General features: G+C 42.7%; 2 protein-coding genes and 1 long non-coding RNA gene across 7 annotated transcripts in view; all 3 read right to left on the reverse strand.

The window, feature by feature from the left end:
* Nucleotides 1–5,184: 5,184 nt before the first annotated feature.
* Nucleotides 5,185–72,331, reverse strand: syne3 (spectrin repeat containing, nuclear envelope family member 3). 5 transcript variants are annotated; one of them, XM_076107022.1, is made up of 21 exons: nt 72,197–72,269; nt 71,554–71,633; nt 71,055–71,266; nt 70,103–70,260; nt 69,150–69,322; nt 67,857–68,166; nt 65,795–65,950; nt 63,724–64,083; nt 56,493–56,629; nt 41,539–41,713; nt 39,982–40,164; nt 38,190–38,333; nt 33,541–33,675; nt 32,420–32,581; nt 29,349–29,521; nt 28,112–28,742; nt 26,688–26,831; nt 25,155–25,340; nt 23,043–23,093; nt 11,622–11,779; nt 5,185–5,618 (listed from the first exon to the last, which is right to left on the reverse strand). In XM_076107022.1, exons 3-21 carry the CDS (start codon nt 71,089–71,091, stop codon nt 5,591–5,593), a joined length of 3,501 nt encoding a protein of 1,166 aa, XP_075963137.1. In that variant the 5' UTR covers nt 71,092–71,266; nt 71,554–71,633; nt 72,197–72,269; the 3' UTR covers nt 5,185–5,590. The 5 variants fall into 5 exon arrangements, with proteins under 5 accessions (XP_075963137.1, XP_075963136.1, XP_075963134.1 ...); XM_076107021.1 differs by lacking the exon at nt 71,055–71,266 and having other exon boundaries at nt 69,093–69,322; XM_076107023.1 differs by lacking the exon at nt 5,185–5,618 and having other exon boundaries at nt 8,120–11,779.
* A 3,668-nt stretch (nt 72,332–75,999) lies between these two features.
* LOC142966280 (uncharacterized) lies at nt 76,000–77,269 on the reverse strand. Its single transcript, XR_012957823.1, has 3 exons — nt 77,197–77,269; nt 76,287–76,338; nt 76,000–76,121 (listed from the first exon to the last, which is right to left on the reverse strand). It is a non-coding gene; the product is annotated as an uncharacterized LOC142966280 (long non-coding RNA).
* Nucleotides 77,270–98,397: 21,128 nt separating this feature from the next.
* The window catches only part of gabrr2a (gamma-aminobutyric acid type A receptor subunit rho2a), a 78,511-nt gene continuing 32,729 nt past the window's right edge, over nt 98,398–144,179 (reverse strand). The window contains exons 3-9 of the mRNA XM_076107028.1: nt 137,038–137,105; nt 131,312–131,535; nt 114,788–114,870; nt 111,535–111,675; nt 106,353–106,505; nt 103,498–103,706; nt 98,398–98,733 (exon numbers count right to left, since the gene is read on the reverse strand). Coding sequence (XP_075963143.1) covers nt 98,398–98,733; nt 103,498–103,706; nt 106,353–106,505; nt 111,535–111,675; nt 114,788–114,870; nt 131,312–131,535; nt 137,038–137,105 — 1,214 coding nt within the window. The remainder of the gene's footprint in view (nt 98,734–103,497; nt 103,707–106,352; nt 106,506–111,534; nt 111,676–114,787; nt 114,871–131,311; nt 131,536–137,037; nt 137,106–144,179) is intronic.

The following is a 144,179-nucleotide window of genomic DNA, read 5'->3' on the forward strand; positions in this document are numbered from 1 at the left end:
TTAGTGAGCGGCGTGACCAGCGGAGGTATCGGAGCAGACATCTGAAGTCACTGTTAGCAGTAAATGCTATTCAGTAGGACAGACTTCAGCCACCAGCAGAGCTACGAGTGACAACAGACAACAACAACACCGAGGGAACGAGTGAGAGACGTGTGTTGACCATATTTATGGAGCCATAATCTAGTAAACCTTTATGTGTAAGTGTTGATTTGAATGTAAATATGAGGAGAGAGAGAGATAGAGCAAGACCCCCAGCACTGTAACTAAGTCTGAAAAATAAAACTTTCCAGGAACTGTCTGTTTGAGTTCATAGAAGAAGATTTTAGAGAAGATCTTAAGTATCAAGCACGACCTTTCATTATTAAAGACTACTTTATTACTCTGTCGTATTTTTTTAAACTAAGCAAACAATCTACTTCCTGTTTACACCGGCACCATCACGCCCAGTGTACGTGAATAGTCATGTACACACAGCGTTTCGGTATCTGTTCCCTCCTGATTCAAACAGGGCTAAAGGTATATCCAGTAGTGTATAAAGTACCCAAAAGCCATACTTGAGTAAAGTAAAGATACCTTACTGGAAAATGATTCCAGTAAAAATAAAAGTCACCTATTAGAATACTACTTGAGTAAAAGTCTTAAAGTATCTGATATTTACTGTACTTAAGTATCAAAAGTAATTTTCTGATATTAAATGTACTTAAGTATTGAAAGTAAAAGTACAAGTAAATGCTGTTAATAAAAAGGGTCAGAATTTTGAGAATTATGAAGTTTATTCTTTTAAGTGCTGTGGCACCATCACCAAGGACATGGAGCTGTGTTGAACATAATTGGGTTGGCTGTGATCCATCCAGGAGCAACAATGTTCAACATAATATATTGTACATAAGTATACTTTTGCATCTACTATGAACTTATCATCATAATTCTCCGAAAAGCAATATGACACTATGAAGGAGTTGTAACAGTGCGTTTATAAGTATGCTCATTCCGACTAGAGGATGTAGAGGGCAAATGCATAATATTGTGTTCAGCAGAAAATATCCACTTGATGCATCAGGTCAGTGTTGTGAGAAAGGACGCCTGCCTTGTAAACTCCTATGGGCCTGATTTGAACACAACAGGCAAAGGTTTTGCTCAAGCTGAATCTGCAATTGGGCGACTGCTACCATCATAACTCCATCTGATCATCCACAAAATGACTCAAATATCAAAACATGATCAATACTAAAGCAGCACCGAAAGTAACAACCCAGTCATTACTTGAACCTGAAAATGTCCTGTTCATCTTCAAAAGAAGTTGGTTTTCAAAATTGCGAGAATTCCGTCTCGCTCTTCTTGGGCTGAAGACTAGTCCTGCGATGCTAAACAGCCTTTCACAGGCCGCTGAGGCAGGTAGAGGTGTGTTCAGCTTCACACACAGCTTGCGCACAGCTGGGAAGGATTTCCCTAATGCTAACCCTAATGCTAACCCTAATGATTTTGTAGCGAGTAACGAAGGTTTCAGGGGAAATGTATCGGAGTAAAAGTATCAGTTTTCTTTGCAAAATGTAGTGAAGTAAAAGTAAAAGTCAACAGAAATATAAATAGTAAAGTAAAGTACAGATATCCAAAAAAACGACTTAAGTACAGTTTCGTTACTATACACCACTGGGTATATCCCTACTCTGGAGTGATAAACCAGGCTGTACGAACATGCTTAATGCTATTGAGCCCCGTGACACTACTCCTTCACTAGCCCATTTCTCCAGACCATAATTCCTGCTTTGTAAAAGAAAACAAAAGCCCAAACAGAGAATCAAATCAGAGACGCCCCCTTGAAAGTCTCATCAGCGAGGATTTGGCATTTCTGCTTTTTTGCTGCATTGAAAACGTACCGAACCGTGGCACCACTGTATCATATTGAACCGAACCGAGAATTTTGTGAACCTTTACCCCCTATCTGTGACACTAAAGACAGACAGACAGAGGAGGAGGATGGCAAGCAAGAGAGAGGGATGTAAACCTCTTGCCCATAATGATGTAGCATTAGCTTCGAGCTATGTGCAGACCAAACACAGAGTGCAGCAACCTGTTATGCAAGTTTTTCTGGTTTAAAAAAATGAATTTTATTTGCATTTTGTCCAGCAGTTTAGTATTTAATTTATATATAGCTTAGGGACTACAGTGGCCAATATACCCTGACTTTTAGCTGTTATGGGTGTTAGATCCCACACTTCCCATAATACAAGTCAATAATGTCTCTATTAGACCCTCAATTTACTGGTCGGTCTATGTTCCTACCCTCACCTATGGTCACGAACCTTAGAGATAGGGTAAGGAGCTCGGTCATCAGGAGGGACCTTGGAGTCGAGCCGCTACTCCTTCGCGTCGAAAGGAGTCAGCTGAGGTGGTTCGGGCATCTAATTAGGATGCCTCCTGGACGCCTCCCACTGGAGGTTTTCCAGGCATGTCCAACTGGGAAGAGACCCCGGGGAAGACCCAGAACACGCTGGAGGGATTACATCTCCCAGCTGGCCTGGGAACGCCTCGGGCTCCCCCAGAATGAGCTGGAACATGTTGCCGGGGAGAGGGAAGTCTGGGTCAGCCTGCTTGGCCTGCTGCCACCGCGACCCGACCCCGGATAAGCGGAGGAAAATGGATGGATGGATGGACCCTCTGTCTCCTTCATGCCCACATTTAAGCAAGACGAAGTGAAAGACACAGCTGTTTTAGTAAAGATACAGCATCATCCACCATTAAGGAATTAAATTAAAGGAACAATTCAACGCTCAGTTCTGTACTCAAGCTTGAGTCAGGACGTGGTTAGCCTAGCTTAGCATAAAGACTGGAAAACAGGGGGAAACAGAACTATTTCTTGTTATAAAACGGGTATCTGAAATCAAGCAATCTTATTGGTCCATAGCGGTGAGGTGATATAATAACACATACCACAGCTACGACGACTAATTCCTTTGCACTCCACTTCTGGGAAAAACAAATGGTAGACTAATGCGTTGTCATGGTTGCTTAGCGACAGGGTCACTGGTGATCACTTCCGCCTAAACAGAAGACGTTGCAAATACAAAGTAACAGAGCTAGCTGCTAAAACCTGCTACGAAATGGAAACATTTAAGGTTAATGTTGTCATGAATTCCCCTTCATATTAGATCGTTTTCATCCTGTCTGCTTGTTGTGATGGCCCAGGGCCTCTGCCAGGGAGTGTTTATCTTTCAGTGTTCCTGGATCGTTAGAGAGGGACATCAGGAAGATTGGAGGCAGCTGGCCACGGCCTTCGCCCTACAAGATCCGCCCCATCCAGAGGAAGTGCTGGCTTCTTCCCCTCTCACACCTGGTGTGCAAGGAGCGTCTGGCAGCAGTGGAACCTTCTGGCACTCACGACGAGAAAGCTCATTCTTTGTTGCACACTTGAAATGTCCTGGCCTTTGTTCATTAAAAGTATTTGTTTGTTTAGCTCCGTGCCTGAGTTTTCGTAACATTTGCTATGGTTCTAGAGCCGGACCGTAACATTTATTAACTCTCCTGTCATTTCAGATCCTACCATTCACACCCGATCATCTCTCATTCCCCTCACCTGGTCCTCCACACCCATCTCACCTGCAGCCCATTCCCTCATTAGCCCTCACTATTTAGGTCCCCTCACTTGCACTTGTTCCCTGCCAGATTGTCTTGTATGTTATTGCCAAGTTCTCCAGCGTACCTTTTATATTGTTCATGATCTGCCTGTTCCGACCCTGTCTGCCTGTTTTCGACCTTGTATTTTTGCCCCTTATTGGATTTGTTCGCCTGTTTGACTGACCTCCCGGTTTTGACCCTGCCTGAACTCTAGTAAAAGAACTGAACTTGTATCTTGTCTGAGTTGTACTTTTGGGTTCTAGTATCTGTAATCCTTACAAATGTCTATGGATGAGTGGATTTGGTGCTGCAGGAAGGAGTCCTAAAACCTGGAAATGAGTTAGCATTTTACCACTTCCTTCATCTCGAAGTCAATGTTTTATTTTTTGATTGGATTTTTGGTTCAATGCCTGAAATAAGGTCTGTGGTTAACACAAGCTTTTACGTGTCTTAAAAACAATCTATTTGGATTCATTCTTTTGTTGGACTGGGATTATATGAAAAAAAAGTAGTACTAACAAAGTAGTTCCAGTGAGGAAGTGATTTTAATAAACACAAAATGTAAACAGCTTTTCTGGCCCTAAGATTAACTCTGTAGTTTAGTTATAGCTATCAGAGTTAAGGCCTTTGCACACTAAGTCTGTATGTTTTTTTGTCCAAAATAGTTAAATAGTAAATACGACCTCATGTTCTGTTTACACCAATTTCGAAACTAAATTTTCTGCATTTTTCCTAAGCGGCAACCTCCGGCGCTTAAAAATGAAGTCAGTATGGAACAGTGGTGGACTGTCAGGGCCTTCGAGGCCTTCTCTGCTGGCCTAAACAGAATCACAAAGTTATAGCTATTTTATAATTGTTCTTAAATACACTACATGTATTATAATTTATACAAATATTTTTCCCATTATCTTATGTTCTCATTGCACAGCTACTGTCTTCCTCAGTTGCTCTGCTTCCAGTGCAGCTTGTTTTAAGTAGAGCTTTTATCCAATCAGATTTCACCTCTGTGTCTCTAGGTAAGAACAGAGGCCCGAGGCCTGCAGACTCACAAGTGCATCCATGTGCAGTTTAAGTGAATGGGGACGATATTGTTGATTGTCATAGTGTTCAACCAATCAGATCTTTAGTTTGACATGTTGGGCGTATTCTTTGACGTGCCAGAGCCTGCTAGCTGGCCTACAAGTACGTGATTGGTCAGTGGGCTAGAGTGACATGTTGGGCAGTGACAATCCCAATATCTGCTGCCTCTGTTGAGCGAACATTTTCAGCCTCAAACGCATTAAAACGTATTCAAGAAATACAACTGGGGAGGCTCGACTGTCTTCACTGGCGTCCATGAATGGAGAAGGACTTCTTACTGGAACTAAAACACACGGATGTACTGAACAACCGTGTGATTAAACTCTTTATTAACAAAGAAAGGAGCATGGACTTTGTCTTTAAATAGTGAACAGCAGCTCTGGTAAGTGTTACGGCCTATATAGTGTGCCTAGGGGTACACTGGAAGTAACATAAAGTTGATGGAAAACCTTGGCAAAAGTTGAATAAAAACCAAGAGGATAAGGCAGCGGCAATTAGACACATTTATTAACAGTATAGATGAACCGGAACAAACCAACTAAATAAGGAAGCGGAGCCGTCAAGGTCTCTAAGGCCAACATAATAAACAAAACCCCCACGCTAACTGGAAAAGAAGAGGTCAGCTGGCCTACGAACAAACCAACATAATACTGAACTCCCCAACTAGTCACAAAAAACAGGAGAAAACTTTACAAAATAAAAGGCAGAGAACCCCTACAAAGCTTCCATTAAGTTTGAACCCCAGGTGTGGCAACACAAATGCTCTTGGTAGCAGTGACAGCAAACCCACAGCGCCACAGGCCCAGAGTGAAGAAACGGGGGCCCGGGAAACACTGGATTCGGGGGTTGATATGCAGCTCCACTGATGAAATGAGGACTCTCAGGTGTGGGTGCTTCAGTGATCGTCAAGGGGCGTGGCAGACCTGAAAGACAAACGGAGCTCTCTACTTGAAAAGAGGCATCGTTAAGTCAGGGGGCGTAACAGTATTAAATGCGTTTGTTTTTACATCTGCAGTAGCTTCAATATGATTGTTTATATATTATTATTTGTACAACTTGTTTTTATGAAGATGGATTTTTGTTTGGTTTTATATGTGATAGGAACTATTGTTACGTCCAATGTTGCTCTGGGGACATATTTAGTCGGTGCCAGTGTTGGCAACTTGGCGACTTTCTCGCTAAATCTGGAGACTTTCCAAACCCTCATGGCGACTTTTTTTGTCAAAAGCTACTAGTGACAAATCTAGAGACTTTTCTGGTGTTTTGACTCTGACGTTAAAGCGCGTACGTTCTGCACTGCCGTGAACGAGCAGCGGGTGCTGCCGTGAGCCCCTCCGCCGCCCCAAAGCACTCACAGGCGGCTACTCTCTTGCGAAGCAGTCCCAGCTCCAGTCAGAGCAGAGAGGAGACGCAGTCTCGGCGTATTCTCTGCAGTTAGTGGATCTATAGGTGTTGAGCTTCATTTTTACACGAAACAAATAATAACCGTAGCTGTGTTTCAGCTGCAGGACAGCAGTGAAGGCCCAGGTATAAAATGCACGCCAACCACTGGTATGGAAGTGCCAAAAACTGCAATTCCTCAAAAGTCCACTTGAGGGTGGCTCAAAAGCAAGTCAATCCCCATAGAACCCCATGTTAAAATGCCCCACTTTGAAGCAGAAATAAAGATTTAAAAAAATAAAAAGTTATGTATAGTTACGGGCGTGGCAACCATAGACTGTACATAAGAAGTGGACGTAGTCATCGTGACGTCACACATTGGTTTGTGGACCGTTGTGAAGCATTGAGTTCGGCAATTTCACAATTGCCATCTTGGATTATGGATGTCGCCATGTTGTTTTTTCGCAACAAATGAACAGAAGTTACCATATTTGGAATGCGGAGGAGTGACGTAGTGACGCCGTATACGTCTCTGGTAGCGTCAGCGACCTGTCAATCACTGTGTAGCCCCGCCCTAAAGCATCCCCTGCTTTATGGTCTGTTTGACTCTAAATGGACCATAATGTACTAAATGAACATCATGCTGTATTGAAGAATACTTGAAACTAGAGATTGAGACCATAAACTCATGTTTACAATGTTTACTGAGGTAATAAATCAAGAGAGAAGTAGAGTCATTTTCTCATAGACTTCTATACAACCAGAGGAGTCGCCCCCTGCTGGACATTAGAGAGAATGCAAAGTTTTAAGACAGAACCTGAGGTTGCCGCCTGGCGGCAAGTTTGAGTAACAGGTGGGTGCCGTCTGGGGTCGCTCGCCACTAGCTTTCTTCTCTGCTGGGCCACCACAGCTCCACCAACAATCCGCCTCTTTGACCATTTTTTGGGTTAGCCAGGAGACGGGCTTTGTCCTCAATGCTGGGATGGCGACTTCCTCATCCGCCCACTTTGAGCTTCACAACAGCTCATCAGGAACCTACCGGGGACGTCATTGAGACCAGATCCATATTCTACACGTCTTTTACGCATTTGTCAGAGTTGCTGAAACGTAATCCTCTTATGAGCCGATTCACTTGGTTCATTCGTCTCCGAGCACAAAACACTTCATGACAAAGTACAGAATACAGAGATGCAGAATTTAAAGACAGATTGTAGCAGCTGATCACAGAACAGTTTGGAATCGGTGAAGGTCCCCAAACAAAGGATAAGACAGCGCTCTAGGTCGCTAAACCATCGCTTCTTGCTAATGTAATAAATACACTACCCAGTTTGAGACTAGCGCTATCCATTGCACCCAAATAATGAATTCAGTTTCATCCTGTATTACAAACTTTTGCAACGAGTAAAATAATAAAACACATCGGACTCAGCATGTCAGGTTTCTGCGTGTAAAGATTTTCAATCGGATGACAGATTGTAAACGCTGCAGATTGAGGAGGACTGGAATCTTCTGTGGGAGAGAGGCTGCTCTGCTATGGTTGTTTTGCTCCGTGTATTTGGCAGAGCGAGCGCTCCAGATTGCGGCACAGCTCGGCGGGCCTGGCTGGGAGGCCGAGGTGAGAGCGGCGTAGGAGGCAGCGCACATTCAGAGAGAACACTCACTCTGAACACAGACAGAGACGGGCATGGAGAGCAGAGAGAGTGAAAGTGTGGTAGCGGGAGATAGTAACGTGATACATCAAATAGCACGCGTAGTGAGCACGTGTACATCCGTGTCCAATTTCACAGTACACTGTATAACCTGATATTGGATGCTGGATGTAAGTTTCATTTCGTCTGAAAGGTTAGCACAAAAAATTGTGCAGGAGAGGAAATATTCAGAACTTCAATTTCAACAGATTTCCACCTGCGGAAATATATGTTTGGCCCATGAAATCCTTTGTTCCAAGTGAGCTAACAAGCTAGCTATCTAGCTAGCATGAAGCTGGTGGAGAATAGCTCCACTGGCAACATTAGTGAAAAAAATTCTCAAAGCAAATCACACAGAATATTCAAACTGCATTTTTTATTTCATCAGAATGAAACACATTGGTTAAATACAAGCTCTCCTGAATATGTTTCAAAAGATAAATAAAATAGAATCATTTCACAAAAAAAAGCTCTCGTCAATCATATCAGTATATTTAACACCTCCATCTGAGAGCACACACCGGCATTTAGGACATTTTTTGCATAACGAGTGTACCCAAACAGGCTGTAAAGGACCAGCTGTGCTCAGGAGGTTCAAGTCATTTCATGTTGCATAAGGTATCAATGACACAACGTAGGGCTGGAGCCGGGCGACGCCACACGGGCAGAAAGGAAGACGGAGGAGGGCAGTGCAATAAGCAGAACACAGGGCAGCATTAACGTCTCCCTTCCATGTTTAACTTGGTACATAGGTTATGGCACTGATACAAATGATTAACTGGATGGTATACATAAAGTTTTAAGGCCACGGCAACACGGTAACATGGTACCATGCAGCATGTAGCATATTTACAGTCATGAGGGGTTGATAGTGAAAGCATGCGCGTTTCCCACCAACATGATCGTGTCTTTTTATCGTGATGAGAGTAGTTTCATTTCTTCAGGGGGAATTATACTTTGATGTTTAAACTGAGACGTGTAACATCTTAAATGAACATGAACTCAGAAACATGCTGGAGTACTTGCGAAGTTGCGGCAAATCAAAGACACTATAGCTGCATATGAAGAATTAGATTTGCTCGATTTGGTCACTGTTGCCACAGCAACGTGATAAATCAATAATAGCCTACACACGGAGTAACTGTGTTTGTGAGGGTGTGTGGAGGTGTTTGGGTGTATTTTTAGGGGTGTGTGTGTAATGTGGAAAGAGAGAGCGTGCAGGATAAACCATGGGTGGTGCCGAGGTTTACGGCTCGGCCTCTGGCGTCAAGAGCTCGGCAGACCGCCACCTGAGGGTCAGGCTGTGAGGAAGACCGGCCACGCAAAGCAGCACCTTCAGAAAGGACCCGCTCTCAGGTGAAAGAGAGGACGGAGTAAAACTGCTTCAACCCTCCTGACACATGAACAGACCCAGTGTGAAGAACATGGACACCTCCTTATTCCTGCATCAATAGCAGCTAGGAGTCATGAACTCAGTTCTAACAGGATCAAAGTACAGATCAAAAATCTGAAGCGTACGTGCAAGAAAACAAAGGACATGCTGTCAAATGTTCCACCAACACAATCAACCCAGAAAGTACCTTCTGCAAATACCAACAGCAGCTCCTGTTGAATCGGTCCTTCTTGATTATAAATCAGAGCATTGGATGATTCCACGAGGAAACGTGTCATCAGAAGAGAGGAGAGCTACAGGAGTAGACTGCACACACACACACACACACACACACACACACACACACACACACACACACACACACACACACACACACACACACACACACACACACACACACACACACACACACACACACACACACATTCAATGGGCAACCGTCAATACATTTAGGAGTAAAGCTTCCATCATGTGATAATGATACTTCATGTGTAATTGCCTCTGTGTGTCCACACCGTGAGCAGCGTGATGAGAGGATGAGACCGTTTGGATTTATGAAGAAACGTCTCCCTTCCTCTCTCTGACTGCCATTTGTCTGCGTTATTTTTGTGAAGACCTTCTGGGTCCTGTTCCTCAATAAAATCACACTGACATAAGGAATATCAGTAAAACCAGCTTGGGAACATCACCCTGCTCAACAGTAAGTCTTACTGGTCATTCCATTCGTCTAGACACGGATGTTGTTTTGTTTGTTGTTGATTTAAGATTTCTGTTTTTAGCTTCATTTAAAAAAACAGCGTTACCCACAAGCCCTTAACCGTCCTGATAAGACAGTCCAATCTATGACAGGTGGGCTGAATGGCGTCAACATCTTATGGACAGAGAGGAGAGCTCATGTAGGTGAGCAGTTATTGTGGGGTGTGGTGCATGAGCTGCCACGCTGGGACAAACAAATACTGCAGCTTTAAAAGTGCTACAAAAATGTAACCAATAAACCCCAGCAACATGTTTCACCTTAATGGCATGTTGCTAGTGGAACAGCAGCGGAGGTGGAGTCAGGACTATCTAATCTAAAATCTCTGAAAAGATATCTGCGTATGAATTCAGGATCTGGATGCAACGGTAGCTAATGGGACTGTAAACAATAACCAGGACACGGAAAAGGAGGTCTCAGCCCGGATATGAGCTGACTGCACCGGAAGTATTCTCCGTATCCTCCGGACACTTATTGTCATCAGACCGATAGCTGTTGGCTTCTGACGGGACTTTAGCACTCTGGTGTCCAGCCAACACACTGGAGCCCACCGTCCACATTCAGATCAGGGTCCATGTGGTACAGACAGCCACACCCTGATGTGGAAGCACCGCACAGCACCGGGGCTTTGATGCTATGTTGATCAGTAAAATGATCAAAGTCAACATCAAGAAGGTGGAAACATCTGATCACAGCAGAAGGATTCGCCCCGTTGCTCTCGGTATGAACATACGGGGATTTTATAATACCAGGGACACACAATGTCATCTTTTGACCTTCAAATCTTTAAAAAGATGAAACACAATCATTTAAAAGATAAAGCTGCACTTTGTAGTTCTTTGAGAACTAGTTGTATAAGGTTGCTACATATGAGTACAGCATTAGCTAAAAGCATTGAGTTACCTCAGGGACTCTCTGTAGGTATCCTGGTTCTCTGAGCCGGACCACTGGAGGGAGGATTTATACAGTTCAACCGTGTCATGTCCAGTTCTGTTGCTGTAGTCTTTGGTCTGGATCTCCTGCTACATGTTCCACATAGCGGTAGTCTCAGTTAGTACGCAGCAGGGAGCTGTGCTCCTTTCCGCTGTCACACACTCTGAGGTTTCCCCCACACATCTTTTTTCTTTCCAACAAAGAGTGTCAAGAAGTCCACGAGTTCTGCTTCCCCTCGTCGTGTGGACGGTGCAGATTGTTGTTAATGTCTTGAAAACGTGTCTATTGACACTTTGCAGTTCTTTGAACTTTGACCATCATTTATTCTCAATGAGATAAAAGCTGACGATCATATTTAAAATTGTGACAAAAAAATGAATCTTAGATTGAGCATTGGAATTGTAGTCCTATTGCACTTACACTTATTCTTTGTGATAAGTAGTTTGATGATTATCAGATCATTATTTTTATACTGTAAAGAAGCATGGGATGGGAGGTTGAGCAGAGTTGACGTTTGACGACGTAGCTCAGAATGCGTACAAGCATCAGGAAAATGTGGGATTTGTAGTTTGCTGATGTGTGTGCTCCTCTAGAATCCCTTCCATCCTAGTAGATGATGATATTGAAGGATGCACTGCTGTTAGCAAATCTAGTTGAATTGTTTTAAAAAAGAGATTAAGATTTGTTGCAAAGCCACTGAATCGGTCCTGTTTGTGCATGATGATCAAAGGACAGGTGAGACATAACTCCTCCCTATGTGGGGGGGGGTTCGTCATACCGGAGCATGATGTTGAAGGACCGGGCAAAGTTGTTGGAGAGGGAGCAGCTGTTGCCTCCGTCCATGAGGGGCAGCAGGAAGGCCAGGAGCAGCAGAGCCAGGAGGAGGAGCCACAGAGGAAGAGCCAGCCGACACACCCGCCGACACAAGCCGGGCTTCTGCAACAACACGTCACAACTTATTGTTGCATTTTCATCAATGCACACGCCACACTCTGCTCTCATGCAGACACACACCCACATTGATTCTACTGATATTCACATCCCAACAGTTGGTTTTGGGTTAACTATTACCGTCTCGACTGTAATATATTACGTATTATTAGCCTTCAGCCTGCCTCTCCCTCTCTTATTGGTCATGGCTTCAGAGCCAGGTCCTGACATCATAAATCATCAAAAAAAGAAAAAGCAAGTTGGATTTTCATGAGAATTGAAGGATCACGTATTACACGAAAACCCAACTTGTCAAGCTTTAATTTATGCGTTTGTGTACGGTAAGCAAGAGCACGGACCAATCAGAGGAGCTGCTGGCAGCTACTGGCGGGACTTTGGTGTGTGTGTGAGACGACATAGAGAATCGAAGATGGCGGCTCCTAAAGAGGTTAGTGTAGCTGCAGCAGCACCAGTTCTACAGAGCAAAGAACGACACGGAAGGCTTTCCTCAGTGGAAGACGTTTTGGCTCTCCTCCCAACATGATTTGAGTTTGATTGACAGATGTTATGTTATGTTTATTTTCTTTGATATGGACATCACAGTAGCATTAGAATTGTAACATATTTATGCACAAGGATGCACTGTTTAGTGTTTGTAGCGAAACGCTAATTTACAACAACCACGCTTTAACAAAAAAAAGTTCAAATTGAAAAAGGAAAATACATCCACAAATATATACACAAAACACATGTGTGTCTACAAGGGTGTTAGGCGTGAGAACAATGTTTCTCTTGTAGCCATGATTTAATACCTCTATTAAAAACATTAAAATTGAGTTGCATTTTCGATTCAGTTGGTAGACAGTTCCATAGTTTTGCTCTTTTAACAGAGAAGACTGAATGAGGTTTTGCGTAATGCGATTCGACCGTTAATTTTTCATTTTCGTGTCGTTTACGTATAAAAAACAAATTGAAACCATTTTTTTTTTTTACATTCGGTGTTAAGTGAGAGGACTCAAGCCACACAGAATGTAAGGATTCAGTAAGCTGGTCAGCGGCCTTGCTAGATGTTCTGGCAGATGTATAAATAACTGTATCATCGGCATACATTTGGCAGCCAACCCCAGGACAGCTCTCGGGTAGGTCGTTGATGTACATGTTAAATAGCACAGGACCTAGGACTGACCCCTGGGTATCCCCATGCTATTGGCACGGATGGTGGACTCGTCCCCATTGACTCTCACACATTGTACTCTTCCCCTGAGGTACGAGTCAAACCATTGTGAGGCATGATCAGAAAATTGGAATTTGGGAAGTTTGTATATCAACAGTATCGAAAGCCCTTTTTAAGTCTAATAAAACTGCATGGCAAGTCTTGCTCACCAGATTTAAAGGTTGGACTGATAACGGCTTTTCCAGGTCTCAGGGAAGGTTCTTGTTTTAATTGACAAGTTCACAAGGTGTGTTATTGGCTCAAGTAGTTGGGTTCTGTTTTTCTTTATCAGTGCAGAATCAAGATTATGGAAGTCCTTGGCCTTTGAGTTACTGAAGTGACTCATCATTTTGTGATGGTTCATCCAATCCCCTGCCAAGTATTTATTTTTTCATCAGGAAAACAAGCCGAAGCAATATTGGAAGAAAAAAAGGGGCTCCACATGCTTTACGTATTGAACTAGTTGCATAGTTCATAGCTAATGAAAGAGCTGGATGCTACTTCTACAACAGCAGTCTCTCTCTGGCAGCATCAGGTCGACCTCATTCCTCATTAACTCATTTCAACTTTATTTACTCTACTTGTAAAGAACCAAGTGCCACATACATGTTGTCATTTGAGGCATCCTATCAGATTGACAAAGATTGGCTTAGCATAAATACACCGGTGGGAGCTTTATTTACCCAATGGAAGAGAGAACCAGGCATGTATTGCAAATTACATTCCTTGTTTTTAGAAGTATATAAGTATCAAATTCTAATAAAAAGCCTCCCTGTTTTTCGTATCTGCTCATGCTTTAACAATCAACAATATGTGTTGACTGTTGATTGAACACTTGTGTTTGTCAATCCTCGGTCATACTGTACGAGTTTAAACTGGAATAACATATTGACAAACAAACGTCATTATCACAAGTAAATAATATATGAACCATTGGAACATTACTGTAGTGTAGAGCAAGTAACATCGTGTAACATTCCTCAGATACTGTTGCTTGTTTATCTAAAGCAATGATGACATGCTACAGTTGCTGGTGATTAAAGATTTCTATCAGAACTTTAGTTGGATTCTCGTGTACGTCTCTCTTCTACTGGCAAAATCAGTTGGATTCTTTCTCTGCATCTTATAAATGAAACTACAAAATGCGTAGAAACTACAATTTCTCGTCTCTTAACGATCATAAAACCCCAATGTGTAGCATTTAGATTGATCTAGTAGCAGAAATTAAATATAATGTTCAGAGCTATCTTTTCATTAGTGTGTAATCACCTGAAATTAAGAACAGTTGTGTTTTTGTCATTTTACAATGAGCCCTTCATATGTACATAGCGAGCAGGTCCTCTTCATGGAGTCCTCCATGTTGCACCGCCATGTTTCTACAGTAGCCCAGAACGGACAAACCAAACACTGGCTCTAGAGAGACTTTCATGTTTTCACGTTACTTGAAGGCCACCGCAGCTCTCTATGTGAAACAGTGGTAACGTGAGCTGCAGAGTGCAAAAGCCTCTGGTTCCACCAGCCGCCATCTGACCTCCGTAGATTCATCGTGGCGCGGACGGCCTCTGAGCGAGGTGAAATCGGCGGCTCACGTTACCACAGTCTTGCAGAGGGAGAGGTGAGTGGAGGGGTATTCAGCTGGTTGCAATCTGCAACCACACTGCAAAATGCCTGTCTCTTTAAGACAGAACTCTTTCTTTGATATTTGCCTTAAAGACTGCACATCCAGATGTGCCTCAACTGCTTTTTTTTTAGCTTTCTACCTCATATTCTTCACTATTTTTCAATGATTTTTTAAATGTTATATTCATTAGCTCAGAAACATATTTTGTTATCAACAAACACTGGCAGATAGAGAGGTAGATTGAGAAGGCCTGGTAAGTAAAGGGAATCTGAAGAGTTATAAGATGAAAGCAGAAGCAGTCCGCCCACAGAGTCACAAACATCACGTACCACAGTGAATTGATTCAGGCTTCAACACTCTCTCCCATTTCTCTCTGAATCCTGTTTACCGCCTACGCTCATCTTTCACCTTCTGAACACTGCGTCACACAGAATCACTGGAAATAACTTCATGTAAAACTAAACTGTTGCCTGCAAAGATACAATTCACTGAGGCTCGGCACCAAACACAAATACACCAGACAACCGATGGGCTGCTTTTGTGTAAGATGGTTGTGTGAATATAATTAGCTAAAATCCATTACACCAACACACTGTAGTACTAATAAAAATCTAACAACTGTAGTTCCTTCATACAACAGTGTTGGAAAAATATAATTTTCCTTATGATTGTAATACTTTTGAAGTAAACTTTTCCTTATGACTTATTGCCATTATGAAATATGAATAACTGTAGGGACCTATGTTTTATGTGCTGTGTCACATTTCTGAATGTTGCCATTTATCCCTCATTACACAGAAAAACTGTGTTCACTAAGTACAGTCGGTCAAAGTTGGTAGTACTTTACATTTCAGCACAGTAATAACATGGTAATAGTAGGGGTGGGAATCACCAGAGATCCCGCGATACGATATTATCACGATACTTAGGTCACGATACGATATTATCACGATACTGCGATATTATCACGATACTGCGATATTCTGAGTATTGTGATAACATAGGCCTATATTGCGATTTATTACTTTTTTCAACTTCAAATTATGTCCCCAAAGGAAAACTGTGTCAACATGTTTTATCTAATAACAAAGTTTTCAGTCTGTTCATCTCACTTCAATCATTTTTGTTGCAGCAAAATAGGATTGTCAAGCAGACAGACTGACCAACAATGTCATAAATGTTGCATGAACCTGACAAACAGAACTGTTTGTGTTACTACATAGTCCAACTCAACTAAATGCAAACGTGTGGACTCAGTATATGAACTATAACTTATATAAGTAGGATATAAGAGTTATATAACTCAGTATAACTTGCGATGCGTGGACGTCAAGGGCAGAGAGACAGTTATGCGCCGCACTCTCCCCATGAGCCTGGCTGCTGTTGGCAGATTTAACCCCGTTGTGAGGCCAGATGTCTCTTTGTTTTGACCAACTTCCTACCAATCACGCTGACCCGGGACCTTTCCTGACCTCACCAGAAAACAACTCAGCACCATCTAGTGGACTGAAAAAGCAATTGTTTTGATTTTTTAAAAATAGTTTATATAATAAAAGATCGATACTTGGCGTCCGTGTATCGATACAATATCGCCACGCAAAATATCGCGATACCATGCTGTATCGATTTTTTCCCCCACCCCTAGGTAATAGTTTATAATAAAGAGGTAATAATATAGTAATACCATGCGATTAGCAAAATATTTGCCATGTAATAGCATTTTGCAGCCCTGATTCATGGTTATTACAGAGTAACAAAGTAACTCATGATGAATTTCAGTCTTTTGACTGAATTTTGACTTCCAATAATTTTGATGTGATGTTGAAGGTATTTTACTGATAGGAGCCTAAAATATCGTGAAAACATCGTCCTATAATATCTCACTGTTATCAGGGTATTAACCCATTACTATCACCATATTACCATTTTTAAATCCAAAAATTGCACTGATATAACCATTCTATTATTTACAGCACGGGTCTTCAACGTTTTTCAGGCCAATCTCTCAAACTGATAGAGATGGAGCAGGGACCTCCGACTATATATATTGTATACAATTGTGTTTTATATTAAATGGGCCTAGTACCATGTATACCTCTTTATTGTGGATTCAATACTAAGCTATTCAAATAATACACAGGTTCATATGTTCATGTTTTTATTTTAAACATGTGCAAGGTACAGTGAGTAGGGTGGCCGTGCCACTGCCATTTATAAACACACCTTGTCAGCTGATACCAATGCCAATATCAACATTGTCTGTCAATTGCATGATAATCATGCATACAAGCTATTCAAATTGATGTTTTCATTTTAAACATAAATGTGGAAACGAAAATGAGTGATGGCCTATTAGCAGTGGTGTATAAAATACCCAAAAGCCATACTTGAGTAAAAGTAAAGATACCTTACTGGAAAACTACTCCAGTAAAAGTCACCTATTAGAATACTACTTGAGTAAAAGTCTTAAAGTATCTGATATTTACTGTACTTAAGTATCAAAAGTAATTTTCTGATATTAAACGTACTTAAGTATTGAAAGTAAAATTACAAGTAAATGCTGTTAATAAAAAAGCAAAGGGTCAGAATTATGAAGTTTATTCTTTTAAGTGCTGTGGCACCATCACCAAGGACAAGGAGCTGTGTTGAACATAATTGGGTTGGCTGTGATCCATCCAGGAGCAACAATGTTCAACATAATATATTGTACATAAGTATACTTTTGCATCTACTATGAACTTATCATCATAATTCTCCGAAAAGCAATATGACACTATGAAGGAGTTGTAACAGTGCGTTTATAAGTATGCTCATTCCGACTAGAGGATGTAGAGGGCAAATGTGTTCAGCAAAAAATATCCACTTGATGCATCAGGTCAGTGTTGTGAGAAAGGACGCCTGCCTTGTAAACTCCTATGGGCCTGATTTGAACACAATAGGCAAAGGTTTTGCTCAAGCTGAATCTGCAATTGGGCGACTGCTACCATCATAACTCCATCTGATCATCCACAAAATGACTCAAATATCAAATCATGATCAATACTAAAGCAGCACCGAAAGTAACAACCCAGTCATTGCTTGAAACTGAAAAATGTCCTGTTCATCTTCAAAAGAAGTTGCGAGAATTCAGTCTCGCTCTTCTTGGGCTGAAGACTAGTCCTGCGATGCTAAATAGTCTTTCACAGGCCGCTGAGGCAGGTAGAGGTGTGTTCAGCTTCACACACAGCTGGGAAGGATTCCCCTAATGCTAACACTAATGCTAACTCTAATGCTAACACTAATGCTAACTCTAATGCTAACACTAATGCTAACCCTAATGCTGCGCTCTCGCGGCTCCTGTCAATCCTATGGTGTGGTGGCTAGCTAACGTTAAGTTAGCTAACGTTAGCCAACTAGTGCTGCAATGATTATAGCTAAGATGACTCAAATCAACACAATCTCACAACTGTCAACACTTCCTCAGCTCACTAACTCGCTAGCGATCCACGGGTGTTGGTCTTCGTCACCACCGTCGTTTGTTGCGGGAGTAGCAGGTGCTTCCATTTCTGCTTCCATCATGAAATCAGTCATCGTAGAGTGGAATTCTACTCATGTAGTCTCGCTAGCTATAGCATATAGCATCCTGGGCATCACTGGGAATCAAAACACCGCGGCTTTGAGAGCACTTGTTTGCAATTGCGCATTAACGTGATTAACCAATGATTTAACTTGCAAGTTATGACCACTGATTCACCAAACCTGCTTGTTGCAGTCTGTGTTCCACCACAGGCCCCGACGCTGGTCTCATGATTCATTTTGTTTCTAAAGATAGATTTTGATTTTGTAGCGAGTAACGAAGGTTTCAGGGGAAATGTATCGGAGTAAAAGTATCAGTTTTCTTTGCAAAATGTAGTGAAGTAAAAGTAAAAGTCAACAGAAATATAAATAGTAAAGTAAAGTACAGATATCCAAAAAAACGACTTAAGTACAGTAACGAAGTATTTCTACTTCGTTACTATACACCACTGCCTATTAGTGCCACTGCCATGCATAAAGATACCTGTTATCTTTCATACAATACTGAACTATTAAAATAATGGACAGATTCATGTTTAGATGTTTTTTTAAACCGTCTAATCAACCAAAAATTTCACGGACCCCCTTTACTTTGTTGTCACAACTGATAAAGCTGATGGTGAATCTACAACAATATGTTGTAGGTAACAACCTAGTTGTAAGAACACAAGTCACCTGGATCGCCTGCATTGTCAATGTAAAAAACTGGACAGGAGTTTTACTTCCGGAATGAAGGAAGCCACAAAATAACTCAAATCCCACTTCACCAGTGCTTTTATAGTTACCTTATGAGTACTGCTTCCACCACATTTACCATAATTAGTTTAACAGTTGTGCTGAAAATTAGAGTAAATCCCATAGAATAGGAGTCAAGGGTCAGTTTAGTTTAAAAAAAAAGTGATACCAAATGAGGGCTGGGATTGAATAACATAGGAACCTACAACGATAACATTTGTCAGCTTTTATCTTAAGAAACATTTTCAAGTGTTTAAATACAAGCCTCGAGGTACATGCACAGTGTGTGGGACTGTGTGTGTAAAGGTTAATGATTGATGGAAGAGGAAGTGAAACTAGCTAATTATACCTCTCTATGGCAAACAGACACAGGACAAAGGTATGTGTTCATGTGTTTCTTAGAGTCAGCTTCCTGTGAATGAGGGCCGGGTATCGTTTGAACAGTTACCTTACCAGTAGCAAAAGCAGTACCCTTAAAGTGATCAAGAGTACTTCATTTGATTCATTTTGTTGTGTACTTCATTTGATACCCATCACGTGAGTGGAAACATTTAGTTGTGTAAAATGCCAACACCACCCCATTTACTTTTTATCAGATGCCAAAGGCGTGTAGTGTATAGCCATACTTTCCAACGCTTTGGTGACATCTCGGCACGCTGAACTACCAACTCCGTCAAAAACACTGCACTGGACTTCACCCACCGCAGACTGTATGGGTAGTAGCTGCTGCGGTAGTGGGCCAATTATACTTGGCATTAAATCCTAATGCCTAACCCCTAAACATGTTCTCGTAGAAACCCAAAATACAAGTATGAACCTTAAAAGGAACATGATGTGTCACTTTAAATGTGTAGGATTTGTGCCTGCCAACATTGTAGGGCTGGACCTACCTTTACTCTTGTAATCCACATGGGATTCACAATAATGTACTTTTCTACAACATTTGATTGATCGCTGGGAAGGTACCATCAATGAAACTCAACATTTCCTGCAGACATTTTACAGTAAAATCCTTACAGTACTTTTTACATTATGCTTTCTTTGATTTAATTAATTAAACATGTATTGTGTACCTATGAGTGATAAATAAATCTGCTTGTGGTTATATGACTTAAAGTCTCATAGCTTTCTCATAAGGCATCATGTGTAACTAGCGTGTCAAATTCAAAGTGTTCTCATCTCAGGCTGTGAAGGGTGGCAGGAGGATTCCAGGTGGAGTCTGTATTACAGGCGCACCAGTTGTCTTTGTTTTATTCACTTTTGGTAACATACCTTCATAAGCCAATTTGTTTTTGGAGCCAATAGAGCACAATGTCTCTGGCAATGATCAGTCCACCGGATTGGATTGATCTATCTCCATAACCACTGGATGAAAACTACCAAATTAAGTTCAGACATTCATGTTCCCTTTAGGATGAATTGTAATAACTCATCAGGTCAACATTTCAACTGGTCCAATACATCAGCCTCAGCTAAATGTTGTAGTTACAAATGTTAGCATGCTAACATGCTAAACTAAGATGGCGACCATGTCAAACGTTATACCCGCTGACTGAGAGCTGAAGACTCTTTTACCCATTAATGTATAATGAAGTTTATTGCTGAGTTATTTGTTCAAATAAAAACTGTTTTTAGGTTAGTACAGATCAGTTTTGTGATCTGGCAGAAACACAGACTGAGAATACTGGTGGATGTGTGCTGAAAGGACAAGTAAACACTAGATGGATGCGGTGAATAAGCCTGATAAACTGGTGACTGCATAGCTATCAGAGGGTTTGACAGCTTTAGAGACATGAAGCCCAACAGTAGGGGTGGGAATCACCAGAGGTCCCGCGATACGATATTATCACGATACTGCGATATTCTGAGTATTGTGATAACATAGGCCTATATTGCGATTTATTACTTTTTTCAACTTCAAATTATGTCCCCAAAGGAAAACTGTGTCAACATGTTTTATCTAACAAGATAAAGTTTTCAGTCTGTTCATCTCACTTCAATCATTTTTGTTGCAGCAAAATAGGATTGTCAAGCAGACAGACTGACCAACAATGTCATAAATGTTGCATGAACCTGACAAACTGAACTGTTTGTGTTACTACATAGTCCAACTTAACTAAATGCAAACGTGTGGACTCAGTGAACTATAACTTATATAAGTAGGATATAAGAGTTATATAACTCAGTATAACTTGCGATGCGTGGACGTCAAGGGCAGAGAGACAGTTATGCACTGCACTCTCCCCATGAGCCTGGCTACTGTTGGCAGATTTAACCCCGTTGTGAGGCCAGATGTCTCTATCTTTGTTTTGACGAACTTCCTACCAATCACGCTGACCCGGGACCTTTGCTGACCTCACCAGAAAATAACTCAGGACCATCTAGTGGACTGAAAAAGTAATTGATTTGATTTTTCTAAAAAAATAAAAAAATAAAAAAATTTAAATTTAAAAAAATAGTTTATATAATAAAAGATCGATACTTGGCGTCCGTGTATCGATACAATATCGCCACGCAAAATATCGCGATACTATGCTGTATCGATTTTCCCCCCCACCCCTACCCAGCAGTAGCAAAGCAGACAGGAAGTATATTGTTGAGCAGACGTGTGCACAAAGACACCTGTCATTCCAAGACGAATAAACATTATGTTTAAAAGACACAAAGAATCACAAGGAGCTTAAACTCAGACTTTTTTTCCCAGCACATCAATTATTGTGGTAAAGCCATAAGTAGCTGTTAAACGGTGGGTGTTTTTGTTTCATGGCACAAGAAAAGAAGGAGAAATGTAGTGACTCCACGGACCATCTAGTCAATAAAACAATCAGCCCCCTCTCCTGCAGATAGAGGACGCCTGTAAAGACCGTGTGAACAGATACAGGAATGTTTGGAGGGCTTTTCTGCTGGGCCGTCTGAGGGGTCAACAGGGGGGCAAATGGGAGAGGGCAGGCTTTAATCTGCTCATCAGCCACTAAATGAATGGGGGGGGGGGGGGGGGTTTGATTTGCTTGACTTGATGCCAGTCCTGGGTGGTCAGGTCAGGTGTTCGGCTCTGTGGAGAATTTCAGTATTAAACGCATTATTAGTAGGATTTAATAACACCCCTAGTGGTGAGTAGAAGTGTCACAATAATAAATATGTTAGTCACAATATGTTTCCATATGGAATGTATTATAGGTTTACAATATTCTTACTTATAGAGGATATTATATGTTACAGTATATTAACTCATTGAATGTATTAAATCATAGAAGTATAGTCACTGTAGGTATTAAAACACTAAGAATAGTTTTGAGGGTCAGATAGGGATTCTGAGTGAGGTGTCAGACATGCAGCAGCGAATGGAGGTGACCTCATCGATGGAGGATGGGGCCAGTGGGACGGTCAAATGCCAAGCTGACCAGCAGGACAGAGGAGGAGTCCAAGATGTTTTGCGAGGAGCCAAGATGTTTTGCTAAGGGATCGATAATGGGAGGGGACAGAATTCAAATGAAGCCAATCACTAATCGCCACGGAGGGTCATTCACACGTTTTATGACAGTATCAGACACTTTCCGACTCTCAGGGGATACAAAAGAGAATGTTTTAGGGAGTTTACCTCAGATCACTGCAGCTCTCATTTTCAGCTAACTGGCCGCGCCGGACTGTGAGGAGATGCGTGTATGTGGTCTCTGCTCTCGAGAACATTACTATTGATAGTTAATTCAGTTTGTAAGTGAACTTTGTGTAGTACATTAAATATTGTTTTTAATTTGAACCGGGTCCAGCTCATTCTTCTGATGCGCGTGCACAGTAAGAAGCTCGCAGCAGAAGAGTACCTGCGGCCTGCAAGCTCCTTCATCCTTTGTTCTTAAAAACCTAACAGCTCCCAACAATTAGTCGATTAATCAATTAGACAGAAAATTACAGTTTTTATATTTTGATATCATTTATCGTGCTCCTCTCTCTTACACATTATTCTACAGACGTGGGACTGTTGGTTAAATAAACTGATGACTGTGGAATGCAGACAATGAGCTGATTCTATGAACGTGTTGTGTAAGTAAAGTAGTGCTACTCGTTAGCTGGTGGAGCATCATGCCACAATTGTGCTGTCCAGTTATGGTGACCCATCTCTTTAAAAACACTTCATAGTTTGGTGTTACCTTTTGCACTTTGGCTGCGAAGGCCGGCTCCTCTTGTTTGGCTTGGATTCTCTGCAGAGATATAAAACACAGAGTTACACACCTCAACCTTGTTCAAAGTTCAAACCACATGGATGGCTCTTATAAATCACATGCGATTGTTTTTATTTGGTTCCACCACATCTGGAGAACACTGTCAGTAAGTCCACTGAGCAGCAGCTTCTTTACAGAGGTGTGACTGTGCGAGCAGAGCTCTAAATGGTGTTACACCGCCACCCTGTGGAGGACAAACACAGCAGTGCACTTAAAGTGGGAATCCTGTGACAACACATTACAGTGAGGACACGTCAGGTGATGCACGAGGACCCATTTATAGGCAGTTTCCAAAATATCTGTGCTCTGGATTTGACAATTCTGCTGCATCCAGGAAGCTCAAATTGCAACACAAACAACAAATGTAGGAAACAAGGATCTGCGATCTAAATGTAATAATTCTAGATGGTGGAACCCTGTATCTCAGTGTTTACACACAGAATCCTATCGATTATCACCTGCACCAATTCTCCTTAACTTTTCGTTTTGGACCAATGTTTCCAATGCACACATGATTATCTGATTAAAATGATCAAATACACAAATGTATAGGACACAGGATACATGAACTGACAAAAGCTTCATACATTCAACACGTCTCCAGTTGTCCGTAAGCAGAGCTGAACCTGAGAGCGCTCTGATCATGCAGCTGTAATATGAACTCACACGGTTAGTGCTGGGCTGCAGGAAAGTCCATGCAGATTTTTCTCTTTTCCAACATTACTCTGTAACGTTTGCATAGTAACAGGAGAGCAACAGTTGGATTGGAGCATCAGGAATTATAATGACATTTACCTGTTGTGGTTGGACACATCCAGTCACACCAGGAACTATATGCCTACACGCTCCTCATTGTTTATGACAAAACCATATGAAAAAGATTTGTTTCTACGTCAAGCTAACACTTGTGTTGTGAATGGTCTAAATCGGACTCAGAACTAATGTCACTCACTTCAGAGACAGGATGTTGAAGGCATGTCAGACATCAATCAATGACAGAGTGAGACTCCCAGATACAGCAGCCTCAACAACCAATAACAGGACAGAGATCGAGCCTCAGAAGTGACCACATCAGATTCATCAAACGCTCCTAACCTGAGATATATATATATATATATATAACATATTACTATACTCCTATATTAAAGTCCTGCTTTCAGAGATCCATACAGAAAGGTCTGTGATATGCATCAGCATCATGAATGGGGACAAAGAACAAGTGCTGTTAATGACGTCAGTGAAATGAAGAGGAAAGGGTTCCATGTGAAAAACGTCTCGATGACAAATGGTTTAAGATGTTCATATTCATATTTTAATTGCATCAATAGCCAATTAAAATCAATGGTGCTATAGTTAGGCCATATGCATACATTTAGAATGATAATAGTCTATCATTTGATAATGTCTACATAATTATGAAGTGTAATCTTCAAACTCAAAACTGTGTCAAAGTTATGAAATATAGAAAGAAAGAAAGAAAGAAACATTCCTTTATTAGAACCACAGTGGGGAAATTATTCTCTGCATTTGACCCATCCCTGTATATGTAGGGTGCAGTGGGCTGCCCATGCAGGCGCCCGGGGAGCAGTTAGGGGTACAGTGTCTTGCTCAGGGACACGGTGCAGCCGAGGATCGAACCGGTGACCTTGCGGTTGGCGGACAACCCTCTCTGGATTAGTGATAAGACTGAGGCTTGGATAGCAGCAGACTGATGTCACATGACTCCTATGACAGGTCTGGTCATAGGAGTGAGTGCATGTGGCTTGTTCTCCTGACTCACTCAAACAAACCACTTAAGAACCAATCAAAGTGTTTCTTGCATGAGGCCCAATGAGAGCAATCAAGACCAAGTCTGAAGAATGTGTAGTGGACTTTCTGAGTTTAGCGTTGACTAAAGTACAATGGTTGGCTCTGCCAGGGTTCCCATGAGCAATGAGATTACTCTACCTCCTGTTTAGGATTATTGCTTGCATACACAAAAAGCATTTAAAAGGAATCCTCTGTGAATCCACAATGCTAAGAGGAAGGCTCTGCTCTCACCTTGGCACTGGCTCTGGACCTGACGTCTCCCACGTCCTTTAGTTTGGACTTGTAGAGCATCCAGCGGTAGCGGAGTTCCTCCAGACTCACATCCTCTGCTGGTCCAGAACCAGCCTCGCTGCCCGGACTCTCCTGGAGCAACAGCTGGAACTGCTCCTGACCCCAGCACACTCCTGCCCTCAGAGCCTGCACCAGGACACAGCAGAGACTTTTAGGTGAGTGGACTAGAACAGGACATTCCTGGTGTCTGAATGACAAGCAGCATGAGGTGCAACTAAACCTTTACCACAAGAGGTCAGTGTGAAGGTGCTGTTCAGCCAAAAGCTTTTTGTTTCTCTGTCGGTTTCTTTCCATGATGTTTTCAGACACTATTAATAACAACAGTGTGAGCCTGTCAGTGGCAAGACCAAGCACCTTTAGTGGACGTACTTAACTGTGCCTGAAGGATTACATTACAGCTCGTTTAGTGGTTGCAGCGTTCTACATTAATACTAAAACTATTTTTTTAAATGTTGTCCCCGTTAGTCACTTGAGCCCCGTTCCCACTGCACAAAAACAGCCACTAACATCTGACTTTTGCCAGTGGGCATTCATTCCCAGGACAAATGACTTCATTCAAACTCTACATAAACTAAATAAAACTCATCATAACCAACTCTGGTTTGAGAGTTTGAAAGAGAGACTGATTAAGTAACAGATATAAGAAAATAAATAACCAGCGTAATATTTCCCCTTTTTGCTAACTCTGCTTCTGGAGCCGGCCGGCGCATCCAAGATGTGACAAACAAGGGAAAAAATAAACAAACTGTGAGTATGCCTGTGCAACGTCACGGCATACTCACAGTTGCCATACACGCTATTTATGGTGGAAAAAGAGTATTAGACACAAAAACATAAGGAAATGATCCTTTAACACTTGAAATACTGAGCACAAAATAACAAAAACATGCTGCTGTGTTTTCTAGAATCTTCAGCAGCAGCATGCAGCCGTGGTTGTGTTGCATCAGTTCATGCCAGCACAGTGATAGGAAGCTCAGGTTCTTTTCTAGCACCAATATAAACATCAGTTCAGTTCAGACTCTATGTACATGTGTCTTAGATCACTTGTCAGACTCAGTCATTCTCAGGAAGCACAAACAGACACCAGAGTGGAGCTTTTGGTAGGATTTAGCAGTGCACGGATTACTCTGTGTTCTACACGTTCCTATCACTGCCTGACATGTGGGTACATTTCTGCAGACAAATATATGAGTGGAACCACAGGTGACAGACAGAGCAGTGCCTTCCCATCGGTTACATCACAGTGTGTTTTATTGATATAATCATCTGTTAGGTTATCTGTAAAATGGGATCCGGGGTACTTCATTAATTACTGGAAGTGCACTTCCACTCAATCTGTTATTACATCACTGTCAGTGGCGCTGGATCTGATGTCAAAGTTAGCACCATATTGGTAGCATATAAGCAGGGCCAGGGTCATACTCCAACTACAGACTGAGCTGTGACAGTGTTTTAATGTCAACAGAAACTCACCGTGAGTGTGTCCTGTCGGATCTTGACTTCTTTGGCGCCGAGTGTTGCTCCCTTGCTGCTGAAGATCCCTGAGAGCAGTTCATTCTCTTTGCACAGCCAGGCCTCAAACTCCCTCCTCCTGGATCTGTACTCTCCTGTGCCCCCCTAAAAAAGACCCCAAACAACTCATAAAACTCTTGCACAACACACCCTAACACTATCAACCAGTAAGCGGTCACTTTGCACCCTGTTTCAGATTTGGAGTGGCGATACTTGGCACATGTATGGACTGTGAGGAAGGTCGTCTGTCACCAGATGTCCGTGCTTCTTGGTTTTCCTATTGATTTTATTTCTTCTGCCACACAAGAGGAGTAAAATGAGTGATTACAGCCATTCAGAGCCCTCGGATATCCTACAACTAAAGCCGGGCTCAGACTACAGGAGTTAGAAAAATCCCAACCGATGTTGAAATTGGGTTGCATTACACACATAAGATGTTCTTCTCTCAAATCTTAAACGTACAGGGTTTGGAAATAATTGCACATCACACACTACGGGATATCATTAAGATTATTGTGCCAGAGGGAGCAACGTCGCCATTTTGGGAGGTCCTTTCATTCATGTCCGTCTCATTGGAGCAGACTTGTCTCTCTCATGACATAATCATAACAGTTATCATCCAGATCCTCCTAAATATCAAACATGCTTTTTGGGGCAGCTGCGACTGGACTGCAAATGGTTCAGGGGGTTTAAGGCTGGATCTGTAAAGCCGTCACGTTACCAGATAATCTGGGCCGAACATCGGTACCAACCAAGGTCCCGGACTGGACTTGTGCTCTGATTGTCAGGAGGGGGGAATCGGGGTTTAACCAGCCCAAAACTCCTGTAGTCTGAGCCAGGCTTAAAACTGGAAAGATACAGAAAGGTGACATGGGATTCAGCCTCGACAGGCAGCCAGGGGGTTTATTTTTTATGGAACATTTCTTATTAACTTTTTATCCCCATAGCCAATTATACATGACTTGAGGTTGGATATTTCTGACACAGGGACAAAAATAAATCCTTCCTGTTGAGTTATCAGTACAAACAATGAACTACTGTGCTGGTTCATCACATTCTGGTTTGTTGAGTAAAAGACTAATGGGAGATAAGTTGACTACGAGGCCTAGAGAGCGTTGTCGTCATTAAGTACTTTCAGGAGCTTGAATCAGTTCACTGGATCAGTTTGGGGTGAATTGAGTGTTTCAGTTACGGTGAAGTATTTTGCACAACATAGAGGAAGGAAAGACACAACCCTTTAGTATTCCTGTGTGTCTGAGTGGAGGAACATTTACTTCTTCACTGAACGTAAACTATGAAATTAAATGTACAGAGAAGAACGGTCCAGATTGCTACTCTACAAATTGAACCAAGGGGCGGGAAGTATGAACCCTGCACAACCATACCACTGGGTGTTGAGTTGGTGTTGTTGATGGCTTGGTCGGGTCCCTTCTGAACAGCATGAACGCTCCTCCTCCTGCCTCCACGCTGCCTTCACCAGAACTCATTCTTAGCCCCTCACTATAGCTGACCTTTGAGGTTAGCAATGTTCCCTCTCTGTCTCCAGCCGAGATGCTGCTGCCGCCCCCTGTTGATTTATCTCTGTCAAGGCTTTCAGTGGAACCTTTCTGGCCTGCTCTGCTGCGAATTCTCCAAGCGGAGGAATCAACTTGGTCTCCTTTAAAGGAGAGTCCGCTGTCCTCGCCCGTCCTTAATGGGCTCACGTGTTTATCGTCTTGTCCGGCCAGAATGAGATGACTTTCACCGTGGCCCTGGATCCGACCACCCTGCCCAGTCGTCACCCCCTCTCCCGCCTCTCCCTCCAGGCTCCTTCCCCCCCCCCCAGACCCAGAGCCAGCCAAGGCTCCGTACATCCCAGCTGGCTTGTCTCGTTGTCGGCTCCTGGAGCCTCCTGCCCTGCCCTGACTGGCTCCCTCCCCCAGACTGAGCTCTGTTGTCAGGGATGCGCTGTCTGCAGACAGGCCTCCAACACTCCATGACTCAGACTGTGTCTGCTCTGTGGAACTGTTCAGCAGCCTGGGAGATAAAGAAAGAGACAGGTTAAGTGCCTCCATAACTCACTTCAAAGTCTGACGCGGCACAAACACAAGAAAATGCTCCTCTAATGTCTCTAGCCTTCAACCAGGTTTTATTCTGATATAAAACTTCTAAAGAAGATGGATTTGTTTGTTTATATGCATGCATTAATATTCAGTACAACAACCATTCATTAACACTTCAGTAACTGAGCTTGAATGTTCATTCTGGACCTTAACTAAACGGCAAATTCGACAAGAGAATCTCAACTTGCTTGGTAAACACCAAGTGACTGGAGTTTTGGTAGCTACATGTAATACCAACAGTCAAGAGAGCACTGTGGGCAGAACACTGTGACTGATGAATAAAGTATTGATATGAAACATACATGTATGTTTACAATTCAAAAATGTGTCTATGTAATATAATGAACGTAAAACCTTGGCTTGAGAATGATCCATTCCTTAACATTGACTTATTTCTCTTATTCTAATGTCTTGAGCTTTCTGTTTTACATTTAACACCCCGTCACGCCTCGTCTCAAACCATAATCTGTGGAAATAACAGCAACAGGTGATAAAAGAATACAAAAAGTATTCCTAGTACCTGTGAAGATTGAGACTCATATTGTACAGGGAAAACCAGGACTCTTGTAGGCGCTTAATGTCTCGCAGAATGTGGACCTGTCCCTCCTCTGAGGTCCTCTCCAAAACCCCCTGACCCTGGACCTCCATCTGCTGCAGCTGGAGTTCCTTCTCAGGAAACTCTCCAAGCGCTCTCTGTGGACGAGGACAATGCAGCACGTTAGTAGACGCGGTGGTGAGAGAGAGGAGACCAACAGCTACTGAGAATGAACTTCATGTGGTGTGACACCTTGCATCCCTGTACAAGTGGTTTTCAAAACGTGTCCAGAATGACACGTGATTCATTATTTTCAGTCACAGCCCATCTTTACTGACTTTTATATGTCTGTCTGTGAGTCCAGCTGTTTGTCTATTAACCAAGTAACAGACACAGTCCAGCTCCCAGCTCAGCCGATAGTACACAGTAGATGGCTTCATACACATTATGAAATGTGAAATTAAATCTTTACGGCAACAGTTTCTCAAAATCTCTTCCCAAATAAAATGGAACTACTTGATGTATTTTTGTGGTGCCAATATCTAGCACATGGGTCTCCACCAAGAAGCGTGTGAGCTACCCAATACTGAGCGGCTCATTAAAGCTTCAAAGCATCTTTTAAAAAAGTCTCAATTTCTATCCAATCAAATTGACAGATTCCTGACACAGAGTGAACATTTGTCAATCAGCTGTCAATTCAACGAGTTTCGTTACTTTCAGGGTTGGATTAATCAGTGACGGAGTAACATTAGGCCATGTGAGCACACTGACAAGTGCACACCAGATTCGACAATGACCACAGAAAATATACTCCATTTTTATCTAATAACAGAGGGTTGTTTTTTTGAATGAATGTAAATGACAGGTGGGAGTCTCATTTGCTGTGTAAGCGTGTTAAAAGTTGTAACACCACTTCATCAAAGTCTTCAGCAACTTCTCATGGGACTTTCTGGCTGCTAGCAGTCTACAAAGATACCAGCCTCTGTTCCCCAAACTGAAGACTGAGGCTTGGTTTAGAGGCACACATCCTAACAAAACACTAAAAGTACTTTGTCTATGGCAAAACTGTAATAAAGGAGATGACTCAAACGTTGATAAAGGACCATAAAGTGAGACACAAATTATGTTTGCTAATGGCCACAGAGAATAAATGTACTCGCTATCACAAATCAGATATGCTGATTTCAGCAGTGTGTGTATCTGGGCGTTCTGGTTGAACTGATAGCAAAAGGGATTCAGGGTTTAATCACATACTTCAGGAACTACACATTCATGTTTAATGCTGACTCAGCTGTGACGATTCAGACAGTCACAGATTGTTGAATGCAGCTTTGCAAATCTCATTCTATCACTGCTGGATAAGAAAGAAGAGACGCATCATTTTCTGTCTGTGGTGAAGTGCACAGCTGTTTAATGGTCAAACACACCCAACCAACAGTGTGGCTTTGCTGGAATGGATGTCTCCTCTCTGGTACACTCCAGGTGTCTGTTTACGGCTGATGAGAAGGGTGCTACTTTTTTGATTCCTAAAGAGGAAACTTTTCTGCACACAGAGACAAACATTTGATATCCGTGGAGCAGCTTTAAGAAGGGCGGTGCTCCTGAACAGGATGACAATGCTCTGAGTTAATGAAATGCATTGGTGAAGAATCTGGACCCGCGTTGCTGATGATCGGCAGGTCGTTCAGCGTAACAAAGAACACTGTAATTATAAAGAGTCTCTGAGGTATTCCCATCAACATTCATGGTCAGGCCAGCACTAAGGTCGCTGTGAGCTGCCGTTAGTGCTTTTACAGAGAACAATAGACGACAATAATAGGAAATGAAAAGGGGATTTCAATGAATTCATGAGTTTATCCATCATGAACCCCGACACCTGCAGGTCTGGATTTCCACTCTACAAGCAACACTAAAGTGCCTCAAGGCTCCTACTTAACCATGAATCATGCTGCCTGTAGAGAGAAGCAGACTGTCGACCTCTCCTCTCTATCATGAGGAAACTACATGTTATATGGTGTTTGGGTTAGGGCTGCACCAAATGACCATATGGTGGAATATCCCGATGACGATATTACTTGTGATGAACAGATATTAAAGTGTACTCAGTTCATGACTCAGACTTGCACAGTACCTAGTGCTTGTTACTTTTACTCTGTGACTTGAGGAGTTTATTCATGCCCAAACTGAAACCCTACTATTGACTACCACTTTACTGAAGATGTCTTTTCTGCTGCAATCCCCAACGCCTGTCTCTCTCGCTCGACCACACACTCCCTATGCACTTGGCTGATTGTATTTACTGGACGAACATAACTTTTTACTGGCCACAGGCCATCGGGAAATCCTAATTATAACGTCAAAGGTTCTGTGTGATTGGCCAGAGCCTTAACGGCATGATGCGTATCACACAAAACAGACAGAATGTAATTGAAAACATTGTTACTATATTCAAAGTGCAATATTGCAATCTTTTGTGATGGGTTTATTGCTCAATGCACCGCAATGAAACACACTCGCATGTTGGTCAGGCAGGCACGGCACCGAATGTTCCGCCGTGGAAATTAGACCCAGGGTTTACTAGCAGTCATAACACCAGTAATCGTTCAGACGAGTGTTTTGGCTAGTGAAGCACTACAGTTTGAGATGGGGCTATCACTTGAACATTGTTATTATAAATATGTAAATATGACTGCATGCTTTGTGAAACTCATTCTGAAATGAATAACATCACTTTTTTGACGCGTAATATTTCGCATTCTGTGTTCATAACACAAACAAAGTCAAAACAAACAAATGACATGACAAACCAATTAATCGCACAGAAAAAAATCAATGTGTAAATGTTACATGTTCCCTACAAAATCCTAGTATTAAAATAAACCCTGAAATAAATAAAGAGCGATAGATGTGAGGTGCAAGAACACACACACACACACACACACACACACACACACACACACACACACACACACACACACACACACACACACACACACACACACACACACACACACACACACACACACACACACACACACACACACACACACACACACCTGAGCTTCGTGCTGGCGGCCCTCTACGCTCCACTCCCCTGAGTGGCTGTAGAAGGACTCCAGCTTCTGCTTCATGATCATCAGCCACTTCTCTACGTTCAGCAGGCTGTCGTGGAAGCTCTCATGCTCTGCGATACTCTCCTCGCTCTCGCGCACCTTCACCTGCAAACACAAGAAAGAGGTCAGCTGGTCAGTCAGTGGTCTTGAAAAAAAGCTTGAAAATCCATGCGACGCGCTGGCAACATCTGGAACATCTGTCATTATGTAAAATGTAACTTTCCATTCCATTATTGTTTTACAGCTCAACTGCTACGACACCAATATCAATCCTTGGAGTTTGTGTAATTGTTTAATAGTAACATATTAATGTGCTCCGTCACTTTTGACAAAAAATAAGCCCCTTTTCAACCGCAGGAACTTGGGGTATAAGGATGTGATGATCACAATACAATCTGCTCACAATAAGTTTGTCGTGTGCATTTGCATTATCGCGTTGACCTTGATATATGTGTAACTTGAGAAAGCTGTCTGGCTTCCTTTCATGTAAAGAATGAAAAACAGAGGCTGATTAAAACAATTATCATGTGAGAAAGAACAGACTCTGACCATGAAGCAATTGTTTAAAATGATCGATCCTTTATGTATGCAGGGCGACCCTGTGATTACCTTAAATAAGATCGATTGTCCACTAAAAAAAGATCTATCTCTGATGCAATCAAAATATTTGCTTCTTAACTAAATCTAAAGTAAAGCCATTCCAGTATGTTTTAGGGCCATTTTAAGTTTTAAGCATATTTTGATGATATAGTTAATCGCAAATGTTTTGGCCAGGATAAACATGACATCGAATTTTCATATCACCCTTTGCTCAGTCGAGTATTATTGTTTTTGCCACAAGATTGAACTATTATCAGCTTGTAAAGTCACCTGCTGCTGTTGGAAACAAGGTGGATGAGAGAGACTGAACCAAAGCAGTAAGGTTTCAAGACTACGAGCTAAAAGATGGTTTATGTGTTGTTTCGTCACAATGAGGGAGCACTTACCCGATACTGCACACAGCCATTTGATCCATTGTTAACATAAATAGATGGATTGGTGCAGCTTTGACTCTCCTGTCTTACCCTGGCTGCCTTGTGCAGGTGTTTCCACTCGGCATAGAGCCTCTCCAACTGAGTCCTGCTGCTCTGACTGGACGAGACCAGAGTCTCCAGCGCTGTGATGTGGGCCTCACAGTCCTCCAGGTCCTTCAGGATCACCTGAGGACACACAGCGGGACGAAGTGTTGGTTCATTTATAAAAAATATATCTAATCTACATATTTAGTATGATATTGCAGTACAGTCTTTCATAATGAATGAATCACTTTGACAACACTAAAAGCAGCAATTACTGTAGGAAATTTAGGTTCAGAAGTGTTTCTTAGTAGGATTTATAGCACCTTAGAGGTGGATAGTAAAATGTTAGCAAGTACTTGGTGTGTGTGCCATATATGCTTGTAAAAATGTCAAAGTGTTTGAGAAGTCACAAATACTTACCAAATGTATAATATGTTTACAGTATGTTTACGATAGAAGTGTTGAGCCATAAAAGACAATCATTGAATGTATTAAACTGTGAAGAATAGCCAAGGGACAGACAGGGATTTTTAGACAGGCATTCCAGGGACGACCATCGCCACAGCCAGCCGGGGCCTAACAGAGGAAGGATCATCAGAACAGCGACAATGGTCCATCGAGGGCGGTCAGCTGACTGAAGCCAGGAGGTGGAGTCAGCTGGATTTAAGCCAATTGTAACAGAAACAGACATTTTGTGGATGCTTTACGGACTATGAAAGGAAATTCAAAGAAAGAATTCGTTCAGTTCATCACATTTCATCCAGCAGGTAACACGCTTCCTGGCTGTGAAGTGTATGGGCTCTTTTCATATTTTTATATCGATACTGTAAATATTTCTATAGATTCTGTAAATAGTGTACTTTACTTTGCAATTGTTTTAGCTTCTGTAGTATTAAATACTTTTGATCATAATTTGAGCCGGCTGACTTTTTGGCACGGCTGGAAGACATGCGGCTCTCCCACAGTTTCGAGAGGTTTCGAACCTAACATTACCTAACTTGTGAGTAGGCTCTTCCACAGACAGAAGATCAGGAAGGCACCAGGCCCAGATGGTGTGTCACCCTCCTGCCTGAAAGTCTGTGCTGACCAGCTGGCCCCCATCTTCACACAGATCTTCAACCGATCACTGGAGCTCTGTGAAGTCCCCTCATGCTTCAAACGCTCCACGATCATCCCGGTCCCCAAGAAATCCTCCATCACAGGATTGAATGGCTACAGGCCCGTCGCCCTGACGTCTGTGGTCATGAAATCCTTTGAGAGACTGGTGTTGACCCATCTGAAGGACATCACAGGGCCCCTGCTGGACCCCCTGCAGTTTGCCTACCGTGCAAACAGGTCGGTGGATGATGCAGTCAACATGGGACTGCACTGCATGCTGCAACACCTCGACTCCCCAGGGACATACGCAAGGGTTCTGTTTGTGGACTTCAGCTCAGCGTTCAACACCATCATCCCGGAAATACTCCAACCCAAACTCTCCCAGCTCACTGTGCCAGCCTCCACCTGCCAGTGGATCACTAACTTCCTGACTGACAGGACGCAGCAGGTGAGGCTGGGACAAATCACATCCAGCACCCGGACTATCAGCACTGGTGCCCCCCAGGGGTGTGTGTTCTCCCCACTGCTCTTCTCCCTCTACACCAACGACTGCACCTCAGAGGACCCGTCTGTTAAACTCCTGAAGTTCACAGACGACACAACGGTCATCGGCCTCATCAGGGACAGGGAGGTTGAACAGCTGGTCCTCTGGTGTGGTCAGAACAACCTGGAGCTAAACAAGCTCAAAACTGTGGAGATGACAGTGGACTTCAGGAGGAGCCCCCCAACACTGCCCCCCCTCACCATACTCAACAACACTGTCTGTGGTGGAGACCTTCAGGTTTCTGGGATCCACAATCTCCCAGGACCTGAAGTCGGCCCCCAACATCAACACCATCAGGAAAAAGGTCCAGCAGAGGATGTACTTCCTGCGCCAGCTCAGGAAGTACAACCTGCCTCAGGAGCTGCTGATCCTGTTTTACTCCACCATCATCCAGTCTGTTCTCTGCTCCTCCATCACTGTGTGGTTTGGATCGGCCACCAAACAGGACAGGAACAGACTACAACAGACTGTCAGGTCTGCAGAGAGAATCATTGGTTCCAGCCTGCCCTCCATCCTGGACTTGTTCACCTCCAGAGTCAGGAAACGGGCAGGAAAGATCACTGCAGACCCCTCACACCCTGGACACAAGCTGTTCCAACTCCTCCCCTCCCCTGGTAGGAGCTACAGAGCACTGTACGCCAAAACCACCAGACACAGGAACAGCTTCTTTCCACTGTTCCTCTGATGAACAATAAATAAGTCATACTGCACTACTACCTCTGTTTGCACTATTACCACCACTTGCACTATCACCTCAATTCCATTGCCATTGTTTATAGGTTTATGTTCACATGTGTTGTGTGTATATATATATATATATATATACTAGTGCTGGGCAACGATTAAAATATTTAATCGCGATTAAAATATTAAATCGCGATTAATCGCATGGATTTTTTGCGATTAATCGCATTGTTATGGCAAAGTTCAATAATGAATTCAAAAGTAGTGTATTGCGCACTTTTATTTTAAAAGTACTGCTATATAAACTAAAGTGCAATAACATTTGGTTCACGAGATGCAGGTAGCATGTTTTATACTTAATGTGAATATAATTCATACTTTGTTGGCATCTTATTCTGAAAACCGGATGTTTGTCTGAATAAACCGGATGTTGTCTCACGTTAATCTTTCCGCTAACTTTCAAAGTCCTTCGCTCGCTCCCGATCTGTGCCGTTTAAATGCGTTTACCGTGAATGTCAGCATATAGGTGCACTAAAATTACTGACTATAGCAGTGGTTCCCAAACTTTTTCTGTCAAGACCCCCTTTGATGATATAGGAACATTGGACGACCCCCCCCCCCCCCCCCCCCCCCCCCGCAACCCGACCCCAAATTTTTCTTGGTTTTTAATGAATTGCATTATAATGCATGAACTGTATAAAATATTTTTATTTCTTTCTAAAATAAGTACATATCACTTCACAGTTTATTCTTCAGTTTGTTTAACTGGGGAAAAAAATAGCAATAATAAAATATATATAAAATAAAAAATATATAAAATAATTTGTAAATACAATTAACTTAATTTCAAACAAAGTGCAAACAACATATACTGTATTTCCTCACATTGAACAGCAGGTTTTCTCAAACAATAAAATAACACAATTATGAACAAGGTGTGCAGGTCTACATGGACCATATTATTTTGTGATCATATTCCTATGTATATTCCTATTCATATATATCAATCAGTGACTGGTGTGGGCTTGCTTTGCTTTACAGATTTTGTCAAAGCGGGGTTGCTGGTTGGAGATAGCTACTCTCAGTTCATTCTCAATGTTCAACTTTGATCTGTATTTGGTCTTCATTGCAGCAACTGCAGAAAACCCTGTTTCATATAAATAGGATGTGGCAAAAGGCAACAGTATGCCCATAGCTCTTTGGCCTAGTAGTGGGTAGTCTTTCTCCACTCCAATCTTTATCTTTCTCTGTCGCTCCGTATCTTTCTCGCTCTGTGTCGCTGTGTGTCTCTCTCTCGTTCGCGCTCCCTCACTCTCTCTCTCCCTCGCTCGTTCGCGCTCTCTCGCTCGGGCGCGCGCTCGCTCTCTCGCTCGGGCGCGCGCTCGCTCTCTCGCTCGGGCGCGCGCTCGCTCTCGCTCTCGCTGGTTTTGCCACAGTCGGTCTGTGACATGAGCCGCTCTGGTGGCGTGGTTGGAACACAGTGCATGTCACGTCGGTTATTTTATATTGTTTTACCGGTGTATGTGTGCGTCTGTGTGTGTGGGTTGGTGATGAAGCCGCGACCCCCCTGTAGTACCACCGCGCCCCCCCTAGGGGTCGCGACCCCCACTTTGGGAACCACTGGACTATAGGATGTTTGCTGGCTTTTATCCCACTGTTCTTGTCATCCTCTTGTTGTTATGTATATGTATTGTCTCTTGTCTTTCAATTAAAAAAAAAAAAAAAAAAAGAATTATAATAAATTTTAAAAATGTGTTAACGCGCGATAAAATAATTGTCGGCGTTAATTAATGAATGCGTTAACGCGAAATTAACGCGTTAACTTGCCCAGCTCTAATATATACACTTTTTTTTTTTTGGGGATATATATTTATACTTATATTGTATATAGCTGGTAAATGTTTATACTTCCATCTGTCCTAATTTTTTGCTGCCCTTTTTTATTCTTTATATATTTTTTCTTCTTTATTGTGAAATAGTGTGTGTACATTGAGAGCGGAGTGGAAACCGGAGACAAATTCCAATAAAGCTGATTCTGATGAACTGATGACTGCCTGAAGGTAGCCAAACACATACAACACTACCGCATGAGTTCACAAGTGGCTGCTAGGATAAGTGTAATTGACAAAGCTGACACAGAGGAAACACCGAGTCATTTTCGGATCTCTGCACTGCAGCTATCATCTGTAACTTCTGAGAAGTTGCATGGCACTTGATCTGAATCTGCAGGAGGCAACAATAAGACCGTGCGCTCAGAGCATCTGGTGCTCCGGCTTACATTTTGAGCGGACTCTGACTTGGCCGGGCTCTAGTCTGGGATTAAACTCACCCTGAACTGGTCAGACTGGCTTTTCTTGGCCAGGATGTCAGGCTGGAGGCCGTCGGCTGCCATCAGTTGGTCCCGGAGAGCGGCCAGCTTGGAGCGAATCAGCTCATGTGCGTCGCCAAAGTCCTTGGTTCTTGAGATTAAGCCCTGAGAGAGGGGGAGATGAATCGTTAAGAGGGCTGTTACACAGACAGTCATGAGCACGTCCTCTTTGTTTTCACCTCCTCCATAATAAAATGAGGTCTGCACAAGGAGCTCAGGCTTTCTAAACTATTCTCATATCCTTCAAATGCTATTTTGGTATTATATTTGAAATTGAATTTGATAACTTTGACTTACAGGGCTGATAATGTGTAATTATTGAGTGTGTGTGTGTGACTGTGTGTGTGTAGGCATGTGTGTGTGTTTCACCTTCCTCCAATGGACATAACACCGCAGCTGTGTTTCCATTCACGTTTGTTTTTAATGCACATTATGAAGTATCACATTACAAACGCAAAACATTTGCTAAAAATTCCTCAATTGAGCAAAACTGTTTTTACGCTCGCTTGAGGTTGTTTTTGACTTCGTCAAAAAGAGTTGATGTGCTAAATGGATTATGGAAAGGCCTGAGCCGAATAAATTTACATTTAACTCACATGACTGATCAGCCGTTTCTGCTGTCGGTGTCTTCCGGGATAAATCTTTATATTGTCTTTGTCTCTGCACAACATGAAACATGGCCAATGCTAGCTGACATGAAACTTGCCCAGTTGAAACAAATTCCTAAAGAGCCGTCTTCATTTTCGTCTAGATGGTTATGGATGGACTTGTACTTGTATAGCACTTTAACACTACGTGTCATTCAATCACTGATGACAGGAGCTACCATGCAAGGTGCCACCTGCCCACCAGGACTATCTAACATTCACACCCATTCATTCACTGTAGGCACAGGCTTGAGGAGCAACTTGCCCAAGGACACATCGACACGGACTAGAGGAGCCAAAGAAATAACATTGCTTTTTACAACTAACACGAAATGATGAAGGCACTTGCAAATGACAAAGAAGCACAATATGTAAGCCATACTTTGGTGTTTCATTTTTACCTCTGTACTTAAGATTCAACATTTTTACAAAATGAACCAAAACACTGGCAATGAGGAAAATCTTGGGTCAATAATAATGAGAGCAAATATGAAACAAAACTTAGATCGTAACCTCTAAACTAATAAGAAATCTGGTTCGACGAACCACCAATCTTTTGACTGAAAACACATTTATTTTTTTGTACAGGTGGTGCTAGTTCATTTTCATACTTTTAGTGCAAGGATCAGATTTAATGATCACGGTAGGTTTTGTTTTACTTTTGAGATGGTCACTCTGTCCAATTAGGCAATTATAGAGTTAAATAAATAAAAAATAAATTATTGTCAGACTGTGACTAACTTGTGTGACATATGACAGACGACATGTTGGCCACTTGTTAAACTAGGCAATAGAAGGCAAAACAAATCGGACATGCTAGTCTTTTTGTGAGGACGTCTCATGGCTGTCCTGCATGAAAGATGACAAATCTTTTGTCGTCAGTTGAACATGGCAAATACTGCACCACCGACTTTAGACCAGGGATTTATTGGTCACTATCTTTCTGCCGCCTGAAGATGAAACCACACCTCATTTTAACACCAAACTCCCATGGGCGTAAATGGATGCAAGTACATTTGCATCGGTCTGAAACTAGCAATGACTGTCGTGCGCATTCAAACTGAAGATGCAGTGAAGCCAAATGGATGACAGCAGCATGTTAGTACCTGCAGCCTGCTCTTCCTCTGCAGCAGCTGAGCGTGCAGCAGCCCTCTGTTCCGGATGGCGGCACTCAGATCGCCCTGCAGGCTGTCGGACCCCTCGGGACCGAACACCGAGTCCAGCAGGTCGCCCTTCACCTGCAGCAGTCTGAGACGCTCCTGCAGCTGGACACTGGCCTTCAGCAGACACTAGAATCGAAGGAGGTCATTGGAGAGCACATGAAGTCTGCTGTTATCAAACTTATACTCAGGCCACCCCTATTTAAAGGCTCCACACTGCTGAGGGGCTGCCACAACTCATTTATATATTCATATTCACATTTATTTATATATGTATTGCCTCCCTTTTTAGTTCATGGGCATATTTAAATGTTCACGTATTTATTAAATATTGAATGAAATGTTATTCCATACAAATCCCCATAGCTACTCACACGTCATTCAGAGAACTTCTCCAACAGAATTTCATACGGAACTTCATATGGATTTTCTACGAGAATACTAGAGTGCTGCCACAGTGACGCAACTCTTACACAAGCTTTGACTTTGAAATTGATTTTACATGTAGACTTGAAATGAGTTATAAATCTTTCTGAACCTTTTTTAGGAGTGCGTAAACGTGTGGGCAGCAGGAAAGCAGAATTCCATTTTTTGAGCTTTTTCTTTTCCTTCTCCTCGGTGACCCTTGGAAGCACATTGCCTCCTGACAGGTATTGATTGACATTGTTTATCCTCATTGTTTCATGTGATTGTGTAACAGAGTGAGCACGAGAGAGAGACGGTACCTCTGAACAGTTTTCTGTCAGAGCTCCTGCTGTGTTCACATTAGCCTGAAGACCAATTCAAACGGCTTTGTGAGGGAGGAAATGAAGTGCAGAAATTCCCTGACATCACATTCAATAACTGTCTCACAGTTTTACTGAATATGTATATGACAGAGATGTTAAGAAGTAGTTTTGTTTTTTTGTCGAGATACATGTGTTTAGGGTGTGTGTGTGTGTAGTCATAGAGTCCAGAGTACTGAAACAGCTGAGATTGATAGACATACAGAACTTCTTGCTTTTTATGGTTTTGCCTTCAGCCCTAATTACAGTGAGAGAGATGCAAGCTGCACACAGCTGTGTCTATTCGCCTCCCCCAGCTGATTTTAGAGGATCGTTAAATAAATAAAAAATATATTTGTTTTTCAGCCGTCACCAAGATGCTGCTCCGATGGTCCCGCTAATTTGGATAGAGTAACTAAGGCTACGTGGTGATGTATTCACAAACACGGAGGAGAGTGATTGATAGCATGCAGGTTATTTTTTGTTTTAACAGAATTATTAACAGGTTGATATCTATGCCAAAATAGGCTATATATCATGATTTATTGGGAGAAACCAAGCAATTCCATGTCAGGCTGCTTAGATCGAACCATCGAGAAGGTCATCTCTATAGTAATTGTATAGTATAAATCTTTGGCGTCACTATGAGGGACACCTCTCGCATTAGACATTACACATGCATTATAATTATTTTTAAAAAACATCAATCACAGCCGCTTTAAGGAAATGTGTGTTTTACCTCTATGCTCTGGACCATCATGGCGATGTGGGAGAAGTCAGTGACCTCAGCGGAGGCCTCCACAACCTGAGAGACCATGTGGCTCCATTGTGCGTAGACCAGCAGCGGGTCCTGGAGAATGTTTCTGAGCCCCGACTGGGACTCTGAACACAGCCTCGTCGCTCTGCATTTCACACTGTTACATGAGCACACAAATTTACGACAGAGAACTTTACTATGGAATTACAAAACTGACCCACAAGGCTGTGATTAGCATATCATGCATTATAATATGTGAGAAATAATAATACACCAAACAAATGTACCAAAGGAAAACAAAAGTAAATCATTACACAGTGAGAGACTTCAATATTCTGAGTCAAGTCAAGTCTCCCCACAGGTGTCATCAGGTTCTCTTTACAATCACAATGGTGGGGCGCATCAAGCCTATATCAGTCAATAACATTCAACCTCTAGAATAATGCTGAACGTACACAGAAGCCCAGTGTCTGTTCGGCCACATTCAGGATGTAGTTTAGGTTTTTTTTGCTGACATTTATAATGTCCATCCATAGGATCCAGGGTATTCCAGATGTCCCTCTGCCCAGCATTGTTTTCTAGCTCCCTCCAGGAGGATCCCGAGGTGACTCCAGCTCAGATGAGATATATAATCCCTCAAGTGTGTTCTGGGTCTACCCCGGGGGCTCTTACCAGTTGGATGTGCCCGAATAATCAACTAACGGGAGGCGTCCAGGTGTCAGATGCCAAAACCACCTCAGCTGGCCCTTTTAAAACACAGTGAGAGGAAGGGGGGGACAGAACGGAGTTTCCACCCCTCGACTTTCTCCTTCTCGCTCTCTCGAAATACAAAATACACTAGTTTTACTGTGTATGTCTAAAGACAAACAAATCAAATGCATCATTAAAAATGTATTTTCAGGAATTCGTCAATACAAACAAGGCATTTATGAAAGCTCACAAGGGAACTTCATGCCTCAGAGACGCAAGCTGCTTACGGCAAAAACAGATCTGCTGCGTGAAGAGGAGGCGTCACTCTGTCCGGCTTCCCCACAAAAATCAGCCGTGTTCATTGGCTGAAAGCATTTCATAGAGGAACGGCTGCAAAAGACTGCAGCTGTTACTTTCACTACCATGGCTCCAATGAGACATTTTGTTCTCACACACCTATGTGCACTATGTATTATACTATATCTTTGGAATAGCACATTATTAAGATACTTACATTTTTTGATTTAATAAATATGAACTGATCCGAGCCTGTAAGCCACCAAACCATATCTTCTGATTTCATGTTTATTTTTTGTTCTATCTTTAACCCTTAAGGTTTCTGAGTAAATTTATTATGACAGGCTGAACACACGTGATCCGTCCTCTTTGTTTACCTTTTTTTACGTCTCCATGCGTCCACTGGTTACCCCGTGTTTAACGTCACATTGCAATGATTTGTGGGTAATTCCCTTAGGCTAAGTCAGCATACCATGCTGACTTACGGAAAGGGTTCATAAAGGGCTCAAAATGTCTGCTAGAGAGCCTCAAACACTTGATGATGTGACAGTGGGACAGCCCTAAACCCTCACGGACTTCGCGGGAGCGCCCCTCAAAGTCCGTGAGTCCGTAAGGGGGGACACTGGGATTGGGCCCCTGTTTCGTTGCACATTCCTAGTGTTGGTTTGGCACTACTCCACAGTTACCGGCGTTAACACATCAAGAAACACAAAGCGTGAGGAGGAAGACTACTGACTTATGCTGATATGGATGTGAACAATTCAGGTTCGAAAATCTGCTTTGCAAATGTTTTACACATGAGCAAATGCACACAGAGAGAAAGAGTGAACGCGATGTGAGCTTTGTTTACACAAAAAACTTCAAGAGTACTGTCACGACCCGGCTCTTGAGCCATGACAAAACGGGAGACACACGGGTGGTTAGACGGAAAAGTTTGCATTTATTACTCAACAAAACAAAGACATGGAGCTGCAGGAACAGAGAGGCCACCGACTGCGGCAGGCAGGTCCTATATACCCCTAGGAGACTGGCCAGGTGCTCCCAATTGTACAGAGAGGCTCCGCCTATAAGGGACCTGCAAGACAGCACAGACAAGAAACAAGGGAACGCCCAGAGCAGGCCCTGCTTAAAGCCAGAGGCCGTCACAGTACCTTTAAGAAGTAAAGCCACATTGTTATTTATAAATCAATTCTCAGCCGTTTCTAATGAATTCATGATCTGTCTCAATTTCCTCCTGACAAAGGAAGTATTTGTCACAGGCTTCAAGGACTGTCATGGTGTGACTGCGCAGTTATTTATGGGGAGGCATATATTAAAGTCCCCTCCAGTAAAACATGTGTTTTGATTATTGTTCTTTGCTGTGGTGTCAGATATCCATTGTGCTGAACGGTGTGTGAGCAGAGTTTGTTTTCACCGTCGTCTGCTGAAGCTGGAGCGTTTCTTTGTGCTCCTCTTCAACCTCAGTTTAACACCTAGAGGGTACCAGCAGGGTTTATGTCTTGATGACTTATTTGAAAGCAAATCATGGGCCAACATGACCTGACGCGGCAGATGGTTTGTGACAGAGAACCATCTGAGAAGGTGTTGGAAACTGTTTGGAAAGGGGCAGGCACTTTCAAAAGATATCTGGAAAACAACTTTTCCATGGAAAGCCTTCAGAGTCGTTCTTTACTCTTCTTTCAATGAAGAAATACTTTCAAGTTCTGATAGAACTGATGCTATTGCAGCTACGCTAGCCTCTGTAGGAGCCTCTCACACACACCTAAACCGCGCCACCATAGATACCAGTAGCTCCTCACACAAATGCATTACATATCCTGGGACAGGGATCCCTCCTCTGTGGCCCTCCTGGAGGTTTCTTGTTTTTTTTCCACATGCTGTACAGATTGTAAAGCCCTCTGAGGCAAATTTGTTATTTTGGGCTAGACCAGGGGTCGCGAGCCGCATGCGGCTCTTTAGCTTCTCTGTTGCGGCTCCCTGAGGTCCCCAACTGGCGCACCGGATCCGGACCCAGGAACTAAAAACCGATAGATAATTCGGAATTATACATATTGGGCAACGAGTTTAAACTTTAACCGGTGCCTCTTATTCAGCCGTTACGGCACTTGTTCGGTGGTGTAGGAAACACACCGCCCAATGCGTTGTGAATCACATCACGTGATGCAGCTCAGCCAATCAAATATGGGTATTCTGACAAGTTTCCTGATTCGAGGGAGGTTTACACACACCGTGACACACGGGGCTGAGACGAGGAAATAGAAAGAAGAGCAGGGAAATTGCGCTGATCGAAGACGATATCTCATATGACGTTCTCCAAAAAGAGAAACGTGTTCAGAGAGAATATAATTTATAAGCAAGAATGAACAGAATCGTATATGTTAATTATTCCCACAGGCAGTTAAATCCTCTACCCCTGTCAAGCACTTTCCCCTGCAGGTGGCTAATCATGATTTTCAGACCTGTAGGAAATTTGGGGTTTAGAAGTGTGTTTTAAGAAATTATAATAGAAGTGTTTAATGATTCATAATTAAGAAATCATAATTAGAAGTATGTTGGAATACATAATTAGAAGATTCATAATTAGAAGTGTTTTAGAATTTGTAGTTAGAAGTGTATCTTAGTAGAATTGTAGCACCTTAATATTTGCTTGTGAAACTTGTGAAGGTTTTTGCCAAAAGTTGCAAATCCTAATCTTTATATAGAATGTTTACCAAAGAAGTGTTAAGCCATAAAAGACAGTCATTGAATGTATTAAACTGTGAAGAATAGCCAAGGGAAAGTCAGACTTCTAGACAGACATTTGCAGGTTGTGCCCGCGCGAGGGTTTTCGGAAGCCTGACGCCAGGAGGAGGCAACCGAAATTAGCCAATAGGAATTAAGATGGCCAAAAGGGAGGGGATTTCAAACTGTAAGAGGAAGTGCTGGAAAGGTATTCACTCTCTTCCTACTCGGCTCTCAGCGTGGAAGCATCTGTGTTTTCAGGCTGAGTCGCGAGTGAATAGCTTTTCCGCGCGGATCATATTATTATATATTTTGTTAGTAGTGTACTTCATTCTGTAATTGTATTAGCTTCAGTAGGATTAAATACTTTTAATTGTAAACCAGTTTAGGGTAGATTTATTAAGAAGCAACTCTACTGTAAAATAACAGTGGAGCGTGCTCTCCGGCCTTCTCTCGGTGGGGGAGATTCAACCCTCCACAAATTTGGCGACCACGAAGGGACTTCTCGACGGTCACAGCACGGACTGAGGACAGCGTTGGCCATCGATACCTCCGGGGCCCACAAACAAAGGTAAGCAGAACCTTTTTAATAAAATCTGTGTAGGTAGCTTAGGACAAATTAGCGGAGGTGTTGACGGCCGGCGTTGCTCAAGGCTAACGTTGCTGGGGGCTGACGAGAGGCGAACAAAGAGAGGTAGGCCTCATTGAACTGAGTAATGTATAATTTGCATTGTGAAGTATACTTGTAAGGTGAATTAAGGGTACTGACTATAAGGGTGAATATTACGAGTGCTGTGATTAAGGGTTAATATTATGAGCACTGTAATAAAAAGAAAAATTACCACATTGGAATAAATAAGTGGTTAGTTTGCTCGGCGGTACTAGTGTGCATGGACTGGGAGTCTCTCTGGCCTAGCTTGTGTACTACTGGGTCAGCAGGCTAACTGTTTAAAAACAGTTTGTTTTGAGATCGGCGTAACTGGAGATGTGTGGCCGGGAGAGTCTTTAAGTGGCGGCTTTTAGTGGTCCGGTTTTCGCATTCCCGGGTCGAAATCGGCTTACTGTTTAGGAGTGCTAAGGCTAGCGGTGGTTAGCTTCTGAGGCCGGGGATCCATTGTTACATGGGACACCGACGCTCGGGGATTCTCTCGTTGGACCTTTGCCGTGTATTAAAATAGACATCGTGTGGGTAATTAAGAGAAGTAGAATAACAAGCATTTAGTGGAGCTTAACTGAGGTAAAAGTGATAATTCCTTAACTGGTCGAGTCTAACTCCCGTGGGAATTGTTCACGGATATCTTTGGGCCTGGTAAAGCTAAATAGCGAGTTAAACCAGAGGACTTAAGGTTGAATAAAACAGGACAATAAGTCCAATAATACGTGTATCTAGTCTGTGTTCTAGCAGTGTTGAAATACGTTTAAAGGTTGAAATGAGACTGTGTCAAAAACGTTTGTATATGTAGGAGCTAGCTAAGCTTGCTCCGGACCTTATTGTACTGTGAATATAAAAGAAAGGTGCTTCTAAAGAAAACAACCGGTGTATTTTTAGAAGGGGACAGAGCACGTACTAGTGGAAATAAAGTTTGAGTTTGTGGGGAAACGTGTGAGTGGAGTCTTTTGTTACAAAGTTACGCTTCGAAGTTCGTATAGCCGTTAGCATAGCAGAGCTATAAATGACCGGAAGTACTATTATGTTGTAGAAGAAGAAAAACGAAAGAAAAAAAAAAAAAAAAAACTCAGCCGCCTAGCGGCCGGAAGGAGTAATTCCTAGAGAATTCCGAAACTCCAACTAGTGTTTCGAATCTGTAATTACATTAGTACTATAAAATCCGACACTTGTGGTTTAGAGGTAAACACAGCATAGTTTGATAAATCAGCGTAGTTTTAAATCACCAGAGGTACGCCACCCAGTGGATTAGTGCATCTTTTACAAAATAGAGTTTGTTAGAGAGAAATGCCAATATACATTGTCTTTGAGTCTATGATCTTTAAGCCTACATTCTGACTTTAGTTTTAATTCAGCATTCTAACTAACATTAATAATCTCAGTGGTGTTTCTTAAATTGTTGAACTTAAGTTTTATTCATTATTCTGATTGGCAGTGTTGGTTTTGATCGAGCGTTTGAATTTCTGTGGTGGATTATAATTATAGTTTGACTTGCATTGGTAATTCTGATTGAATATTTTTGAGTACAGGTAATAATTCGTTTTGAATTTAAATACTTTGACTTCCAATTGCTGAGTTTGATTTACATTGTAATTGGGATTTGGATTTAGATTTTGAATTAAATTTTGATTTAGATTTTAATTTTGATTGCATTTACATTCCCATTTTTTAATTTCGATTTTGATTCAGCATTATAATTCAGGTTTAATTGACTTTGGTTTGGATTTGAATTCAGTTTTGATGTCAATTTTAATTTAGATTTTGATCCGAGATTTTAATTTCAATTATAATTCAAGATTTCTTAACATATCCAGTATTGATTAATTTAGGTACAACATTTGTGTATTTTACATAGCTCTTGAAGATCAATTTTTAGCGTGGTCAGTGCTGAAATAGGAGAGATCGTTGAACTCTCCTAGGCTACAGAATGGTCGCGCTAAATACTCAGGAAATGCTGGGAAGAGCCAGAGAAAGAATGGAGGATCAAACGGTACCCAAAGAGAGGGGAAAGGAATGGGAGAAGATGAGAAAATATCTGAAGAGATGGCAGAGGAACGGGTGGTTTCCAACAGTGACGGCCCCCACTGCTGAACACAGATGCAGAGTGTGGAGAGAAGCTGCAAAAGCTAAAAACAACGCCGTTGCAGATCATGTGGGAGCCAGTCGTTTGAACAGATTCGGTAGGAAAAGGGCCCTCAACATGGAAGAAAAGAGGTGCTCAGATACCATGCGTCTGCTCACGTACTGGAAGGCTGTCGACCCGACCACCCCTCCAGATGCTGTGGGACTACCTGAGGTCCTGAAAGAGACAGACTTCAAAATCATCACCACTCCCAGACCTAACACCCCTGTCTGTACTCCAGTATACCCGTCAGTGCTGACAGAAGCACACGGACAGACTGAGCTTTCCTCACCTCCCCCGCTGTATGTGAAAAAGAAGAGCAGAATAATCTATCCCTCACTTTTAAAGCCCTCAATCCAAGCACCTGTGTACAGAGTCAATGGGGGAACATTGGATATGGACGTGGAGAGGGAAGAGGATTGCAGGTCTGGGGACGACCGTGATGGGGTCAGCCAAGATGAGGATATGTTAGAGCTGAAGATGAGTACTCCAGAGAGCGGCCAAGACGAACCAGGGCAAATGAGGGACAGAGAAGGAGAGACCACAAGGCCCTCCAGTGATGCCCAAGAATCACTGAGGAGTGGCAGACATCGGCAAACAATGACGGAAACAGAGATGTTGCCCTTGGAGCAACGTTATGATAGAGTGGACAAACAGCTTGTGTGGGACAATGAGTGGTCAGAGAATCATCAGGTATTTACATCAGGTAAGCAAGAAAGTCCGAGGAAAAGTGAAGATGGAGAGAAAAGACAGGAATGGAAGCTGGGGAATGGTGAGTATAAGGCAAAAGGTTACTTGTTCCTCAAACCCAGGAGTGGACGGACAGCAGCCACCAGTGATGATGACACTGATGAGGAGGGCAGAAGAGAAAAGGTAAGAGGAGCAGCTGGAAGTCGTTCACTTCTCAGACGGTCCCGCAGGAACAGGAAGGAACCAGAGCGCTATGGCCAACATTTTTATCCTGTAAGAGGTGAGATACCACCATTAGCCCAGACCCAACAGTACCCCTTGCTGGTGAAATCCAACGGACAAGCTGAGTTTGTGCCATGGGGACATCGAGACATGGATGCACTGGAAAAGGCGCTGCCACCGCTGGCAGGAGGAGCCAACCCGTGGATCCGTCTCTTTGAAAAACACACAGCAGCGGATAAATTGGCATTAGGAGACATACGAGCCATGATAATCCGCGCAGAAGGAACAGCCCAATTGAATGCTTTGGAGGTAAGAACAGGAACGACCAATAGGGGGAATGAAACCTCATTCGACAACTTTCGAGGAGTCTTCTGGGAAGCGATGCGAAGCATTTGGGCCACAAAACCAAATATGAACTCCCTTTCTGGACTGAAGATAAAATCAGAAGAAGAGACCCATCAGTATCTGAAAAGAGCTGAAGTGGAGTGGTATATGGCCACGGGGGGGAGACATGACAGCAATGAAGCCACCATTGTAGTATGGCGACACACTGTACAGAAAGGCCTTCCCCTACCAGTACAGATAGCGCTGGGAGGAGTAGTGGGGTTGTGCAACATGGACGATGCCATGTGGAGAGAACACCTTACTCACTACAACCAAAATCATCTGACGGAGGATGACCAAGAAGCAAGGGGTAATGACGCAGCTGACCTCGCAGCTAAGAGAGCTGGAGGGTACATTGGTAATGAAACACAAATGTTGGTATTAAGTGTAAACGAACCACAGCTAGCCCCGAATGAAGGTGACCTTGTTTTGTTGCAGAAAAAAGCTGGTGCTTATGAGCATTCCCAGTGGTTGACTCATGGAGCAACCTGTAGGGAAGGATTGTGGAGGTCCCATGATGGACGAATGGTAGCTCCTGCCGAGCTGGTACACCTACTAATGATTGAAGCACATGGTCCATCTCACGAGTCGAAAAAACGAACATGTGCAGCATTGGAGAAACATTGGTGGCATCCATATTCTAAAGAGATGGTAGAGAATTTTGTCACAAACTGCGCAACGTGTAATGGTTATAATAACAAACAAGTGTATAAGTGTCCAATGGGGAGCTATCCTGTACCACGTGCTCCTTTTCAGGAAATTTGTATTGATTATACAGACATGGGTGCTGATAACAGAGTGCGTGGGTTGCGTTACATGTTGGTAATGGTAGATCGGTTTTCCCGATGGGTAGAAGCGATACCCTGCCGAAATGAAGATGGTGCAACAGTGGTAAAGTGGCTCAGAAATGAACTTGTTCCGAGGTATGGTCTCCCAAGAGTTATTCATTCAGACAATGGCTCTCATTTTGCTAATGTACATTTAGCAGCGGTAGAAAAGTGCCTAGGGATCCAACATAGGTTTGGATCAGTTTATCATCCAGTATCTCAGGGAATAGTGGAGAGAGCCAATCAAACTTTAAAAAGGAAAATTGCTAAAATCTGTCACACCACATCTATTAAATGGCCAGACGCCCTGCCTTTGGCACTAATGTCCATGAGAAACACAGAACATAACAGCACACATTTAACACCACATGAGATACTCACAGGCAGGCCAATGTCTGGCCCACCAAGGACCAGCAGTCATGGTCCTAGCCTAGACTTGTTAACCCTAGAAATTGAAGAATATACAAGGGCGCTAACTAACATGAGTCGAGTTTTGTTTTCACAGGTGACTAATGCAGAAGCAGCAGCTGACGGAAAGAAGCAGGCTCCTGTTGTATCACCAGGCAGCTTAGTGTGGATAAAAGTCCACAAGCGTAAGTGGAGTGAACCAACGTGGACCGGTCCATGGGAGGTAGTATTGGCAACCTCACATGCAGTAAAGGTAAAAGGTAAAACTGGAGCTAATTGGCACCACCTCACTCACTGTGCAGCAGCTAAGGTAACGAGTAAAACTCTCGCAGAGACAGGATTGAACATCAAACAGGCAAAATTTGAATCAGAAAATACGCCAAAAGAGGGGTTAAACAGTACTAAAAATGATGCTTCCCCCACAGTTTAAACGATGGCTTCCATTCGGAGACCCTAGATTCAGTGGGTTATGGAAGTCTGTAATCATTCTCTTCCTGATTTCAGTAGTTTCCCTCTTAGTATGGGGAATTAAACATAGACAGGAATCACAAAATAAGCATGACTACATCGAGATTCGAAATTTAGCATCTGTGACTAATCAAATTAATCCCCGACCACGTAGAGATGCTTCCCTGTCAACACTCACCTATGAAAATGTTACTCTCACTCTTACGTTCAAAGAAGGTACAACATCAATGGTGCAGTTCGACTTCTGTGAAGTAGTCTCCTGCCCCAAGTATGAACATACCTACGGTTGGATGACCAAAACTTTGTGCATCATTACTGACCTGTGTGGACCCGCTACGAATAAATATGGTAAGTTAGTATCATATTATGAGTGTGATTGTGAAGAATGGGAATGGGCAACTTTGAACACAGGCGGCGAGGGTTTTGAGAAAGACCCCAACCCAGGCCTTAAAGACCGACTAAAGATGTTAAATGCCCCATCTTCTTATCACATGTGCAGAAGGGGAGAGGGTAGTTGTAATCCTTTAAGACTTACCTTAACGAACCCAAAATTGACTGACAGTGGACTTTACGTAGTACAGGGAAAGGCAACTATAGATAGCCCTGCCCCACAAGGGCTCCTTAGAATTATTGTTAAACCCGTCAAAAAGATCATGAATGATCAGGTTCGACATACGACTGACTTGGGGAGTGATGTAACTGGTGTGGAAATGGGGATGACGGATGGGAATTTATGGCTCCGGTGGGTACAATATACGGCTTCAAGCCAGAAAAGTACAGACTGTATTGTGTGTTCAGAACCTTCACCCCTAGCAACACCTGTTCCATCAAGATTTCGACCCCTGAGCCCAGAATTTAGTTGTATTTTGACTCTGTTTACTGATGAAGCTTTGCCACTTCATCACACTTGTCAGGGGCTACATTGGGATTACCCACCTGTAGAATATACTACCCCACCTCTGTTCAAGATTTCAGAGGGTCCATTTGATTGTATAGTCTCAGATACAGCTAAGGGGCCCAATGTAGGCAGTATTATTGCAGCAAGTTGTAGCAACATTCACCATGCCAAAGACCATCTATATAACAACGTGTTAAGACAGACAGCACCCAGAGCTGATTTATGGTGGTGGTGTGGAGAAAAAACCATATATCCAATCCTGCCTAGGGATTGGACAGGAAGATGCGCGTTAGTGCAACTTATATTGCCATTTTATATTTTTCCTGTCAATGATGCAACTTATCAGGAACTAATTTCTCCACGCACACATGCTAACCGAAGACCCAAAAGAGATGCCGATAGCCCGAAGGGAGCTTTTGATGACCAAGTGTATATAGATATCATAGGGGTGCCAAGGGGGGTGCCTAATGAATTTAAAGCAAGAAATCAAGTAGCTGGCGGTTTTGAATCAACGTTTTTCTGGTGGGTAACGATTAATAAAAATGTCGATTGGATCAATTACATTTACTATAACCAACAGCGTTTTGTAAACTTCACCAGGGACGCCATATCAGGACTGCATGCACAGCTGGCGAAGACTAGTTTAATGACCTTGCAGAACAGAATGGCATTAGATATGATTTTAGCTGAGAAAGGCGGAGTTTGCAGGATGTTTGGATCTGCTTGCTGTACCTTCATTCCAAATAACACAGCTTCTGATGGATCGGTGACCAGGGCGCTGGCCGGATTGACGGCACTTAGCCAAGAGCTAGCAGAGAACTCTGGTGTCGATAATTCAGTCACCGACTGGTTGGAGGGTATGTTCGGCAAATGGAAAAGTGCATTTTTGTCAATTTTAACTACTTTGTGTTGTCGCTGCAGGCCTACTAGTCGTTTGTGGATGCTGTTTCCCTTGCATCCGTGGACTTCTACAGGGGTTTATTGCCTCAACAGTTAGTAAGACGCATGTACAGGGAAATCAGTTATGTGATGAGGAAGAAATGGAACTTCTGATGGCCACTGTTTAGTTGAGGCCACCAGCGATGCAATAGCAGGACTTCACAAGCAGCTCCTGAACATTTTTGCTGGGATCCTGAAGGACCTGATTAGGCCCAGATGGACTTCTAAACACATCCGGTGAGATACTGGAAATTTGGAAAATAGACTGATTGTTTAAGAGGATTTATTTTTTATTTTTTATTGGGCTATAATGGGTTTCAGGGTGCAATAATTAAGAAATGTAATTTTGTCAAGTGTAAAAAGAGCAGACAAGGCTTCTCAGGAATTTTTCTCTAGCCCTCAGGATGGATTCTGGATTCGATGCAGGACCTCCTCCACCATCTACAGCCCCACCACCTGGACACCAGAGGACTTCAACCGGAATCGACTGTTATTGTGTGTAGAGAGGCAAGCGTAGGGTGATCAGATAGGAAAAAAAAAAAACTTGAATTGTTGTTTACTATTGTTTAGATAGGGGAACTCATCCTCAGATAGAGTCAGGGGATTGTGTTTCCAGGGTATTATTTAATCCACTGTGAACAGTGGATTAGGGGGGAGTTGTAGGAAATTTTGGGTTTAGAAGTGTGTTTTAAGAAATTATAATAGAAGTGTTTAATGATTCATAATTAAGAAATCATAATTAGAAGTATGTTGGAATACATAATTAGAAGATTCATAATTAGAAGTGTTTTAGAATTTGTAGTTAGAAGTGTATCTTAGTAGAATTGTAGCACCTTAATATTTGCTTGTGAAACTTGTGAAGGTTTTTGCCAAAAGTTGCAAATCCTAATCTTTATATAGAATGTTTACCAAAGAAGTGTTAAGCCATAAAAGACAGTCATTGAATGTATTAAACTGTGAAGAATAGCCAAGGGAAAGTCAGACTTCTAGACAGACATTTGCAGGTTGTGCCCGCGCGAGGGTTTTCGGAAGCCTGACGCCAGGAGGAGGCAACCGAAATTAGCCAATAGGAATTAAGATGGCCAAAAGGGAGGGGATTTCAAACTGTAAGAGGAAGTGCTGGAAAGGTATTCACTCTCTTCCTACTCGGCTCTCAGCGTGGAAGCATCTGTGTTTTCAGGCTGAGTCGCGAGTGAATAGCTTTTCCGCGCGGATCATATTATTATATATTTTGTTAGTAGTGTACTTCATTCTGTAATTGTATTAGCTTCAGTAGGATTAAATACTTTTAATTGTAAACCAGTTTAGGGTAGATTTATTAAGAAGCAACTCTACTGTAAAATAACAGTGGAGCGTGCTCTCCGGCCTTCTCTCGGTGGGGGAGATTCAACCCTCCACAGACCCCCGGCCTCTGTAAACTATCAATGGATAAATCCAAAAAAAGAAAAGTCACGGAGGAAAATAGAGAGTTTAACTCTGCGTGGACGTCTTCATTTGCTTTCACTGCCAACGATGCTGGCTTACCTGTATGCTTCCAGAACAAGCACACAGCATGTGCTGAACAGTGTCACGCTGGAGATGATTTCTCAGCTGCTGCAGCAAACTCTCCTCTTCATAAGAGTTTGATATTGTTATATCAGGTAAAATTGCAAAAAAATGTCAAGAATTGTCTTTATTCTTGTTCTATATTTTCATAAATACAACAAACTATAGTTTTTGTATATATAATATAACTATATATACAACTTTATAAGCTGTGATATCAAATAGCTTTTGCGGCTCCAGACTAATTTTATTTGGTGGAAAATAGAGCAAAATGGCTCTTTGGATAGACAAATCCAAGACAAATAAATTGAGTTGAATTAAATTGAATTACTTGAAACCTGACAAGATGGGTTTTTGTGTGATCTTGTCATTTAGCAAGGATTCCACTACTTTGCAAGGTAAGGTCCAATATGCTACTTGCAGTGAAATGGAAACTGGAAACTTTCAGTGCACAAACCCTGAGAATGGACTTTTCACTGAAGTAGGAAGCATCTTTTGTCCAGCAGTTAAACAAACAATAGCTGCATGTTTTTAGATTCTGGATATTTAATGAAGGAGTAGATGTCATTTGAAGAATTGAATTAGTTTATTGAACATATAAAATGGATTAGTATTGAAAGCTACTATTTATAGAGGCAATAAAACATGTCTAGAATATAGAAATGTCCTTAATAGATAGAATCTGAAAAGCATACAAAAAGACCTCTACATATCAAGAAACATATGCCCACAAACTATTCCATAAAATACTGGCCTTGCACCGTGGGATCCCCCAGATGTTGCTGTGAGAGGAACGTCTGCACTACGTTGCTTAGCCTGTTGCCACGGAAACCCGGCCCAGGATAAGCAGTAGAAAATGGAATGGATGCATGGATGGACAACTAACTAAATTCACTAAAATGATGTCTCTGACCTTCATTTTCTAATGCTTAATGATTTCTACATTTACCACTACAACACAGCTCTTTCCAGGAAATGCAACAAATTATTCGCAAACTATTTGGAAATAAAGGACACATTTAATAAAGTGTTGCCACCATTTCTTAGTAACAGGGGCAAAAAAGTGGGCGCATAATTAAAGCATTAAAGCAAAAGAATACACAAATGGGATGCCTAATGGTTTGTTACACGTCACAGAGCAAATTGTGAAGCTGTTTTTTGTTTTTCTTCACTGGACTTAATTTTAGTCGTTTTAACTAAAATACCACTTGAACATAATGACCTCCCAGCTCAGGGTACACATGGCTCAAACCACTCGAGTCTGAGTTTTAAATATCCAAAACTAGAGCACTCCATTAAGCCTCGCAAATCTCTGAAAGTAGCACTAAAAGCTAAGTAGGACATCCTGCTGCAGGGAAATACAATTCAGATGTGTAAAATTATATTTTGAGTCATTTATATTGTTAAAATGCACGAGAAGCACGATTAATAATGTCCGGATTCTGTTGACACGTTTCGACTGGATATCATTATCAGGTAGAGTTTGGGGGAAATGTCGTTTTAAGTTGAAAACATTTCCTACTTCGTAAAATATTTCCTCAACCTTTTTTTATTTTATTTTGAAAACTACTTTGTTTGCTTTGGCTTGTGGTCTTCTCTACTTTCCTCGACCACATTTTCAGGTGCATGCTGCCACCAACTGTGAATTTGCATAAACGTGGGCCAGTGCCCATTGGATCCAGACCTTTTGTAGGTCTTGGTTTACCTGACCCTGGTTTGTGTCATTTTCTACTGAGTACAGGTTGCACAGAATACTTAAAATTGTCTCTATTTCCTCAATTGATTGTGTAGGATTCCCTGCTGAGACTTTGATAACTGGGATGGTTGTTTTATTTGAGTTGCAAGGTATTTACTAGTTTTATTGGTGTACTCAAATTCTTCATGCCTGAGCATGTGTATCCGGAATTCACATTTGCAAAGATATATTTCCTATTTTACAATTAGCGACACACAAGTAGATAAACAAGGAAGTTTTAAGATATTATGTGGCCTACATATTGGTCCACAAGGTTTTGACTTTCAGGGTTTTTCAATAGCGGTAAGCTTCCTGTCACATACCTTTGATGTTCTTTGACAACAGCCAGGACATCATCAGAGAGGTGACGCGAGTCCTCTGAGAACCTGAAGAGCTCCTTGAGCTGAGCCTTGAGTAGTTCCACTTGGGACTCCTCCCCATCCAGGGTATTCCTCACGCCCTGCAAGATACAAGTATGGAACATAAGCAATGTGAGCACAAGCCACAGCAGCAGCAAACTTCAAGGTTGCACACTCGCTAAGCTGCTGTTTGATGTAGTGGTGTAACGCACCATTATCAATCCCCCCTCACGGTTCAGCACACATGTGAACCGCTGATTAATGACAGTTTAACGTTAACCATCACAGTGTGAAATAACGTTTTTCTGATGATCGTTATCGTCCGATATTCAGTAAAATATCTGATCAGGACATAGGCATTCATGCTTTCTTTTCGCTGATCCCTGATAATGTTACATTGTAAACAACCAATTCCATTTTGAAATTGACAGAAGACCTAACGTTAGCAGCACCGATAACGGCTAACGAACGGCGATTCCGTTCAGTTACATTATGATGCGTTCAGGGAAAATTAATAAATTCAACAAATCCAGTTGTTTGACGGAGATGCTCTTTCAGCAATGTGTGACGACCCTCTCTGCCCTGTCTGCCTGTTCGTTTGGCTGCCTTCCTTGCAGGTGTTGGAGGTGGGTGTGGCAGAGGGTCGTCAGGCAGAGTGGAAACACCTGAGGCCATTAATAACACTGGCCCGAGGTACTGTCACGGTTTAGGCTTTTCCCCGTGTTCCTGTGTGGCTCCGCCCCTGGTCTCCTCCCGGCTCCCTCCTGTGTCTCTGTGTCTGAGTGTCTCCTGATTGCTTTCATTCACTTCACCTGTGCTCAATCACCTGCCACTGGCTTTTTCCTCTGCCAACCCCACACTGCACTCACCTCACCTGCCTGCAATCTACTCATCACCCCACACATATATTCTCCCCTGCTTTCCCTGTTCTGGTTGTCAGATTGCATTTGTCCTTCTCCGAGTGTGCGTCATGTTCTGGTATTTTGTCCTCGTGTTTGTTTCCATAATTAGTGACTTTGCCTTTCTACAGTTTTTGGATTTTTGGTCCGCTCCCTGTTGGAGTTGTTTTGAGTTACTTATTACGTCTCCAGTGCCTGTCTCTGCGCTTGAGTCTCTGCTCTGTTCCAGAAGCACAGACTCAGCAGAGGATAGCACCATGCGTTTCGCTTTCCAGACCCAAGGAAGGAGAGTGTACAACCATCGTTTGGTGCGTGTTGCACCTAAACGGTCTGACCTGGTTTTTGGAACACGCCTTGCCTTGGGAGGGCCTCGTTGGGTTCAGTTGGCCTACCAGCAATTGGTAGGCCTACCCCTATCGCTGGCATTCGGCAGCGGGGTCAGAAACCGGTGATCACTGCGGCTTGGAGGCAGCAGCGGCAGGAACCCCGTCACCAGTTATTACTTTTTTGGTGACCAGTAGGGGTGGGGGAAAAAATCAATACAGCATAGTATCGCGATATTTTGCGTGGCGATATTGTATCGATACATGGATGCCAAGTATCGATCTTTTATTATATAAACTATAAAAAAAAAAATCAAAACAATTGCTTTTTCAGTCCACTAGATGGTGCTGAGTTGTTTTCTGGTGAGGTCAGGAAAGGTCCCGGGTCAGCGTGATTGGTAGGAAGTTGGTCAAAACAAAGAGACATCTGGCCTCACAACGGGGTTAAATCTGCCAACAGTAGCCAGGCTCATGGGGAGAGTGCGGCGCATAACTGTCTCTCTGCCCTTGATGTCCACGCATCGCAAGTTATACTGAGTTATATAACTCTTATATCCTACTTATATAAGTTATAGTTTATATACTGAGTCCACACGTTTGCATATAGTTAAGTTGGACTATGTAGTAACACAAACAGTTCAGTTTGTCAGGTTCATGCAACATTTATGACATTGTTGGTCAGTCTGCCTGCTTGACAATCCTATTTTGCTGCAATAAAAATGATTGAAGTGAGATGAACAGACTGAAAACTTTATCTTATTAGATAAAACATGTTGACAGTTTTCCTTTGGGGACATCATTTGAAGTTGAAAAAAGTAATAAATCGCAATATCGTGATAATATCGTATCGTGATAATATCGTATCGCGGGATCTCTGGTGATTCCCACCCCTAGTGACCAGTAAAAAATAAACTTGCCTTCCACCTCGTCTCTGCGCTTGAGTCTCTGCTCTGTTCCAGAAGTGTGACAGGTACATCCCAAGTCTCTTAACTGTCATTTCCTCGATCCTCGCTTGAACCGGAAGTTGTTCTGCTCCTCCATATTGACGCCCGTCCCAAAGCTCTTATTTAGCTCGGAGGGATCTCCGAGGAGCCATGAGCGAGGACGCAGGAGAACAGCCTTCCAGGAAGTGTTTTAATGGCTGACACGCCCCCTCATTGTTCATCAGTTATGTGATTGGATGCTGGCAGCTGATCGCACTGACTGACTGGAGTTTCATACCAGAGTGAAGACAGATCAGAGATTAAACTCTCGTTTATATTTGATTCGTTTTCTGATTCACCACCTGGTTTAAATAAATGTTCATTGTAGACTGAACAACAAAAGGAGCACAAACAACTTTCTTCATTTATTAGAAAGATTTAAATATATATATATATACAGTATATTAGCGCTGGGCAAGTTCACGCGTTAACGCATTCATTAATTAACGACAATTATTTTATCGCGTGTTAATGCAGGTTTTTTTTTTTATTATTAAGCGGACATTTTTAACACAAGAACCAGCCGGCCGACTGGCAGCGAGCGGTGAACGGCTGTTTGTGTGGCGTCTCTTCCTGTTTCCTTCACCTACATTCCCCTGGGTCCTAAGTCCCTCCATGTACAGCTTCTTATCACCCTCTATGTACCAACGTACATTTATAACAAATACCACACATATTACGGTAATCAGCGTTGCATATGTATCTGACCAAAATACCAAAAAAAATAAATGATTCATTTAAATTATTTTTTTTATAGTTTTTAAAGTGTTTTTGTTTGGAATATGTATAATAAGCACATCATTTAGTTATTGCTACTAAGAATTTAACGAACGTAAAAAAAGGAAAAAAACATGACGTATTTTGGTTTGCAGTTTTCAAGGTGTATATTTCAAATTGCATCTCTTACATACATGAAAATAAAGTTGAATATCATCAGAATCATAACTGTATTTTAACTGCGACTGTGTAAAGGGAATACTCCTGTTAAAAATAACCTTATTTGTTTAAAGTGCATTGTTATGCGCAAAATTCAATAATGAATTCAAAAGTAGTGTATTGCGCACTTTTATTTTAAAAGTACTGCTATATGAACAAAAGTGCAATAACATTTGGTTTGCAAACACCAGAGTGGTGGGTCGTGAGCTCGCCATCTTTGGAAAAAGAAAATCGTGAAGGTCTTATGAAGTCATGTCATGTGCGTCTGTTTGTTGTAGCGAGAGTGTGTATTTTCGGGGCAATGGGCCTTCGAAACAATGTGAGTTTATTTCGGGATAATGGGCTTTCGGTCAAATGGGACATTTTTCTGACTATTGGGGTTTTGGAATAATGGGCCGTTGTAACAATGGGCAGTACCCATATTATCACTTATACAGTCATTTAGCCAAATAGAAAAGAGCTATATCCTGATCTATGACGAATGATGTATTATAGTCAAGAATACACTTTGAATTGTGCCAATATGTAACTAAACAAAAATAGCTAATTTAGGCCCTTTACTTGGGGTGACTACAAGGCTAACAGTGGGGGTAATAATTTTGGAATAGGTTTCCCTGGTCTTCTATTCTACCAACACTGCATGAATGCAGCATGACGCCAAATAGTTCTAGATGTTTTGTTTATCAGCTCCAGAAAAAAAATCCCAGAATGCACAGTAAAAAGCTGTCATCTTTGCACTGTAATGGTAATTTTTCATGTAGTATATATTTCCACTCAGTATATTGTATTCATGCAGAAGTAATTTTGCTCTGAACTTTGTTGAACTTCACCATGTCTGTTGTGCAGAAGAAGAATTCTCCCTCTCTGTTCACAAAGATAACTAACTGTGTTGTATGAGAATGTTCCAGCACCAAGGCCTTTGGGCCGCTTGCTTTGGTTGCTGACCGTTTGTTTCTGAATGTTGTTCCTATCAGTCTGAGACCAAAAGTCTGATACTGAAATGTCTGTAACATTGGCCATCGGCCCCCACCTTTGCTCATTCTGTATAAAGAAAGCTTGTTCACTTTTTTCTTGGTTCTTCCTCACTGAGACTGAACGCATTCTGTTGTGATGATTGAACCTTCTCTGCGCAGAGAATAAATACTTAAAAGACAACCTGGTTTTCGGTATTATGTATTTCAGCAGTAAAAGACTCACGCAAAGCGGGTATAGGAATATTTTCCACCACAGCACTTTGCACATCAGAAACAGCAACATCAGTACACTTCCAATGGACCCTTTTCACACCTTCCTGTGTTTCAATGCCACACTGATGTAAACAGCATACACTGTTAACATATAAATAGTCATATCAAATAAATGCATGTAGTGCAAACAAAAAATATTTGGAACATATTTTAGAAGATTTAGAAAATTTTCACAATTTAAAACTGAAAAAATAATCTTTTAAAGGTGCACTTTGAGACCTTGTTACTATCTGTTCTATAAGCTTGCTGGAGCAGAGGCATTTTCGGCTTTAAGCAGCTCCTCCACCTTCGTTGTATTTGTCATTTTGAGGCAATAGACCTTTCTCTTGGTGGATATTTTGACTTACATAGCAAGAGGAGCAACAGGTGCAACTAACAAAAGCAACAATGGCTCTGTCTCATTTAGATGTGCCAGTCAACGAAATGCACAGTACCAAAGCCCTGGAAATAGCTCATAGTAAATAGACTGCGAACATTACTGATGTCACTCACGGTGGACAGAATGACACAGCTGCAAATAATTACGATAAGTAAGTTTGCTTCAGGTGTGTCAAGGACAAAGCACCAACCGTGTTATCATTGGCTGTCAGCTAACTGGCAGAGTGAAATCATGCGTAGCCATACTGATGTTTATCAGCTGCGGCCATGATTAGCTGGCGATGACACACCTGTGAAAAGAGTGCGCTGAAAAGCACAGCTGTGCTAATGTGAAAAACCCCATTCTTTCCAGCAATTGACATGTGCTCTCATGAATTATTAAACACACTTATTCAATAAAAGCACACCACTGTATCTTCTTTAAGGTTAGGACCCTTACTGGAGAATGTTCTATAACTGTTTGGCATTTCTATCCATTACCACTTTATGCGAATTATCTGGAGTAGAATATCTCAGCTCAAATGTAGATAAACTGGAGGTGTTTACAATCCATTTCACGTCTGAAACTAAAAGTAAAAACAGTCACAGTGAGGTGACAGCCTGTCTAGATTGCAGCAGATGACAGACAGATGAGTCCACCGGATCGTTAAGCATTCCAGTCACACCCAACCGAAGCAGCTCCACAGGTCCACAGGAGCAGAAAGATTCTCTTTGAACTGTGAATTCTGTCTCCTGCTGATTCTGCCCTTTATCCATCACACGGTGCAAACGTGTGTATGAAAACGTACGAAAGATAAATTCTATGGAGGCAAAGCTTGTCACGTTCATGCCCACTTTTCTGCCAAACAATGCTGCTCATCAATCCACGGGCAGACAAAGAGATGGCTGGATGTTGCAGTGGTAGGAATAGTAATCTGACTGGGATTGTGCCACACCTCTCTGAGGCACTCATTCAGTCGATCCACTGAAGTGATAGAGCAGCTTCACTGACAGGGCAGCCAGGAATGTGAGATAGGTTGTAAAATATACTGTGATGGAGAAAAGGAATCCAGTCAAGAGTCATCATGTCAGGGCACGTAGATAGAATCAGCTCTGAGAGGGACTAGAGGAGGAATGATGTTTATGTAAAGAGAATAGGTGCAGAAAGAAGATGTAACATGACAGAAAAAGAAAATGAATGTGTACAACCACAGAGAAGAATGGATAATAGAAAGGAAGAGAAAGGAGATGGGGGAGGACAGATGGAGTGCAAATACATTTGGTATCCTGGAAATGAGCAAAGATTCAAAGATTCAAACCTACAGCTACGTATCAAATCTCAGTCCCTTTGTTTCTAAATGTGTCCGTAGCACCGTATCAAACTATCAAGTACTGAACATGGCAACTGGGAATATCCTGCAAGAGTCCTCTAGAGTAGTGAGAAAGCCAATAAATCCTTATTGATATAATATTGTAATTTATTTATTTATTCTTATTTATCAATTATATTTTGTATTGTTAAGCGGAATCTGCAAAGTAGCTAAAGCTCTCAGATAAATGTAGCAGAGTAAAAAGTATTTGCCTCGAAGATGTAGAAAGTACCGTATTTTCCGCACTATAAGGCGCACTTAAAAGCCTTTCATTTTCTCAAAACGACAGTGCGCCTTGTAATCCGGAGCGCCTTATATATGGATCAATTGGTTAATTGGTTGATCCATACTGGTTGTACACGGCGCTCTGTCAAAATGTTTCAGTACGACTGGTAAACTACAAAGCCGCACCGCGGTAAACACCGGTACTGTGCTTACTCCTAGTCCAACACCACTTGTGTGTATAAAGACCCCAAAATGGCACCTTTCAAGAGACACGTTTACGACGCTATTCTATTCTATGCGCCTTATAATCCGGTGCGCCCTATATATAAAAACAGTTCTAAAATAGGCCATTCATTGAAGGTGCGCCTTATAATCCGGTGCGCTTTATAGTGCGGAAAATACGGTAGTAGGAAATAGAAATACTTCAACCAGCAGTGTGGAACTTTTGTCTCCCCCTCTGGCAGTGAGAGTAATTCTACAAACACTGTCGATGTGTGCTTATGGTGCTCAGGAGTGTTTGTCATGTGCATGAAAACAAAACTGCAGACAGGGAAAGTAACATGTGAGTGGCTGGATGAAAGAAGAGATAACTACATTCTCGTGTTTAGAAAAAGACAGACCTAACGGACGCAGCATATTCTGTTACTAATACAGTTCAAATGAGAAAGACAAAATACAGATGGGGGAAGGGGAGAAATTCGATTTCTGACCTTTTGCGTGCATACAAGGATTTACAGTAACCAGGATACCAGGAATTTTTGATTTCAACATGTTGTTCAGCACTGACAGCTACACCTATGTTAGACTTCAGAGTCTTGATTTGTAAAGATCAACAGATATGTTTAAAAAACCTACCGTGTATTTCCTCCACTGGCCCACCATCTGCTCCTCGGTCCGGTCAGTGCGATCCCTAGCCTCGCGGCCCTCCTCCAGTTCCTGGTCTAGCCCCTGCAGCAGCACCCTGAGCTGGCCGATGTCTTCTCCCAGCCGCTGGCATCTGGCCATGTACTGACTGTGGGAGTCCAGGCTGGAGCGCAGGCCCTCCTCAGACTCACACAGGCCCTGCCTCAGCCTCTGCCAGCCCAGCCTCAGCTCCTCGGCCTCCTCCATCACCATCTCCGCCCCAGAGGGAGAGGTGTTGCCCCTCACCGCCTCCGCCACTCCCTCGATATGCTGCAGGGTCTTCTCCTCGCCGGCTACACTGTCATCCAGAGCCTGACACGGGGGCAGAAGAAGAAGCATTACAATTCATGTGTTGGCTTGGATTCCAAAGGTACAGGTGGAAAAAATAAATTCGACTTGGTTTCAAATCATAAGAAGTATTTCTCAACAACATGAAATACTTGTGACCACTAAGATTCTTACAAAAAATATAGGCTAGTCATTAAAAAGGCCAGGTAAAAAAGTCTGCCACTACCTGGCGGGGGCACAGGCAAGAAATGAAATAAAAAGGGCACCAGCTGCATGCTTTGGGGAACCAGAGCGCACAACGTTTTCTGACCTATAGGGCATCACGTTTTCTCCGTTTAACAGCAGCCATTAGAGAGCTGAATCTAGTTTTCTCAACTGGAAGATCATCAAACATCATGAAAATGGAGTTTTTCAGAAGCACAACTATATCCACAGTTAGTAACTTGGCGAAAGGGAATTTCAATATGTTAAACTTGAAGGAGCAATAAAAGACATTCAGAGCATCAATATGGCAGCAAACCACTATTGTCTATGTAAAGACATAGTGGAGCAGAGAATGAAGTCACTCTCCCTCTGTGTGTGTTATGATCAGACCTTCTCTTTGCTTTCTTTACACAGCTGGCCGGTCGTGCGTGCTTTCAGTGCATGCGAGTGTGCCCCACTGGTTAGCTCAGTCAGCACTGTTAACCTTTTTAGCACTGTTAGTTACAAGCCGCCGACTTAGGCGTCGCCATGTTGAGAGCCGCTGAGAGGCAATCGAAATCTCGAATTATGCACCCTGGACATAAACTATTTGAGCCCCTTCCATCTGGCAGGAGGCTGCGGTCCATCAGGACCAAGACCTATCGCCACATGAACAGTTAAGCTCATCAACAAAGCCCGGGACCCCCACTGACTGACATCCCCAGGACATTTTCTTACCGGTCACGTTCCTGCACATTCCCTCCCTGTTTCTTTATTTAAACACACTCGACACTTTTACATTACACTTCATCATACTTGTTTATAGTACTGTTATCTGTTTGTTGTTCACTTTGTTTGATATTCTTTTATATTCTATTGTAAATTTGAATATGTTTTTATTTCTCACACTGTTGTTGATTGTTTAATGTTATGCACCACCCGCCGTGACAAACTCCTTGTATGTGCAACATACGTTGGCAATAAACGGTTTAAAGCTAACTTTGGTACGGTACAATAAAAAGGCAACATTTATCTTTAATATTGTACATGGTCCCTTACAAATGAAATAAACAAAATGTGTTGTATTTAAAAGACATTTTAATCAATATATTCATGACATGTTTTATTTTTTATCTATGATATTTTTGAACTGGTCAATTAATTCATGATTTTAATTAAACAATAAAAAAGTGTATACTTCTTCCCCCGGAGACTCCATGACAGTCAGTAAGATCACACTGAAGGAAACACTCTAATCATCCCAGCTTTAGTAAACTGTGCAGTTGCAGTGGAATTACACAGTATTTGGATTCATATTTTGAATACTGCAGTGATATATTTCTAATGACATAGATAAATAGACCACACTTATTGTACCCCTCCATTTATGTTTTTTTAATGTCTTCACCATGAGGATAGTTGTACCTACTTTTCATTTGGTTGGTACTTTTAGTTCATAAAAGTAAATTTTACACAGCTGAGAATATTTATTCAAACTATTACCCTTTGCATATTGAACATTAGAAAGACAGGTTTGTTTATTCAGTCTCACTTGTAAGGCTCTGAGCTTGTTCTCGGAGGTATCCTCCCTCTCCATTAGATCAGTGAGCTCCTTGGTTTTTGACAGCAGCCAGGACTGGAACCTCTGGACGCAGCCTTGGTATGTCTGGTGCTCCTCAGCCATCTTCTGAAGCAGCGACAGACGCTCCTAGCACAGCAGGAGACACTTTAGTGGCGCACTGTTCAAAAATGAACGGAGAGCTTTCAACACACATTACAGACTTCACATTTGGGTATCTGAGCGAGGAGCGTGAATATGAATTTGTATTCTCCTGTGAGACTGAGAGCTGTTGTCTGTTACTACATAACGCTTGAGAGCACGTTGACATTTTAGATACGAACACAGAGACTAACCAGGAAGAGCCAGTTCACAGGTAGGAGGTGCTTCCACAAAGGGTTACCCCGTGAAACACAGCAACGTTCCCATTTGGAGTCAAAAGTAGAGATTTGCCAGCAGACTGGTGTGTTCAAGTGAATGCATGAGGTAGGTTTGATTTGAAAGAGCTGTCTGAAAAAGGAAGAGGAAGAGCTGTCTCATTGTGTGGCAGCTGGCATGTATTTGATAATGTTGACTAATCCAGCAATATCTCTACTCTGAATGAAATTGAATAAACAGTAAACTGTTCGCTCCCTTAGCAGATTCAATATAGACAGAATGAATATCAAATGTATCATACATGTATCGCTCATACAAAGAGTAAAGTACAGAAGTGAACATGAATCACAGTTTGAAATGCTTGCTGTAGATGTAAATTAAGCCAAGGGATCACTGATTTGTGGGCACATACTGTACACTCACTTTGATTCAAACATAATGCAAATCCCACAAACAGACTCACACATACAGCCAACTACACAGCCTCCCCCACAGCATCATCATGAAAAAACATGTCATCCTTTGAACCTCACCGCCACAATTCCTGTTCCCTTCCATCCCTCGCAAAACATAGTCAACAATATGTACTGTAAATGTGTATATGGGTGTGTGTGTGTGTGTGTGTGGTGGTGGAAGCAAAGAATGAGAGCCAAACAAAAGCCACTGGAATTTCATCTGCAAGTGATTATCAAGCTCCGTGCTTCCTGCTACAAAGACGCAGTTCCTCATTCCACATGCTTTCACTGCATGGTTCATTCTCTTTTTCTTTCTACCAGTGTGTTTACTTTATTAATTTACTTGTCTTCTCTCCTCATGTGCTTAAAGTATTATTCCACACACATTGTACCAGCTGACCTGTGTGCATTTTTTACATAAACCACAAGCTTTGCATTAGCATGAGCAGAGCTGCCACAGACTGGGTGCAAGGCTCTGACCCAACTTGTGCAAGAGTGCAAGACCCTGATCACTGATATGCACGAGCATTAAACCACGAGAACGACTTAGTTGAGTCCAGGTCAAGTCCAAGACCAGGTGCAGTTGAGTCTGAGACAAGACTAAGTCAAAAGGCAAGACCGGAAACGAAGTCCTGTTCAAGACATAAGCTCGAGCACACAGCTTGGATGTCAGCTCATTTCGGTTAATGCAGGCAAGATGCATAATAGATAACAGACTAGTTGTAACAAAGGTATAAATAGCAAACGTGGCAAAGTTAAAAGTAGATTACTGGCCCATAATAAAATACTCATTTGCATACTCGTTACTCCACAGCAGCCATCAGCGAGATGTGAACAAATTAGAACTTGGTTCCAGGCGTTGAAGCAAAGTCAAGCAAAATAACTACGGCTGGGCCATATGGTGAAATTTTCCAACCGGCAACCACCAACAACTGGCAAGTGGTGATATATTCATGCAGGTGTGTGTGTGTGTGTGTGACGGGCTCCACACATGAAAACACAGACAGTCGGGAACATCTCTAGTCTGCTGTCATGTTTACATTTGAATAAATGGCAGTACTGTAGGAGATGGACTCACGATGCATGAAAGTCACTTTCCTTGTTTGATTTGCAGCAAACATAGCAATGCTACTGCGGCTACATCTCTCTCACATCTGTTGGCTCTGAGCATATGCACACCTTCCATGTAGGTATGCAATAGGATGTACTGCGGTAGTCCTCACCTCAGCTCTGTCTCTGACATCGTTGTAGGCCTCCTGCAGCCTCTCCTGGGCCTGGGGCTCCACGCTGGGGTCCTGGGTTCTGTTGTGCAGTGCGGCGGCCTCGTCCAGCAGCCTCTCCAGGAGCACCGCCTGGCTGTGGATGTCGCTCACCACCACCCTCTGCTGGTCCATCTGCCAGAGCTTCTCCTTCACCCCCAGCTGCAGCTCCACCACGACATCCAGGCCGCGCTGCCGGCTCGTCAGCCACAGCTCAAACTCCTCGTAGGCCTTCAAGTACTCGCCCCAGTGGAGCCACACCCACTCTATGCGACTGGGTGTGAGGTGAGACACATGAAGAAGAGTTAGCCTGTAGCACGGAAACATGGCACCCACCGTCCCATTGCCCCTCAGGTAAACACTGTTAGCTCTGTCACCAATGTTACCTTTGCTTGCACTGTGAGTGCTAATAGCGCCGTTGGCTCAGCCATCGCTATGTTGAGCCGTGTGGAGGCAATAAATATGATCTATTTTTCTAATTTAGCAACTTTAAAGACAATAGTAGTTTAACTAACATTAAAACACTACCAAAAGCCCCCAGCTATTTGTCATGTAGCGTCAGATGTTGTGCAAACCAGATGTGTCAACAACTGCACAGTGATAACTGTCTGATAACATACTACTCCAATTTAGCTAGAGAAATGAATATATACACAAGATGCTTAAAATAGAGTCTGGTTGTCATTTCAAGTCCTGCTAAAACTTCCAGAATTAGTGCTGAAAGAATTAATTATCAATGAATTAAGTCATTCATCAAGAAAATTGGCAAATATCCAATAATATATCACAAAATATCCAAAACAAGTTACTTCTAATATGTCGCTTTGGGAAAGTGATGGCCATTTTTCACTATCATTTGACATTTTGTAGCTTTACAACATGCAAGCGTCCATGATAGCACATAAATCCTTCAGAGGTAAGGCAGTGCAATGTAAAGAACCCCAAACAACGATCTAGACAATATTTGGGGAGGCCCCGCAGTTTAGTCAGATACTGCAGGTACTGTAGTACTGTAGCATGTTGATACCAAATCCAGCTTTTAAAGGCATTTGAAACTTTTAATGCTCTATGCACATTTGATGGTTCAGGTGTGGAACAATTACCTGAAAACACACATCTGAAGCGACTCAAAACAGATCATCAATGGCTTAACTGTGAATGCAGCCAAAGGAGACCTCAGACCTCGGGTGCGTCAAATACCTACGAATCACGACACACACACAGTCCACCTGAGGTCTGCAGTGAGTAGTGCAGCACCTGTGACAGTGGATGATATAGGTGCTGGTCTCCTCCCACAGGCTTTTCAGGTCTTTGAGCTTAGCGTGGGTGTGGTTTCTCAGCTCTTCGTCTCCGCTCTGCAAAAGGTTCTCAGCTGCCACCAGCGCCATGTCCATCTTCACACGACCCTCATGCTGCGAGTGATGGATCTTCTACACATTCAGCAGAGCACAACATAAAAAGCATCAGCAAACCTCTCATGTGGTAAAGTGACTGGGAGCTTATTAGAATGTGATGATTGGTAGCAGCTTTCTCTCACAACGTGTATCATTACTGCTAATACTTCTCAAAATGAAGACCACATTTCCCATGAACCCCAGTACTTATCTGTCACTCTTCCTGCCTAGCATCTTTGACACTAGAGAACACTTTTATCATTTTCATCATGTATGCTGCACACATTTCTCCTAAAGAAGATCCTAAAGAAGTGTCATCTTCTATGAGCCAAAGAAATCCCACTTCATAATTCATATTTGAGATGTCACTTTTTGCATTAAAGGCCAAGGGAATCCCAAACAATAAAGAAATCCAGATGTGAATATAAACAGTTCCTAGATGACTGAAAATGAGACATTATACACCTAGGAGCATTATTTCCAACATGTTTTGTGTTATTTTGTTACATTACTCACTGTAACCAAGAAACTACAATACTTTCAATTTACAAAATGTGTTTATTTATTTCAATTGTCAGACCTTTTAAAGATTACATATAAGTATATTGAAGTATTGTATTCAGCATTGTTTTATTCACCTTCTCATGACTGAGGACAGTATCACATGATTTCTGAATTTGCTTGTATATCTACAATGTAAGTAGACATTGGTCGCTAACAAAGGATCCTGCTCAAAGACCACAAACACTGGAGTCTACTGACAGAGTACTAAAGTGGCAGCAGGGGTCAGAAGTGAAGGGTCAGGAAGTATCTCACCTCCGTCTCCCTGAGTCGGCCCTCCAGGGCATCACGGGGTCCCTGGGTGTTGTCATTGGCCTTCAGCCTCTCCTGGATGGCCCGCATCCAGGAGAGGGCCGCTTCCAGGCTCTCCATGAACTCCTGCTGCTCCTGCTGCGTCATGGCCAGTCCTTGGACTGAAGAGAAGAACAGAAGTAAGCTTCTGTGTCAGCAGGCAAGTAAAGTTAAAGGAGAACTCCACCAATTACATTTTGAAGGAAAAACATATTTTGAATTTCTTAACAAAAAGCCTGTGTTAGAAACTGGGAGTGTGGAATTTGAAAAGACATTGACGTTGACAAAGTAGGCAGGGCCTAATAAAGAGTTCATAGTAGCATCATGGGACATGTAGGATCCAGTGTTAAGTGGAGCTTGTCCCATACCAGGGAAGAACAATGTGAACACATATGGATTGAAGCAGGATATTTCATTCCATAAAACATACTTAGAACCATTCATTCCAGCCCTAGTTCTGCATATGATTCGGATTGTGATATTGAAGATAAGATAATAGCCTGATGTTGAACGTACCATGATGCAGTGATATTGTTGCACCAAGCACACACAGACTTTGAAATAGAAGCATAGTTTGAATAGAGGAGACATTGCTATTAAATAGATTGATTTTAATATTTTGATATCTTGAATGCAAAGTTTACACTATTTCATTCTTTTTAAAAATCTGCCTCTCGCGTGTCCCCCAACTCGTACTACTGAAAAAAGCAACTCTCTCTCTCTCACTAGAAATCATAAGAAGAATTTTACAAAACTGTAATTTGTATGATAAAAACCAGCAGGCACACTTTTTTGTGACTGGTCATGCAACTCTACCACACAGTCTGGAAACCCCTGACCTAAGGCATGTATTTGTGTCCATCTCCTGTGTATACTGGATATTATATTTCATACTTTTTGAAGAAATTGAAATAACTTGTCCTCTCTCTTGTTATGTGCATTTTCAAGAACATGGTAATGGCACAATTCCAGGACTTCCTGACTGCATTGAGAGCAGTAAGATGAAACTCAGTGTGCCTCAGGACATGCTGGAAGGAACCCCTTTGAGAGAGAACTGGCAGAGGTAAGGCTGGTAAAGAGTCTGCAGTCAGATGTATGGGAGGAGCCCGAAGAGGCACCGCATCATTTCTTAGAGGGAAAATAAAACATTTTCCTCATGACTCATCTCTCCCAGCACCACGACATTCCTTCTGTCTGCTTGTTTTGCCTCAGACTCTTGAAACTTGGTCATATGAGGAACTCCTTGTTCTCAGTGAAACACAACAAAACAGTTATTTATACTTCAAAATCAAAATGTCTCATGCTAATACTTTCTAGTTGTTTTTTAATGTTTTCATTTTTAATAGTCTAGTTTAAACAGTTTTCTCTTTTGGAATTCACGAGCACCAATACATACATAACTTCTAGCTACTTACCTTTCTCTTTGTCACACTCTAGTTCTCTTTCTCTTTAGTTTGAACAAACTCACACCAAATGGGCTACATGTTTGTAACACCTGTATAAACAGAAGAAAAGCTGTAAACAGCTTACAGTCCTCTCCATTTGAAAAGAGTAAAGTTATCTTTGGTTGAATTGTAGCGACCGTTGCAGTCTGTTTAGGCACAGTGAAGCCCCTCCCCCCTCAGTTTGACAGCTCGTGCAGTAAACTCGCGCATTAACACAAACCTTAATCCAGTTCCCTCACATGTGCCACCGTCAGCGGTCATATTCACTCTGTTTGCTTGTCATGCAAACTGCGGTTACCGTGCTCGTTTTTCACTGAAGTCTAATAGTTTAAACATGGACTTCAGTCTGTTATTAACGACCTATATGCTATGCTAATTTAAGGCTGAAGAGTCAACGTAACTGGTTTACGGTGAATATGCCAAAAGACAACAGACCAGTCTATGCCACAGACCCGTATCTCCACAGCTCATTATAGTCCAGTAACTTAATATAAGCACGAGAGGCTCCACGGAGTTCCCACGTTCGTAGATAGAAAGGCCTATCGTTAAGCTAGCCGAACAACGGTGCAGTTCTATTGGTCAAGTACGGTTTGATAGGAATAAAAACACTTACGGCTTTGTGTTCATCAGGTGAGAGCTTCCTCTACAGTGAACGCTGTCCTGCTGTGTTGTGTACAGTGAAGTTATGGCACAGGAAGTAGAGACGAGGCACTGGGGGCTGGAGTCAGCGCACACTTTCATGCTGCCTTCAATGACTCCTTGTAAAATATAGTACGACCCGACATTACAACAGAAACAACCTTCGTTTATTACTAAAAAAATCTTTCAGTGTACGGGGAAAGAGCAACGTACATAGAATGGACTAAACACAGTACAATGCGTTTCACGTGCAATAAAAATAACAACAATTTAACAATAACACTGAAGTGATGCACTTTCGCTTCCTGGAAGAATGAACCAAGGGCGCTGTGGGTGTACATTACTGTAACACTGCAAGTAATGCATTACAAGGTACGTTATTATCCTTTTTAAAAAACTGAATATGATGATAAATAAATAATCAAAGAAACACTTAAAAAATATATAGCTCCTTTAGGCTATAGTACTCAGACATTCTGGGCTACCCTAAGGTATGGTATTTTCCAATTATTGGGGGATTTCACATGTTTTACCACAAATTATTCTTATTAAGGATTTATAAATACATAGAAGGATTCATATTTTTCCTGTCATGTATTGTGAATTGCTGGATGTATTCCCCTAAAACAATGTCCCTTACAGGCACAAGTCAATAATAGCCATTAAAGAAGCTTCCTCCAAAATGAGATATATATATATATATATATATATATATATATGCGTATACAATTTGTTTTCAGTTAGAACTTGTTTGTCCTCATAAATAAATTAATCTGTGCGTTACTAAACATCTACAGTATATCCGATAGGGAAAGTTCTGCTGGAAACTATGTAATGAGGTTGTAATAGCAACCAGACATCCATGGGCTTTTTATCTTACAATTTAGCCCTCTTCTGAAAAGGAGGGAAAGAAAGATGCGAGCGCTTCTTGCTATGGGACCACAATGGCTTTAACTAAGCATATTTATTCATCAAAAGCATGCATAACAGCTATTTTTAAATCGAATTTCAACTCATACTGTACTTCAGTATTTCTGACAGTTCTCTTCAAACTCACTCGTTGTGTAAAGCAGTGTTACCCGCAGCACATGAACTCATCAGCAGACCAGCTTGAACCAGAGGAAGGAACAAATCCAGGGCAGCTGCTGACTCAGAGCCTCACACGTCACAGATTCAAACTGCTCTCCTGGAAGAAAGAACAGTGACCACCCAGTTTCCATTCAGTCTATCAGAATTCATCCGGGGTTTGAATTTGAAATACACAGTAAATACTTGAAGAAGAAAAATGTTTAGATTACCATTGACAACATTCTACAATAAGGGATATCAATATTCACAACCAGTTACAGTTCAGTTCAGTTGTACTATGCGGTATGTAACCAGCTTGTATTTACCTTCTTCCTAGTTGGAGTTGAAAATGCGGATTTACTCAAATTCAGTGGTGGTGAAAGTATTCAGATCCTTTACTTCAGCAAAGTACTAAGTCCACACTGTAAAAATACTCTGTCACAAGTAAAAGTCCTGCGTTGACATTTTTACCTAAGTAAAAGTATGTAAGTAAAATCAGGAAAGTATAGTAGAAAAATGTCCCCTGTGATTGTAAAATATATTGCATCATAAGATTATTATTACTCATGCATTCATGTAAAAGCAGGACTTTTCTGTTGTAGCTGGTTGAGTTGGAGCTCATTTTGAACTACTGCAGCTAATGATCATTTTCATTATGGATTCATCTGCTGATTATTTTCTCCATGTTTCATTAATCTAAACTCGTCATATGTTTGGTGTGTAAAAATCTTAATCTGTAAAGTAACCAACTAAAGCTGTCAGATAAATCTATTGAAGTAAAAAGTACATTTCCCTCTAAGGTGTTGTGAAAGTTTCACAAAGACATCACCATTACCCACTTACCCTTAGTTGCAGCTAATGTAGAGTTTTGGCCTTCATATTTCTAGTTCAAGTAAAAAGTCAAATATATGGATCATCTGAACAAATTGTACCTAAAATGTCATAACAACATTAGTAATAATTGACCCTTCAAGACAAGTGAATCTAGTCTTAATTTTGTCTCCAAACAGGAAAGAAGAAGACAGAAATGTGCTGTTAAACAGCATGCAATCTGACATCTTTGTATCTCCCAACATGTGACGGTCTTTCCACTCACACCGTCTCCTTCCTTTTTTCTATCCATGGAAATCACAAACCATCCTAACAGACAACTCATTCAAATTGCAGCTGGCATGCAACCAAACAAAAGTTTATGGAAGGTCAAGTTGGAACTGAATAGAAACGACAGCTGCTTTATTTCAGTGTTAGTCTGGCTTTAGTTTTTTGAGTGTTGGTTTACTAGAATTACTTGGGTTTTGAATAAACTATTAAATTGTTTTACAAATGTTTATTGTTGATTTTGGTTTGTTTCTAGATTTTGCCTTTCTTGTCAAACAGTTAATTATATTGTGCATTATTTTAATAGAATAGTAATTCATCCTCAATGACTCACATTTTTTCAACCCTTCACATAATACAATTTATTTTATTTGATAATAAAATTAAAAAAAATGTCAACACTTTTGTTTCTTGATGCTTTTATATTTAATAATGCCACTTTTCATGATAATGGTGTAGTCAGGCCCTCTCCCCTCTCAGCCAATCAAATGCAATATACAGGATTCAGAGCATTAATATAGCAGCCAACAACTATTATCTACACTGAAAAAAAAAAAAAGTGACATTTACTTGAAAAAAGCTAGGTAACAATTTGCACTCAGAAATTCCGAGTAATTTTTACTCAGGAATTCTCAAGTTAAGTTTACTTACTAGTAAGAATTGTTTTTTATCCAAAATTTTCAAGTAACTTTTACTTGAATATTTCTTCCTTAGACATAAAATGTACTTAGCCTTTGATAGTAATCTTTACACAGGCTACCTTTGCATCTAATTACAAAACCCCAGTAAAACTCAATTAGGTGTTTCATGTATATTTAACTAGCTTTTCTTTACTTTTTCAATTGAGAAATATTAAATATTTACACAATATATCTTTTATCTACTACTACTACTACTACTACTACTCTACACAACTATTCAAATATGAATGTTGCATTTTTTTTAAACTGGGCTACTGTTATTTAATAAAATTGTCTTAACATAAGGCTTCTACAAAACATGAAACATCTTTTAAACTACAGCAGCTTTACTTGTTAACTGGTGAAAGAGGTCACTGCTGACAGACACACTCCAATACCAACATATATAATCTGGTTGGCATTGCCAGACAAAACATTTCTAAATCAGTGCTGCCAATAAGAAATTTAAGAACACAAACGTTTAGTCATTTAACAAACACTTTTAATTTGAAACGATGGGTATTGCTTGACAACACTTAGATACGCATAGATGAAGCCCATGAGCAGAAGGCAAGCCTTTGCCACACTTTGACAGTCATCAAGAACCTCTTTTCCCTCTGACGACGAACACATTGTCAGGAGTGAAGCCTTTCTGTGTTGCATTTCCATGGATGACAAGGATCTTCATGACATGTTGAGCATAGTCCTCTTCAATGACTTCTTTGAAATTCAAATTTACTAATGTTCACTTTTACATCTTCGAGTCTGATGTGTTCTCAAAAAATGATGATAGTGGGGGAAACAAACAAAAATATTGAATGTGTTCAAATGCGTCATGCATCTATTCTCAGTGTATATGAGCCCAACATAATTTTATATAATATTAAATATCTAAACTTTACCAGACTGGGTGATTCCAGCATGGGTCTTTGTTCCTGCAACTCCGCCCTTTGTCCCAAGTATCTCCAGAAAGTTGGTAGTGCAATTGTCCAATTTCGACAAAAAGTTTCACTCCAGATGAACTGTAGTTATTCTTCTGAACTCCTCATTGATCTGAAACAAAAGACAATAAAAAACATGATCAAGATGAGGTACCTTGCTAAAACAATTAATGCAGTAGTCCTCCCAGTATAATGTACTATTGACAGCAACACAAACTATGACTTCAAATGTATATGTCAAGTTAATTAAACTATAACAGTACTAAGTTGATTTTACCTTGTGTCAACTGTTGATGTCAACTTGCTGAGAGTGAACGTCCTTTAATATTCTGTGAAATATATAAAGAAATTATGTTAAAACATGAACATAAAACATTAAATCTGAATTTGGCTTAAATCTTCATATTGATAGCATGTTTTATCCCCACACAAAAAAACAGCACATAAACAAGCCACCATAACGTTAATACTGAGATACACAGCAGGCCTGGTCATGTTGATATGCGACACTAACTCAACACAGTACTGGCACCTTGTTTCATGCCCAAAGCCTTAATCATCAAGGACACCACATTGGATAGAGACATAAGAGACAAGTTTAAAACTAATGACAGAAATATAAGTTACTGTAAAAAATATGTCAGAATATGATAGTGACAAAATAATGTTAAGTGTATTAGACTCGCTCTAAAGTCACTAATCCACCACGTATGGGATATTTGTTAGCACATGACCAGAGTGTGCTTGTTGCTGCTTAGCTATGATTCCCTGTCTTGTCACATTTTCCTCATTCGACCTCGGCTGCACTTGAGGATGTCCGAGAGAAAGCACGCTGTGCATGTGACTCAGCACAGCAAAGCACCTGTGTGGTAGAAGTGGGCTTCACAAAACCGAAGTAATTCCCCCTCGTCGACGGAGCGCAGCTGGTCGAGCACCGTGTCCCCAGGCCAACAACTTTTCAAGGGAGAACCCTGTAAAATCGTGACCAAAACCACCAAAAACATGTCCACAAAATGTAGCGCCGTGAGCCATGTCTGTAATGCTGTCCCAAGTTAGCTAGCATGATAGCCTAACTAGCTAGCACGCTAAACTGACCAGTTCACTACTCTTCAGTGTTCACAACTCAAACACAGACTTGACCGAAGGCTCAACAGCAACGTAGAGCATTAATTAAACATATAACCTACCCCAAAGGCTCCCGTCCATGAAGTTCCTCTCCTCAGGTGAAACGCTGCCGTCCTTGTTCAGGTTCCGCTGTTCCGTCGTCTCATTGAAGAAAGGAGCGCGAAATCTCCTCTGACGTCACCCCCTGAGTACGCGCTATAGGTTGGCAGGTTTTACTCGTATTACCCAAGTACATTTTACTTTGTTGTGTCAGGTAGTGCATTCAATACAGTAGTTTAGTAGATATTACTTAGTGTGAATGATTAAAATGTACTTATAAAAATGAGGATACATAATTACAAACAAACACCAAGTAACACATTAAATAAAAGGTGATATTTAAGCACTGGAATGATAATTTCTTGTAAGATTTACAAAAATAATCGAGGTAATAATTACAGGGCCAAAAAGTCTTTTTTTTCAGTGTATGTAGAGATATAGTGGACTAATGTCTACCTGAGCAGAGGAGTCATTCACCCTCCGGTTCTCCCTCAGGTAAACACTGTTAGCTCTGTCTGTACTTTTGTCATAGTTTACACTGTAAGCACTGTTAGCTGCTAGCAGCCAGCTCAGCCGTCTCCACGTTCACAGCCATTGAAAGGCAATAGAAATATTCCCAATCCCATTGCAACTTTACTGCTACCACAATTAGCCAGTTAGTGCCTGTTAGCTAGAGCAACAACAATACTTAAGTAATTCTATACTACCTAGCTGCTTCTGTAAATAAACACAGTATAGCTATTTAGGTAACACTTTATAATAACTACACACTATGAAGCATTAGTTAAGTATGAGTAAACACTTAATTCATCATTTATAAAGCATTGTTCGTACATTAACACTAATTAGTATGCTATTCATAACAGTTATAAATGCTTTTTTCTTCATTAATAAGCTCGTCTATTATGTCTTTCATGACTGTGTTTTCATACTTTATAAATGATAGATTCCCCATTTGTAAATGGATAAATAATATATATAAATGGATAAATAATGTACATCTAAATACGTTCTTAATTATTTACTTACACTTTATAAATTATCTTATTAATCATCTACAACTCCTTAATAATTGGTTTGTAATATATATATAATACTTAATTTACAAATGGGGAATCCATAATTTATAAAGTATGAAAACACAATCATGAAACACATAATAGACGAGCTTATTAATGAAGAATAAAACATTTATAACTGTTGTTATAAATTGTATACTAATGAGTGTTAATGTAGGAACAATGCTTTATAAATGATGAATTAAGTGTTTATAATAACTACACACTATGAAGCATTAGTTAAGTATGAGTAAAGTGTTACCGCTATTTATAGTTATTTAGCTTAACAAGGCTGCACAGCAGTGGTGGGCCGTCAGGGCCTGCAAGGTCTTCTCTGCTGGCCTAAACAGAATCACAAAGTTATAGCTATTTTATAATTTAATAATTTTTCTTAAATACACATGTATTATAATTTATAAAAATATTTTTCCCATGATCTTATTTTCTCATTGCACAGCTCCTGTCTTCCTCAGTTGCTCTGCTTCCAGTGCAGCTTGTTTTAAGTAGAGCTTTTATCCAATCAGATTTCACCTCTGTGTCTCTAGGTAAGAACAGAGGCCCGAGGCCTGCAGATTCACAAGTGAATCCCTTTACAGTTTAAGTGAATGGGGATGATATTGTTGATTGTCATAGTCTTCAACCAATCAGATGTTTAGTTTGACATGTTGGGCGTATTCTTTGACGTATCAGAGCCTGCTAGCTGGCCTACAAGTACGTGATTGGTCAGTGGGCCAATATCTGCTGCCTGTCGAGCGGACATTTTCAGCCTCAAACGCATTAAAACGTATTCAAGAAATACAACTGGGGAGGCTCGACTGTCTTCACTGGCGCCCATGAATGGAGAAGGACTTCTTACTGGAACTAAAACACACGGATGTACTGAACAACCGTGGGATTAAACTCTTTATTAACAAAGAAAGGAGGACTTTGTCTTTAAATAGTGAACAGCAGCTTTGGTAAGTTAAATGCGTTTGTTTTTATATCTGCAGTAGCTTTATTATGCTTGTTTATATATTATTATTTGTACAACTTGTTTTTATGAAGATGGATTTTTGTTTGGTTTTATATGTGATAGGAACTATTGTTACGTCCAATGTTGCTCTGGGGACATATTTAGTCGGTGCCAGTGTTGCCAACTTGGCGACTTTCTCGCTAAATCTTACTAAACCTGAACATTCCAAAAAATGAAATTATATCTATCTTCAGTATTAATAAATGTGCTTGGTGCTAGGAGCCACACACCAGGGTGGAAGTCAAAAACTAATAACAGACGGACTAACACATTGTTGGTTTAGGTTTTTCATGGAATTTCATTGCTGTGAAAGATCACTGTTCGTGTTATATGTTTTTCCCAATTACACTCCTTCAGCTTTCCTCTAGTTACACCATCGTAAAATGTCAAATTGTGCGTTTAGTAACTTAAGTAGATCACACACGGTCACAGAATCTGCTTCACTTCCATCAGTAACACACTCAAAAAAATTAAATCAAAACTGAATGTCTAAGGCTCCTAGTAATCAGGTCGGGAAAAATGTCTGTACATTCAATTTGGGAATGAATCCCAGCTTGTTGAGTAGGTGTGATGACTGTTGCTACTGACTTATAAGTCAGAGAGTGAGTAGCTTCTCCTTTTTGCATTCAGCTTGTGTATCCAGGGGATACATATTCATGGGCACCGTTTGTGTCTTTCTGCAGTTCCACATTAACGGCCCTGACATGCCGTCAGAAGCTCCGCATCATAACGTTAAACTACATCACACTTGATCAGCTTCCATCCCAGGGCTGGATGGTTGTGCCTCACTGGCTTTTAAAGTGGTGACTTTTTCATGCATTGGACAAATCTCTTTTTCTCCTGCCAAAAGAAAACCATGCGTGTCCTTGCACTCTTTGGGGATGTACTCGGAGTGTTCGGAGTCTACATCGGAAGTGGGTGGGGCTTAAACAGAAGACAGATCGTATTCATTGGTTTAGGCATGAGGAGTGAGAGTGATTAAGGTTAGGGTAAGATCATTAGAGTAAGTCAATCAGAGGCAGAGTATGACAGGTCACGCCTTCGCCATAGTTGGAACGGTGCGATTACGTCATTCTGCATAATAATTAGCCATGTGCTGTGCATGTGTGTTTATTGTATTTTCTTAGAAATGGGCCTTCAGAGAAATGTTTGTTTTCAAGATAACACGCTATTGGACAAATTTTATTTTTGAACATAGGGTTGAAGGGATATCGGACTGTGGGAACATAGGGCTGATGAAATATAGGGTTGAGGGAACATAGAGCTGAGGGAGCATAGGGTGATGGGAATATACGGCTGAGAATCTAGGGTTGAGTGAACATAGGGTTGAGGAAACATAGGCTGAGGAAATAATGGCATAAGGGAACATAGTGCTGAGGGAACCCAGGGTTGGGGGAACATGGGGCTGAGTTAAAATAGGGCTGAGGGACATTGGGCTGAGTTAACAAAAGGCTGAGGGAACATAGGGTTGAGGGAACGCAAGGTTGGGGGAACATAGGGCTGAGTTAATATAGGGTTGAGGAAACACATGACTGGTGGAACATAGTGCTGGGGTAACACAGGGTTCAGGAAACATAAAGCTGGTGGAACATAGGGCTGAGGGAAAATAGTGCTAAGTTAATGTAGGGCTGGGATAACATAAGCTTGAAGAAACATAGGGCTGCTGGAACATCAGGTTGAGAGAACATTGGGCTGGGGAATCATAGGGTTTAGGAAACAAATGGCTGAGTAAGCATATGTGCTTCCGTAAAAGCAGCTAACAGGAGAATTGTGGGGAATACAGAGTTGTACTTGTACAGATGTGAATATATGTTATTTCTGTTTTTTGTAATTTGTAGATAGATGTTTTTGGAGGTCAAATGTTTCATTCTGTACTCTGTGTGTCAATTTAGGTATTATGAGAAGTGTGATGAGCAAATCTGAAAAAGGCTGAAATGGAAATGCATTCTCCACATCAGCCTTGGTGTGTGGCAAGAATGGACTCTTTGAAATAGCCATTTGTCAGCACCGTACAGAAAAACATCTCAAGTGATTTCATGATATATCCCTTTAGCCTTCCAATGTTAAGTTTGAAATGTAGCCCTATAAAACTACTGGCAGAAAGTGCTATCAATCGAATGGAAATGTTTCTAAATCAAAAGGCATACTTAATTTATCATAATTACATTTAATATACCCTGATAAATACATTGTAACTTTCTTTAATGTCAGTAGCAACTCATGAATGCTTACAGTGATAGGCCTACAGAACATTTCAATACCAGGCTTCATGTTTAATAACATAGGAAAAGCTTCCAAAAAAGGTATACATTTTATAAATGTACATACTGTGACAGTATTTATGAATACAACTTTACTGTGGACATATATATAATATTATCAATCAAATGTTAGCAAATTTTCAGTTGAGCAATATTCACATACCCAATTGTCAATTTGACAGAAACATTCATGGCTGTATTTGTCACCATCAGGCTTTGCCTTGTGTGTTCTGTGTGTAGCTTCACCCTCCTCACTCTACCTGTCAGTCACTCCCTCAGCATCAGCCTAACTCCCTTCACCTGCCTCTAATCAAGCACTCCCTCCTCATCAGCACAACTCCCCTCACCTGTTCTAGCCACTTTATAAACCCCTGTCTCTCAGTCACTCACTGCCAGGTCATTGTTCATGTCTACCCGCCCATTTTTGCTCGTCATGTTCCCAGTTTCCCACTCTGCCTGCCCTGCCTTGTCCTGCCGGATTTCCCCCCTCATCTCTCGTCTTGTCCTTGGATTCCCTGTTGTGTTCTGGTAAAGATTCCTGTTTTGTTCGTGACTTATTAAATACCTTTCTCACTGCATCTGACTGTCTGCGTTTGAGTCCTCCATGCCCCGTGACAGTATTTGAATAAATTAGACACATTGCAGTTTGGTTGATCTATAAATAAAATAATTTGAATTTAATAAATACTTACATTAATACATTAGCACAACCGTTATATTTTAAATGTCACTCTAAAATAATATGAATCAATTGTTATGTTTTCAAAACGTTTTTGGGGTCTAAAAGAACTAAGTATATTTCCTCGGCTTTAAATTATTATTTTTTTACTTCACACATGTAACGGGTGTGGTAAGGGCCCAGAAGCAGTACGACAGACACACTGAATAGTTGAAATCAAAGCTTTATTCCAAACTGAACACACAACAGGTAACAGTCCAGGATATGCACAGGTGTAGAATCCCACACGGTGGAACGCCAAGCCGTCAAGAGAGAAGGCAGACAGAACCCCGAGGAAGCAGAGGCAGAATATTGTGGTCTGGGACAGAAGGCTGAGTGGTTTACCGGGGCAGAGGCAAGGCGGAGAAGTCCAAACAGGCAGGGTCGGTAACGGGAAATCAGTCGGAGGGTAAACGCTGGAAGGTCTGGCATAATGCGGAGAACGATCTGGCAGTGAGTGTGTGTGTGTGTGAGACTGGGGTCTAAATAGTAGGTGCAGCAGGTGAGAGTGATGAGGTGGGTGTGACTAGCAGGTGCACTGAATGAGCTGATTAGGTGAGTGAGAGAGAGGGACACGATAGAAGTGGCATAATTATTTTTTTTTTTTGGGACTTCTGGAGCCGTCCCTTGAAGGGGGTCAAGGGACGGCTCCAGAAGTCCCCAAAAAAAATAAACGTCTCACAAGGGAGGGCGGTGGGGGTCCAGAGGAGGGTTGGAACTCCTTCGAGGCCGCAGAGTCAGAGAAGTGGCAGAGCTGTGACAACCCATGTATGACTCGAAAAAATGTATAATACTTTACAGTTTACAATTTGTACCACCTCATGAAAATGTTACAATGTGCATGTTGGTTACTTTCCTGGTTTTAAGGGTTTTGACATTTCACTTCGATAGAACTGCAGTAGTCCTGAGGTGCAAAAGAAAATATCAGAAAACAATGTGGTCCTCGGTTTGAATCCACTGACTGGTTTATGTCTAACCCTTTGGCGGGTAAGTGGTTATAAAAAAATGATGGATAGAAATAAATAAAAGATACATCCTCTTTTTAACACCAGAACAGAATTAAAAGCATTTACAAAAACATTACATTTCAGAAACCAGAAGGGTACATCCTTAAAGGTACTGTAGCGACCCGTGGTAAGGAAAGCTACGAGACACTATCTTACTTGTTGTGTTTTATTAGTGGACAGTACACAGGCTACTGTGGGCCGTAGCCTACACCAAAACAACAGTCAACACCGTTAAACGTTCTCTAGCATGCTCCCGGTCATAGACTAATCCCAGGTACGCTCATGTGTGCCCGCCCCATAGGTAGCTAGGATGATTGACAGGTTTCACAGCTTCACAGGGCACGAGACCTTCACTGACTTCAGTAAATACAATAACCAATCTTATCTAGAACAACTTCTTCCTGTAAACAAAATAACACTTATAACATAACAGGTTAACATTACATGTCACTCAGTTCGTTACAGTACAATGTGTAAGATGTGGCCAGAATTTTAGTTTAAAACATTTAAATAGTAAACTAACATTATCAACAGAATGTGAAGAGGTCACAGTGTTGTCTGTGTATTGTGTTGCAGAGAAATTTGCTAAAATGAGCATGCTAAGCAGCTAGCCTCGGCCAGACCTGTTTTGTAATACCACTTGTACCTGGAGAGGCGATAGTGAGTCACTGTAGGATCCAGTTTGTCCTCAGTCCAACACGAGAGGACAAAGAAGAAGTAGCGCTGTCTGAGCAGTATACATCCATGGTTCATGTACGTTTTATAATTTGTTTATTGGATTAAAGCCAAAGTGGTAGACACGAGAGGTAAACTCGTACCCTCGCATTGTCCCCTTCGCCACCAGGAACATGAATTTTGGCACATAGATGGACCTTCTGTCAGCAATTAGCTCAAATTCAGCCAGTGGTACAAACCCCAGCCCGGGGGTCTGATCATGTAGGACTGCCCCAGATCAAACTTTCTGAAGTTGCCGATACACAAGTTAGACCCAGCAAGGCCAAGGTTTTTCGACCTCGGACCCAAGCCATTAAACAAACTATCAAAATGTACCCTGACTGTACAGCCCCAGTAAGTATCACAGTTACTACAGATGGCTAACGTAAACTATACACCGAAGCCACACCTGAAGATGATAAGATAAGTTATTTTGACCGGCTCTCTGAGTTTCAGAAGTTTGGTTGAATTTTGCGTATTCTTTTCCTGCTGTTATTTAAATGTTAGCGGTTTTACATATAACTGAAGACTGTAAATTTAGATTATATGGACCCAGTGGTAGAGGTAAAATGCTGACCCCTATTTCTTTGGAGCAGGTGACTTTAATGCATTGAACTTGTTCAAGACCAATTGCCAAAGGGAATAAATGAATAAACAGTGAAATATGGCTGTGAATAAAACCCTAAATACACACATGCCTGGCTTCAATTTAAACAGCAACACTTAATTCTGCTACTGAAACGGGATGCTGGTGGCTACACATAGCAAGGGTGAGCTAGTTTTCCTCCTCAGTACGACCCTGACTGGTGACCACCCTGAACAGTTACAGGTTCGTATCTCATCACAATATCTTATAGCCTAGACCAGAGGTCTTCAACAGGGGGTCCGCGAAAGTTTTGGTTGATTAGACAATTTTAAAAAAAGAAAGAAAAAAAAAGAAATTCTCTAAACTTGGTATCAGCTGACAAGGTATGTTTATAAATGGCAGTGGCACAGCCACCCTACTCACTGTACCTTGCACATGTTTAAAATAAAAACATATGAACGTGTATTATGTGAATAGCTTAGTATTGAATATGCACAATAAAGAGGTATACACGGTACTAGGCCCATTTAATATAAAACACAATTTTATACAATATATATAGTCGGGGGTCCCTGCTCCATCGCTCTATCAGTTTGGGGGTCCTTGGCCTGAAAAACGTTGAAGACCCCTGGCCTAGACTATGTTTCAGGAGAACAAGTAGAACCGCATTACAGACTGTAAATTCAGTTCATGGGTGGTGCTCAAATAAAAACAATGAGAACACCTTTTCCTAATTCCAACTTCTTGTACCCATCACCGGAAGTGATCTCAGAAGTTGTTATTTTTTCTCTCCAAGTGTGTCTAAAAGTGAATTGTCTAAAATGTCCTTTTTGATTTCAAGTTTTCTGAACTGCATTTGGTTTCAATTTTGTTAATTCATTTTGCACCTGTCAACCACCACATATGGGGACCATATGCACCCATATGAGGCTGGTCTCTGTTCCAGTATCTTTGAACAGACAATGTTCTTTCTTATGAGCAAGTTTCAATGTTTGGACCTTCTGTCCATGTTATTACATAAGTATGAATATCTTTCACTGTGCTTATTATTACAACTTGAGCAGCTCATCCAGAGAGATGATGATTGGTCAGAACATTGATTGGTTTGTCAGCCTTTTGTTGGGACCATGTGCTTGGCTTCGCCATGTGCTTTGAAACAAAGGAATCTGGGCCTGCCGATTCTGGGCAAGGCCCATCCTGATTTGGGTAGATAGCATTCAAACCCCCACCAGAAAGAAGTTCACATCTAGGTGTGAACTCTTCACCCAAATGCAACAATGTGATCTAATTGGCCGAGGGCCACAGACACCCCAGGACCCCTGTGGTTCAGCCCTGTTTCCATAAAACAGTCTCTCTCCCTCAGCTCCTGGCTTATCAGCCGGTGCACAGTTCTACACCATCTAGGACAAGCTGAAGTGGTCCGTGGTGGTAAGACACACCCAGACTGGAATGATCTTCACCCTAGTCTGGTCCTCTCAAACCGCTACGGACTTCTTGGTGATGTGGCTCCGGTGCATCCGGCTGACGCGGTCCGGCCCACAGGTGAGCTTGCTTCAGTGTCCTCCTCACCTGTGGCTGCTAGTGACGCTCACACTACCTGTGGTCCTTTTGCTCTGCTTGACAAGCGGTTCCAGTCCTCATCCTCTTCCTCCAGGAGAAAGCTTCTAAAAGAGGCAGTCTTACGACAGTCCGGTGGTGTCCATTGTTTGTCGGCAGAGAAGGCACCCTGTGGGTCAAGCCCCACTTCCCGGTCCAAGCCAACTTCCACCCTGACTGAAGCACCGCAAACCGGGCCACCAATACAGCATTCGTTGCCCCTTCACCTCTGCCCTCAGTTACCATCCATTTGCCTGCTCTTCCCTCCTGCAACCCTCATTGTTGGTGACTCCGTGGTTAGAGGCGTTTGCTTTTTTAATGCGGACACTTGCTGCTTTCCCGGTTCGACTGTTCCCGACATTCTGGCGAATCTCCAATCACTTCTGCCTATCCCCTCTTCAGTAAACAGACTCATCATGCACGTTGGAACTAATGACACAGCCAGACAACACTCTGAACTGACAAAAAAGGACTTTAACCACAGTGGCGGCTGGTGGAAAATTTTCTAGGTAGGGCTGTGCCCTTCAAATCCATTTCAGCAAACATCCCAGTATGATTTAATGCAAAAAAACTAAGGTATCAAAACCGCATTACTACTTTGCAATTAAATATTTAACATTTATTCCAACATGAAAAAAAGCAGTAAATAACACTTTGACAAAAACATCAGGACATCTTATTTTAGTCACCCTCACAGGGAATTCAGTATAATATAATAATATATATATATCATATTGTAGGAGCGTGGAAACAAACAATGAGGCGAGTATTCCCTTTGGCTGCACCATGTGGCCGTTTATTTCCATCCATACACACATGACACACATTCACTTCCTGCCACCCTTTAACCTCCCCTGTCACCAGGGTTACGCCCCTTTCCTTAAAGGGGCCCCGTGAATTCGGTCTTTCCTGTCCCCTACATGCGCCCCCCCAGAATTCACCAACTCCAGAGGTTAGTCCCAAAACTATTAATGTCTCGGGGCCCGAATCAACCAACCAGCCCGACTCCGTGTCTCTGGGGCGGGAGGCAGGACCACCTTTGAAGGAACCCTCCGGGTCCTGTCGTGTTGTGGTGGGATTGCCCGAGGCCGCACCCGCCGTGGGGGTTCAGCCAACCTTACCGGTTGGTCCAGGTCCAGATGTGCTGGTTTAAGGCGGTCTACCGACACGTATTTCAGCCTGCCGCCCATGTCGACCTTGCAGGTTTTGTCTCCGGTCTCCAGCACCCGAAACGGCCCGATGTAGGGGGGTTGAAAGGGTCCACGGTGGCCGTCCTGGCGAACAAAAACATACTCCGCTGACCTGAGGCTGGATGGAACGTATGACTGTGGAAGGCCGTGCTGCGACGTGGGCACCGATTTGAACAGCCTGGCTTTTTCCAGGAGCGTTTCCCACTGCTGGGTTGCAGACCAAGGGTCTGTGACTTTGGGGATAAACTCCCCCGGGACCCGCAGCGGCTGTCCATAAACCAGCTCAGCCGATGAAGCCTACAGATCATCCTTGGGGGCTGTCCTAAGCCCCAACATGACCCAGGGAAGTCTGTCCACCCAATTGCTGTCTTTGAGGCTGGCCCGGAGAGCAGCTTTCATCGACCGGTGGAACCGCTCGCATAACCCATTAGCCTGCGGGTGGTAGGCGGTAGTGCGATGGAGCTTCACCCCTAGGCTTCCTGCAACTGCATCCCACAGCTCTGATGTAAACTGTGGGCCTCGGTCCGAGGAAACGTCAGCTGGGGCTCCAAACCTGGCGACCCAAGCCTGAATAAACGCCCGAGCCACCTCATCCGCTGTTGTTGATGACAACGGGACAGCTTCTGGCCAACGAGTGGTTCGGTCTACCATTGTGAGGAGATGTGTGAAACCACGGGATGGGGGCAAAGGTCCTACCAAGTCCACATTCACGTGATCGAACCTCCTTTCTGGAACCGAGAACTGTGCTCAAGGGGTCTTTATGTGACGGTGCACCTTGGAGCGCTGGCACACCACACAAGTCCCGGCCCACCTCCGTATATCCTTTTTCAGCCCGTGCCAGACGAACTTTGCTACCACCAACTTCTGAGACGCCCTCTTGCCAGGGTGTAACAGACCATGAATAGCATTGAAAAGCTGTTATCTCCATTCATTGGGAACAACCGGCCTTGGCTGGCCTGTGGAGACGTCACACAGGAGCGTAGCGCCAGTTTCGCCAAATGGGACCTCCTCCAACCGCAGTCCCGTAACTGAAGTCCTCAACTCCTGGATGCCCGGGTCTGAAACCTGATCCCCAGCCATCTTGTTATAGTCCAATCCTAACTGGACAGCCCCGGTGATGGCCCTGGAGAGACAGTCTGCGACCAGATTTTCCTTGCCCGCTACATGCTGTAGATCCGTGGTAAACTCTGATGTAAAGGAGAGCTGGCGCTGCTGGCGTGCGGACCATGTTTCGGCGCCCTTACTCATGGCAAACGTCAGTGGCTTGTGATCCACAAACGCCATGAACGGCCGAGCCTCCAGCAGGAACCGAAAATGCCGAATGGCCAGAAAGAGGCCGAGGAGCTCCCGATCGAAAGTGCTGTACTTCCGCTCATTAGGCCGCAACTGTCGACTGAAGAAAGCAAGCAGTTGTCCCTTTCACCCACTGCTCGTGCACCGCGCCCACCGCGTAGTCCGAAGCGTCCGTGGTGATGGCAATCGGAGCCTTAGGTGACGGGTGTGCCAGCATTGTCGCGTTTGCCAGAGCTGTTTTAGCGTCAACAAAGGCAAGTTCCCTCTCTTCGGTCCAGTCCACATCCTGTTTGATGGCCTTGCCCTTCAGGGCTTCGTATAGGGGCCGCATCACTTGCGCTGCTCGAGGAATAAAGCGATGGTAAAAGTTCACCATGCCTAAAAACTCCTGCAGGGCCCTCACTGTGAGTGGGCGTGTAAAGTTAGCCACTGCCTCCACCTTTGACGGAAGGGGAACCACCCCGTCCTTTGTGATGTCCCAGAAAGTCAATGGTGGTCAACCCAAACTGGCACTTAGCCGGGTTGATGATCAACCCGTGCTGGTTGAGTCGCTCAAACAGAGTCCGGAGGTGAGCCATATGCTCTGCCCTTGACGAACTGGCCACCAGGATGTCATCCAGGTAGACGAACAGGAACGGCAGGTCCCTCAGCACCGTGTCCATTAGACGCTGGAACGTCTGCGCTGCATTTTTTAGGCCAAACGGCATCCTCAAGAACTCAAACAGGCCGAATTGAGTAATCAGCGCAGTCTTGGGAATGTCCAGCGGGTGAACGGGCACTTGATGGTAACCTCGTACCAGGTCCACTTTCGAAAACACCACGCTATCTGACAAGTGGGCAGAAAAGTCTTGAATATGTGGAACGGGATAGCGGTCCGGGATCGTTGCATCGTTGAGCCAGCGATAATATCCACACGGGCGCCACCCGCCCCCAGGCTTCGGGGCCATGTGCAGGGGTGAAGCCCACGGACTGTAGGAGCGGCGAATGATGCCCAGGCACTCCATGTTTTCAAACTCTGTTTTGGCAATGGTGAGCTTTGCCGGATCTAGGCGCCGGGCCCGGGCATGTACCGGTGGGCCGGTGGTAGAGATGTAATGCTCCACCCCATGCTTGACCGTGGAGGACGAGAAGGTGGGCTGCGAGAGGTCTGGGAGACTCGGCCAGCAGACGCAGAAACTCATCAGCCGGTGCAAGCATGCTAGTCAACCTGGTAGAGCCCGCTCCACTTAGTGTACATGGGTAAGAACAAAAAGTCACAGCGTTTATCAGGCGGCGGCCCTTGACGTCCACCAATAGCCCATAAGCGCATAGGAAATCCGCGCCAAGCAGGGGAATGGCAATTTTGGCAGTAACAAAGTCCCAGCTGAAACGCTGCCCCATAAAACACAACTCCAGGCACCGTGTCCCAAAAGTGCTTCCAGGGGGGGGCCCTGCCCGTTTGTCAGCATGTCCACCCGCGATGCAGGCACAACGCTCCTCTGCGCCCCCGTGTCTCAGAGAAAGCGCCGCCCGGAAATGTTGTCCCGGATGAACAGCAGCCTGCCTTCCCAACCGACACTCATGGCAGTCACTGAGTGCCGGCCCTGGCATTTCCCGTCGCGCTGAAACTGCATGGTGAACGGCACCTTGTAGCCCGCGGCCCAAACTTTGCGTGGTAATAGCACAGGCCGGTAGCTCCCCGCCGTTGGCTTGCTGCTGCTTCTGCGGCCGAGGCCGTTCAGAGAAAGCAACCGGCGAGCCCGCTCAGAGTCCGAAAGCCCGAAAATGTTCAACAGCCGGCCTTTCAAGGAATTGTACTTGTCCCTCTCTGGAGGATTTTCAAGGATGCTTACCACTCTGCCTGCTGTCGAACTGCCGAGAGCCGCCACGACATATTAATATTTTGTCGCGTCTGCTGTAATGTCTCTGAGGGCGAACTGTGCCTCAGTTTGAGCAAACCACACCGCTGCTTGCATCTCCCAAAACTCCGGTAGTTTGAGCGAAACTGCGTGCGTCGTCATCTTCTCTTCTGGAAACGTCCAGGAGAGTCAGGGTCACCAATGTAGGAGCGTGGAAACAAACAATGAGGCGAGTATTCCCTTTGGCTGCACCATGTGGCCGTTTATTTCCATCCATACACACATGACACACATTCACTTCCTGCCACCCTTTAACCTCCCCTGTCACCAGGGTTACGCCCCTTTCCTTAAAGGGGCCCCGTGAATTCGGTCTTTCCTGTCCCCTACAATATAATAATATTCTGTATAATATAAAACACACACACACATATATATAGTTATTTATTTATATATATCCATTTCTCAGACAGATGCTTCATGTCCCTCACTCCCGTATCTGTCCATGCTGGATCTGTCCCCGTTGTTTTAAAAAGCAAGCATGGAAAGCAAATTACGGCATTAGCATGACTGCATCCAGCTAGCCAAACCTTCCTCGTGTACCAGTCTCTGGAGAAGCTTCGCATGTACTGCTTCCCTTTGTCGCTAGTCTGCTGTCTTATTGTGAGGTCAGGTTGATCTGGGCCCAGCTCCTTTACCTGTAGTTTCTCCGCCAAAGTTCTCCTCTTAAACAGGTCTTGGAGTAGAGATTTTACAGAGTTAGGGTTGAGTCTTGGAGAAGTAGTGTTAGTGCTCTCGGTCGCCATTGTCATGTCGTTAAAATGGCACCTGTAGGGACTTCTCCTGACGAGAACGCGCAGCTGAAAAAGCTGAATCTATTTGAGGACGCTGATTGGCTAAATTGTATGTCACTCATTTATATCTTTAATCAGCATTAAAGCATCATTGGCTAAACTGCTTCATAGACCCGCCTCTTTTGGGCAGTTTCTCCAGCGCCCCAGCCAGCTGAGACGTGCACACGTGGAGGACATGCAGGAAAAGCATATATTTACCGCAGATATCATATTTTACACATATTACTGGGTGATTCCATATTTCAAAAACACAAATATTGACAATTTGTATAGTTTATTATTTTTATTTTTTATTATTTTTATTATTTGTAGCTCAAGGGGGGGGGGGGGGGGGGGCGGCACCCTAGCGCCCTCTATTGACCCGCCGCCACTGTTTAACCATCTTCTAGAGTTTCTTAAAAAATCAGGAAAGGAAGTGTTTTTATCTGGCCCCATTCCGACGATTAGCCGCGGGTCCGTTCGTTTTAGTAGGATCCGCACACTCAACACCTGGCTCCAGTCCGCTTGCAGGGCTCACAATGTGGGTTTAATTGATAACTTTAACTTGTTTTGGAATCGTCCCAGCCTCTACGCAAGAGACCGTTTACACCGGAACAAAGATGGTGCTGAAGTACTAACAGCCAATATTAAGTACACTGTTCACTCCTATCCACATGATTGACTGTTTACACCACACGCCATCCTGGATCCCCTGTCCTCTGTCACTCTTCCTCTATGTTCATTCATCAGCCAGATGACCCCACCAGCTCCCCCTATGGGTGCAGCGATCCGCCATCTGCAGCAGCTGAGTTTCCCATACAGACGGTTACATCAGTGAGGCCACCACCCCGGTCCCTCCGTCACCACAGTGGAGTGAACTTTTCCAACCTCCGTTCATTCAGCCGTGCCTCCAAAGTGGCTGGAAACTGCTTGAAGATTAAAATGGCCTTAGGTAATGTCAGATCACTGACCAACAAGACATTCATTTTAAATGACTTTTTAAACTCCCACGAGTTGGATGTTCTGTGTCTGACAGAAACCTGGCTTAGAGACGAACACAGTGCCTTCTCAGAGCTTGTCCCTACTGACTGTGGATACATTAACTCTCCCAGGCTGACTGGTAGAGGTGGTGGGCTTGCCACAGTCTTTAGGAGCTGTCTCTGTTGCCACCAGGTTAAAATTGATCCATTCTCCAGCTTTGAGCTTCAACTCTTTGAGTTTCCACAGTCCACCAGAACTTTATGTGCACTTGTCTATCGGCCTCCTAAACCCAATGGTGCTTTTATCCTGGAGTTTTCTGAATTATTAGCTGAAATCTTCCCAAAATATGATAGTATTTTAATTTTTGGTGATTTTAATATTCACGTGTGTTGTTCTTTTAAGCCAATGGTGAATGACTTTTTAAACCTGATTGACTCTTTTAATCTTGAGCAGCTAGTCTCTGGTCCCACTCATGTACATGGTCATACATTGGACCTTGTTTTATCTTTTGGTGTTTCTGTAAACATCAGTGAAATGTGAAGCAACGTTCTCGGACCACAAGCCTGTCATCTTTGAAGCGGTTACTGCTGGCTCAGACACTCCCCCACCTGTCCCTTGCTCTCCTTTTATCACCTCCAGTACTGCACAATGGTTTTTAAATGCTTTCAGAGACACGCCACTGTTTTTAAATCACCCAATTGCACTTTCCTCCAGAGGATCTTTTAACAAAATTTAACTCCACCTGCCATGCAATTCTTGACAGTGTCCCCCTGAGGTCATACTGCCCCAAACTGAAGCCTCAACCCTGGTTAAATGAAGCCGCTCGGGCAAAAGTGCAGGAGGGCTGAGAGAAAATGGAAGAAAGACAAGCTCCATATGTCCTTTGAAATCTTAAAGAACTCACTCACTAACTACCAGGATGCAGTTAAGTCAGCTAGAAATAGCTACTTCTCTGACTTAATTGCAAATCACTGCCACAGGCCAACAATTCTCTTCAACACCATTAACTCTGTTATCAACCCCCCGATCACAACGTGTTTAAGTATGTCTCCGACACAGTGCGACACCTTTCTTAGGTTCTTCCAGGACAAAATCTCAGAATTTAGGTCTGGTGTTACATCCCACTACATTGATCCAAGTAACTCTCCCACTTCTTCTGCTGTGTTGGACCATTTAAAGCCTTTTCCCCTCCCAGCTTTCACTAAAATTGTTGATCAACTAAAAACTACAATTTGCAACTCTGACATCATCCCCTCAGGTCTCTTTAAGCAGGTTTTTGTTGAAATTGGACCATGTATACTGTCAATCATAAACAGCTGTCTGTTTTAAACATGCAACAGTAATTCCTCTCATCAAGAAACCTAATCTGGAACCCTCTGACCCATCAAATTACAGACCAATATCCACTTTGCCTTTTCTGTCAAAAATCTTTGAGAAAGTTGTATTTCAACAGCTTCAATCTTTTATCAGCTTAAACGACATCTGTGATGTTTTTCAATCTGGTTTTAGAACGTCTCACAGCACTGAATCTGCCCTTTTAAAAGTTTTTAACGACCTTTTACTCATTGCTGATGCTGGAGATCCCGCCATTTTGCTTTTACTTGATCTCTCTGCTGCTTTTGACACTGTGGACCACGACATTTTAATCTCCCGACTTGAGCACTCCGTCGGCATCCGAGGTACTGCCCTACAATGTTTTAAGTCCTACCTGACCGACAGATCATTCTCTGTCAACATGGGCAACTGCTCCTCTCAACCGGCCCCCCTGACCTGTGGGGTACCGCAGGGGTCCATTTTGGGCCCACTACTGTTCACACTGTACATGCTGCCTCTTGGATCCATTTTCTTATCACCTCATTTCTTATCACCTCTATGCCGACGACATTCAAATATACCTTCCTCTCAAACCTGGAACTGCCTCAATAAATTCTTTAATGTGCTGCCTGGCTGATGTCAAAAACTGGCTCTCGCAAACTTTTCTATGACTCAATGAATGTAAAACAGAGATCATGCTAATAAATCCCTCTCGCCTTTCAGCTGCTATACCGAACAATCCCTCATTGTGTCTTGGCCCCATGGCAACCCACTGCAAATTCCATGTAAAAAATCTGGGCGTGATCTTGGACTCCTCTTTTATATTGGACCTCCAAGTTGCGTCCGTGGTCAAAGTCAGCTTCTTTCAGCTAAGACTCTTAGCTAAAGTCAAAGCCTTTCTATCCTCAAAAGACCTGGAGAAAGGTATTCATGCTTTTATCACCTCCAGGCTGGACTACTGTAATTTTTTGTCTGCTGGAATCGGCAAAACACTACTATCACGCCTTCAGTTGGTGCAGAACTCAGCAGTGAGACTTTTAACTGGTACACGCAGGCGTGAACACATTTCACAGATCTTAAAATCCCTTCATTGGCTACCTGTAGAGTACAGAATTAATTTTAAAATGTTATTTGTTTTTAAGTGTTTAAATGGTGCCGCCCCAGTCTATCTGTCTGACCTGCTGCAGCCCTATACCACCTCGCTCACTAAGATCTCTCCGCCAACAGCTTTTAGTTGTTCCAAAAACAAAAATGACAACCCGGGCCGACCGGTCCTTCTCTGTTGCTGCCCCTAAGCTCTGGAACAACCTTCCCCTTCATGTTAGGTTGTCATCCACCTTACCAATGCTTAACAGTCGTTTAAAAACCTATTTACTTTCACTGGCCTATCACCTTTGATCTGAACACGGCACTTTTGTGTGATTTGTGTCAGTTTGTCTTGATTTTAATGTCACTTACTGTTATTAATCCAGTCTTTGATTGTATGACTGCTTATCTACTGTATGTGCAGCACTTTGGGCAACCTTTGTTGTTTTTTAAAAAGTGCTATACAAATACATTTTAACCAAATAGTGCGCTTAACCTTTATTTCACAGACAAGATCCCTCTGAAATGATGTTGAGTAATTGGCTGCATTCAATAGTGAGTTCATTTTTATTAAGCCAGCTTTTGTTCATTCTGTTTGCTCACGAGGACAAGTGACTACAGTGACCTGAGGAGAAAATGTCCCACTGGCCAATAAACCTTTTAGATATTATAACACATATATCACCACAGTCATCTCCAGTACTTATAAATTTCACAATAAATAAGATGACCCTTTAAGTAATTCAGTGTTGTGTTGTGAAAATTACCTGGCTACAAAAGTTTACCAAAAAGTCATTGTAGTCTTTAGAGAATCATCATAAAATCAGAACAGCATCAGAACAGCACAATACAAAACCAGTAAAAAAGACATGATCTGAATATATTTTTTTAGGTTTGTTATCTCAAGAACATTACTTGAATTTCAAATTTCACCAAGAGATTAAATTGTGTTGTGGTGCTGAAGATAGATACCCTAAAATTACTTTATCTGAAGATATTTATTTTCTTTCTCAGCTGTGCTTCCATCCACCTGCCTTATCAATTAAACCACAAAAACCCACGTGGAGCGATAAGGAGATTGCAATGTTCTTCAAATTAATACATAAAGCAAATAGAATTGTTCCATTTCCCATATGGTTTTTCCAACGTTTGAGGTTGGACCAGGGCTCCTCTAATTATATCATGTTAAGCCATCTTCTTCTGGTTTAATGCCAATAGACATGAGGCTTAGTACCCACCTATTTAACAACCCTTTCTCACTCCCAACACATCAAATACCACAGCTCGTTCAGTGCCTAATACGCTTGAGGTGTGTAGGTGGGAGTGTTGGTGGATGGGTCATACAAAAACAGGTCTTTTACCCAGGAGACCGCTGTTTGTGTTCTGTGTGAGACTAAACGTCATCGTTGACTTATTTTGTCACTTCAGTCGTTAGTCACTGGAGTTGTTAGTATCGTTGCTCGCTTAACTTACGTGAGTCACTTGTCATGTGAGTCATTTCTATCATGAGTCATTAGTCAAGTGAGTCGCTGGTCACGTGAGTCGTTACTATCCTGAGTCATTAGTCACATGAGTCATTAGTCACGTGAGACGTTTCTAACATGAGTCATTAGTCACGTGAGTCGATAGTCACATGAGTCGTGACTATTCTCAGTCATTAGTCACGTGAGTTGTTTCTACCATGAGTCATTAGGCTGAACAGCCTGTGGAGCTGGGCCGCGTGCTCAACCAGGCCAAATGTAATTAACGTGGAAAAAAAATTGGTTTCGAGCAGATGTCAAGGTCTGCTCTGGCTCTGCTGTTGGATGAAGAGGAGGGGAGAAATGATCATTGTAATTAAAAAACACTTTTATCAACCTTGGATCTGCATTTGCCTTTGTCTGTTCCTACCACATCTACCGGCATCAAAACAGAAAGGCAGTGGTAAAGTACTGCAGCTCGCCTTTTGCTTGATTTGATGACTCCGCGCCTGGTGCTGAAAAGTTGAGACTAAAAAAACTTTTATGCGGGTCTAAAAACGCGAAAAAAATATGATCCGTGGCGCAAGCGAGGTGTGCACGCCAGGCGCGCTGTACCATATAACAACAATGGTTTTGTGGGGGTTGCATTTCTAGCGACGTGTTTCAGACGTGTCTGATCGGGGTCATAAGTCGTTACTATCGTGAGTTATCACTCGGTTGTCACGTGAGTGTTAAGTCAGTCACATAATGTAAACCATGCTCATTTCCTTAATCTAAGTTGTTCTGATTTTGAAAAGATACTCTGCATGTTATGAGCGTATATTGACACTCCCTCCCTGACACGTCCAAACCTGACGCTAGAGGGGTACGTAGAGCATCATAGTCTGTAGCTTAGGGCCACTGCTGCCATATTTGACAAGTTGGAAGTGAGAATGTGTTGAATATTCACATGACAAATAACGCTTTTCTGGAAATTCGGTTAAAATTTGGGCTACATTTGGATGGACATCACTTAAATGTCACGACAGAGAGAAAAGACTCATTGATGAAATTCACTCCGACTGACCACGGAGTACTGAAGCCTGTACAGAAAAAGATACATTAAAGTCATCACTAGAAAACAGTTTGTATCCATGCTAGCAGTGGAGCTCCAGAGAAGGTTCAGGGGTGGTTACTTTGGTCCAAACTGACATATTCTGGAGAATATTAGATGGATTGTCTTGCAATTCTACAGACATATATTTCCTCCAGATGGTGAATCCTAGTGGCTTTGGTGATGGTCGGACTTGATCTGCCTCTAGTGCCACCATGAGGTTGACCTTTTTGGTTTTGAGTGAAATATATCAACAACTATGGGATTGATTACCATTAACTTTGGTACACACATTCATGTTCTCCAAGGAATGAATTGTAATACCTTTGGTTATCCAGAGTTTTCACCTGGCACCATCATCATCCAGTTTCAATCCAGTCACAGTACTTTGGTTTATGACCAAATACCAGCAAAACTAATGACATTCCCGTCAGCCTCAGCTGTACTAGCTAATGTTTGCATGCCAAACCAAGATGGTGGGCATGGTAAATGTTACCTGCTAAACATCGTCCTACTGTTAACATGACCATGTTAGCATGTTGGCATTAACATTAAGCTAAAAGCACCACAAAATACAGCCTCCATTATCTTATTTAGATAACAGGCTTAAAGAATATGGTCAGAATGTGTTATACTAGACATACTAGAAATTCAGGCGTCATCGCTGTTTAAAATGAAGTCATGACTGACGGACAGTAGAATAATAATCATGATGATTCACAGCTTGACAATCATTATAAACAAATAAATGTAAAGAGACCTGTCAATTAAGTATCTCACAGATATTAACTTTCTATCACTCGTAAGACTCAAATACAAAAATGAACTTTTTCTCCTACCAAAGTTGGCAGGAACAGTCGTAATGAGGAGCTTTTCAACAGCACTTGACAGGTAATGAAGGTGAAAAAGACTCATCAGCATCAGTAGTTTGAAAACAGCATTCAAATGACTATTTTCTTTGTTTATAGTTAGAGTGTTAATGAACATTCAAATTGCTGCATGAGGAAAAAAAACGAAATCAAATCAATGCTCAATCAATCACAGAGTCTCAATGCTAAATTTTTTGTAGAACTTGCACTTTGCAGAACCAGACATCCAGCACAACAGCACGCTTTGAGTTAGTGTCCCATTCTGATGCAGTCTGTTTGTTAATCTCTCTGGTTTCAGTCCAGACCCAGGAGCGTCTTTCAGCAGTAGACGGACCAGTAGATAATGTTGAAAAAGATGTAGGAACCAGGGAAAATCATCCGGGAGTATTTGTCAATGGCGTGCGTGTTCTGGATGATGTTGAGGGCACGCAGGCTCTTCTTCTTCTTGGTGGTGGTGGACTCGCTGCTCACTGACAGATGGACCACCATGTGTTCGGGCTTCTCCGGAACCTCATGCAGTTCTTCCTGCTCCTCCTCCGGCTCCATCGGTTCCTCAGTGTAGCCGGCCAGGCTGTTGGTGTCGGCCTCGCTGTAGGTGCCATCCAACATGGTCATGGTTCGCGTCTGGGAGATCCCGCAGGTGCAGGGCAGTGACTGGCAGGGAAGAAACATCCAATTAAATCATTATTGTGATACAAGGGATTTTTTTTAAACAAATGTTGTGGGGATTATCAGGTAAGTGTTAAAATAAGTAATCAAACCCATTTGTGTCCTAGATGGTTTCATTTGGTGATACATGGGGGCGACTGTGGCTAAGTGAATAGCAGGGCCGTCTTTCAATCAGAGGGTCAGCGGTTCAATCCCCGGCTCCGGCTCTGCTAGTCGCATGTCTATGTGTCCTTGAGCAAGACACTTAACCCCAAAAATTGCTCCTGTAGCTGTGCCTACGGTTTAGAAATCTGAATTGTAAGTCGCTTTGGATAAAAGCGTCTGCTAAATGACTGTAATGTAATGTAACATGCTAAAACCCTTTTTGTCATGCAAGTCGTGGCTGATTGTTAATTTGATGGTTGCTCCAACACTCTGGTCCAGAACGAGATTTCGCAACAACTATAGGCAATAATACCATAATATTTGTTATGAATATTCATGGTCTCCAGGGGATAATCAGATTTAACTGTGGTGACCTGACTTTCATAAAGGTCAGCATTACCTCTTGACTAAGCCTCAGCTTGCTCACGCTTTCCGCACTCGCAACCGGAACACCACGCAGAAAAAAAAATAAAAAACCTTACCTCGCCAACATGGACCTGCTGTTCATCAGCCCATCTGGCGACGACGACCAGTTCGCCTCCCCAGAGGCCACCCGTACAGCCCAGGGAAGCACTCGACCTGCCTCCCACGAGACGCCGCCAACCGCCATCGAGAGGGTCCAGGCAGCCAAACCCGCCGATCTCCACCACGCCGACTAGCTGCATCCACCCGCCAGAATCCGACAATACGAAGATTCAGACCCACGGCCGTCCTCCAATAACTCACATCTCGGTGACAGAGGGAGACCTGCCACTCCAGACGTATACAACGGAAACGTAAATCCAGCTCTCCCCTTCTTCGCTCGCTCCAGACCCAGCTCACGGGAACGAGTCTCCGACGAATCCGGCTACCCGGCACGCCGCGCTCAAAGCCGCCGCCACCGCTCCCGCACTCCAGCCAGGTCCCCCATCGAAGACGCACCAGCTAAGATCTCCGACTGGACCATAGTCCGCCTGCTGAGAGCATCGAAAGGGATTCCTCACCACCGCTCCGACAACAAAGAAAAACTGTGCCAACTCCTCACAACTTTCCAAAAGTCACGCCAGGAAAAACAAAATAAAAACAAACATACCTACATCCAAAACACACCGGCGTAACGCCAACGACGTGACGCCACCACGCACCCCCAAGCTCCGCCCTCCCACCCACAAAGTTCCGGGTTGCCAGGTTGAAGCGCGTCACCTCTCATCCCCCTCCACTACCTCAGGCAAACTCAACTTTCCATAGCGGCAACGAGATGCCAACTCTCTCTTCCTCCTTTCAATTTCCACAGTATTCCATCCCACCTTCTGGCCGGATTTACCCGTCCGGCCCTTCGCTGTTCGCTTACACCACCCTTCTTTTGCCTATACCCAGGCACCGGGTTGCCAGGTCTTCTTTCCTCTGTCCCCCTCTCTAAGCGCACGCCAAACTCCGCGATATAGTACATAGCATGCACGATACCAAGCTAATGCTACCATCCGTCCTCGCTCGCTCAACCAGTGCACGTTACCGAACAACGTAACGAATCAACATAACATAACAAATTCAACACTACACGACAACGCAACGTAGCGTGACGACGTAGCATGACGACGTAGCATGACGACGTAGCGTGATAACATAACGTGACGACGTAGCGTGACGACATAGCGTGACGGCGTAGCGTGACGGCGTAGCGTGACAACACGGAAGAACGGAACATAAAACGGAACATAGCAATGCAATGTAACAACGGAACGCAGCAACGCAGCAACGCAACGCAGCAAGCAACAACGCAACACCGTAGTGGGACATCTGCCCTTAGAGGACTCTCTAATGAAACATTATACGACATCCAAACCGGAATGGAACCATTAATCTACGGTGCTGTTCGTCTCCACCTGACTCAAATCCAATCGTTCGCTCATCCAATTTGTGCCTTTGCCGCTACGTAACACATAAATATAACCTACGCAACGTGGCTACGTAAGCCGACACGACGATACAGAAACATATGGCGCCCGCAGCAATTCGTGGTCATCTCCGGACAAATTGAGAACCGTCCATTCAGCCACGTTTAACGAGCATAGCTACCAAGCCGTCTACAACACTCGTCGTAGATTACAAGTTTAAAACCCTTAATACTCATTCAAGAGAACTGTTCCTGCTCATTTATCGGTCATACAGCTTCCCATGTTCCTAGCGACTGCTCCACGGTAGCAGCGAGTGGGATGGGAACCCGGCACCCCAGTTTTCCATTCCAAGCAGCCACATCAGCCAAACGTCCGCGGCCTACTACAGCAGCCCTCTCCAGCCAGGGAACCTGGCACCAGAGATGCCAGTGCCCCCCGACACTTACTTCCAGCAACCACAGCAAGTTGCTAGCCCGGGCACCCGTCACCGGGATGCCAGCGCCCTCCGCCGCCTACCTCCAGCAAACACAGCAAGTCGCCTTAGCCGAGATGCCAGTGCCCCCCGCCGCCTACTTCCAGAAAACAAAGCAAGTTGCCGTAACCAGGACACCTGGCACCGGGATGCTAGTTCCCACCACCTCCTACTTCCAGCAACCACAGCAAGTTGCCGTAGCCGGGACACTTGGCACCGGGATGCCAGTGCCCCCACGCCGTCCACTTCCAGCGATGGACCCACACAATTGGTCAACACAACGATGCCGCTCCCTCTGACGTTCCGCCATATCCAACGCCGTCTTTAAACCCATAAATCCTTACTCGATTTTGCCGACCATCGATCAGCAGAACTCCACCGTCGATAACCTACCTTCCCACGCCTACCAACTTACACTCGCCAGCTTCATCGACCCGCGCACGGGCAGGTAACCCTGCTTCCCAGGAGGACATATTTTGAGGATCTGCAAGGCCCGGGAGCCGCAGTGGATCCTCAACTAAGCCTCCCCCAAACCGCTACTGGCTAATCTCCACCAACCATTCCTCAACGCTCCAAATAATCTACGTAGGTTCGCCCTCGGCTGAGGCGGGGTCCTAAACTAGTGAACTACTTTTAATCTGACTGTGACTCAAAAGTCACAGTCAGGTGAAAAACACAAACATGCACTTCAAGTACAATAAACGGCTCCACAATGATAATATGATGTGATATAAGATGTGGATAAAAGATAATGCTGAATTATAACTTTGTTACTCTATACCAGGGGTCACCAACCTTTTTTAAACTGAGAGCTACTTCAAGGGTACCGAGTAGTAAGAAGGGCTACTTATTTCCTGAATAACAAAATTGCACAGATCACCTTAATAATAATAATATATGTGAAGAGACTGTTTGATCACATGTCAGTTAATTATTCCTCACAATAATTATTAAGAATGATTTCCACAACAATGATGGTATAGCTACACATACATATTTAAACATGCAACTTTTATTTCCGTTAATCTGTTTCAACATTTGAAAGTCAGAGGTATCACATCTCTGATATTTTTGTATCATCACATGATTAAAGACGGTTACTTTTGCACATAGCGCCTGCTGGTGAATGATCCAGTGGTAATGTAGAAATGTTGCGAAGTCTGGGTCACCTTTGCATTGCGCAATGAAGCCTGCATGCCGGCCCGTCATCGCGGGAGCCCCGTCTGTTGTCACCGACTCCAGCTTTTCCAATGGTACCTTTTTCTCAACGAAGAAACTAGTAAACAGTCTCGTCTATAGCCGAGCGGGGGATCCAACCCTCCGAGGCGCGCGAGCGTCTTCGGGCGCCCGCGTTCAAACCTCTAGTCTGGGCCTTTTCTGTCGGATTGCGTTGCCTCACCTCTACCCCCGCCACCCCTGAGTTGTTGCCCTGCGGCCTGTTCCGAGGATTTACGGACCTGACGACGGGGTGCGCTCGCGGCTCGCGTCTGGCACCAACGGGATGTGCCCGCCATTCAGAACCTGAAAACCTAGTGCGGTGCGGCAGCCTCGTCCTGGCTGTCCGCCGTGCGCCCCCGGGTACCCGACTCTCTTAACTCTCTGCAAGCGTTTTTGATTAAAAAAGAACAGCAACTACAATTTTAGATGGAGCTCCATAATGACTAGTGCTATTTTTAGAACATGTCTTGCGGGCGACTCACATGGTCCCTGCGGGCGACAGGGTGCCCGCGGGCACCGTGTTGGCTACCTCTGCTCTATACAATGGTACTTTGGTATTGTGGTTAGTTTTAACACCACATCATAACTACTTGTAATGCAAACACAGACTCGGGTCATGAAAAGTATTAGAAAAGTTGTGGAAGTCCATTAGCCAAACCGTGTATAAAGTCTAAGTGAGGATTGTTCAGGGTGCTCTAATGTTTAAGCTACCTTTTTAGGGGTTTTGTTCTGCTTTTACTATTTTGCTTCTTTGTGTTTTGGAGATTTTTAACAATACGTATGTGTTGAGTGAGTTCCTCTATTCAACCCAAACCAGATCCAGTTATTCTAGTTCAACAGGCTAACTGAAAAGAACAGAAGTGTTGAACGTACTGTATTTCTGGCATGAGATGTTGATGTAGGTGAAATTGCAGAGTCAGTGAGAGTGGCTGGAGCTTTCGGAGTTCTCGGAACAGCTAAAGGGACTGTGGCTCATGAACGGGGAGAAGGATGCTTTTTTTTATAATGCATGCCCTTTTTTTTGTCAGAGCAGAATCAAACCTGAGAACGTGCCCGCTCTCGCATCTTGCGCTCCCGGCGGTCCTGGACGGTGGACAGGTAGTTGACGGCGGCGTACTCCAACACAGACAAGAAGACAAAGACGAAGCTGACCCAAAGGTAAATGTCCACCGCCTTGATGTAGGACACCCGGGGCATGGATGCATTCACTCCGGTGATGATGGTGGACATGGTCAGCACTGTAGTGATGCCTGGACACAAGATACACAACATTCTAGTTATACTAAAGTGAACTGCAGGTTGGAAATGTGTTTGAAACTGAGTTTGTCTATTTTTACTTTCACAGTATAGTTTAATGGTTTGCTCTGGATCAGGAAGTAGACCCAGTGTTGGGCAGCTGGAGCAATAACATGACCACTTATACAGTGTGATGCAATGTGGTCCAACAGCCTGCAATGAATACTCTGTGAAGGACCCAGTCAGCACGGTTGTTAAGAGGTGCAGATGAGATGGTATCAGTTAAGAGCTTTTACTAAAGTAAAAGCAGTTAAACCACAGTGTAGAAATTACTTACTGTAGTTACAAGTAAGTCAAGTGTACTTTATTTTTCAATTTTCAACAGATTTGATGAAAAGACAAAACACAATAATACGTCTCCTTCTGACTCTCCTACTCTGTATGTGGCTCTGAGCTCCAAGCCTATTGGTTCCTATTGAATACATACATCTTTAAAAACATTTAACAAATATACAGTTTCAATTAAAAAGAAAAAACTCCTCAAAGAGCAAGTCCCTGTAGTTTGTAGCCGGAGAAAATAGAGCATTTGTTGGGGACTATTTTCAGCGGCAGATTAATACTCATTTAGTACTCTAGTGATTTTTGGCAGCAGGACGGTGTATGTGGGATTGAGATCTAATTGGGATTAGGATATAATTCTATATTGGCAATAACCAAAGAGAAAAAAACAACACAGACTGCAGTACAGATATAAAAAGGGGTCTTGTAAAACTATCCCATTCTATCAGCTGAATTTAACAAGAGCGATGACATGAGCCTTGAGAGGATCTCAGCGAGGGGTAAAAAACTGACGCCTGTACAACAAGCACAGCAACAGCCCCAATACAGAAAATAACTTAAAAGAAAAGTGAGAGTGGGAGGTTTGTGTGTGCATGTGTGTGTTCTGGTGGAGCCAGCTTTCATCTTTTCACAGACAGATTTTCCTCAGGCACGCACAATCTCGTTAAAGCTCCTTCTTCTGCTACCAAAGACATATTTTTCTTCTTTAACGCAGATCTAATCTCAATTGCATTTAAAGGAAATCATCCTGGGATTGTCTTTTCACCAGATGATGTTTAAAGCTCAATGTCTGTCTTTTAACTTGACACAAGTCATTGAAAGCCCCGCGCGTCTCAAACACAGACGTCTAGACGAATCAACGCTTATCAATCTTTTCATTTGTCAATACGCTCTAAGCCATCACTGTGTCATTGGCAAAGCCTCGCATTGTTCTGAACAGGAATCTCAATTACTGTAGCGAGCCTTCCTTTATGATTTCATTCATTAGAAATGGGACTGTGTTTTATTGATTGGTCTTTGGACCTTGCTTGTTTTAGTTATTTGATGAACAAACTGGCTTCATTTCCAACTGCGTAATTGCTGCACTGCTTCCATTAAAAAAGTCAAAAGCAATTATTATTTACCACAGTTCAAGTAACCCTAGGAAGTTTTTTGGCATACTATAAAGTTTCTGTCTGCCAACTCTTGCCTCCCAATATTGTTGTTGACTGCAAGTCATACCTCCAATAGTATACACTTTCTCTTTTACACATTTCTTTCTGAGGGACGTTTGTAACGGCCTTAAAGGATCTAGACCCTCTACATCGACCGGCCCTAACAATATCCCCACTATCTTCTTACAACTGACTGCAGATATTATAACTGAACCAGTGGCACACGTTTGTAATCTCTCTATACAAGACAATGTCATACCTGATGACTGGAAAACTGTCGGAGATCCCATAGTCCCATTTACAAGCTCTCGATTTGATTTCAGGTCTGTGAAAGGCTGGTGAATGACCAAACTAAGGGATACATGTGCTTGAACATTTTATTTTCTCATCAGTCTGGATTTAGTTAGCAGCACAACACAATATCTGCTGCATTTGAAGTAGTAAATGACATTGTGGAAGCCTTGGACGCCAAGAACTATTGCACTGCCCTTTTTATTCATTACGCCAGAGATCATCAGATACAGGCCTGTCAAATCAAGCTGCAGGTTCATTCTCAAATTACCCTTCCAATCATAAGCAATGTGTGCAGTTCAGTGGTCTCTCCTCCAGCTTTCTTAATTTCCCCAAAGGTGTCCCACAAGGTTCAGTTTTAGGTCCCACCCTTTTCACAATTTATGAAAATAATAAAACTGACCCGAATGCTCTGAAGCTCCAACTGTTGCCAAGGTAATTGACGTTGAAATCAGTATTCAAATGCCACTTTTTTTTCAAATAAAGGCTATGCATTACCCCACAAATCCCAAATAGCCCATAAATTAAAGAATAGTAGTCCCATATGATTCATTTTTGCATGAACATGAATTATTATGAGTTGTTCTCAGACCGCTTTTTGTCCTCATCCCTCGTTAGACAAGGTATGTACAACAAAAGTAAATAATGACTGCACGTTTGAGGAGAGTCTAACAGTTTTTTACATGTCACTTTTATGATTTGTGTTCTATTTTGTATGAAGGTCGTGTCTGTCTGTAAGTTTGTGTCATATTGCTGTTGTGTCCTAACTAGGTCTCTCTTGAGATTGAGACCCCATGTCTATAATATAAATTAAGGTTAAATAATAAAAACAAATAAATTAAAAAAGGACATTTGACCGGAGTTTATTTTTCTCACCCAGGGACACTCTGGCCGGCACAGCCCGGCGGTCGATCCAGAATGACACCCACGAGAGCATCACCATAAGCGTGGCGGGAAAGTATGTCTGCAGCAGGAAGAAGAAGATGTGGCGTCTCAGCGTGAAGTTGATGTAGAGACGATTGTACCAGCCTGAAATCACAGCAGGAGACGCTCAAAGATTTAACAGTGTAGAAACAGGTTCATACAAAACGTTTCACATTTCACACATGAGGTTTGATTTTCTACATTTAAGACATGTGCTTACTAACTAGGGATTTCATTTGCAAAGACTTGTGCCCTCTCAGTGTATGCTCCCTCTCAAAGTCGAACTATGAGGCTGGATGTTCCAGGGACTGTGATACATGTATATGCATATCCCACTGTTCTGATTGCATAAAGTAGATTCAACCTTTTTTTACTCTTTAATGCATACGATGGTTTATAGTACGACGTTTTCCTTAAAATGAGATTTGAAAAAACACAATTATTGCCTTGCTTACAACATCGAAATATATTGAGTGGCGACCTCTGTATCTCAGGACCAGTCGTACCAAAACTCAGCCCTAATATCACCCTAAACAGAGTATGTAGAATCCTTATTATTAGTATAAAATGTGATTAATTTAATGATGTAATGATGTCAAACCGCAAAGAGTCCTGAAAATGTGCTGGAGCCAGATCTATGACCTTCGACCTCTAATATATAAAAAGTATACACCAAATGTAGGTGACACATTGGATTTTTGTCTGAATTAGTCCATATATATATATATATATATATATATATACAGTGGGGAAAAAAAGTATTTAGTCAGCCACCAATTGTGCAAGTTCTCCCACTTAAAAAGATGAGAGAGGCCTGTAATTTTCATCATAGGTATACCTCAACTATGAGAGACAGAATGAGAAAAAAAATCCAGAAAATCACATTGTCTGATTTTTAAAGACTTTATTTGCAAATTATGGTGGAAAATAAGTATTTGGTCAATAACAAAAGTTCATCTCAATACTTTGTTATATACCCTTTGTTGGCAATGACAGAGGTCAAACGTTTTCTGTAAGTCTTCACAAGCTTTTCACACACTGTTGCTGGTATTTTGGCCCATTCCTCCATGCAGATCTTCTCTAGAGCAGTGATGTTTTGGGGCTGTCGCTGGGCAACACGGACTTTCAACTCCCTCCACAGATTTTCTATGGGGTTGAGATCTGGAGACTGGCTAGGCCACTCCAGGACCTTGAAATGCTTCTTACGAAGCCACTCCTTCGTTGCCCGGGCGGTGTGTTTGGGATCATTGTCATGCTGAAAGACCCAGCCACGTTTCATCTTCAATGCCCTTTCTGATGGAAGGAGGTTTCCACTCAAAATCTCACGATACATGGCCCCATTCATTCTTTCCTTTACACGGATCAGTCGTCCTGGTCCCCTTGCAGAAAAACAGCCCCAAAGCATGATGTTTCCACCCCCATGCTTTACAGTAGGTATGGTGTTCTTTGGATGCAACTCGGCATTCTTTCTCCTCCAAACACGACGAGTTGAGTTTTTACCAAAAAGTTCTATTTTGGTTTCATCTGACCATATGACATTCTCCCAATCCTCTTCTGGATCATCCAAATGCTCTCTAGCAAACTTCAGACGGGCCTGGACATGTACTGGCTTAAGCGGGGGGACACGTCTGGCACTGCAGGATTTGAGTCCCTGGCGGCGTAGTGTGTTACTGATGGTAGCCTTTGTTACTTTGGTCCCAGCTCTCTGCAGGTCATTCACTAGGTCCCCCCGTGTGGTTCTGGGATTTTTGTTCACCGTTCTTGTGATCATTTTGACCCCACGGGGTGAGATCTTGCGTGGAGCCCCAGATCGAGGGAGACTATCAGTGGTCTTGTATGTCTTCCATTTTCTAATAATTGCTCCCACAGTTGATTTCTTCACACCAAGCTGCTTACCTATTGCAGATTCAGTCTTCCCAGCCTGGTGCAGGTCTACAATTTTGTTTCTGGTGTCCTTTGACAGCTCTTTGGTCTTGGCCATAGTGGAGTTTGGAGTGTGACTGTTTGAGGTTGTGGATAGGTGTCTTTTATACTGAACGAGTTCAAACAGGTGCTATTAATACAGGTAACGAGTGGAGGACAGAGGAGCCTCTTAAAGAAGAAGTTACAGGTCTGTAAGAGCCAGAAATCTTGCTTGTTTGTAGGTGACCAAATACTTTACCGAGGAATTTACCAATTAATTCATTAAAAATCCTACAATGTGATTTCCTGGATTATTTCCCCCCATTCTGTCTCTCATAGTTAAAGTGTACCTATGATGAAAATTACAGGCATCTCTCATCTTTTTAAGTGGGAGAACTTGCACAATTGGTGGCTGACTAAATACTTTTTTTCCCCACTGTATATATATATATATATATATATATATATATATATATCTATATATATATAGATATAGATATATAGATATATATCTATATATATATACAGTTGTGTGAAAAAGTGTTTGCCCCCTTCCTGATTTCTTATTTTTTTGCATGTTTGTCACACTTAAATGTTTCAGATCATCAAACAAATTTAAATATTAGACAAAGATAACACAAGTAAACACAAAATGCAGTTTTTAAATGAAGGTTTTTATTATTAGGGGGGGGGAAAATCCAAACCTACATGGCCCTGTGTGAAAAAGTGATTGCCCCCCCCCTGTTAAAACATAAATTAACTGTGGTTTATCACATCTTTGGAAAGCTGAGTTCAATTTCTCTAGCCACACCCAGGCCTGATTACTGCCACACCTGTTCTCAATCAAGAAATCACTTAAATAGGACCTGCCTGACAAAGTGAGGTAGACCAAAAGATCCTCAAAAGCTAGACATCATGCTGCGATCCAAAGAAATTCAGGAACAAATGAGAAACAAAGTAATTGAGATCTATCAGTCTGGGAAAGGTTACAAAGCCATTTCTAAAGCTTTGGGACTCCAGCGAACCACAGTGAGAGCCATTATCCACAAATGGCGAAAACATGGAACAGTGGTGAACCTTCCCAGGAGTGGCCGGCCGACCAAAATTACCCCAAGAGCGCAGCGACGACTCATCCAAGAGGTCAGAAAAGACCCCAGAACAACATCCAAAGAACTGCAGGCCTCACTTGCCTCAATTAAGGTCAGTGTTCATGACTCCACCATAAGAAAGAGACTGGGCAAAAATGGCCTGCATGGCAGAGTTCCAAGACGAAAACCACTTCTGAGCAAAAAGAACATAAAGGCTCGTCTCAGTTTTGCCAGAAAACATCTTGATGATCCCCAAGACTTTTGGGAAAATACTCTGTGGACTGACGAGACAAAAGTTGAACTTTTTGGAAGGTGTATGTCCCATTACATCTGGCGTAAAAGTAACACGGCATTTCAGAAAAGGAACATCATACCAACAGTAAAATATGGTGGTGGTAGTGTGATGGTCTGGGGCTGTTTTGCTGCTTCAGGACCTGGAAGACTTGCTGTGGTAAATGGAACCATGAATTCTGCTGTCTACCAAAAAATCCTGAAGGAGAATGTCCGGCCATCTGTTCGTGACCTCAAGCTGAAGCACACTTGGGTTCTGCAGCAGGACAATGATCCAAAACACACCAGCAAGTCCACCTCTGAATGGCTTAAGAAAAACAAAATGAAGACTTTGGAGTGGCCTAGTCAAAGTCCCGACCTGAATCCGATTGAGATGCTGTGGCATGACCTTAAAAAGGCGGTTCATGCTCGAAAACCCTCCAATGTGGCTGAATTACAACAATTCTGCAAAGATGAGTAGGCCAAAATTCCTCTACAGCGCTGTAAAATACTCATTGCCAGTTATCGCAAACGCTTGATTGCAGTTGTTGCTGCTAAGGGTGGCCCAACCAGTTATTAGGTTTAGGGGGCAATCACTTTTTCACACAGGGCCATGTAGGTTTGGATTTTTTTTCCCCCTTAATAATAAAAACCTTCATTTAAAAACTGCATTTTGTGTTTACGTGTGTTATCTTTGTCTAATATTTAAATTTGTTTGATGATCTGAAACATTTAAATGTGACAAACATGCAAACAAATAAGAAATCAGGAAGGGGGCAAACACTTTTTCACACAACTGTATATAGATATATATAAAGAAACATCTGCAATCCAAACCAAGGAGTATTCGTTTGTCTGGAGGGGATACACAATGCTGCAGCAGGGAGCAGGTGTTGGTATATTCCCATTGGCTAAAAGTGGAGTCTACATTTCAATATAAAGTATACTCAATAAAGGACTATTTAGCTATTCGGCTGGATGTGGTGAGTACAGTTCTGTACTCATCACATCCAGTCATTTAAAGTATTTTTATGGGAGACTGTGCATTTGCTCTCTGACCCTTATCTTTAGAGACGTTTACTTCTCACAATGAATTCATCGAATTCAAGTAACATTAAAAAAAAAAGACTTTCAAGACTCTCTTCAATCCCCTTGCTTATCCTAACTGATCAATTTGATGCTTTTATATGGAGCAGTTTCGTTTGGAAAAATAGGGATATGTATATCAATCTTTACTCACTTACTTTGCATCATGTCATTGAGTGCATGTGCCAATACCCTTTAAATCCCTGGACATCATTTGTCTGGGCCTTCCAGTCTCGGTTGGGTTTGGCCATAACTTGGTTAGGTTTAGGTAAAGGTCACGCTTTGGGTTAAAATAAGTTCGTTTTTTAAGGTTAGGGAAACATTGTGGTATGTTTTGTAATTTGGTTGACCCATCTATTCACCCTGACCCCCCATACGTGCACCTTGTAACAATAACGCCACCTAATTTCCTTCTTTGCTTGATTATAATTCCAACGGCTGCTAAAGGGCTTTTCCTCTTGACTCAAACTCCATTGGCCAGCAGTGTTAAAGCAGCGCTAAATATATAACATCTGTCCTGAAGGTAGAGCTGGAGGAAAGGTCACGGGGTCAAAGAAGCCTATTGGGTGTCTGTAGGCCTTCGCCTTGAAGACAGAGATGACTGCAGCCGTGATTCATTCGGACAAAATAATTGTTATTCACATCATCATGTTGTGCACAGTGTTTAACAAGCATCATTTATTAATTATTTTATATCAGCATGTAGTTAGTCCTGTGTGTGTGTGTGTGTGTGTGTGTGTGTGTGTGTGTGTGTGTGTGTGTGTGTGTGTGTGTGTGTGTGTGTGTACCTGTGCTGCTGTAGAAGGCCAAGCGAGACGTGGTATGGAACTTCTGGATGAGGAACTGTGACAAGGAGATGCGATCGTCAGTGCTGAGAGACTCATCGCCGCTTTTCCAGTACAGCATCAGGTCTTCATCCGTGTAGGCGTCTGCAAAACACCACACCGCCCAACCAAATAGAGGCGCAGTCACTTCCAACGATGAATTATCATCAAAAACCAAAAAACATGCCCCCAATAATCAGAAGTGTATACCATTTTGACCTGCTCACATGTCTTCCATGGTTGCTATGTGTTTATGTGTGAACGTGATGGGAGATGATGAATAAGCACTTCTTTAAAACATTCAAAGTTAATTAAACTTCTGTTAATATTTATTTCATTGTTAGGAAACAAAGGAATGAAAATTAATTGTTATTTTTACAGTTTATTGTTGAACACATCATTAAATTTGATATACTATATTAAGTATTTGCTAATGATAAGCAGATCTTTTGTAAAAAATCTGTAAACATTACATAGATAGATGGAACAGATGTTTGTAACACTTTGTTAATGGTTAATAATTGGTTTTTAACCCTTTTAAAAAATATTTCTGGATGGCTTTTATAAAGTTTCAGTTGATGATTGTAATACCTTAAATGGTCAATATATACTTTGTAAAGCATCTATACACTATGAAGATAGATAGTTAATACTTTGACAATGGTTAATAACTGGTTTGTAAACCATTTATAAACATCAGGATAGTTATTAATAAGTTGCAACTGATTTATAGCCTAATACTTTGATAAAGGCTGTGTAGTGCATCTTTAAACATTATTTGGGTGGCCATTATAATCATCGGTTACAACGTAGTTACAAATTATGTGTCAATCATTCACAGAAAACTGAATATAGTATTACAAATTATATAATGTGTACAACCATAAACTGTTAATATATAGTGTACTGTGTAATTACAATGTTATTGTTGTTGGCTCTTATCAGCTGTGATACAATGTACACACCGACCAATTACATGCATTGTAAACCATCTCACGTGATGCTACTCAGCCAATTATATATATGTTATCATAAAGTGTTACCATTAAAAGAGTGCATTTAAGTTCTAATTCTACCTCTGCTTTACCCTAACCCTACTAGAGCCCCTACTAAAACATCTCAATGCAACCAGCCTCACTATGGCATAGCTCACCATTAAGCTGTGCTCAGCGTGGATCTGAGGCCATCTCCACATTACTCCGTTTCCATTTCAAAATGCATATGTTTTGCTACGTTTACACTGAGCGTCCACACTACGCCGGCGTTTTCGAGCACTGAAAACGGATAAGTTTGAAAACGCTCCGCAGGACGGATAAGTTTGAATGAATTTGTGATGAACACAAAACGGAGGACTTTCCTTTTCTTATTAATGCTTATTTTGTTCTGCACAACTATTGTGAATTCCGCAGATAAAATGTAAAGGAACAAAACAGTAATTGCTCTCCAGTAGGACGGAGACTTCAGCCACCAGCAGAGCTACGAGTGAGAACAGACAACAACAAAACCGAGGGAACGAGTGAGAGACGTGTGTTGACCAGATTTATGGACCCATAATCTAGTAAACCTTTACGTGTAAGTGTTGATTTTAAAGTGAATTTGATGTGTGAGAGAGAGAGAGAGAGAGAGAGATAGAGCAAGACCCGCAGCGCTGTAACTAACGTTAAGTATGAAAAATAAAACTTCTAAAACTTTCCACGAACTGTGTCTGTTTGAGTTCATAGAGGAAGATCTTAAGTATCAAACACGACCTTTCATTATTAAAGACTACTTTATTACTAGTATTTTTTTAACTAAGCAAGCAATCTACTTCCTGTTTACACCGACACCCACCCGCATGCCCAGTGTACGTGAAGAGTCACGTGATATTCTTTTTCAGGCGTTTTAGTCTGGACGGAGATCAATTCGAAAATGATGCTGAAACACCGTGTGGACGGAGATCGTTTTTGTTTGAAAACGGAGTAGTGTGGATGTAGCATGAGAAAAATACAGAAAAAGCTGGAGATGTTCCAGGGAGACTCCTGCTGTGGTGTGAGCTGAGGAGAGGAGAGGGGAGGAGAGGCCAAGGGAGGGGAGAGCACAGGGGAGGAGGTGGAGATGAGAGTAGACGAGAGGGGAGGAGAGGAGAGGAGAGGCCAGGGGAAGGGGGTGAGATGAGAAGAGATTAGACGAGAAGGTATAGAGGGGAGGAGAAGAGAGGATAAGGGATGGGAGGAGAGGTGAGATGAACAAATTGAGGAGGGGAGGAGAGCAGGATGCACTTAACAAATGAACATAGGCCTACTTTGTACTTTGGAGGGTAAATCGGTTGGTTTATGGTTCTTTTTTATTCAGAAAACAGCCTTTTTCAATTTCAATTTCAATACAAATGGATTTCAGGTTATTTTGCGACGTTTCATCACATTGAACTTGCCAGCAGCAACCATTCCTCAACTGTTTGTAGACTATACTGTGTATGAAGAGAGTGGCTGTTTTGACTGATCAATATGTATGTTGGCTTCATTATATATTATTCTTTGACACTGTTGTAGTACATATATTTCATTTTTCAAAATTGGTTTCAGAACATTTAATAAAGCTTATCCTCCATCAGTGAAGCAACGACGGACAGCTGAAATTCAACCTGAAGATAAATCTACACAAAGTGCCAGTTTTCAAACAGTTAATTAAAAAACCCAAACACACCCCATCAGCTCCGCCTGGGGTTTTGGCAGCAGTTTTCATATGATTCTGAAAACACGGGAGGTGAAAAAAAAAAGGAAATGCATGAACCGAATATTCATTCATATTGGATCAGCGCTGCCTAGTTTGACAATTTGATCTGAGCTTAATGAGCCTGCTGGCTTGCAATGGGATGGACCTCATTTGCATAAAATTGAGGTCGAGTCATGCTAAGGCAAATTCAGATACGGCGAACGGTCAATCAACTTGAGCTGAGCCATTTCCATCATGCAAAGCACGGCCGCATCTCCTGCTCTCCATAGAAACTGAATAGAACCGCTCGACTTCTCGTACGTCAATGGATTTGGTGTTTCTCCACCATGAGAGAGACCTGCACCTGAAACGGGACCAACGAAAACAACGGGAAATTTGGGGCCCCAACACTGTCTCTCAGCGCAAACAGCACCCCCAAGTCCGTAACGAGCGCACAATAAAATGTATTTTGTTACATTATGTAACACACAGAGAAAAAATAACCATAAAATTAACATTTACTCACAGCTCTCAAGTTCCAGTGAGCAGGTCTGAGAATCCAGAGGAAAGCGGCTGAAGTCCATGTTACAGGCTGCCGTCACTGTCACTCTGTTCAACCGCAGAGACAAGAACAGACGCAGAGGGTGAGAAAAGTCATGGTAATGCAAATATGAATTAATGCCAGTAAATGAGCTGACATCTGTTTTGTGTGTCATTACTCAATTTATTTCAATCAGGAGAGACTTGTTTTATAATTTAACAATGATTTATTATACAAGCGTCAGATATGAAAAGTGCAAAGTCTTTGGCGATTGGACTCCATCCTGAAGTACTATCACCGATAGTAGGGATACTGAGGTCCAATAGGCCTAATCCCCCCTGGAGTCCAGACACTGGTGGTGGTGGTGAAAGGAGTTGCTGCACTGATGATGGATCAGGAGCATGGTTGTGATGCTGACTGGAGGTGACTGGGGTGGAGGCGGGTCGCATCTGCTTAATGCTGAAATGACAACTGACAGCAGCAGAGAGGAGAACACTTTAAAGTTTGACAGCAATGATCTGATTGGCTGAAGGAAACTGTGTCACGAATCTGGTTGGTTACTTAAAAGTGCACGCCCCCAATCAGCTGATAGAGTAATTACAAGGAGAGGAAAGACAGAGATTACTAGTGAGTGTCTTCCTGTCTGAACTTGCGCTTGAGCTACATTTCAATCAGGAGAGACTTCTTTTATAATTTAACAATGATTTATTATACAAGCGTCAAATATGAAAAGTGCAAAGTCTTTGGCGATTGGACTCCATCCTGAAGTACTATCACCGAGGGTAGGGATACTGAGGTCCAATAGGACTAATCCCCCAAAAGAAATGTATTTATATGAATAAATAAATACCTTACCTACTGCTCTGGTGAATTTCCTAAGAAAATAGAAAATTAGTTATGAGAGAAATCTAAGGGTAGAACATGAACGAGTAGATGTTAGACCAGAGGTGAGAGGTCCAGTTTTAGTTAAAGCAAAGTATAGAGGAATGTCACGATGGACTGCAGACTAGGATACGGTGGTCTGGAAGACCGCAGAGACAGGATAGTGCGGGTCTATATAGCCCATAGTGGAGAATGGCAGGATTTCAACAGATCGCGAAACATATGGCGGGGTCGGCCCTGCGGAGGGTCCGAGCGCAGGACGGGATAGGTGAGGGCCAAGCTAGACCGCAGACAAGGACAGGTTGGGTCATGTTAGACCGCAGCGTAGGATAGTCGGGGTCACGTTTAGACCGCAGAGCAGAATAGGGGGGTTCAAGGGAGAACGTAGAACAGCATGGTTGGGGGTCTTACGGCCCCTGCATGTTTGGGGTCTCACTGCCTCAGCACAACCAGACCGGGTGAGCTCACCCGGGAAACTAGAACGTATGTCATACTTTGACAGGTCTCACATCATTCGGACCGCGAAATAGAAATTATGTCATATCTGACTGCGAAATTAGAAATTTGTCAACTCTGGACGGGTCTCTTATCATACGGACCAGGAAATTAGAAACGGGGCACCTCAGACCCTCCTTTTCTTTTAGGAAAGTAAAACGGTCCCGTCGGACCAGGAAACAGACACGTTAAGCCAGGTCACGGTCACCTAGGAAAAACAGTCACGTTAAACCAGGTCACGTTCACCTAGGAAAACAGTCACGATAAGCCAGGTCATGTGAGACCAGGAGATTGGGAAACAGTGTTAGACCAATCAGATGGAGAAAACGGTCGAGTCACACCAGAGGAATAGAGTAAGGTAAACGTAGCAGGGAAGGCACGGTATTGTACCGTGCTGAGAGAGCCCTTAGCCCGCTAGAGAAATGTCTTAGTGTTACTATAAGGAACACTTCCAGAAGGATATAACGCTATTCCCTGCTATGAGCTAATACTAATAATGACCAACCAATAATATAACCATCGACGTGAACGTGTCACCACCACCATATGCATTCCTTACCGGATTTTAAGGCTTCAATGATCTTTGATTCTCGAGGATGGTGTTGAGATCGGGGCGGATGTAAGATGTGAAGGCAGAGGATGACCAACGACCCAATTTTTGTAGGGTAGTAGCGGAGATGCCTTGGTTAGCCGCTGAAGTAGCAGCCCCTATTCTAAAAGAGTGCCCTGAGTATAGCTGAGGTGATAAGTGAAGTCTAGCGAGGACAACCTCGAAATGAGAGTTAAACCAAGTTTTTGATAACAGACCATTACCTGGGGTAAGAAACAGGGGAGAAGTGGAGCCCGTAATAGGTCTCAACCGTAGGAACTTAATCATGGATAGGAACGGGCAAAACCCAGAGTCTACGCGAGCCACAACAACAGAGCAAGCACCACATTTGGAGTGCTTGAGCCATAAGTCATAATGATTGGTATGAAAAGTCAAATCGGCAAAAGTGATGTCTATGTTAGAATTGAAGGAATTAGACGAGGTAGTAAACTCGCCACATCTGAGAAAAGCATAGAAAGCTAATGAAAACACCGCCTCGAGCAAGACATCAACGTAAGGGGAGAAAACACCTGCTCGGAGTACGGTAAGCATCCTGTGCAATATAGGAAGCGTGATAGGCTGTCTACGGTCTGGCAGGTGAGGAAAAGATTTAGCAATACCTTTTAGCAGTAATTTGATGGCTGCATTGGAAAACAAACTAGATGCCGCAGGATCATAGCATCTAATATTAAATTGAAGGCCGGCAAGCAAACTACAAATATAAGGAGGTTTAAAATGCCGAACATCCATGCAATAGCAAATAAAGGCACAAACTGTGTTTATGAGAACAGGTTTAAGAGGCATGCCAATTGTAACACAAAACAAAGCGAAAGTACTCCAAGCAAAATCGTACGTCTTTACAGTAGAAACTGCTAAACCCTTCCTCATATATTTTTTAGCTGCCTCCATATAATCTCCCACGTGGCTTTGCTTTAAGACAGCATCAGGGTGTGACATGAGGGCACCGTTATTGACACGGGACTGGCCTCTGGACAGATGTTCCGGAAAGCCTGGAATTTAAAGCGGGAAAGTGAATCAGCCAGAGTATTAAAATGACCTGGCACATGGCGGGCAGTGATAATGAAGTTGTGGGTGACGGCTGCCCAAGTGATGCTTCTCATGAAAGGCATGATATCTTTGGAAGAAGAGCGCCCTCTATTGATAATATCGACAACTGCTTGATTGTCGCACATGACGGAGATGCGCTTGCATTTCCAGTGCTGCCCCCAGACAAAGTAGGCCACGGCAACGGGGTAAATCTCATACAGTGCTGAGGAATTTTCAAACTTTGCAAAAGCGGGGGGCCACGGTTCAGCAAACCACTGGCCTTGATAGAACCCCCCAAAACCCACGGATGGTGCGGCATCTGTGTAAAACTTCAAAGAATCCGAGGAATTCACCAGATCATCGTAGAAGAATGTACACTAGATACACTAGATCGAGCAACTTGCTCACGGAAGATGCCAAATCCAACAAGTGGGAGATGAATGAGAGTCCCTGAGGAATGACGCGCATGACAAAATTAAGATGCCCCAGCAGGGAGAGTAACTGCTGTTTTGTTATGCTCCCGGCCGTGCAATATGACTTGGTAATCTCGCGGATGCGCTGCAGTTTCGCGATCGGAAGAGACGCTTTCATGTCTATTGTATCGAGCATGATGCCCAGGAACTCCAGACATGTGTCTGGTCCCACGGTTTTCTCATCCGAGAGTGGAATGCCAAGGGAGTGGAAACACCGTTTCAACTTATCTAGTGAAGAGCCTGAACTATCGTGTGGGGAATCTATAAGCAGGAAATCATCCAGCAGATGAAGGACAGCTGGGACCCTGACTCTATTAAGTAGTATCCAGCAAAGTGCTTCGGACACTTGGTTGAAGATAAACGGGCTGCTTTTGCACCCGAAAGTCAACCGTACCCCAAAATAGAAATTGGAATCCCACCTGATTCCGAAGAGATGCCACTGAGAAGGATGGATCGGCACAATTTTAAACGCATCAGTGACGTCTGCTTTGGAGAGCCATGCGCCTTGACCGGCTAGTTTTATTAATCTAATGGCATTGTCAACCGAGGCGTAATGGAGAGAGAATAGCTCGGAAGGGATGAGGCTGTTAACGCTTGGAAGTGGGCAGGAACGAGGAGCGGACAGATCGAAGATTAACCTTTTCTTCCCCGAGTACTTACCCGTGGCTACCCCTATAGGACTGGTGCGAAACACGGTGAATGGAGAGGACTTGAAGGGGCCAATTACATACTTTTTCTTAACCTCTTTCTCGAGCAACTGAAAAACCGTATCTGGATCATTTACCGCTGACTGTAGATTCTTAGCCACATACGTTTCAGTAGGCATAGCAAGGACTCCCACGCGGAAACCTTGTGACAAGCCCGTAAGCAGATAGTCTACAAACACAGAGTCAGGATGAGAGGCAAGTTCAAGCGACAGTGACTGGGGATTTATTGGAGTAGAGGGATGCTGCGTCAAAATGTTTTTGAACCACGATGTTTCCCTCCCTGTGGGGGAAGTCTGGCTGCACGGCGGGGGCAGACTGACCGTGGGTGCGCATCCTTGCAGTAGCCATTGGAGGAGCCGGTACCGCAGATGCCAGCGAATGTTGGGCTACTTCTATTTGCGAAGAAGTGGAAGCCTGGCTAAGTATGACGGCTGGTTGCCGCATGGCGTCCTGGGTGGCGGTGATGGTAACTGATGCTGGCGCCGGAATTGCCGCTTTCCTCAGGGATTGCAGGCGAGCCTCGATGGTGTGCATGGAGCTCACCAGTGACTGCAGAGTGGAGATTACGGCGTTGTCTGTGTTGGATGGGCCAGGAGTTGCTGGTGGAGCAGGATTCCGAGACACCGCCTCTTTCCTTTTCGCCTGTGGTGCTTGGGCTGAGCCGTTTTTTTTCGCTCTATTCCGCCCTGGTGCAGCCGCAGGCCAACTGTGAGCCTCATCAGCTGACGGAGCTGGGACAGCGGAAGGCCTGGTGCTGGATTAATGCCACGACCCTCCAGCTGAGCCAAGAGGGCTTCTTGCTCCTCTGGGTGGGAGCCGCTACGCCGCCCAAGGCGAGTGCTTTTGCGCCGGACGCCCGGCGGGCTGCCTGCCGGCTCCAGCGGGCTGCATGCCAGCTCCGGCTGGCTATCGAGACTGTGACTTGCACGTCTTACAAAAGGATCAGAATCGGAGTCCGACATACTCAGTACCAACAAAATGCTAAGCTGCAAAGGGTAACCCACTGCTTAATTAATGCTTTCGCATCTGCTTAATGCTGAAATGACAACTGACAGCAGCAGAGAGGAGAACACTTTAAAGTTTGACAGCAACGATCTGATTGTCTGAAGGAAACTGTGTGACGAATCTGGTTGGTTACTTAAAAGTGCACGCCCCCAATCAGCTGATAGAGTAATTACAAGGAGAGGAAAGACAGAGATTACTAGTGAGTGTCTTCCTGTCTGAACTTGCGCTTGAGCTACATTTTGTGCTACTTTTTGAACGTTGTCACAAAATTAAGCAAATAAGCAAAGAAATCACATGGAGTCACATGCTATAGTTCTCCTCAACACATGAAGACACCCGTGATTGGTTAGAGCCATTGATGTCATAGTTCAGACAGGTAGTCAAGCTCACAGTTTAGCAAAACATCCATTACAGTTTGGTTTAGCTTTCACCTGCTGTGCTGACTTACTGATAATTAATGATCTGATGTTAGATGGACAAACAAGCATTAATGTATATTCAACTAAGGAGCAACCTTCAGGTCTGAAAAGTGAAACCAATGCTTCTTGTCTTTCACTCTAAAAAGTCCAACTTCAAATTTTTTGTACTAATACCTTTTTTAAAGTTGAGTCAACAAATCCCTTTGAAAAAAGTTGAGCTAACTCAAAATGTCAACTTTACTAATAAGGAGTGCAGTCCACTGAAACTTTTAAGTCGAGAAAACTTAGCATAGTGGTAGGGCATCTGCTGAGGTAACTAAGGCCACTGTGCATGGGTAGATGTTAGTAAATATATACATGTACATATATGTATGTATGTGTATATATATACTACTTTAATTATATATTTTAAATAATAAAATAAAATAAATAAAACATTATTTTCTTTAGCCCCTGTTAAGATACTTTGATTTTTGATATCATTATGTTTAGATACCTTATTTTTTTAGATTTCATTTGATTGACATTTACTTTTTATACCTAAATCTTATTTGTGTAAGAATGTTCATGATCTGCTGAATGTCTGTTGACAATGTTAAATAAAGAGATAAAAAACCGCCAACCGCCGTAAAACCAGAAGAAGAAGAAGAAGAAGAAGAAGAAGCAGCAGAAGAAGCAGAAGCAGCAGCAGCAGCAGCAGCAGAGGGAAAAAAACGTCTAATCACTGCGCTACACCAGTGCCTTTGGTTAGAGATAGCAATTCCGCGCCGGTCCACGCCAGCTCAAGTGTTGCTGCAGCATGCCGTCTGCCTCGAGCACAAATTAACAAGGTAAGGCTGTGTATGTTCTGGAGTGTGTTAGCTAACGGGCTAGTCAGCGAACCTGTTGTTTTTTTTTAATGCAAAAGTTAACATTAAAAAGTTTACAACGTGACGGACCCCACCCTATTTTTCACGTGTTTATAATGTCATGTGTAATTTAACGATAATGACCCGCGGCTTGCGGTTTTGCATGGTCGAGTGAATTTGCACATGTTAAAGTTAACGTCTGTACTAGCTAAAGCTAACGTTACTACGTTGTATGCACGTGCACAACGTTATAGCGCCGTATGCTACATTGGTTGGTTTTTGTTAGCTAGCTAACATGTTGCTGCAAAGTGCTTCGCCGTTCGTTAGTGTTGGTGGTGTTGAAAGTCGAGGGCTGCTAGTTTAAGTTACCCGCGCGCGTGTACCATTAAGGTGCACTAGATACAGTCCAGGTAATGAAGTAGACTTAAAGCAACACGCCGTTCTTTTGTGCATCCCATTTATTTGTGTTACTCGTAAGACTCCTTGACTTATGCTTTTCCTTCCCTGATGATACAAAACAAATAATGCATAAATACTCATTTAAAAGACTCAGCAAAAGGGGGGATGAAGGGTCTGTTTTTTGTGGTCACCCCCTTCCTTCCATCACTCATAGTATTGTTTGTCATTATGATAAAACCATTTTAATGACTTGCAAATAGCTCCTTTACACACTTAAGGTAAACATAGTTAGAGGTTAGTGAAATCATCTTTTAAATTCTCAGTTCTCAGTGTACATTTAATAAATCATGGCAAACTGCTTTTCTGTTTTAGTAAAAAATGTACCATTACTCCTTGGCAATATTTATTGCCCATCTTTGAGCAACTTTGAAAATAAGGGGATGTGAAGCTGTTAGATTTGCATGGAGTTTTGACAACTATGCACATTGTTAACATGTTCTTATCTTTCCTTCATAGGATTTGGATGCAAGTTTTTCCACCCCAGTCAAGATGTCCTCTGAAAGCATTACAGACATTACCAGGCGTGATTCTAACCACTCCCGTGCCTGTCTACAGACTGCACCTGAACGTTCAAGACAACTGGTGCGTTAAAATCCCACCTTTCAAGAGTACATAAACAGTCTGGTAAACCTAAAGTACAGGTCACATTTTGTTGTGAATTGTGTGACTGTAAGGTCCTCTGTGTGCGAGAAAAATGCATAGGCCGTCTCAGGGCTCATTTGAAGCAGCATGTGACTGTTTGTTGTCTATTCAAAAACTGTGAATTTACAAGTAATGTCCTTCAGTAGTCATGTAAGCCGGAAGTACAAATCTTACAGTGTTAATGATTTTAGATAATCTGTAATATCTCCAACAACTCCAACTGATCTACCAGAAGCAGATGAAGAATTGCCTGCAGAGTGCAATGATCCACAGGCTACTGTTGGTTGTTCTGAAGACGAAAGCAGCATGTATCTAATGCCTTTGGACAATTATACAATTGAACATAAACTTGCATCATTGTTTCTTTACATGCAAACTGTTTTGTGCAGAGTTCTACAGAATTACTCGAGTGGACCTGAAGAGGATCTTCCTGTCATCATTGGATGCACACTCATCGAAGCTTATTAAGCTGTACAGATCACTCCGCGGAACACTTGGAAAGGACATGAGGATCCTTCTAGACAACTTTGATGAACAGGTAATCAATAATTAGGAAGTGCATGTGGTATAGCAGGGATCCTCAATTAGATTTGAACTGGGACCAAAAACTGGGGGACAGACGAGGGGCATTTTCACAATTATTTAGAAAAATCCGACACAAGACATCAATTATAAAATGGACAACTATGCAAACCATAACATTGGAGCAGAGCATTTACCATCAGATCACCCTTTAATATTCCAGTTTGTCTAACAAAATAAATATGAATACACATTAATGTTCACAGGTGTATTGTATTGTTTGACTTAATTGACATTTCAAATTGGTGATTTCGGAGATGAAAAGTTATTGTGTTTTCACCCTTAAGCTATGTCCAAAAGACATGATGCCCATATATACAGTGGTAAAATATGGGTTCATTTAGTTAGTGAATACAGCCGACCTGAAATGCATGCTACAATGCTGGAAGCATTTTGCCAAATGCCTTTGTCTTCTATAGTTTGCATTGGATTTTTTGAATTATAATTATTATAAATATATAGATTTTTAATCTTCATTTTGTATCTTTCAGACAACTGATGTGCTTGCCCACAGAAAGTCTACAGCTCTATGGGGTCTACCGTTCTTTGCCGGACGGCTTTCTGAAGAAATGTCTGGTAAGACTAATGTGCCAATGTCATTAAGGTTGCACATTGAGCAAGAAAACACTAATGCAAACTTTCATCAAACCCTCATTTCTACTTCACTGTTACTTTGTTATTCCACCTAAATAGTTTAATATGTGTAACTTTACAGTTTTTAACATTTAATTTCATGTGATATCGCCAATACTGGCAATATTACTGTAGCATCAAGGTTACATGCGAGTGTGGTGCCTGCATCACATGCATTTTGTAACAGCAATTCTCCTTCAAATTTACTGGTAACATTTATAATTCCAAGCCCAAATTAGTCATGGGTTTTGAGACCTCGTATACAGTGCATTCAGAAAGTATTTAGACCTGTTGAAGATTTGTCTGACTTAAAAATGATGCATGTACATATTTTGCAGTATTTTTAATTGTAAAGTCATTCTCTGTCAGTGCATTTTCAAAGTCAAAATACCTTTTTGGTTAGCTAATCTTTTTAAGAAAATAAAACTAAAAAAGCCCCTACACACCATTAGCACCCTTTGCTGCTACATGTCTTTAGGGTAAGAATCTGGCAGATTTGGAGTGATTTTGTCCATTGTTTGATGGCAGATTTGCTCCAGTTCCTTCAGGTTTTTGTCACTTATTGAATCGAAGGAAGCCTGTACAGTGAGAGCAAATGTTTCCCTGTATTCTGCTCTATTTATTTATTTATTTAATGACAAGACACGACATTCAGAGTATGAATATTTAAATATTCAAATACTATAATACAAATGTGTAGGGTGAATATGGTATGTTTTAGTTTTTAAAATCTGCAGAAAATTTACCAACCAAAAATGTATTTTGACTTTTCAAATGTATGGTTACAGAATGGGAAGGGGAAAAAAAGAGAACTTTAAAGAGGGGGTGAATATTTTATATTTATGTATCTCTATGCTTGTTTTTCTTTAAAATACAGACCCGGAGGAATTTTGTGTCAAGGGAGTTGAACTTGGAATACTCAGTTGTTGAAGATGGCGTTGGGTGGTCTGCTCAAGTCCAACAACAATAAGCATCGCCCTGGTTATTGAGGAATGGATTGTCCTGGAGGATGTATGCGACTTCCCAACCGCATTTGCCCTTTTGTTTGGGCTCATCTAGGCTCTTAATCTGGACTATCCGAAGGAGTTACGGTACACATTTTTGAAGTAATTCAAAAGGTGTTCATGAACCTTGGTACCCAGTGCTCTACCCGGGTTCAGGCCTTAAAGAACAGTTTGCTGAAGTAGCCTGCCATATCTAAACCACGCCTATGGTCTTGGCTGGATTTTCATGAGGGACTGAAATGTCACCAACTTGACCAAATGCTGATGGTATGAGTTGACCAAATTGGTCAACACCCTTAAGTATTAGATGTTTAACAAGTTTATTATTTGCCTTACTACTTTGTATATTACAGCTGAACTATCCACTGCTGGTCCTGCACTTTAGGTGTATTATAATTTAATATTAATTTTAGTTTATTGTTGTTACTGCCACATAGCGCCATGCAGACACATATTTGCATTTATTTTTGTTTTGACCGAGTATTAGGAGGGAACTTTAGTCGATGTCTTTGGGTTTAAAATGGCGTGAAGTGGAGATTATAAGGATGTTGACCCCCTGCTGTCTACTATTCAAGTGTTGAAATTGAAAGACAATATTGTTTTGCAAGCAAATAACTTATTGTTATTAAACATTTTGTGTTTTAAGATGTTTTTCTTTTCTTTAACGGTGTACATTTCTAATTAATTAAAAATGAAGGCTGTAAAAAAAAAGTTGAGTATACTTAAAAAGGTTAAGTAACCAGCTGCACAGCTTTTTTGAGTATACTCAACATAAAATGGGCAGTGCTGTTAATGTATGTTTTCAATCTATAAGAACACACAATTTCAAGTTTCTCCAACTTGATATTTCAAGTGTTCTTTACTTAAGTACGTGAGTAGACGTGAGGATCAAACTCAATATTTTAAGTTATGTTAACTTAAGTACATAAGTAGGTCTGAATAGTAATGTTAAGTTTGACAAACTTAAAATAGCACTTTGAGTTAACTTCTTATCCTAAGTTGACACAACCCATTAGCCCTTAGTTGAGTATACTCAAAAAGGTTACTTAACCTTTTTAAGTATACTCAACTTTTTTTTTTTTTTTTCAGAGTGTAGCCTGCATTCTCTCTAATGTCCATCAGGAGGCGACTTCTCTGGTTGTATGGAAGTCTATAAGAAAATGACTGAAACTTCCCCAGCTTCACCCTCTCAAATATGGTCACTTTTGGTTGATTTGGTTTAGTAAAACTCCCCAAAAATGACATTGAGACATTTTCAGATTCCGTCATTCTTGGCTTATTACACAGAGACCAAACACATCACTTTACCGCTCTCGAAATCCAACAGTTTGTGAACCTGTGTGATGGTCACCTCTTATCATTTCTAAAATAAGATGCTGGTCTCAAATAACAACAAAAATCAATGTAGGAAAATGCAACACGTAAACACCAAACTAAAATAATGAAGCTTTTTGTATATTTTGGTACTCCTGCGAGTGTGAATCCAAAGGAAGCTCTGTAAAGTCTGAGTAATATTCTCAAGTGAAGTCACTTCAATCAGCATGGCGTGGGACTACAAGTTTGAAAATGAAGCTACATTTTCCACCCTTGGTTTGATTGCCTCCGCCAACCAGTCAGGTTGCAGTTTACGTCATCACTTCAGCATTTTATCCTGTTAGAGATTTATCTGAAATTGTCACAAATAGCGAATGAATTCTTGAGTTATGGCCAAAGATGTAGTAGCCAAAGTATTCTTTTAATAACAATTGGTCAAATGTGTTTGTGTAATGTGGAAGGTGTGGAGATATTTTATATCTCCTATGTATATGCATGTTAGGATTGATAACATTGTATGTAATATTATAGTGATTTATTAGTATATATTTCCTCTTTATTGTAAAATTCCACACTCTGGTATTCACAAATGAACTCTGTGTAACTGGGAACACGAACAGGTGTAAGTGGAGTCAGCTCTTATCTAAAAAGGGACCTATGTCCTACATGCCTGTGTTCTGACCATCTCCATATATGGACTTATGTCTGACATGCATTTGCCTCAGCATTTCTCCCTGAAAGAATAAATAACTTACCTCCAGGTGCGGACCTAAGTTTAAACTGGCTAACATACACGTATGTTCCACCCCCCACTTCTATTTGACGGGAGGGTATAAAGATTTTACAGTTCCTTCAGAAGAGTTGAAGGAATTCAGCAGTCCAGCAAACTATGCTTTCCTTCCCATGATTCATGTCCAATAAGGAATTCTGCAAAAATTGATCTTCGACTCCAACCTCATCTGTGACCTGTGAAATCAACAACCACAAAGGTCATTTATTGTGGTGAATCCACAGACTTACATTCATCCGATGGAAACAAAAGCTATATGAAGGATCATGTTGCTCGTTGTCTGCTGGGTGTGTGGCAAACTGTAAGCTAACATATTAGCCATCAAACATGATATGGTCATTATTACTTAAACACATGTGATGTTTTCCAAAAGTGGCCAAAAAATTAGAAAGACAGCTTTAAGAAACTTTTTATTTTGTATTGCCTCTTAAAAAAATGATGTGTCTAGTTTTGACAATCAGATGTTATTGCTTTAAAGGGTTACTTCTGTATTTTTCAACCCTATTTTCCCACGTACCAACAGTTTTTAAAATTGGTCCAGTACTGATGGAGAACGCTACAGCCAGCAGCTGCTAAACGGGCTGTGATCGCTGGGGGCGACTTCTCCCAATTAATGAACATCCACTAAATTTGCTTGCTTTTTGTCACGGCGAGATTCTTATAATTATTATAAGTGTTTGACAACATTATAGAAAGAACCCTACAGAGAAATGAAAGTTCTTTCTTTACTTTTCTCTTCCTGGTTGTGACTGTGTCATGTGCCAGAAGACAACGATGGAAACACATGTAAGAGTTGGAGAGAGTAGTGTCGGTGTTGTCAGAGTTGGAGCACAGAAAGTGTAGCTTAGTGTTACCTAAAGTGTCATGGCTGAACACTTCAATGATTTCAACAGTGTGGATGTGAGGATCTGACTTGAGATTTCAGAAGGAGACTTTGTTGGACGCCTGAACAAAGAGACAGGATCAGGTGAAAGGTAAAGAAAATGCTTTTATTTCTCTCTAGGGTTCTTTCCATAATGTTGTCAGACACTACGACAATCTGAGTGTCAGTGGTAAAAAAACAAGCCCTTTGAGTGGACGTACATTGACTAAGAGGAGTTGCCTTGAAGGATTACATTACAGCGTCTGCAGCGCTCTCCCTCAATACTGGACCAAATAAAAAAATAGTCAGACACAAAAACATGAGAAAATATGGATGTAACTGTGTCTAATGGAAGGCTTTACTTAAAACAAGCGGTAATAGCACACGCAGAAATCACTTCTAAAATGTCTCCACATGTGTGCCTTTGCCAGCTGCAAAAATCTAGAAGTAAAACAACGCCTGCAAACACGGCTTTGTAAAGCCAGAATTGCACCGGACCACCTGACCTGCATTGACACTCTACAAAGGATGTCACGGTGAGACACTCAATTACCAGCTGCTGTTGGTCGGTGGGAAAACGTTTGCTCACCCCGATGAAATGACCCCTTCACTTGTTCTATGCCGGCGTGTTAACAGGGCCCTCAGTCTGAAGGGAACATTTTTCTGTTCCAACAGTGTTGTCAAACCCCTTCCAATGAAAACAAATGACAAGTACCGAGTGCTTTTCTTATTCCTTCGAAAAGCCTCTGAAGCAGCACTTCAGTACAGTGACATATGGAAACAGGCTGAGGGAGGTCTTTCAGGGTTAGCAGCTCCTTCAGGCAGTATGGACCACATCATTATTCAACAGAAGGAAATATAAAGGCTTCAAAACAAAGACGTGGACTTCAACAACGGAAAAAAAGAAAGAATCCTGGCTCGTTTTCTTGACTAATATGATATGAAACCACCATCATATCACAAGTGGTCTAGGATCATTATATGTGTATGTGTCTATAGAAGAACAGTAAAAACAACTAAATGATTGGCCGAGATACATGTGACTGTCACCTAGCTGTTGTTTCACAATAATGTGAATGGTGTGTGTGCGTGTGCGTGTGCGTGTGCGTGTGTAGCAGTGGCAGGCCGTGCATTTTATGCCTGGGCCTTCTGTGCTGTCCTACTACAGTTGAACAGCTACGGTGCAGATACATGAATCCGTGCATGACGGGACGCTGCGTCATTAACGGACAATGCATAGTCAAATCAACGTAATTAACACAATAACAACAAAGTCATAAGAACCAGTCACATATATTCATATGACAACAAAGCATGACACATCAATCCAGCAGACCTGCAGCGGATCCACACATTCCACCACACAAGAGCACGAGCCATCAAATATTATTCATAAAAACAACACGATAGACAAATGAACAGTAGTAACGTTACTGCAGATGTAAAAAACAAACGCAGTTGGTCACCTACCGAATGCTGTTCACTTAAAGACAAAGTCCATCCTCCTTTCTTTGTTGACAAAGAGTTTAATCCCAGAACATCGTTTCAGTTCCAGTAAGAAGTCCTTCTCGATTCATGGACGCCAGTCGAGCCTCCCCAGTTGTATTTCGCCGGTTCGCAGCGGGACCGGGATCCCACCTCCGCCGGTGCACCGGCCGTGGACGGACCGCAGTTGTGGAGCTCCGTTTCCCTACGAACGTGTTCGTTGATCTGTAGATACACTCGGGTTTCTCCAAAAGTTGTCAAAAGCACCGTAGTGTCCACCGTAGTGTCACGAACATGCCGTGCTCATGTTAGAGTAGCGTAGCTCCAAACACCAAGATGCTCAGTTAAAATGAAACACATTCAGCTATAAAATGTGTGACGCTGTCAGCCAGGAACACCGTTCATACAAAATAATAAACTACACCAGAGGTCTTCAACAGGGGGTCCGCGAAATTTTTGGATGATTAGGCAATTTAAAAAAAAAAAGTTTTTTTTTTTCTCTAAACATGAATGTATCCATTATTTTAGTTCAGTATTGTATGCAAGATAACAGGTATGTTTATGCATGGCAGTGGTACTAATAGGCCATCACTCATTTTAGTTTCCACATTTATGTTTAAAATGAAAACGTCAATTTGAATAGCTTGTATGCATGATTATCATGCAATTGACAGACAATCTTGATATTGGCATTGGTATCAGCTGACAAGGTATGTTTATAAATGGCAGTGGCACAGCCACCCTACTCACTGTACCTTGCACATGTTTATTAAAATAAAGACATGAATATATGAACCTGTGTATTATTTGAATAGCTTAGTATTGAATGCACAATAAAGAGGTATGTTTATACATGGTACTAGGCCCATTTAATATAAAACACTATTTTATACAGTATATATAGTCGGGGGTCCCTGCTCCATCTCTCTATCAGTTTGGGGGTCCTTGGCCTGAAAAACGTTGAAGACCCCTGAACTACACCAAGCAAAACCCTAAAAATGTCTTCCATATCTTTCAATTTGAACTCTTACTACTCCGACTAACTTCTGCCAGCTTCCTTAAATTTCACATTAGTCAAGCGCTGGCCCACTGACCAATGACGGAGCACGTTAATGCAGACGTACTTAGCAGGCTACCTCGGTGCCAAAGGTACGTCAAAGAATACGCCCAACATGTGATCTAAAGATCTGATTGGTTGAAGACTATGACAATCAACAATTATGTCCCCATTCACTTAAACTGCAAAGTCTACCTAGAGGGCCTCGGGCCTCTCTCCTTACATTGAGACATAGGGGCTGAATCTGATTGGATAAAAGCTCTCTTTATAACAAGCTGCACTGGAAGCAGAGCAACAGAGGAAGACAGGAGCTGTGCAATGAGAAAATAAGCTAATGGGAAAAATAATTATAATACATGTAGTGTATTTGTGAAAAATTATTAAATTATAAAATAGCTATAACTTTGTGATTCTGTTTAGGCCAGCAGAGAAGGCTTAGCTGGCCCTGACGGCCCACCACTGGTGTGTAGGGTGTGTGTGTGTGTGTGTGTGTAGGTGCGGCGCTGTCCAAAGTACAAAGTTAAGAGACACCCAAACAGCTGTTTCTACAGCATCCCCCTGCTGATTGTAGAGAATCATTCATCAATATATCTAGTGCTTTGATTCATGAATGTATCCTTTGATTTTGAAACAGTAACCTAGCTATCACCAAGATGCTGCTCGATAGTCGCACTCATTTGGATAGTGTAACTTAGTCTACATGGTGACTTATTCACAAATACAGTGATGGTTATTTTCACATTCATATCAACAGTATTATATAGGCTGATATTTATTGGGAGAAACCCAAACTAAAATCAGACATTCAGCACCCCCGTATAGCAGGAATAGAATGATCCTTTGTTTCAGTAACACATTTTTCCACCTCTCTGACAAGTCGACGGCTATTCGTGTCACCCCTGATATGAATGTGTTTTCTAAGGCTCCAGGGATCCATTGGTTGTCATGCATGTCGTCATGCACCCCCTGTGATCTTTGGCTCCCCCCTGAGGGGGGCCTGGGATCCCTGGTTGGGAACCACTGACCTATGGTATTAGTGTCACGGCTTACACTAGTTGACACTGAGACATTGTTAATGTGCTCTTCTTCTGTTACGACACATTAAAATGTCTACTGTGGAAAAAAGGTCAATTGAGAACATTTCTGCGACAAACGAGAGATCCTGTGAGGCAGATCAACATGGGTCTGAGAAGGCAGATGCTGAAATGCTACAGACCTCAAGCTGTAGAGGACATGTCCATCAGGATAGACACGCAGCATGATGTTTTCGGTGGTAGTGTCGTGGATGAAGGACCTCTTCGAATGGACAAAGAAGACATCGGGGACCCAGATCTTCTTCACCAGGCGCCCATCAAACGTCATGCTTTTGTTGGTGCTGCTGGTGAACGACAGGCGCTCGTCCTTCCAGTAGTGCCTCAGGTACAGAGTCATGGTGAAGTCCTGGTGGAATCAAAGGAAAGACGGACGGTGTTCATCAGTCTACATCCATAACAACGCGCTGTCACTCCTAACCCCTCCAATACGGCAGCTTAGTTAGTGGCCTTAGGCTTCATACTGTGATGCACTAGATACTCTGTCGGTTATTCTCGTTACATCTTTTCAAAATAAACTTCCATTTTCACAGGAAGCAACTTGGTTGGGTTTAGGCAACAAAGCTATTCATTTTTATGTTATGTTATGTTTAAATGTGGTTTTGCTTAAAATATATGTTTGTTACGTAGTAAACAAGGTTCGCCCACTTTGAGTAATCAAATAAAATCTCTGGATGATTTGATGAAATCCCTCTCGTGTTGATAAATACACATATCATATACTGAGTTTCACTTGTCACATTATGGAAGCTAGAAGCACCTGCTTTACTGAGTCTTTAAAGTGACACTATGTAACATTTGCTTAACCACTGTGGCCATAAATGGTAGTTGGGGTAAAAAAAAAAGCAGATGGAATTTCAGTTAATTTCCCAAACAGTGTGTGAGTGAGTTGCTTTCATCTTCCCCTCAGGTATCAATGAAGTACCAAGTATCTATTTATAGTTTTCATGTCCTCACTCCTTGCTTCTTCCCTTTTCCCTCCCTTTGGTTTCCATTCATTTAGGCATACTTAGAAGTATTGTGCTATCACAAGTCTTTTAACTCCATATAAACATGTTGAATTGTAGAATGTAACATGATTGGAAAATAGGGATTAGCCTTTTCCTGATTTGTGGACACCTCTCACTTCTTGCTTAAAGATTATGACAATGTAACACCACAGTCTTATTTAGATGTATAATATAAGTGAATGTAATGTCGAATTTAAGGGAACATACCATGCTCATTTTCAGACACATACTTATATTTGGGCTTTGGGCTATATTTGGGCTTTAATGTTCAAAAAACACTTACATTTCCTCATACTGTCTGTCTGAATATACCTGTATTCCTCTTCTGTCAGAAATGCTCCATTTTAGTGCCCGTCTCTTTAAGGCACCCTCCCGAAAAAGCCCAAGCTGCTCTGATAGGTTAGCTTTTCCGGTCTTCAGCAACTGGGGTGTAGACTGCACAGAGTTTAGCCGCACTTCTACCGGTGACTGTACAGTTGTGACATCACAACCTGACGTCCTGACGGCTCGTTTTAAAGACAGTTTCTGAATACAGGTGGATTGAGTGTTTTGATACGTACACAGTATACCTTATGGAGAGACTTCATTAAAATTTAACAATGATTTATTATACATGCATAAAATATGAACGGTGCAAAGTCTGTGGCGATTGAACTCCATCCTGAAGTAGTATAATAGAGGGGTGGTGATGCTGAGGTCAGATAAGGCAGAATCCCCCTGGAGTCCACACACTGGTGGTGGTGGTGATGATGAAGATGATGATGAGGAGCATGACTTTGATGCTGACTGGAGGTAACTGGGGTGGAAGAGGGTCGCATCTGCTTTGAGCTGAAATGACAACTGACAGCAGCAGAGAGGAGAACATTTTTTAAAGTTTGACAGCAACGATGTGATTGGCTTAAGCAACCTGTGCAGAATCTGGTTGGTTAATTTAAAGTGAACGCCCACAATCAGCTGATAGAGTAATCACAGGGCGAGAGAGACTATGAATGCAAAGAAGAGTAAAGACAGTCTTCCTGACTGAACTTAAGCTTAAGCTTCATGTAAATCTCACGTCCTACAATATAGGACCTTTAATATAATCTGCATTGCAAGCCCCTATAAGGAGTATCTGTCAAAACCAAATAAATGTCCACTAGCAAGTAGGGGTCAGAAAGCCTGACACGCTGAGTTGATACCGGCCGGGCTCACTCAAACGCATTTAACAGATTGTGCCCAGTGCGGAAATCAAATTCTGGTGACTGACTGAAGTCTATGCAGCACTTTACTGATTCTCATGTGTTTATTTGTGTTATTTTGGTTTTACAAAGAGCTCATAAAGACATAATTGATTATAAGCATTATTAGTATTATTAGACTGGTGCCAAAGTTGGGGAGCACACGGACACGTGCATGAGGCGGCATGAGACAGAGATGATGCGGGCTTATTACTGTGGGATCACTGTCACACACTTTAATGGACTTAATGAACTGAGTAAGTACACAGAGACAGACACAAGCACAGCAGTTTTAACAGCTTTTGACCTGTGAATCAGGGAAAATACTCACGCTGGTGTGCATACGTTAGTTACCAAATGATAAACATGGTCTCGGACCAATTATAAAATTGGTTCATGAACAGATTGTCACGGCTCCACTGTGACCTCAGCTCGTCTCCCCTCTGTCCCCTGTCTGTGTGTGTATGTGTGGCTTGAGCGCGGCTGCAATCATCCGGCACCTGGGCTCATCTCCTCACCTGCCAACAATTAGACCTTGATCACCTTCAGCTCAAATACCCCGGCTTCCTGCAGTCTCATCGCCAGATTGTTCCTTCAGCTCAGTGGTAGCTACAACCTCGGCCCCTTTTGAGTGTAAATCTCTTCTTAGAGCAAGTTAGCCTTGTTTTGACTTTGCAACTAACTTGTGTTTTCCCTCTGCCTCAGCGATTCCCGTGCCGCGTCGCCGCCGCACACACCGCCTCGCTGCTCCACCTGCATGTTCCACCGGCTCCACAGACAAGCCAAATAAAAACCTTTTTTTCTCACCTACTCTGCTGTCCCGGTGTCTGCGTTTGGGTCCAGAACAAACCGACCGTAACACAGATTTCACATTCAGCAGATGGATTTATTAGTAGTTTAGCTTTTGAAATTCAGCTAAAATTACATGTCTGCGATCATAACATCTTGCTGTTAGTTCGTTTGCTTTCACACCACAAACAAAAAGCACCAGAGTCCACTTGGACGGTGGACTGAGACCCTCCTCTTCAAGCGGTCTCAGTTCAGTATTTTGGTCCACATCAGGATTCGATTGACAGATTCCACACCAGCCCAAACGAACCGTACTAACCTGGCAAGAGTTTGTTTAAACCAAACAAAACCGCTGAGGTGTGAAAGCACCATAAAGTAGCTTCTGTGGTAACTGGTTGTCATGTTTCGCACTGTGTGCTTGGCAGTGATCGGCCAACCAAGAAAATCTGGCTGCTGGGTAGAGCATCAAAAAGCCCATCAGTTGAGAAAGACTGGGCACTGTTTAACTGCTTTTGGTCCTCAGTTGTCAACATGTAATCAGATTTCCTCACTCTCCTGTCTCCTTCCCACTCTCCAAAGACTACAGCCTCTTCAATGTCGCATGGGGGTCGGGATCAGTGCCCATGGACTGGCAGACCGGGGTGGTGGTTCCCATTTTAAAAAAGGGGGACCGGAGAGTGTGCTTGAACTACCGGGGTATCACACTACTCAGCCTCCCGGGGAAGGCTTATGCCAGGGTGCTGGAAAGGAGGCTCCGACCGTTTGTCGAACCTCGGATTCAAGAGGAGCAATGCGGATTCCGTCCCGGCCGTGGAACAGTGGACCAGCTCTTTACCCTCGCAAGACTACTGGAGGGATCCTGGGAGTTTGCCCAACCAGTCTACATGTGCTTTGTGGAGTGGGGGGTGCTGCGGGAGTATGGGGTGCCGGACCCGTTGCAATGGGCCATCCGGTCTCTGTACGACTGCAGTAGGAGCTGTGTCCGTATTCTCGGCAATAAGTCAGACACATTCCCAGTGTTGGCTTCCGCCAGGGCTGCCCTTTGTCTTGTTCGTGACTTTCATGGACAGGATATCTAGGCACAGCCGGGGGGTGGAAAACGTCAGGTTCGGGGGTCTCGGGATCGCCTCTCTGCTGTTTGCAGATGATGTGGTCATGTTGGCCTCCTCGGATCGTGACTTCCAGCATTCACTGGGGCGGTTTGCAGCCGAGTGTGAAGCGGCGGGGATGAGAGTTAGCACCTCCAAATCTGAGGCCATGGTGCTCTGCCGGAAACCGGTGGATTGCTCCCTCCAGGTGGGTGACGGAGTGCCTACCTCAAGCGAAGGAGTTCAAGTATCTCGGGGTCTTGTTCACGAGTGAGTGTAAGATGGAGTGGCAGATCGACAGGCCGATCGGTGCGGCTGCAGCAGTAAAGCAGGCGCTGCACCGGACCGTCTTGGTGAAGAGACGGTCTTGGTGAGCCTTCCGGCTCAGCTCTCAATTTACCGGTAGGTCTACGTTTCTACCCTCACCTATGGTGACGAACTCTGGGTCGTGCCTTAGAGATAGGGTAAGGAGCTCGGACATCAGGAGGGAACTTGGAGTTAAGCCGCTACTCCTTTGCGTCGAAAGGAGTCAGCTGAGGTGGTTCGGGCATCTAATTAGGATGCTCCCTGGGCACCTCCCACTGGAGGTTTTCCGGGCACGCCCAACTGGTAGGAGACCCCGGGATCCCCCAGAATGAGCTGGAAAATGTTGTGGGGGAGAGGGAAGTCTGGGTCAGCCTGCTTGGAGTGCTGCCGCCGCGACCCGATCCCGGTTAAGCGGAAGACAATGGATGGATGGATGGACTACAGAGAACCATATCCATTAGTTACATGGAGTTGAAGTCACTTCAAGGTAGAAAATGGAGTGAACTGAAATATATCCAGATTATTTTACCCTTTGTTGTACTGGAAGAAACTGCATAGATGCCTGTTTGTGTATGAATATTGTATATGATCATTGAACAAGTTGTTTTACACTGACTTATAACCAAAAAAATCGTATTATTGACCACCTGCACACACAGATAGGCGTGACGTTTAGGAACAGCATCAACTTCAATCGCATATTAGCAAGGTCATCCCTCAGATAACTTCCTCTCTCCTTATCGACCTGCACACAGAGCTCCTCGGGCAGCAACCTGCAGGCTGTTCCCAGCAAAAGTAGCACATTGTGAGCTTCAGTCCTCCGTGTGGTTCCACGCAGGATGTGTTCAGGCACAGAACTTTTTAGTGTAGGTCACCTTTTGGCAGAAGTCAGAGCCCTGCACAGTCACTGTAGGTATGTTACGTAGAAATTATGAAAATAGATTTGAAGCGTAAAAAGCTAACATGTGTATATGTGTGTATGAATATGTATACACTTGATGATGTACTCTACTGCATGTATTTCACAGATGTTTGTTGTAGGAAGAGATTTTTGAAATCATTGTTGCTGATTCATTGATGTTTTGATATTTCATTAGTCTCCTTTGCTTATTCTGCTTTTTTAATGCTTACTTGATTTCTCTTCTTTTGTGAATTGTTGTATTGCTTTCTAAAAGCACGTTGTAACTGTTTTGATATGTGCTAACTATATTCATATATATTTGTTTTATTATTATCATTATAATATTCTAAAAGAAAAAAACAAAACATATTTTACTTTTCTCCGCCATGTCATCACACTACCACTACTACACTTTCTCTATTTTTTCCCCAGTATGTGTAAATCACGTTCCTTCTTATCTTTATCTCACACTGTGGCATGCGTCATCTTTAATTATCTGTCACATGATATTGAGGTGTGGATAAATGCAGGTTTTCTTACCATATCAACCTCAGAGATGCTGTCCAAGCTCTCCACCTGAACGTCCACTCCAACAGGGATGGCAGGCCCTGCCAAACAAAAGTATATCATGAGCAAATAAATGTGAAAGCAAACTGCAGGCGGTGCTGCCCAGCTGCTTTATGAGACAACTATTGAATTTTTCAAGTTGGCTGCCTTCCTCCGCTCAGTTCAGAGTTGAGTGTTTCAGACACCTAGTTTCCTTCTGCCATAACTTGACTGCAGCACTTTCTATTTTGAGCATCTCCTGACATTTCTTCTAAAATTAAGAGGTTAAAAGCAATCAAGTAGGGAAAACACAAAGTGCCAAAATACCAAACAAACGAAAAACGAACTATGTAATTTATAGGTTAGCAAACTACAATCCTTGGTTAAAAAGCATAGGCATAGGATTTAGAAACTCATGCACCACATCAAAATGATCATCCTTTTTCACAGCACACAGATTTGCAAAAAAAAGTAAACAAATAGGACTAAAACAAAACAAAATATTAAATAACAATACATCTTAAAAATGTCATTCTGTGAGATTAGTAACTTTTTATCAGATTATTATTATTATTTTATGCCTGGCATCTTGAAAAGCTTGCGATTAGCTGAATTCTGAAGTAAGATAGGGACCATCAAAGTGATGTGTCCATTATTCATTTCCACCTGTATCCTTAACAGTTACACAGCTTATATTTACAATCAGTTTAGACATACTTACTCTTGTCTTTTTGGGGGGTGGGGTCTATATATAAGTGAATTTCTTGCTGAGAAGCATTAATGTGAGTGTTAGGGACCCAAATACAGCCAATAGGATTCAACGTTTTTTTTAAAGCATTGGTGACACCAATTTTATTTCGTTCTATGTGAACTCATGGTGACTGTTAAAGAAGCCCAGTCGTGTGTCTGTAAGCTCCTGAGGTGCTCCTCCCTCGGAGTAGCCTGGTTGACGCGCTTGCGGTAGGCTATGCTAAACTATCTGTGAGGTGTGGTGCTTTTGACACATCACAGAGACCTTTGTTTGCTGATCGATAGCACATTTATTTTCGTCATGGAACAATGTACAGAAAGCCACTCTTTCTCACGATGTGGTAAAATGTGTATAGTATCGCGGTCAAAACCTTTTGCCCTTCCGGGGTCAAACACCTGACAAACACAGTGATTTCAGGACCTATATACCCGAGCCCCGGACAGGAATACAGCGCCACCCAATGTACACACAAAGAAGTACAGTTGTATTTATATACCATTTTTGGCTCTAACACACCGGCCCCTAATTGTTAACCCAGACAGACATAACAATTCAAACAAAATACAACAAAGGAGCCAAAATGTTAAGTTATGACCAAGTGCATTACAGACAAATCAATTTACACTCCCTGTAGCAAAGATAGTTTTGTGACTGGCCTTTCAAGAATGTTAGATTTGGTCTGTAATCTCACCGAACGCACTAGTCCCTTTTTGTCCGTAAAAACTTCCAGAACCTTGCCCAGTGGCCATGAACCACGAGGAGCTGAAGGAACCATGATTACCACGATATCTCCAGCGACCAAACTCCTTTTCCTCTGGTTCCATTTTTGTCTTTCTTGGAGCAAGGGTAAGTACTCCCTCACCCATCTCTTCCAGAAAAGATCTGAGAGGTACTGCACCTGCCTCCATCGTCTTCTTCCATATTGGTCATGAGGCTCGAACACTCCAGGTGGCAAAGCTGGTTTACCCTTCAGGAGAAGTAGATGATTAGGCGTGAGCGGTTCCAGGTCATTGAGATCATCAGAGAGCTTGGTAATTGGACGATCATTCAAAATAGCCTCCGCTTCACAGAACACTGTATGAAGCCCATCATCATCCAAGCTCTGCTGACGTATAACGGAGCTGAGAACCCTTCTCACCAGGCGGATCAACCGTTCCCACACCCCACCATGGTGTGAACCTGCTGGTGGGTTAAAACTCCAACGAATTCCAACTTGTGACAGGACTCCCTGAATCCGATCATGATTCAAAGCAGTGAGTGACTCCTTTAGCTCTCTTTCTGCCCCAATGAAGTTGGTACCATTGTCTGACCTCAAGCTCACCACTTGTCCTCTCCTGCTGATGAAGCGCCGTAAAGCATTGATGCATGCGTCTGTTTCCAGTGAAACGGCTACCTCCAAATGAATGGCCCTGCTCGCCATACAGGTAAATATAACACCATATCGCTTACAGGTTGACCTTCCCCTCTTTACTTCAATTGGTCCAAAGTAATCTACCCCCGTGTTGGTGAATGGTGGTAGATCGGGAAGAATTCTCACCGTAGGAAGATCTGCCATCTTTTGTTCCACTGCTCTTCCATTGTAGCGTTTACAAAAGCTGCATTCAGCAATGATCTTTCTGACAGCGGAATTGGCCTTGGTGATCCAAAACCGCTTCCTCACCACAGACAGTGTATGAGTCCTTCCACCATGGCCCAGATTCTGGTGTACATGCTTGAGAATGAGCATGGATACATGTTGGTCCTTGCAAAGGATTAGTGGATGTTTGGCTTCTTCAGGCATTGCTCCTCTGCTCAACCTCCCTCCAACTCTCAAGAGTCCATCCTCCAAAATTGGATCCAACTTATACACGGGACTCAGTCGACTCACGGTTGCTTTCCTGGATGACAGGGCAGAAATCTCCTCATTAAACCTCTCTCGCTGACAGTAGCAAATGATGGCAATCTCTGCTCCCATTAGATCATCCAGTGTCAAGATGTAAATCTTTGGTTTCTCTATGACACCTTGTCGTTTAGCCTGCATCGACCTATCCTGACTGGTGTTCTCCGGATGATTAGCCACAGACGCTTCCAACTGCTTTCTCGAGCGACTCTGTGCCAACAATATGGCCTTTAACCTGAGAAACCAGGCAACTGCTTTCTTGAGCCTGATCCAGTCAGAAAAGTATGCAATGAGTTGATCAGTAGGACTAGACACGTCAAACACACAGATGACATTTGCTGTGGCCTTCTTTCTCACCTCTTGGTCATCCGAGTCCACGGACACTTCCAACACACTTTTAGGCCAGTCTTCCTCCTGCTTCCAAAGAAATGCAGGACCTTCAAGCCACCTGCTATTCTTCAGAAAGTCTGAGACCTTCATTCCCCTCGACGCATCGTCCGCTGGATTGTCCTTGGAACTGACATGTCTCCACTGTGAGGGCTCAGACGTTTCTCTGATGGTCGAGATTCTGTTGGCCACAAACGTGTGAAAGCGCCTGTCCTCATTGTTAAGGTACTTCAACACTGCAGTGCTGTCAGTCCAAAACACTGAATCCTCCAACTGGAAATTCAACTCTGCCTTTAACATCAAGTCCACTCTGACAGCAAGGACGGCTGCTGACAACTCGAGTCGAGGAATAGTTACAGCCTTCAGTGGTGTCACTCTGGCTTTGCCGAGTAAAAAGGTGACCTGGATGCGGTTTTCCTGATTTAATATCCGGATGTATGTTACAGTTCCGTACCCATCTGTGCTGGCATCAGCAAAGTGATGTAGTTGGGCTTGTCTGACCTCTCCAAAATCCACTGATTTAACGCACCTGTCCACGTTGAATGCAGCCAGCAGATCCAAATCCTCCAACCACTTTTTCCATGGGTGTAAGATGTCTTGTGGTAAAGCATCATCCCAGCCACATCCTCTCCTACAGAGTTCTTGCTGCAAAATTTTGGCCAGCAAAGTGACTGGTGCCAGGAACCCCAGAGGATCATACACTGAGCTGGTAACTGACAGCATACCCCGTCTGGTGTGAGACTGTTGTTTTAACTCCATCTTGAATCTGAAAGAGTCAGTCTCCACACACCACTGCAGACCCAGAGCTCTTTCCACTGGAAGTTTGTCTCGGTCCAAATCCAACTCCCTTAAGTCCTTGGCCCTTTGATCCTCTGCAATGGTTTGCAAAACAACACGACTACTGCTGATCCATTTTTCCAAGTTAAAGCCCCCCTTTCGACACAGAGCAATGAGATCTCTTATCATCCGGATAGCTTCTCCTTCAGTAGCTGAGCTCTTCAAACAGTCATCCACGTAGAAATTCTGCTTGACAGATTGTGATACTTCAGTCGCAAACTCAGACTGGTTATCCTCAGCAGTTTTTCTCAATGCATAGCTTGCACAACTGGGTGATGACACAGCCCCAAAGAGGTGTACAGTCATTCTATATTCAACCAGGTCCTTCGTGACATCTCCATCTGGCCACCAGAGAAAACGAAGAAAATCTCTGTCCTCTTCAGCCACCTTCACCTGGTGGAACATGGCTTGAATGTCACCCATGAATGCAACAGGTTCCCGTCTGAAACGAGTAAGGACGCCAAGGAGTGAGCTGGTGAGGTTAGGACCCTGCAAGAGTTCGCTATTCAATGATGCTCCTTGGAACGTGGCTCCACAGTCGAACACCACTCGGAGGGATCCCTTCTTTGGATGGTGGACGCCATGATGGGGAATGTACCACACCTTCCCTTTCTCGCAATGCAGTTCTTGCGGAGGCACTTGCTCTGCATAGGCCTTACTGATGAGCGTATTCATGTACCCTGCATACTCCTGGTGTAAATATTTATTGTTAAGAAATCTTTTTCTCAAACCTTGAATCCTTTGTTTAGCCACAGCAAAGTTATTGGGCAGATAGACCTCTTGGTTCCTGAAGGGCAACTTCAAGCAATATTTCCCATCCTGAAGTACTGATGAGCGCTCCATGGTTTCCAGAAACTTGAGGTCTTCTCTGGACATTTCCTTTTCCTCAGCCTTTTCATTGAATTCGTGGTTGTACTGATTGGTCAGCATTTTTTCCAATTTGCAAACAGTTATCCTGTTCACCGTAGCAGAGGAAGTCTTTGCCCCTAAAGCACCACTGTTTCCATTCAGCGGACCACTAACAACCCATCCTAGCACTGTCCTGATAGCGTACGGGCCATTTCCACGGCTGTTGATGACCTCCCAAGGTTCCAATATCTTGGGAGCATCAGTTCCAATCAAAAGGTCCACGCTTGCCTTTATGCTTGGGATGTGTACTTTTGACAAATACGACCAGGTAGTGAGTTCTTCAGGAGTCACCATGTTATCAGCAGTGACTGGCATGTTTCTCTGGGTTAGAACATCTGGTAAAGTATAAAAATCATCACTGTCCAGACCAGATATCTCCAAACCACTCAAGGTGTACGCTGGAACAACTGCTTCCTGCCCCATTGTCTGTAGCAAGAAGTTGGTTCTTTTGCCTGTAATATTCAGCTTCTGCATTAGATGTTCTGAGCAGAATGTAGCTGAACTACCAGGATCCAGGAAGGCATACGTTTTGATAATGTGATTTCCTTTTGCAGATTTCACCTTTACAGGGAGAATCGATAGAACACAATGGTCCTTACCAGCCCCTGTATGTCCACATGTTTTCAGTGAAGTTGGCTGGTCAGTAGATGGTTCCTTTAACTGTTCCAAAGCTGTTATTTGCCTTTTGATATGAAGCACGGTGGGATGATTTTTACCACAAACTTCGCAAGATAAGCGCCTTTCGCAGTCCCGGCTCATGTGACCAACACACAAGCATGCAAAGCAAGCTCCCTGTTCCTTCAGAAAGTCAATTTTTTCCTTGTGCTTCCTTCCTTTGAACTGTTTGCACTCCTCCAATGGGTGATTATGGGCACAGCACAGGCATCCAGCCTTTTCGGCTTTCCCTGTATCTGATGTTAGTTCCCTAGCTTCCTCAGGCCAGTCCATAGAGGTTACTGTAGTGGCAACAATATTTCCCCTCACTCTGTTGCTGGGCTGGGATTTAAACCTGTCATAAGTCCTTGTCCCAGTAACACTGGTTGATGGGTCCTGTATGTCACCAAACAGAGGGTCAGAAAGAATTCTGACACGACGCTCAATGAATGTGACTAGATCCATGAAGTGAGCTCTGTGGTCAGTTGTCTCTATAATCCCATGAGCTATGGTCCTCCATTGCTCCCTCATTTTGAATGGTAACTTTGATATAATGGCTCTCATGTGTACAGGCATATCCAGTTCTTGCATGTACTGGAGCTCCTCCATGACATTGCAGCAGCCACGCAAGAATAAAGCATAGGCTTGAAGTGCTTTGCCATCCTCAGATTTTATCGTTTGCCATGCCAAAGCCTTTTCCATGTATGCAGCTGCAATTTTATACTGATTTCCAAAGTGTTCCTGGAGAAGTCCCTTAGCCACTGCATAGCCACGCTCCGGAGCCATATGCTGGCAGCTGCGCACCAGTTCTCTTGGCTGTCCTCCTGTAAATTGTTCCAAATAGTATAAACAATCTGCTCTTCCTGCCTTTTTCTCTACTCCTTGTTCAAAGGCTTTGATAAAGGCTCTGTACTGGAGAGGGTCCCCTTCAAATGTGGGAATTTGTCGTGGTGGCAGTGATGATGAATGCTGCTGGTGCACCAGAGCTGCTGTTATGTCATTTTGCCTGTGCATGATGGCAAGTATATCTCCAGGCGGATTTAGACTGATTTGATGGTGGTTTGTAGAATACCTTTCTTCCTCTGACTGAGCCTTCGTCAATTGGTACTGAAACTGATGCGTTCCCAGTATATTATTTTCCTGCTGTTGTTCCTTGGGGCTGCATTGATGTTGCGGAGCAGCTTTAACCCATTGCTCAGTTTCCTTTGGTCGCACATCCGTTGATCGTGGGTTATCAGGTGGTAACAGCCATTCTGTCAAGTCGTTTTGTGTCTTTGATTTTCCCTCCGGTTTGTATTCCTTTGCCATAGGGTTTAAGCAGTTGACAGATTCCTTTTTCCTTTTCTCCCGTTCGAAATAGGAAGCCATACCATCTGAGGGTCCTTGAGAACGACTTTTCAGATCAGAGGCCTGATATACTGCCAACATAGCATTGAAAGCAGCTAGTTCGGCTTCCAAATCAAGCTGCTCTCTTTTCCTCCTCAGCTGTTGCTCCTGCTCCTCCAACGCATGTCTTTCTTTTAAAGCTGACGTGCGGGCGATAAGTGCGGCTCTACTTGCCTCCACCTTTATCCGTGCAGAGGACGTGGTACTGGAGTTACCACTTTTATTACTCCTTTGACTTGAACGTTTACTACCAGCATTAGAAACACTGTCATTTGGATTAATACCGTCCTCAACATTACCATTTTCATACACAGTACCTTCATTGGATGAAAC

The sequence above is a fragment of the Anarhichas minor genome, unplaced genomic scaffold, assembly GCF_050575085.1.
Source record: "Anarhichas minor isolate MPS153535 unplaced genomic scaffold, ASM5057508v1 ptg000037l, whole genome shotgun sequence".
Classification (NCBI taxonomy): Eukaryota; Metazoa; Chordata; class Actinopteri; order Perciformes; family Anarhichadidae; genus Anarhichas; species Anarhichas minor.

What these genes read in the sequence shown, in the direction of transcription:
- syne3 (XM_076107019.1), bottom strand. Translation starts at nt 70,246, where the DNA reads ATGACGCAGCAGGAGCAGCAGGAGTTCATGGAGAGCCTGGAAGCGGCC. An exon ending in GCCGACTCAGGGAGACGGAG is followed by an intron (nt 69,323 to 70,102) that starts GTGAGATACTTC and finishes CTGAATGTGTAG; the next exon opens with AAGATCCATCACTCGCAGCA. An exon ending in ATGTCAGAGACAGAGCTGAG is followed by an intron (nt 65,951 to 67,856) that starts GTGAGGACTACC and finishes CTGCTGTGCTAG; the next exon opens with GAGCGTCTGTCGCTGCTTCA.